This window comes from Dicentrarchus labrax, unplaced genomic scaffold (assembly GCF_905237075.1).
Source record: "Dicentrarchus labrax unplaced genomic scaffold, dlabrax2021, whole genome shotgun sequence".
Lineage (NCBI taxonomy): Eukaryota > Metazoa > Chordata > Actinopteri > Moronidae > Dicentrarchus > Dicentrarchus labrax.
Genome location: NW_026136708.1, coordinates 9,170,182 through 9,291,937, shown reverse-complemented (window position 1 = coordinate 9,291,937; position 121,756 = coordinate 9,170,182). Strand labels below are relative to the sequence as shown.

General features: G+C 40.2%; 8 protein-coding genes across 11 annotated transcripts; 6 read left to right on the top strand and 2 right to left on the bottom strand.

The window, feature by feature from the left end:
• Positions 1-27,881: 27,881 nt before the first annotated feature.
• Positions 27,882-45,500, bottom strand: tmem200a (transmembrane protein 200A). Its single transcript, XM_051410127.1, has 5 exons — positions 44,688-45,500; positions 33,580-33,721; positions 32,995-33,293; positions 32,190-32,353; positions 27,882-31,634 (listed from the first exon to the last, which is right to left on the bottom strand). Exons 2-5 carry the CDS (start codon positions 33,708-33,710, stop codon positions 30,525-30,527), a joined length of 1,704 nt encoding a protein of 567 aa, XP_051266087.1. The 5' UTR covers positions 33,711-33,721; positions 44,688-45,500; the 3' UTR covers positions 27,882-30,524.
• Positions 45,501-50,279: 4,779 nt separating this feature from the next.
• Positions 50,280-56,458, top strand: tmem244 (transmembrane protein 244). 2 transcript variants are annotated; one of them, XM_051410129.1, is made up of 7 exons: positions 53,009-53,227; positions 53,651-53,675; positions 53,791-53,876; positions 53,999-54,075; positions 54,947-55,072; positions 55,321-55,365; positions 55,725-56,458. In XM_051410129.1, the coding sequence occupies exons 1-7, from the start codon at positions 53,211-53,213 to the stop codon at positions 55,820-55,822; spliced, it is 474 nt and encodes a 157-aa protein (XP_051266089.1). In that variant the 5' UTR covers positions 53,009-53,210; the 3' UTR covers positions 55,823-56,458. The 2 variants fall into 2 exon arrangements, with proteins under 2 accessions (XP_051266088.1, XP_051266089.1); XM_051410128.1 differs by lacking the exons at positions 53,009-53,227; positions 53,651-53,675 and adding an exon at positions 50,280-50,389.
• Positions 56,459-57,177: 719 nt separating this feature from the next.
• fkbp6 (FKBP prolyl isomerase 6) lies at positions 57,178-61,772 on the top strand. Of its 2 annotated transcripts, none has more exons than XM_051408499.1 (9): positions 57,178-57,342; positions 58,056-58,173; positions 58,265-58,354; positions 58,463-58,665; positions 58,962-59,081; positions 59,194-59,391; positions 59,749-59,858; positions 60,085-60,178; positions 61,674-61,772. In XM_051408499.1, the coding sequence occupies exons 1-8, from the start codon at positions 57,274-57,276 to the stop codon at positions 60,155-60,157; spliced, it is 981 nt and encodes a 326-aa protein (XP_051264459.1). In that variant the 5' UTR covers positions 57,178-57,273; the 3' UTR covers positions 60,158-60,178; positions 61,674-61,772. The 2 variants fall into 2 exon arrangements, with proteins under 2 accessions (XP_051264459.1, XP_051264458.1); XM_051408498.1 differs by lacking the exon at positions 61,674-61,772 and adding an exon at positions 60,317-60,759.
• On the top strand, positions 61,699-81,507 carry arhgap18 (Rho GTPase activating protein 18). 2 transcript variants are annotated; one of them, XM_051408495.1, is made up of 18 exons: positions 61,699-61,797; positions 70,336-70,564; positions 71,652-71,790; positions 72,945-73,027; positions 73,269-73,421; positions 74,391-74,454; positions 74,965-75,083; positions 76,087-76,158; positions 76,332-76,425; positions 76,612-76,703; positions 76,948-77,025; positions 77,180-77,339; positions 77,486-77,568; positions 77,650-77,856; positions 78,058-78,192; positions 79,313-79,434; positions 79,560-79,615; positions 79,764-81,507. In XM_051408495.1, the coding sequence occupies exons 1-18, from the start codon at positions 61,763-61,765 to the stop codon at positions 79,853-79,855; spliced, it is 2,013 nt and encodes a 670-aa protein (XP_051264455.1). In that variant the 5' UTR covers positions 61,699-61,762; the 3' UTR covers positions 79,856-81,507. The 2 variants fall into 2 exon arrangements, with proteins under 2 accessions (XP_051264455.1, XP_051264454.1); XM_051408494.1 differs by lacking the exon at positions 61,699-61,797 and adding an exon at positions 62,950-63,280.
• A 680-nt stretch (positions 81,508-82,187) lies between these two features.
• sel1l (SEL1L adaptor subunit of ERAD E3 ubiquitin ligase) lies at positions 82,188-94,101 on the top strand. Its single transcript, XM_051408493.1, has 21 exons — positions 82,188-82,755; positions 82,899-82,936; positions 83,614-83,809; positions 85,251-85,418; positions 85,791-85,896; positions 86,493-86,655; positions 86,776-86,829; positions 86,974-87,033; positions 87,132-87,213; positions 87,348-87,502; positions 88,115-88,171; positions 88,258-88,326; positions 88,722-88,799; positions 88,957-89,019; positions 89,300-89,387; positions 89,642-89,790; positions 90,518-90,683; positions 91,193-91,267; positions 91,448-91,620; positions 91,718-91,846; positions 92,017-94,101. The coding sequence occupies exons 1-21, from the start codon at positions 82,668-82,670 to the stop codon at positions 92,302-92,304; spliced, it is 2,445 nt and encodes an 814-aa protein (XP_051264453.1). The 5' UTR covers positions 82,188-82,667; the 3' UTR covers positions 92,305-94,101.
• A 260-nt stretch (positions 94,102-94,361) lies between these two features.
• LOC127368062 (phospholipase B1, membrane-associated-like) lies at positions 94,362-101,521 on the top strand. The gene is made up of 16 exons (XM_051408497.1): positions 94,362-94,432; positions 94,790-94,854; positions 95,369-95,459; positions 95,574-95,632; positions 96,043-96,110; positions 96,702-96,745; positions 96,834-96,954; positions 97,155-97,206; positions 97,678-97,758; positions 97,864-97,929; positions 98,040-98,131; positions 98,804-98,885; positions 99,013-99,114; positions 99,344-99,439; positions 99,720-99,791; positions 100,809-101,521. The coding sequence occupies exons 1-16, from the start codon at positions 94,375-94,377 to the stop codon at positions 100,941-100,943; spliced, it is 1,284 nt and encodes a 427-aa protein (XP_051264457.1). The 5' UTR covers positions 94,362-94,374; the 3' UTR covers positions 100,944-101,521.
• A 3,020-nt stretch (positions 101,522-104,541) lies between these two features.
• Positions 104,542-112,498, top strand: chga (chromogranin A). The gene is made up of 8 exons (XM_051409548.1): positions 104,542-104,819; positions 105,132-105,181; positions 105,935-106,028; positions 107,634-107,702; positions 107,803-107,889; positions 108,991-109,284; positions 110,058-110,482; positions 111,623-112,498. The coding sequence occupies exons 1-8, from the start codon at positions 104,774-104,776 to the stop codon at positions 111,704-111,706; spliced, it is 1,149 nt and encodes a 382-aa protein (XP_051265508.1). The 5' UTR covers positions 104,542-104,773; the 3' UTR covers positions 111,707-112,498.
• A 1,698-nt stretch (positions 112,499-114,196) lies between these two features.
• ccn2a (cellular communication network factor 2a) lies at positions 114,197-117,037 on the bottom strand. Its single transcript, XM_051409340.1, has 5 exons — positions 116,741-117,037; positions 116,323-116,539; positions 115,954-116,205; positions 115,615-115,826; positions 114,197-115,500 (listed from the first exon to the last, which is right to left on the bottom strand). Exons 1-5 carry the CDS (start codon positions 116,801-116,803, stop codon positions 115,204-115,206), a joined length of 1,041 nt encoding a protein of 346 aa, XP_051265300.1. The 5' UTR covers positions 116,804-117,037; the 3' UTR covers positions 114,197-115,203.
• Positions 117,038-121,756: the final 4,719 nt, after the last annotated feature.

Genomic DNA, 121,756 nt, shown 5'->3' with positions numbered 1-121,756 from the left:
ATCATTGGACCTTAGACCTTTGTGCTCACTGTCATAAAACACACTCTACTCAGTGACACACGCGCTTTCTTCAGCTGCTCCCTCTCTGATTGGAAAGAGGTTTCTAATTCGTCTTATCTCCTTTCTTTTGTTCATACTCTCTCTGTGTCTGTTTATCTTCACCAACAGACACTGTTACCATTTTGATTGCCGGCAGTATTGATTACTTTAAAATGGAACTGACAGCATCAACCTTGACTGTATTGTTACAACAAAGTGAGGGGAGACAACAATCAGTTTACAGCTGGAGATTAAATTCAGACTGTAGTGAAACACCCCGTTGGAAGGACACACGTCTTTGTTTTTAGTTTGGTAAACACATAATCTCTATGAACAGATATCTGCATATGAAAGGCAGAATCTGTAGGCAAGGGACAAGATGTTGGTATCGGAAGCTTTCTGATTCCTGTTTGATTGTGGTCTGCGTTGTACTGACCAATCACATTTGAGTGGGCTTTGATTGCATGCAGGTAAACAGTCTGCACGGAGAGCAAAACGCATTGGCTGAATGTAATCTAATAAGTACGGGACAGATCATGTCACAATGATTTTGCTTTTTATTTGCTTTTTAAAAATGTGTTGCTTTCATATGCAGTCTCAAGTTGTTAACTGGACTGTAAACAACGACTGACACACACAAGAGGAAGCCTTGGCCCAGATATCCATTATCTGTTATCCAGATATTTGCTGACTACTCTGGAAGATTGGCTGTTAAACTGTCTTCAGATTATAGCCGATTGATAAACACTCGATCTTGAAGGTGGATCACAATATTATTAATGCATGCAGAGATATGAGAGTTTTAAACTACATTAACTGATTTTTTTTGGACACTTGGTGAACATGTTAGCTATAGTTGCTTATTTACTCATCTTACAGACATGGAGCAGAATTTATTTGGAGTCTCTTTTCTGGCCACCTGGCAAATGTTAGGCCAGTGTCCTATTATGTTTTTAATCTCCACCAACTCATGAGGGAAATATCTGGCTCTTCAGCTGCTACATACTCCAGTTCTCTGTAGTGTTGTCACCATGAGCAGCTCTTTTCACATTACACACAGTCAGCTGATCCTCTAATATAAAAATTGACTGGCTTTAAGTTAAATTTATGAACAGTGATGTAAATTTCAGCTGTATCTTGTTTTGATACCTGTATCTGAAAGAGTTTTGTTTTTTTATAAGCTAACCACCGTACTGCTCAGATCAAAATGTAGCTAAAAGTCTCTTGACACTGACACACTACTGGTTTAACCAGTTAACACCTGCTGTTTTATTTGACCACATCTTAGCAAGCTAACAAGCTGGCATTAAACCAAAAGCAGGTTGTGTTGGCTCTGAAGTCCCGGGGAACATCAGGAGACAGTTGATTGTGGCAACAAACACATGTTTGGTCTCACTTGGAAAAGCAGCAAGCAAGAACAAAGGGTGCAGTCTGACACCCGCTTTCTCAGATCTCAGCATCAGTACTCTTTCTCGTCATGTGAAGGCTCATTTAAACACACCAGTACTCCTGTCCTGTCTCACGGGAGAGAAAGCAGGCTTTGGGTGATAAAAATCACGAGCATAATTTGGCTCCGGCCAGTGAGAGGTGCTGGCTAATTGAGCGATGCTGTCATCAACATCAATAGAATCGATTTGCTTTGTTGTTTCTCTGATTGATCAGGAGATAATGGGCTTATTTTGGGAGAAGTGTTGTTGGTGTGTTTCGTTTATTTGCCTGAGTGCTTGTTTTCTGATTGACTGGGGCACACTGGAGCTATTTCTGGAGAATTCACACACACAAACACACGCACACGCTCTCTGTGCAGAAGGCTATGCATGTGTGTTTGTAAATGATGAAGTTCTGTATGTTTTCAAAGAAATAAATAGCTGGTACACAGTATTCGTATGTGTGTTTGTGTGTGTCTGTGTCCCCACTCTTTTATTGATCAGTTTCTGAAGGCTTGTGAGAGAAAGACAGAGGCGTGTTTGAAGTTTGAACACTAGGAGTTTGTGGTGTTTTTATGTATCGGTTTGATAAGATCTCTTTATTTAGCTTACTTTATATTCCTAAATGGCATGTTAAATTAAATCAATGGAGCGAGAAAGTAAAGACAGAGAAAAAGAATGAGAAACACAAAAGAGACAAGCTGTACTGCTGTTTATTATTTATTATACACAACATTTGAAACATTTAAGTGGCTCTTGTGGAAAGAGGATGTGAGACTCTGGTTTAAAATCTCCTCTTAGCAGCCATAACTCTGGCTAAATGTTTCCTCCAGATCCGATTAGATTGCTGCCCTGATGGATCGTTGTGCCAACTTCCTCAAGTCTGGGACAAACAACAAAATTGAAAAAAAAAAAAAAAAAAAAAGGACTGTTTTGGGGTTTCTTTCCAGTACCAGTATTTCTGTCAGACTAACAAGCCCTTACACCAGTTTGCTTTCTCTCATTATCTCTAATTTTCTCATGTGTTCTCTTGCTGTCAAAGCATTCACGGATATTTGTTAGAAATACAGAAAAAGCACCAAACTGGACCAAACTCGTATCAATTATTTATTGTTAAACTTTTGCAGAACAAGGGGATTCAAAAGAAGCAGACAGGAAGCGGCTGCATTAGGGTGTGTCAGGGAGGGGTTAGGGTTTTGGCATAGTGTTGAAGAGGTGGGTAGTCTTGGGAGAGAGTTTCTCCTCAGCATTAAACTCAACAGTTTTTGGGCTTTTCTCAGGCTTTTATCTCACCATACTCTGATGTCAGCCTCCTGTATTTCTCCTCAGTTCTGTGTTTTTGTTGCCACTGCTGAATCAGAAGTTCTCCCTCGTCTTTTTGTCTGTCTGCTGTTACGGTTATGAGGCAGCATCCACTCTGATACGTGTGTGTATGTGTGCTTGTGTTATCCAGTGTGTGGGTGGGTGGTTGTCTGTGTGTCGTCAATACTGTGGGAACGGATCCTGCGTTATATTGATTGTACAGTGTGATGAAACCAACTCAACTCTTTCTCATGTCTCTTTCTCGTGGTACCAAGGCTGTCTAATTGGTAGGAAACACAAATAAATTCCACTCTTGTCTAACAAGTAAAGGAAATGTCCTTGTTGCACATACGTACAACCCTAATTCTTTTTTCTTTCTTTATATCTGGTTTTTACCTATTTTATTTTGCTATTTAATTTGTATTTCTTTTTTCTTATCTGCTGTGTTCTATCTGGAGCTGCTGTAACAAGTTCCCCAGTCTGGGATCAATAAAGTCTATCTTATCTGATCTTATCTTATCTGATCTTATCTTATCATGTCTGTCATAAGATGGAACCATTCATAATCCTTTCTAACCTGGGTTACATTAGATGTTTGTTCGTTTGGAAATGTTTTTTGTTTGTGATATGTAGCTTCAATCTGTTTAATAAGTATGTCTAGAATGCTGTCTAATCATGTGGGGAATATCACATTTCTATTCCCCATAGGACATGCAACATATCTTCTCCCTTCAAAATGTCTTCTTTATTATAGGAAAAGTATGTTTTTTTTAACCCAAATTGCTTTCCATCAGGAACAGAGGAATTCCCACATGGACTGACTCTCTGTACTATCTGTAACTGATGAAGAGCTTGGACTCAAAACATTCAAATGTAATAAAGACGATATTTTAAAAGGAGCAGATTACAGTGCTGCAAGTCCTTTGGGAGATAGAAATCACATTACATTTTTTTTAACTCATTAAATGGACATGAAACATGTGCATGTGTTTTTCCTTTTCTTTAGAAATGTTAGGTTTTCCTTTTACAGACTCCAGCCGCCCGTAATTATAATTTACTTGCAGACGGCGACAATACGCTACAGGAAAAGTCATGGGTTTCAGCTTAAAAGTGCAAATAAATTCCTTGTTTAGTAGCTTAAGTAAGGTTTGCCCTTAGCTATTATTTCAGTAAGTAGTATAGTCATTAAGCATTTCTATTAAGAATCAAGTATTTATCACGACACAGCAGTAGAACAGTTTATGCTTGAAAATGGCAGATGTGCGTTGTTTTGGTTAGCAGTCTGTCTGTCTTACTGTCTGTCTTTCAATCCAATTGTTTATTCTACTATTGAGCTTGAATAAACGATCGATTGATTGATTGATTGATTGATTGATTGATTGATTGATTAGTCAGTCGACAGAAAAGTAATCAGTAACTATTGATTATTAATTTTTTTCAAGCAAAAATGTAAAACATTGGTTCCAGCGTCTGTTGTGAGGAATTCTCTTTTTATGTTGTCGTGAATTAAAGCTTTGAGCTTTGGACTGTTGGTCAGACAGAACAAACCAAATGGGCATTTTTACTGTTTTTACTGCCAGATTAATCAGTAATGACTAATTATTAGTTGCTGGCCTTTTTTCATCCATCCATCCATTGTATCTGACTATCATTTTTATGTATATATCTGAACTGTATGTATACACTAAACATACTGTAGAAAAAAATGTTTTACACTTATACATTTTTGACCTTGAATGACCTCTCTGTTATCCATGTATCTATTCTTTTTAGTTGGGACTGAATCAGTTTTCTAAATTCACTTATCCTAATTCATTTACATCTCTTAACTCAGTATGGTCTGTTTTCATAAGAGGAGTCTCCTGGCTTTTTGCCTGGGCCTGGTTAATGTCCTCTGCTGTATTTTTCTCTTTGATTGTGTGTATGCCTCACATGGATGACGTCATGCTTGAGCAGCTATAGCTTGTGTTGTTGGTTTCATTGGGTAGGTGTTATAATCAATCATTTATCTGATTATAACATATAATACCTTCTATTACAGTCCATTGTTAAAAGGTGAGGGGAGACTTCTCTCTCACTACTTATCTTGTAATTAGCTCACACCGTTGGCAGGAGGATGTTCAGGCACAGACCGCCCGCAAGGAGAAGACAGGCTCCTGCATGGTCTATGATACATCCGGACAGAAACAGACTGGTGAAGCACAGTTACAGAGAACACACAGCTTGTAGTGCATTTATGCTCAGTAGAAAACATCAGCCATAAAAATGATGTTGTGATATATTATATATAGTGATATAAAAATGGAAATCAAAAGCAAGGGATTTCCAGAAACATGGAAACTAGTTCTGATATGACCGGAAGGAACAGGTTCTTTCACAGCAGCACACAGTGTTCACATATTATTACTAATCAACATTCATGTGAAATTTCTCTAACAAGCTGCAGTCAGGCTGTCACTACAGTCTCACCGTGTGTGTGTGGGGGTGGGGGGTGGGTGTACATGCTGGGAAATGGACCTGGTACAGAGTATGGTGATGACAGAAATGAACTAGAAAACGATCATGTTAATTGCCTTTTTTTTTTCAATCATAAATTAATGTCTGCCTATTGTTTTGTTTATGTGCCTCGGGTGTGTGTGTGTGTGTGTGTGTGTGTGTGTGTGTGTGTGTGTGTGTGTGTGTGTGTGTGTGTGCGCAGGCTTCAAGAAATCAGCTCCAACTTTCTCTCTCTCGCTTGTTTTCTTGCCAGTTGTCATAGCAACCTCTTGGCCTTTTTAGCATAAGTTACATTGGAGGTCGCTGATGATGCTCATTGCCATAGTTACCGGGGCTTTGTTAATGAGATGTGGTGCTTCCAGCATTATGTAAGATGTGTGACATTTACCTACAATCGCTGGCACTCTGCTTGAGTGTGCATTCACTAAGATATTGATGGGTATTGATGCACACACAAAGAAGAGCTGGTAAGAAGGAGAACACCAACTTCAGTCACTCCAAATACCCACAGTATAGCTGTCAGTAAATGCCTCAGGGGTTTAAGGTGACTTTATGCTTATGTGTCAAGGTGTTATGGTTATTATTTAACCTGCTGACTGTTAACCACTGGTAAATCTTAAATAATTATTTATACACATTATTGTATTTTGTCACAGGAAATATAGCAGATTACTGGGCATTTCTTTAACTTGCTCCAGAGGGGTGACAATATGTAGACAATATAAATTTGTCCCAAGTGCCTTGATTTCTCTGGTTTTTAGTGTCCTGGTTTAGTCAAAAACAAACATTCCTTTCTATTATTTTATCCATGAAAATTTGATTCTCCAGAAAATATACTGCACCACAATATATATATATATATATATATATATATATATATATATATATATATTATAATTTAAAATCAGATATATCTCGATGGAGGGATTTTACAGTATTATTTTGTGCAATCCTGTTGCTGCATGTTGTCATCACTATCGACAGTCAGACTGCCCACACTGATTAATCACTGTTTGCGTTGTCTCCATGTGTTATCTCCGTGTTACCACCAAACTGTAAGTGCATTTTTGAGGATGTGAACATCAGCTTCAGTGTAACTACAGAACCTTGACGTGCTCATGCATCATAATGAAACGACATGTGTAGATAGTGGAAATATTGCAGGTATAAAATGTCTTGTACTGAGTCTTATTTCCTCATTGTAAAGCTGTCAAACTATATGCAAGAAAAGTCTTGTTATCTCAGCACGTAGAGATGGTGTTATATTCTCTCTTTACAGGACATACCTGTGGTCTGTACAGTAATTAGACAGTTCACTGAGAAACATTAGACTTTATTGTTGGGTAATTTTGCCTGTGTTGTTGCAACTCCTCCTGGTGATAAAGGCCAAATTACTAAATACCTCTTTACTGTAAATTGTTGCTGGTTTGCTTCTTTCACTTAAGAGACATCATTAAGTAATCTGGACAATCCTTCTTTGATCTTCTTGTTTTCAGCCTATGGTACCTATGTTGTTTTTTTTTATTCTGGCACTGATGAGAAAAAGTCTCTCACATCCCAAACTTGTTAAAACTTCCCAGGCCAAGAGATTTAAGTGCTGCAAACAGTTTAATCACATCAATCAAGGCCTCTTTGTGCCTTTTCACCTGTCTATTTGTAGTGATCAGAATGACTAAATCTGCAATGACAAATTGTTGCTTTTTTTAAGTCAAGGTCTGTAGTCTAGCATATACATTGGCTCTCTTTCTTAAAAGCTCACTGAATACACTGTCTTGTCCAGGCTATTTCTGCCTATAGAGAGAGCAAAAAATACGGAAGGAGAGCAAATTTCAAGGTTTGAAGAGAGCAAAATGGAAAAAGAACATTGGGGAAAGTAAGCAGACAGAGACAAGCAGTGAGCGGAGAGTGACAGCAAGCAGAAAATCCGTACATACTGTTCATTACTGCTCGGTTGCTCTTTCTGTCTCTCTGACAGACATCCACATACTTATGCTTGAAGGTAAAGCTGGCATGAAGGAGGAGGGAGAAGAAGTAGATAATGACGGTGAGATAAGGACAAATGAAATTTAATGGTTATTAGTCTGCAGTTAGTGAGATATGAGATTGACAGGTCTGAGGGAAAGAGGGATGTAAAGTAGGAAAAGGAAGAAAATTAGGAGAATCATCTCATTTATATTAATCTGTCCACAGTTGATCAATTGGTAATGGCATAGAAGAATGGTGAAGTGTGTTCAACCAGATTAGAGGTGCTGAGAGAGTAACAGGGAGACAAAAAAATGAGAAAGGATGGTGGGTGGAAGTGTGAGACAGAGGGAGAGGAAAAAGCGAGGGAAGTGAAGAAAGAGAGAACGGAAAACAGGCAGAAAAATCTTTGGCATTTTATCTCCCGTTAATTAAATGTATCACATTGTCAGTCAGGGAGATTGAGAGAGGGATTGACAGGGACATTGGGCGGAGAGAGAGAGAGAGAGAGGAGAAGAGGCAGAAACAGTTAGAAATAATTAATCCATTAATTAAGCTGTTGTTCAGAGAGAGATGGATTGACAGGGACAACACAGATGAGGAATAGGGAAAGAGAGGAGCAGACAGAGAGAGAGGATGGGGAACATGAGTGATAGAGAGACTTGGTGGGCGGATGTGAGAGAGAGAGAGAGAGAGATGTGATGAAAGAGACCTGAGGGAACGAGGCATGGGGGAGGAGGGGTGAGGAGAGAGAAAGTGGTTGGAAGTCGGGAAAGTAGACTGGGGGGGAAGAAAAGACGGAGAGAGTGCACTTTCATTTCAGTGAAGCCCATTTATATTGAACTAAAGCTAAGAGAGAGGGAGGACAAGGTGAGGAACAAAGGTGAGGATAGAGAATGATAAAGCAGAGAGGCAGAGAGAGGCTGACTGAAAGAGAGAGAAAAGCTTAGCAGCAGCTAATTCTGTTGCCGTGGCGACGGTTTAGCATCAGGGCTGACAGGGTTGTTACATAAGAGTGGCCAGTAGCATCCTTTATTATGTTTACACACACAGACAGGCACACAGCGAGGGTCCTCAACAGCCAATGACCGCCTCTCTCTCTCTCTCTCTCTCTCTCTCTCTCTCTCTCTCTCTCTCTCTGTGTGTTTGTGTGTAGAGGCATTTGAACACACCGTGCATGCACACACACACACTTCGTCACAGCAGAGATGAAGGTACAATTTCATAACGCAGGTTTGATCCTTTAATCTCCAGTTCCTAGACACAGACCTGCTGCTGTAGTCCCTGTGATTAATTACAGATGTGGTTGAGATAAACAGTAATAATATTCTAGCTGGAAATGTGAAATATTTGAAATACACAAAATTGTCCACAGCAGGGATATGGATGAGCCAGTCTCTTAAATAGATCAACAGGGGCGGATATGAAGAACAACAATTTGATTAAAAATGACTGTTTGTCTTAAAGCCTGTTAATGACATAATGCAGGACAGAAGGCATTTGTCACATGAGCACTATTTACCCACTCTCTGACTTTTCTTTATTGTTAAATGGTTATTATTACTCATGTTGCTCCAGAAAAGTCACCCAGTCTACATAATATAATTATCGGCTAAACTGAGTAGAAGAAAAAAGGAGCCACAACACTTGCTCTGTAAAGGAAAAGAGCTGTTGATGAAGCAATATGGATGAAAAATTGCTATTACGTTATGTTTAATCATGACATTAGTACATAGTATATTTCAATGGAGGAACAATTTATAGATTAAATCATCAGATGGGAATGCTTATTTCTGGATAATCCAGTGGATTATATACCTGACCTCATCACAGTGATGCAACAGTCTCTGTCATAAAGGGACATACTGGGTATAAACAGTTAACAAAAATCTCTGACAGTTGACGAGTTAATGCCGTCTGATGATATATGTCATTTTGAACAATTCTACTGTCGATCCATTGTTCTGTTTATTTCAATAAAAGCTGATGTTTTGGCAAAACATGATGTTTCATCAGGTCTTCATGGCATGGCAGAACGTTAAGCTGGTGCTCCTCCCCCTGTCATTTACTAAATTAATAAAGGGAAAGGGGGGATTTTACAGCATACATGTCTGCTCTCTGCTTGTGTTTTTTTCCTTCAACTGCAAATCCAATTTCCCCTCGAGGGACAATAAAGATCTGAGCTGAAATAAACTTCAGTTGGACTTTAATATGCACGTTCAAATTCTAACTCTAGACAATTCGGTGATGTTTCATCATCAGCACGCGGCTCAAAGCTCACAGCTGAGTACATACAGCTGAGGCTCAGAAAAATGGGTTTTGACCGATGGGGAGCCAAGCCTGACAATGTAGAGCCCGAGCCTGACAAACTGACAAGATGCCGACTGTACGGAGAATAAACGCCGCCTTCCCAATCACACTGCCCTCAGGCCAGACTTTGACATCTTTGCCCCTCCAGTGGTAGTGATCTAAGAAATGTAAAGTTGTCATTTCTTTTTTCATCCGTCCATCAGTTTAGTTTTCTGTGGTATAAAGACATTAAATCCTCACAGGGTCACTGGTGTGGTGTTATTTATTTGTTTATTCAGTCAAGCATTGTATTCGGTTATGAAGTGTCACCATGAGGGCAGTAGTAGCAGGACAACAGAGTGCTGCATGAATGAGTGTGTATCTCCGCCGGGGATGGGGGGGTGACGAACTGTACACACAACACTGACTCACACCAGGGAGCTGAATCAACAGTGCGGCAGTACAACCACAGCTTTGTACTGCTGCCCAGAGACGAGCAGATGATGAGCTCCAACAAGGATCAAATATTTTTCTGACACAAGCGCTTTGCCCAGGCACCTGACACCTGCATCACCCGAAGCTCCAGTCTCTTAGAGGAGCCAAGGGAGAACACAGGGAGAGGAGGCGAAGGAAAAAAAGCTTTTACTTACAAGTCTAATGTAAAATTCACGAACATTAATTTGTCTCCAAGAGGGAGAGAGCAGAGATGTGAAGGGGTGGCTTGTATCTGAAGGTTCGTCTGTTAGTTACTTTGAAATTAGAGTCGACTGCACTTATACACTGATTCACACACAGGCAGGCGGGCGGGAAGGGACTGGAGGGACTGATGGAGAGGAGCGAGGGAGACAGAAGCACATAGACAAAGAGAGGACATGCGTATGAGAGAGATTAAAAGGATGGACTGAAAGGTTATCTATTCCCCCGGATGATGCTCTTGTACTGAGGGGGGTCATTTAACCTCAGACAAAAGGGAGGAGTCAGGGGGTGTTAGGTAAGATAGGGAGAACTGGGAGAAGGAGGAATGGTTTTTCAGCGATGCTGAGGAGGTTACAATAAAAGAGAATAGAGATAAAGGGAGTGAGGAAGAGGAAGATAGACAATGGGATTAGTTCCCGTCTGTCTCCGTTTCACTCTTTCATTATATTCTCTTTTTTTTTCTCCTATCCACATCCTCTCACTTTTTTCCCTTTCATCTCCCCGGACTGCATGACACTTCATTTTGAAATTCATAGACAAGTGTTACGCTTACTGCATGAGTTGTTATGGAAGCTGTAATGTAATGTCAAGTTAAAGCACGCACTGACAATACTAACATGCTACCGCTGTGAAGAAAATAACTCGGCCAGTAGTCTGGTGTATTTCAAATGAATTGCGCTCATAAGTGGATAAGTGTGGCTTTCAGTGGTACTCATGTTGCATCAGAGTACCAGCAGGCTGATTTCGGACTGCTCCACTTCTTCTTTTTTCTACTCCAGAACTTAAAGATCTACTTCTGTTTTACAGAAGGCATTTAGCCAGTCATCCTGGCCAGTGAATTAAACTTACTAACTTCATAATTCTCACACAATGCAGCAGAGAAAGAGCCTGATAATAGTCTAATGCCCTTTTTAATACCCTTCTTTATGTATTAAATCATTAAAGGATCTTCCAGTTCAGTTTTGCAGGGATTTGGTCATAAACCAAAGTATTGGACAAATTTAAATCTTGACTCGGTGATGGCCCCAAATGAAAAGTTAAGGGATCACAAAACTCTGACGTTACATTTCATCTCATTGGGAACATGTATATCTGTACCAAATGTCATGACAGAGAGTTGAAAAGAAAGTCAGGGGATTACCAAAATTAGTTGAATTCATCATCCAGGCAGTACAGATATATACCAGATATCATGGAAATCCATCCAATAGTTGTTGAGACATTTTTGTATTGACCAACAGAGTGACATTGCCATCTTTACATCCAAAAGCTTTATAAATCACTACTGATCAGTGCTGACTTGTAGATCTCATGTTTAACATGTTGCTCATTAAGGATGCACATGCACAACCCATAAATAGATGCCTGTTTAACCTTATTTGGATGTACACCAGATGTGTTCTGTTGTTGATTTGTTCTGTTGTTGCTGGTGTTGTACTCCTATGACACTAAAGCAGTCTTTTACCGTGTTCACACTGGAGTTAAATCAGTAGAAAACATGTTAAACATTTCCCAATGACACTGTTGAGACCTGTGATCTGATCACATACGTTTTGTGTGTGTGTACGTCGTACATCTCGTCTCTGCTACACTAAATCTTCTGTCTCTCTCATCTCTTTGGTATCTTTAAATCATCACAGACCAGGCAGTTTTCCAAGCTGTTATTTCTTGCAGCTATTTCAAGCTTTTTGAATGAAAAGTAGCTTTGTGTAGGTTTATAGCAAACAGTTGCTCGTGTCTGGCCAACGATGAAGGTATCCAGAGAAATAATTACTTTGAATGAAAGCCATCTCTCTCACACAACACGTACACTGAAATATTTACATGTGTCCTTCCACTTTTGAAAAGTGGCTTGCTTGCATTTGATATGAATGTATCCCATTTGTTATGGGGGTTACCTTCAGCTGAGACCTATGTGATCCCTTTAAGAATAAAGTGAGGATTAAACAGAGGATCACACTGTGTCTAATCCTTTGCTTCATTTATTAGTAATTTGGTAGAGGACTTACAGAAGAGGGATTTTTAGAGAGGAAAGAGATGAGAGAGAGCAAACACAGTGGGGAGGAGATAAAGTGAGAAGTACAGAAGCAAAAAGAAGGTCTTTGAAGGTGAATATGTTGGAAAGAAAAAAAGATATAGGGAACCGTGTGCACAGGTGGACATGGTGGGGCAGTGGAGGAAGGATGAAGCAAGAGATGAAAGGGGAAAAAAGGATAAGGACTTTTAAAGCATATTTAAGATAAAGTGGTTCCTTTTAAGCTCACTAAGAATTAAAAATGGCGTGGCTTGCTGAAGTAATTTCACAGGATATATTTTGTACAGAGAGCTGCTGAAAGAAAGTTGCTGAAGAATTATTTGTGGGATGTTTAACCTACATATCTGGTAAAAGTGTGAAAAGCAGTTTGAGCATAATTTTAATATTCTAACATAAAGAGCCTGTTCCATATGATCAGTTCATCTGTTTCTACTGCTACTGGCACTATTACCGCTGCAACCAAAACTGCTAATACTCTAATTAATATCACTATTTATTGATTGATGTGTTTATTTTTCAGACCTTCTGGAAACGGGGAAACTAGGTAAATATCAATAACAACAACAACAAGCTCAGCGCTGGCTGCCGCCAAGCACTTTGGCCCTTGTGCGCCCTCAAACAGTGCCTGAAAAGGACTATAACAATAAGCGGTAAAATACACAAGTGAAAACCATTAAATCTCTAGACCTACAGAGAGATCAGTCATCCTCTGACACACACTCCACCACCTGCAAACACTCACACACAAGAGAGTGGGAGAGAGAACACAATGCTTGAACTAGCAGGCTGTTTTGACGTGTCACAGTAGGAAAAGCACAGCTGTAAATAATAAAATGAATGAAGTTGAATTCCATTTAGCTCCTTCCGGGTTCTGGTTTTGTGCATGCTAGCTCGCTCTCAGGCCTTACTGGGACATTTGAATTGAATTGAGCCCTTGTTAATGTTATTAGTAGTCAAAGATCCAATACTCTGAATTTTAGGCCTTACATTTTTTATTTACTGGATAATTTACTCTCTTTTAAATGTGTCTTGGGGAAAAATGTTTTGATCATGCTGTAACTGTTTAAATAAAATAAAATAATAATCAAATGAAACCAACATGGAACCAATACCAATTTTCCTTCATAGCCTTTGTACTTTTTTGCCGTTACGGAGGTGGAATCGGTCTAGGTTAGATTTCATTGAAGAGCATTTTGCTCGTGGGTGCCTTATGCACAATTCAAGTTTTGTCAAAGTCGTCCATCATTATAATGTACCTTGTTTGCTCAAATTCTTATTACTTTTCACTGAAGAGGCAGCAGAGGCAGGGAAGGAAGCAACAGTCAGCTGATGGGAGGATTATCAGCCTGGCTTTTTGTTAAATGATGCTTATATCTTAATCTTTATTTTGTAATTTGCAGTGTGACCTTGGCGCCAGAGGGGTAGATGACATGCTGGCATTCGAAACTGGACTCTTCTCTTCTACAGTATGTAGCTGAACCTGAACCAGCTGAGCCAACAGGAGACAAACTCTGTCCGTCAGTTGTCAGAATCAAAGACTTCAGCCTGCTGTGTGTCTATGTCAGTCTCTCTTTCTGTTCCTCTCTCACACACACAAAGACAGAGCAGCTTTAAAGCTGTGTGTAGGCTGCCCTGTGTATAATTCATAACTCTGTGACTTCAGATTAAATATGCATTATTTTACTAGTGGAAATGGAATCGTGTCTGTGTGCGTGCGTGCGTGCGTGTGTGTGTGTGTGTATGAGAGAGAGAGAGAGAGAGTGAGATTAGTGAAAAGGATGCAGACAGAGAGAGCATCTGATAGAGAAAGGGAAAAGGACACGGCTAGAATTTGTGTACATAAATCATAACGTCATAGTATCATAGTATTGTATGTTTCTTCTTTTTGTTTCCTGGCAGTTCAGTGATACGACTGTGTCTGTCCAAGAATGTAATCCATGAGAATATAAATAAACTATGGGAGATGTATTGTTTCTAGTACACTAGCTTAGTTTTGAACAGATGTCATTAGTCATTCACCCAGCGTGGATGAGCCCCAACAAGCGTGTGCACACTGGTTAAGATTCCTTAATGGCTGAGGATGGAGAGAATCTCCAAGTGTGGTAAATGTACTCCCCCACATGGATATATAAATGATTTATTAACTAAGACACACGACAGATACCAGCTGTTTAAAGACTGACAAAAGAGAGATTGAGAGAAAAGTTCAAAGTTCAAACACTGCCTGCGTTATGATCTCTGTACGCTCGTCCGATTTTTGGTTTTTGATATCTTTTCTTGGCATCAGAAATCAACATTGTATCATTTTTGTGAAAGGGTTACAAACTGCTCAAAGCAAACGGGAAAGCAGTAAGAACTTCTAGTCTTTTATGTGTAGATGTGTAGCAAACACAAGAACTGAATGGCTCCACTTCCTCAGTTTTTATATGGAGATAATTAGGTTTTCTTTAAGAGAGGAATCAATAACCAAGGTTATTTTCTGCAGTGTTTTATAATAAGTGCGTTACTAGTGTAACCTTGCTTCTCGTCAAAAGAAAACCGTGTGTGCTGTGTGTTTGTGTGTTTATGTACGTCCATGATCCCCATATGTTTTGTATTTAGTTTTTTGTTCCTCATCTGGTTCTGCGTTGTTGCACCTCTGATGTAAAACCAGATGTTTTTTGTTTAGTTATCATGATTACATCTCATTGTAAACACTCGGCAGTAACCTTTGTTGTCTTTCCCTGTGGATGATGTTGCGGCTGTGGAAACGAATGCTGCCGAATGACTATTGAGCATACATAGGCATGGATATACTGCGTGTGTGTATGTGATAGGCATGTCGCAGAAAGCTAATTGCTTTCAACCTAAGGACATCTCTGTCAACATTTAGAGGCACTTACTGTTATTATAGTGTGTGTATGTGTGTGTGTGTGTGTGTGCGTGTGTGTGCGCGCCAGTGTCCCAAGTGAACCAATTATGGCAGACAGCTGGAGACATTACTGATTTCTCCCTCTCTCTCTGTTTGACTAATTGAGACAATTTCAATCCAGTCTCGTCCTCTAACTCTCTCTGCCTTTTTCTGTCAGCACAAAGACAAACTTGGCCTCAGCTCTACGTTCATGCTAAATCATACCACATAGTCATTGTGGTCGTGCTCTGATCAAGTTATATTGATCTTCCCTTTGATCTTCGTAAGAAATAATTATTCTATGTATTTTGGGACTGAGCTTACTGGCAGAGGTTGCGAAACTCTAAAATATGTCTGAAAAATATGCTAACGTTTGGGCCTCAAGGCTCTGATGAATGCCACAAGGCTGAAATGTTAGCATATTTTTCTGACATGGCCAAAATAAGTTAGTGTAATTGAGATTAGTCAACTTTTTCCTTCAGAACTGTGTGTGCCTTTGGGTTTTCATCCTGGGTGCAACGCGGGAACTTAAGACTTTGGTTTAGCACCACAAACAAAATTCTCTCTAAGATCTTATCTAAAATATTAATCTTTTTCCTTATTTTGTTTGAACTTAAACAGCATAGCAAAAAGCCACACTCTCCTTCCATATGCAGGAGATGAGACAATATGCTGACATCATTTGACCCTTGTTTAGTATGATAAAGTAATAATATGAATCACACAGGGCCTCAGGCTTAGCCCTAAATCATAGTTGGTCATTCACTTTGCTATCTTGGTTTAAACCACTTCAGTCCAGTTGGGTCTAAGGAGCAGCACAGCCTCCAGGAAGTCCCCCTGAGGCTTTTGGACTGTGCTGTTTAAATATATATAATGGCACTTCTCAGATGTGGAGCAGAAAATTTGATCTGGATACCTAGTGACAAACTCAGATGTTGTGTGGTCTCCTCCCAATTAAATTCCCCCCACACACACACACATTACAGATGTTTTCTTGCATGTAGAATGATAACTAATTTACTGGCAAATTGTTTGGCAAAAACATATTTGTCAGATACTTTACAAAAGCTTTTAAGCATACCTAAAACTAAGCATAGTATCCTCCTTGACCTCAGTCATGGATTAAAAGCATTTTTGCAGTTTCCACAGATTTTGTTGGCACATTTTTCTGTTGACATCTAACTGCTAAAAGACGCAGAAGAACACTGGAGTTGCTGTCATGTTCCTTCACATCTGCAACAACCTTTAGGTATGCTGTGGTGTTCACTGGAATGTGTCAGTAAAAGCCCCATCCCGTTACACTATCTCCACCAGCTTGTACTGCTCACACAAGTCATGGTGGAGTCATGGATTCGCGTTATTTATGCCAATTTCTCAACCCACCGTCAGCATGTTAGAACAGAAACCAGGATTCATCAGTCAGTGTGGACCTTCAGTCATCTGATTCTGATGTGTTTGTTGTTCCTTTATCTTATTCTTAGCTGTCAGGCTTGGTCTTCTAACTGCCATCCATCTGCTTCAACATGCGAAGGGTTGTTTGTTCTGAGATGCTCTGCTCCACGTCACCATTTCTATTGAGACAAGTTGTTTGCAGACGTGTTCCCCACCTGTTGGGTGGAATAAATGCCATTCTGATCTCCCTCATTACCAAAGCATTTTTGCCCTCATGGTGGCAGCTTACTGGATATTAGCAAGTGTCTCTCAGGAATGAATCACATGTTATAACACTAGATCTTAACCCAACACCATTATCAGGGACATTCTTGGAAGAATGGTGTTTCATCCCTCCAGCAGGGTCTCAGAAACTTGAACAATCTGTGCCGGGGAGCCTTGAAGCTGCTCTGCAAGAATTTTTCATTTCATCCATCTGTGTATCGCACATGAAACCACATTCAAAGTGTAAAATCCATCTTACATTTTTTGCTGAAAAGTATAATAATTTTTTTATAATACCCAACAGAATGGAATTACAGTTGGTGGGTTGTTTGGTGACTGTCACCACACGATCCTGACAGTGCAGATTGGCTGTTTATTTACTGAGGCAATGTAGCATTCATTTGGAGTCATGCATCTGTCCAGCTGACCTATGTAAGTCAGATTTACTCTCCTTGTAGCTCCGTTTTTGTCTACACCAACTCTTGAAGGAAATTTCTGGGTCTTTAGCTGCTACATGCTACAATAGGTTCACCAGCTAGCTACTTACTTTGTCTTTCATCTGTTTGTTGCTGGACAGGTAGCATACAATGGGTTTGTAAAACTTTTTCACTGAAAACTTAAGCCAGAAATGCTGCTGAGGGAGTGATGAGCGTGACCAGAAACAGTTACCGTACAACCAAAACAATTAGCTACAGGATTCGGAAAAGCTCTGTAGCTCTGTAACTGGAGCTTTTAGTGATAATTCTCTTTGGGTTTGTCACAACAAGCGACTGTAATCATTTGATCTATCGTTAATTAGAGAATATTGATTAGAGCAGCTTTAAAGCTATAACTACCAATTTACGACCAACTGGTCCTTTTACTTTAATCATATAAAGAGCAATTTGTAAAATATGTGTGTGTGTGTGTGTGTTTGTAACTCCTATTGCCAATCTATAACACTGCTCTTTAAGGAGATAGATGCCCGACGAGCCCAATTAAGGTGGTCAAAGAAAGAATGGATAAGGGACTCGAGGGCAGAATAGCTAGAGAGGAAAGAAGAGAAACATCCGGTGTGACAGAGACGGGTGAACAAAGGAATATGGAGACAAGAAGTGAGGAAGGAAAGACAAACAGCAAGGGAGCCACAGATGGGGAGATGATAGAGAGAGGGGGAATAGCAATTAAAGAGAGAGAGAAGACTAGAGCAGAAGAAAGAGCTGAAGGAGGAGGGGGGTTACTGCCCTGAGGTCATTCCTTTCAGCAGCACTAATTTAATTGGCTCGTTAAGAGAGATGTGGGATGCTTCCTCTTGATTGGTTGAGTAGGCAGATGATGCCTGCAGAGACAGGAAATACAGGAGGGGGCGTTTAAACTTTTAACACACAGAGTCACACAGATGGACAGGCACACACACAGTTGTACCAGATACAGTAGATTTATTCACAGCTGCGCTCACAGTTCATATCCACATATATGAATTTTCATGTGTTTGTGTGTTTGTGTTTGTGTGTGTGAATTACTATAGTTAGTCCACACATCCATTAGGACACACAAACACACAGATTAGTTCATTCATGCATGCTCTGTAGTTTATTAATGAGGACAGAGACCAAACGTCTTCCTGCAGCAACTATAGTGTGTGTGTGTGTGTGTGTGTGTGTGTGTGTGTGTGTGTGTGTGTGTGTGTGTGTGTGCTGCATACCACAGTGTACAGTACTCAATGTACTGTGTGTGGTAAAGAAATGGAGACATAAAGGTGTGTGTGTTTTGAAAAAGCTTTTAGTTTGCTGACTCTTAAGAGTCAGATAAGTCCCACTTGGGCCCCACAAAACACGCACACGCACACAAAACACACACAGTTAGTGTGTGTGTTTTAGATTGACCTCTCTGTCAATCTACCCACGCTCGCTCTCTACCCATGGATGCATCCGTCCACAAACCTCCAGAATGTCTTAATTTCCCATGAGTCTCTCTGTCTCTCTCTGTCGCTGTGCTGCTCTTGTCCTCCACTTTTCACCGTCTGCAAACACTTCCAATCTAATCCAATTAAATGCATTTCCATTTCCCGCCTTACTCATTTGTTATTTGTACTTGTGTATGCATGATTAAAACTGCAATTTGTTTAGACAAACTACTTCTAAGAGACCTTGTGAAATAAATGATATTTGTAGAGTACAGTATTTCTGTCTAGCACAAAAAGCCTATTAAGCCTCTAATTGAATGGATTGCATTTCTGCTACTAGTCTTAATTTAGAATGAGATGAGAATGTTGTCATATCATGATAAAGATCTCAAATTGAAGCTACAAAACTAATTCTGTCTTGGAACTGATTAAAATGATTACAGTTTACTGTCACATAATGATATCACATCATGTGTTTCATAATGTACTGATATAAAAACTATAGGGATACTAAATGCAGCCTTGCATGTGTTGGGTGGATGATGAACAGGAAAGTGTGTTTGCCGATTGATTCCAGAGTAAGAAAGACTGATGGAAGAAGAGTGTTAGCCTCATTTATCTCTTTTTGTCTTCATTTATACCTGGTAGTAACATATGCAGTCTGTATCAGCGTTTGTTTTCTGGATGTTAGCATTTAATCATAGGCCTTAGCATTAACACCAGCTATAAATAAGCTTTTTTGTTATCCTGATCCTGATAAATTAGGCACGCTGGTGTGTCCTGGGTGAAAGGAAAAATACGGCTGTGTTGAATATACTTATTTTCAGTTTACCGAGGAAAGATTTGTGTGTAGATTTTTGCCGATGTGAAAGGAAGAGATGGAGTTAAGCGACCTTTCAACTTGATGTCCAAGAATAGTTGGACATTTTGGGCCAAGAAGCAGTCAAGTACTGTACATAAACTCCCATTAAACAGTAAACAAACAAGCTGTAACATGTTTATTGGTGAGCTTTAGAGGTCCTGGTGGATTTCTAGTTGATACACTACACTAAGGTAACAAATGTGGCATCCTGAAGACCTAGTGGTTAAGACTCATACCATATAACCTCAAGGTAGGATCATTGTTGCATGTCATACCCCTTTCTATTCCCATTGTTCCTGCCAGTGTCTCTGTTTCACTATCAAATAAAGGAAAAGTGACAAAAAATCATCTGAATAAAAGAATCTGCCCAATCTTATATATGAAGTTCGGTGTACTTGTCATAAGGAGATGCATCAGCCTGTGGTAACAGTTGAATAATAAGCTAAAACGTGACATGAAAGTGGGGAGAGAGAGCGGGGAGGACACGCTGCAGAAGGCCACAGGTCAGACCCGAACCTTGAACCGCTAAAGCAAGGACCGAGCCCCAGTATATAGGGCGCCAGCTCCACCAGGTGAGCTATCCGGGCGCCCCCTGGAGCAGCTAATGTCTAAAAAAAAAAACCCAACCCTAATAATGTCATCATCATCTCAGATTAGGTGTGGAGACTAGGTGTTACAAACTGGAGGTGAGGAGTTTTAAGGATATGGGCATTTACCAGGCAATGATGGTCTTTCTTGTTTTTGCAGCTTGACCAATGCAAGAGACTAAAAAGACGGCTCAGCTTTTGCTGCATCGATTTTGATCCTTCCCCTCTGAACATTATGGAAGTGCAATACTGAATCACTGAAGTATCCCTTTAGCACTTATTTTTTCATTTCTAGATACAAATCACATGTTCATGGCAGGTGTAAATGGGGTGTTTATTTTGATTAGATAATACTGATGATACTTTTCCAAAACAGAGATAGCAGCAGCAGATAAACAAGAGATAGCACTAATGTGAACAGCAAATAACTACGGCAGCACTGCTCTGACAGCTTTATCTGTTTTTCTCATTTGTACCATTGTAAACTCATAAAGGTCCTCTCGTTAGCAGCTCTCTCCACCTGCATGTCTGAGTAGCACTCACTGAAGAGCGTGTTGAATATTAACACAGTCGGCCTCTTATCTCACAGTTCATGTCAGAGCTCTCCGACAGTTTTTACTGTAATGTTATTACAAAGGAGAGAGACAGAGAGACTGCAGAGAGAAAGGGAGGATACTGGGGGGGGTCAGAGTCGTAAAGTAGAGGGAGAAGATAGAAATATGGGAGAATACATGAACAGGGGAGAGACAAGGGGGCAGGCAGTACAGGGAGAGAGGAAATAATTGAAAGGCAGCGAGGAAGAGAGGAGATGGGATGATGAAGGTGGTGACTGAGCGTGGGGGGAATGAGAAGGAAAGAAAGAAGAGACCTCAGGAAAGAAAAGCAACCGATGGGTGGAGAAATAGAAAGACAGACTGTATTTAGAAAGGAATATGGAGCAGATGCAAAGCCCACTGGTGACTCACCTGGTGCTGGCAGTGGTGTGTGTGTGTGTGTGTGTGTGTGTGTGTGTGTGTGTGTGTGTGTGTGTGTGTCTAATGAGCATCACTGCGGAGGCCTTGGGTTTTCTAAGCACCATTAAAGCATTTTTAGACATCCCTATATCACTGTCAAATTAATTTAAATCTGGGATAACTGCTGTAAAAATAAAAACCATTCAACAGTTGGTAGCTTCCACCTCACTCCAGTGGTATTATTTCACATATTTAAGTCCTGATGCAAAGAGGATAACTGTTTTTAATGGTCAACAGTTTTTTTTACTGAAGTTAAACACATTTTGTGGGGCTTCTTTCCTCTTGGCATTTTACTTGTTCCAGCGTCCGCCATCTCTAAAAGTTCTGGCTTGTTTTCCACAGCAATGACAGAGGCTTTTTTTCTTTTTTTGTACCGTGAAGCAATCCTGTAGATCTCCCATGAAATGCGATGAAGAAAACACAATGTAGGAGCTTACAGTCTTCTTGGTGAAAGTTTTACTTGGTTTGTTCATGGCACCTTTAAGACGACAAGCTACTGTGCCACTACACACACACGCACAGTCACAACACAGTAGATGAGTTGTACACCTTTCTGCAGGTTATGATAATGTACCTTAGCAAATACACACACTGTCTAAACATTGTCTTCCATGTTATCAGTTGCTCAACTACAGCAAGAGACCTGGACCACTGCAAGAATTGCCACATTACTATTTACCATACATAATGTAATGCACTGACTGAAACTCTGAATTACAGGTAAAATGTCAAGAATATTGGTACACAAACAAATAATTATTGGGATAGGGACCTTAAAGAGAATAGTCCAGCAATGCATTGCACCTCTGTGAAGTTATGGGACTTACAAGACAGACGTTTTAAAAAGAAGAGTCAAAATTGATGCAGCAGAGGCTGAGATATCTTGACTTTTAAATGTAACACACAGGTGGTCCAGTGATACTGATACACTGGCAGCTTCTTGACATAAGTGATCTCAGGTTGACATGTGTCAGGATGTGTCTGCAAGCGTTTCGACACACATTTCATTATATGCTGCTGTTGTGTATCGCCCTTCAGTCAGTTAGTATGGGTCAAGCTCCAAAATCCTGGATCCTACACAGCCTGAAGACTACAAGCTTAAAGATGTAAAAGGAGCTGAGGTAGCTGAATGGTTACTTTGCATGCCACATCACCATCTAACAGCAATGTCACTAGTTTGAGTCCAGCCCTAACCTTTGTTTTATGTCATACTCTCTTCTCTCTCCGTTTCCTGCCTGCCTCTTTATTCTCAATCGCTACAATAAAACTGAAAATGGCCAAAAAAATCTTTAAAACTCTGAGGGTGTAGCCCACTTTTTATCTCTGCTGGAGGCTAGAGGCTAAAAGCTCAAAGCTACATCAACCACTACTACATAACACACCCATAAATCTGGGCAAACTGTTGGTGGTGGAGTTGCATTGTGGGTTATGTAGGCACCAGGTCTAAACAAAGAAGAAGAATGTGTGAAATAACATGAGACTTTCACCCAGGACACATGGGGTTTGAGACCATTTTAGATCTTAGTTGGCTTATTATATTCATGATTTTTTATTATCTGATTTGGGCTAAAATAGACTCTTTCACAACTTTAACCGTGCATTAGAAAGTGTTTCTGGCAGAAAGACCTGAAGGCTAACTTCTCCCACTCGCACTCGCACGGGAACCTGGCCAATCATAGCGCTGTTGAATTTTGCACAAGGCGTGTCTTGCCAAGAAAAGCAGTGGGATTCTTAAGCACATTTGGAAATAGGACAGTAGCATATCCTGAGGAGACACTCACTGACACACTGCCATCATCCTGACACGTGTCATTCCAGGTTGATGCGTGTCAAGATGGCATCAATGTGCAGAATGACTGGTGTGTTTTGACACACATTGTATGCAGCTGGTGTGTGTTGCACTTCAGTCCTTGTTATGGGTCGAGCTCCAAAAAGACGACAAGTTTGAAGATCTGGGGGTGTGTAGCACGGTCGCCATCTCTGCTAGAGGCTTGAGGTTCGAGACTACATTAGCCGCTGCTAGCATTATACACTTGATTCTCCGTCGGTGGTGGAGTTGTATTATGAGTGATTCAGTTCATTTCAGTTCAGTTTTATTTGTATAGTGCTATCTCAGGATATCTCCTTATAAAATTGTGATGTAGGCAGCAGGTTTAACAAGGAAGAAAAATGTGTGAAGTAAGTATTTCTGGTTATGCTTTTCCTTTTCAATCTGTCCATAGTGAGTGCAGTGATGTTTTGGGAGTGCAATGCTCTCCACTGATTTAGCATTGCACATTACAAATTTAGTCTTCAAACACAGTCCCAGATCTCTACAAGACATCACATTTTAGTAATTTTCTCATGACATAACATGACAAAGTCCCAGAGCTACAGGCACAGAATACAGTGTACGACTGTTTTCACAGAGTGTGTTCCTCCTGTGAGTGATAAATCCATATATAAAATGAAGAAAAGGGGACTTCACTCACTCAAGTCACCTTTTGGAGTGTCCAATGTTATTGTTAGCGAGAGTATGACACATAAAACACAGTAAAATGAAAATTTTCTTAGTTTAGACACTAAAAGCCTTGAAGACGAAGCTGAAAAGGTCAGATCCTGTTTTAGAACATGAAAGCTGTGATTAATATAACAAGCTTATTTGCATAATGCTGTTATCACTGAGTACATGTTGATCTCTTCTGCACTTCTGCTTCCACTATCACGTCACCAGTCCTACATTACATCTTGCATTATTACTACAGCCTGCACTGTATCCTTCTTTACTACTGTAGCTTTTTCTGAATTCCTCCTGAGACGGATGGAATAGCACAGCAGCAGTGGAGCAGGTATGGGAGATAGAGGGGCATCCTCTTGCCTATATTTAGAGCAGAATGCATGTCTTTAATATATTCTTACAGTACGCTACATCATTTTTACTCCCTGACAGCAGAGACTGGACAAATCCAGGTGAAGTGCATCAGATAAATTGTGCTGACCTTACCTGATCTGTCTACTATCACTGTGGGACAGAGCAGAAGCCAATTGGATTACAGCTCTATTTTACTGTTTAGATTTTTTAATTTGGGTTTAATTTAATGCCTGGCTGTTAGGAGTTATATTATTTTCAAAAGCTCAGTTTGTGCGCGTGTGTTTTTATGTGTGTGAGTGAGTTTACTCCTCAGGCAGGGGTCCAGAGCACATCTCGGGCTGCCATGGCAACAAGGCTGGCACCCCCACTGCTGCCTCATGGCAAGTGCACAAACACACAGATAGGCACATGAACACACACTGGCACACTGGCACACTATCGCCACGAGGCACTTTCGGTGGCACACACTGCAGGGAGAGTCCGTTTTTTGCTTAATTACACAGGATTCAGTGCAAAGGGATGAGGGAGGACGGGGAGAGGGGTCAAACATGACATAATGACAACATGGCGGTGAGTGGCCATGTTTTGGAAGGAAATGACCTTTGACTCCAGAGGTGTCACTCTATTCCGCAGTGATAGCAGTGATTATGGAAACTTAAAATAACTTCCTCCTCACAGTGAGTGAAGTCTGAAAGCGATTTAGACTAATCTACATTTCAATCAGTGCTAGGAAAAGTAAGGGAAAGTAATACAACATCCAGTTTGATAAAATAAACATTTGCTGCTCTTTCCCTTTATAAGAAAATGTAAATAATAGAGCATTTATCAGTTGAGAAACTAATATGTTTCTAGCTGGATGACTGACTTCCATTACTAATTCAGCACTGCTCATCCCAAACCACGATGCGTTGTTATTATCCGTGCTAATACAGTTCACCCTCCTGGCAGCCATTCTCCTCGGCTAATCTGCAAACCATTCAGTTCACCCTCCAGATGTGTCGGAGTAATTAGTCTGTTTATTAGCTGATTATGTCAGTAAACTGCCCACATCCCTGCTGTTGTTGCTGGCGAAAACACAAGGGCGAAAGAACAATGTCGTATCTGTTTTTTTTCAATCTACAAACACACTTGCACAATAGAAAGAAAAATACCTAAACCCACAGAATGTAACCCCTGTTATTACCGAGAGAGAAGGAATGATATGTATGAAAAATCAACCCTCTCTCTGTCTCCTCTGACTACGGAGAGCTCACCTGTGCCTCAGGTCTTCAAAGTCATCCTTTTCTATTGATGTGGATATAAATGTGTGCTCTTGTGGACTTAGTGATGGTCATTTTTATCCGTGTGCCTTGTGTGTGTGTGTGTGTGTGTGTGTGTGTGTGTGTGTGTGTGTGTGTGTGTGTGTGCACATGTGCGAGGTGTGTTTATTACAGCCTTCCTTCATCCCCATTGTTGAAATAATTTCGACACAAAAAAATGATTTGGGATTTTATCGTCTGAACAGCACATCCTGTCCAGACTGACAGACTTTCTCATAGAGTGTTCTGCAGACAGAGTTTCTGTAGCTGGTACTGTTTGTCTGTGCAGCCTTGGTGACTCAGTGTACAACCCGGTTCTTATTCTGTCTATTCCAAACTGCTGTTGCTGCTCCGGGAAATGTGAAAAGAGTCTCTACAAGTTTTCTAAGAGAAAGCGACTTTATAGCAGGTGTCTAGAACGTGGAATGTTAACACATTCATGACACAAGTACAAGATGAATAACAAATTGTCTTTTGCAAGTTAAGCAAAAAGGTCCCTGTTATTCTGTAGTCTTCATATTGCCAACAAATCCCTTGAAAAGACCAACAATGTGTTAACTGTTTCTCGATATTTTCCAACCTCCATAACCTTTGGCATTCAGCTACAAGCTCATTTGTTCCCACTGAATACATGCATTTTTGAAAACCTGGATGCAAATATATATAGTTTTGATTTTCTAGCCAAGCTGGTGGTGTGGCTCTAGGGATGGCAATGTCAGTCTGATGCTCTATTGATTGGTCAGTTCCACCGCTTTGATCCAGACTGCAATATCTCAGTACCTATTGCACAGATTGCCATTAAATTTGGGAAAGATCTCCATGGTGCCCATTGGATGAATTGTACTGACTTTGGTCATTCCCTGACATTTCCTGTAGCGCCACCAGCAGGTCAAGGTTTTCACTTATCCAGTCGTTTGGTCCACCACTTTGGTTCAGGTTAAAATATCTCACCATCTTCTTTATTGGCTAGACGCCATCATTGTATTAAGTCAAAACTTAATTTGCCAGATACTTTGGTTAATGACCAAAATATTTGCAAAACTACTGACATTCCCATCAGCCTCAGCTGTTGACATGCAGACACTCTAAACTAATACGGTAACCGTGTTACTGGAAACATATTAGAATGCTGATGTTAGGCTATACTCTCTACTGTGAGTACAGTACGGCTGTAGACTCTATATATATATCTCTTAGTAGCCTTGTTTCCAACTTCCCTGCCCTGTTTGTGGTACTGTAGGACCATGAGTCTCTCCTAAACACACTCACAGTCCCTCAGCTAGCTTATGTGTGTGACACAGCCGAGGAGGTGAGAAGGCACGAGCTGTCTCTCCGTAACACATCGGCTTGGGATTTAACAAATACCCAGATGATGCAAAGTGATAGAGTGTATGTATGTGCCCTGCTCCGTTCGGTCACAGTGTCCTTCAGAAAGAGCAGAACTGAGATTTGGATGCACTGCCTGATTAAGCATCAAGGATTTTCGAATAAAGGCACTAGCATGTATTTCTGTGCACTAAGTAAAACGTTTGGAACATTTGATTCAGTTGCTTTAATTATTTAGCCATCTGTTTGAATGGGAGATGCACTTAGCAACCAAAATGTAGTTACAGGAAGTTCTGTATCCTAAGTGGCTTTGTGCTCTTGCTAATTTGCCTCTGATGTAACTTTCAGGGAAACAAGTCTTGTTTTTGATGAAAACTGTCTGTAGGATTATGATTGTCTTGGTTTGTTTTTATGATAGTGAATGGACTGGAAGAGACACAAGGTCAATATTGCATCCTAGTGTTTCCAAGCAACGGGATGCTCCAACATTATGTGATTAAAATGACAACGCTGAGTTGACTGCTGAAGGCAAAACTATTGTTTCAAAAAGAACTTCAGCCTTTAATTTCATATTCACATTAAAATCTTTAACTGGTCAAACAAAGAGAGTGAAGGAAAGTCTCAACAGGCCGAGGTAAAGTTAGTTTACTTGCTTTATGTTAACTGGATGCGACATCATCCATCTCTGCCCCCTAAATATGTTTCCTGCCTTCACAAAGGGTTAGGATTATCATTTGTGCCCTTGAAAACAAAGGATGAGACAGCATCATCAGCCTTCTGCTTTTGAACAGCATTGTGGGTATTTGTGTGTGTGTCAGTATTTGTGCTTTTGTGTGTTTATATTTGCATGGGAGGAGGAATATGTTTGCATGCTTTCATGTAAGTAAAATCTTTGGTCTTTGCATGTGTGTGTGTGTGTGTGTGTGTGTGTGTGTGTGTGTGTGTGTGTGTGTGTGTGTGTGGATGTTGTTCCCACAGAGCTGCAGAGCATATGATAATTGATGATGACTCATCCAGACCTTTGCTTATTTTGTATGCAGAAGATGAAGAGAGAAGGAGGAAGAAAGAGAGATATAGGAATGAATGATCTATTTGGGAAGTTGTTTTAAGGTGTGGGGTCAGACTGTGTGTTTATTTTGTGTGTGTGTGTGTGTGTGTGTGTGTCCAAGAGATACTGTTGCCTCCCACTGACCCCTGAGAAAGACGCTGTGTGAATCCATGTGTAGGAATCCGTATTGGTTAAACACACTCAATAGGACAAAACGTCTTTCAGTGAAAATACAGTTTATTTTGACAGAGACTAGAATTGGACATTGACTCATAAACTGCTAGGAACCAGTTAATGAAGCTCTCTGGCCAAGATTCCTGCTTGTAAAGGGCTCTGCCTTTTTCAACACGCATGTGGTGTTGATGTTTTATTGTTCATGTGTGTTGCATTAAAAGTAGCACAGAAGATGTTTTAACTACATTAATAATTGTCTTAATGTATTGTTAACGTAGCTGACAAACTAAACAGATATTGAGCAATATGGAGACATCATGTCAGCTCCATATACTGAAGATCAATGTCTTCACGTGTCGAGTTTGGGACAACTTACCTTGTCAACATGTTAATAGCTAAATATGCTGAGACATTATTACTATGTTGCTTAGTAGCTGAACATAAAATGATGAATACTGTCCAAAAAATAAATTAATTAATTAAATGAAAAGCGACACAAGTTGCAGAAACAGTCCAACTGAATTCAATCATTTAGTCTTCCATTCTGTAAAAAAAAAAAAAAAGTGTTTTAAATCAGGGAGAACCACACCAGTGTCTAACCGTACCCATGTGACATTTGCAGGTATGTTTACATGCTGTTTAATGTGCTGCTAATTAGCTGACGTTAGCAGTGCACTTTTCCCCGGTGAACGTTTGTTTAGTCGCTCGCTCAACAAGCCTAAAGTGCAGGACAAGATATGTGTTCATGTGTGTAAGTTAGATAAAGAAGGAGACTTTAGCAGGGAAGCGAATTTGGGTTGTTCAAAGTCAGTGTTGTGTAGCAGGCTGCTGTCTGGCTCAGTGTGACCGTACACGTAGAAGTACACAGGATAAGTGATTTACAGAGCAGATATGTTTGCTGTAGCAGACAAAAAATGGCATATAATTTCAGTTGGACTTTAATATTACAGCTCAAGCACAAGATAAATGTGTACATGGTGATTTACTGTTAGCTCGAGTCAAACGCCAGGGTCTCTTTTATACTGACTTTTGTTTCAAATATTGATTTTTCAATTGTGCAGAACCAAAAATGTGTTAATTGACTTAAAATTAATCAATTGTTTAAGTCATTTATCAAGTAAAATTCCTTTAAATGTAATTATTTTATTTGTTAATTTAACTTTTGCTTTTATGACTTTGTCATTACATGTATTTTTGACATTTCATAGAGCATTGATTGAAAAAATAAGTAATGGAAATGATCATTAGTTACAACCCTAATTCATTGTACCTCTGGTCACACTCAAGTATAGTGTCTTAACTGCTTAGAATACTGTCAGTTTTCAAAATAAAACACTGTGTGTGCAGACTCCCGATCATAAAAACAGACAACAAGGAAACAGCCTAACCATGGTAGAAGCACATAAATCAAGGAAAAATGACCAAATCAACTAAATCTGAACAAAATTAACAAAATCGAGCAGGCGAAACTCTCCTGGTGGGGCATGAAGCCACGAGGAGTGACATCACAGAGCTGGCCTAGTGGAACTGAGGCGTAATACTGAATAGGTTTGTAAATAGGTCTACAAAAATGATCAGCACATGAATAATAGACGGCATATCCTGAGTGAAGTCAATCAAAATCTTTTCTAGTAAAAAAATTAAGTTTGTAGCAGAGCCAATGTTACTTATAGTTTTCAGTAGCGGACACACAAAATCTCTTACTATAGTTCTTGGGAAAGGGCAGCAATATTGTGCCTGCGGGGCAACAAGGACTCTGTTATTGTATTTTGCAGCCTGGCATTATGATTTGAACTCATATCTGTGCTGTAGTGTAATGACATGATATTAAATGTTTTTGTCTGACTTTGCTTTTTGTGTGGATCTCTACATCTGCTACAATCTGAAGATCAGACAGACACACAAACATACATGAACCACCTTTAAAACAAATAATTTACCACTAATATCTATATCTTTTGGACTTGCCGTTGCAGTATGCCATTATAACCTCTAGAAATTAGTTGAAAATGTCTCTCTATACAACCCTTTTAAGCATTTTGTAGGTGTCCTACAAGCAAAGATCATGAATGTTACTATTACTATCTTCTTTTGTTCTGATATTAAACTGGTCTCGCTCATTTCTCAGGTTGTGCCTGGGCCTCGTTATAAAAGATTTGCCTTTGTGTCACTGCTGCCCGCTAAGGAAGAAACTTGCTCAAAGTGCTTCCAGCGTGTCCTTGAATTGAACCTGAAACTAACACAGTAAGAAAAGAAACCTTGTATAATGAAACAGTATCATCCTAAAGTGTCTGAGGGTTGAGGGTTTATTAGAACTGTGTTTGTATAAAGTAGACGGATGATGCAATGTGTTCCCCTGTAGGGACCTTCTTTTTTCACTTGCCTGCCTCCACAGAGGTCACAGGTCAGGGTCGGCTACAGAACAGCCCCACTGGACCTGGCACAATAGGCATTTAGTGTCTTGCTGATGTGAGGCCTTTACCTTTTACCGGGCAAGGTGGTCCATTACTAACTACTCTCCAGCCTGCTGCTTAAAAAAGTGTCTTCAAAATAAGGTTTGAGTTTCCTTTCTGAGGGTGCAGCTGTTAAACTCGTCAGTTTCCCTCTGACACCAACGCGCTGTACACTGGCTGGAGAGCAATTTACAGAACAGGACAGAGCTGTCTTCAACCTTCAGTTCATTTTCCCTCAGAATCGAGTCTCAGAGCTTCCCCTCTTCAGTGTGCTGCTGTTAAACTCATCGTGCTCAAAGCTCAGATTATTATGCGACCTCGATATCATTAGCAGCTTTTCCCGCTTACTGTAGTCGCGTCTCGCTGCCATGGCCGCTGACATGTCTAATAGCCGCTCCCCTTGCTCTTCCCTGTCCTCCAGCCGCATGTAGCCTTTACTGCTGCCCCCTTTGCCGCTGTTACTGCGGCTGCTGTTGCTACGGTCGAGGCGGGGCCAGCTGGGGTGCTTCCGCTGCTCTGGGCGCACGCTGAGCATGCTTGGCCCGCGCTCCAAGTCCAGAGATTTGGAGTGGCTGCTGAGCATGTGCAGAGAGGAGTTAGAGCCAAAGTCAGTCCTTGCTGCTCCCGGGGAGAGCCAGCAGCCTGAGGTAGAAGAGGGAGCAGGGGAGAGGGAGGTAGAGGAGACAGAGGAGCAGTGGGAGGACGAGGAAGCGGAGTTACTCCGGTGTAAGCCTGGTGGTTTCGAGGCCTTGGCAACAGATGCTACAGGAACAACCAGAGACTCCATGGAGCTCAGAGGCTGCCTCTCTCTGTCTCTTCTCTCTCCTCCTCTATCCTCCTCAGTAATCGCCTCCATCTCCGGTTCGTCAATAACGCAGTTGTTGAGTTTTATGACCGGGAGAGTAAATGCAGAGATAGAGGAGGAGACAATAGAGCGTGCGTGGTGTCCTCCCCTCTCCGCATCTCCGTCCACTGACCACTGATGGCGCACCGAATCCGAACGAGCCATCCCCAGCCCCGGGCCACAGAAGGAACGATCCTTGTAGAGCGGCGCCAGCAGCCCCGCAAAGCTACAGTCCAGCTTTGCCTGCTCCCTGTGTCTGTGAAACTCCTCGTCACCTAACAGCACCTCCTCCTCTTCTGTAGACCCTCCGCCTCCAGCCCGAGAGGAGAAAGCAAGGAGGGAGTTGCTGCCCAACCGTGCTGCGTTATCAGATCCGAAGGCTCGAAGATCCCCAACTTCTCTTGCATAGGTGCTGTTGCGGTGATGGTGCTGCTTCTGCTCTCTCTGCCTGAGGCGATGGATGTCGATGACTGTGGAGTACATGTCTCTCATATGGATTATCTAGTGCAGAAGAGACATATATTATTAGCAGTAACACTCCTCTGTGGATTACCTGATGTTTAATATCCCATTAGAATATATAAATATTCTATAGTTTCATATTTGTGTGTTTGTGCTGGATGTTTGTGACCTTGGAATACATATTTCTCACATGGATTACCTGGAAGGGGGTACGGGAAGAGGAGAGGATTAATCGAATCAAGAAAGGAAAGGAGAGGGCATAAGTGCAGAGGAAATGTGATCAGAGGAAAATTGCAGAGATATGGGTAGAAGGAGGTTGGCCGAAATATGATTTGCATGTAAGTTATGTAGAGATGATGAATATGGATGACTGCAGTGTGCATGCCCCTCATTTCGTAAAGAGTAGAAGAACAGAAATGAGAATACGGGGTTAGGAAGGAATATTAACTACATATATAGATATTTAAATATCTGTTTGAAATATTCCTTCATAACCTGTCCTAGAACTCATTTCCTGCACAAGTTAGTGTTTAAAACCTTGCAAGGCAGTAAAGACTAGTATGTAATTTCTCTGGCGCCTTATTTCATCCCTACCTTAGTTTCTCTGTCTCTGTTTTCGTGAAGGATGGCATTAGCACAGATGAAGATGAAAATTCCAATTCCCATGGTGAAAGGCCCAAACATCTTCATCCTCTCGGAGTGACGATGCTGTTCCAGGAACCTCGTCAGAGCGCCCCCAGTCTGCTTGGAGGGCGTACCTACATGCAGAACACATGGAGTGTGTGAGCCTTTTAATATCAGGAATTTAAGTTTATAAAGAGGAGCAACTCTTATATTCACACATATACTGTTACCTTAACCTTTTTTGTACGTTACCCGGACAAGCTGAATGTGTGAACGTGAATGTCTGAATCAGTTGGACGGGACATTAAACGAACTTTACCCTGCCAGTTCTCTAGCACAAAGTCTGTGTAATGTCCGACTGAGCCCAGGTGTGAACAAAGCAAGTCACTGTCCGAAGAATTCACAGCAGGATGGGCATGTTGATAACGTTGCACAGAGTAGCTGCTTCGTACTCTTTTCTGCTTGCCCGTATGTTGCTTTGGACTCTTCAGTGATATTGTGGATACGGCGAAATATACATATTAATATCAAGGCAAAAACCGTAAACATTATAGATGAGTCTTCCTCCTCCTCCTGCATGCTCTATCCAGTTGCATTTGCCTAAATCAGTATTTCCAGTAGGTGAGAGCCCGTCGGACACAGACAATCTCCTGTTGTATGTTACATGTGTTACATGTGGACAATGCCCAGAACTGATTCTCCAGACAGTGTCTGGAGTTCCTATGAAAAAACAGCTTAAGTATTTAGAAGCAGTTCAGGAGAAACTGACTCTTACCATGCACGTTATGACTAGTGCTGGAGTTTGCCACGTCCCCATCTGTGACGGCCATCTTGGCTCCATTTCCTTCACCTGTGATAGATGTTTTAGCTCCCCCGTCAGGTGGTATCTTAGATCCTCCTCCAGTCTGCGATTTGGCCGAGGGCATGGTTTCACTGTGTGGCCAGTAACCCAGTGTTGCCATGCCGATCCCTATGGCTAGGATGACCAGACCCAGGAGGAGGAAAAACCCAGAGGCAGAATAGAGGCGGAGCCTACCGCGTACAACCACAACATCTGTGCGTCGTTTTCGCTTTCTAAATGAAAAGTATGGAAAGAAAACAAATCTGATGGTTTTTGGAGACATAATATTAGTGACATTCCAACTAATTTACAAAAAGGTACAGAGATTGCAAAAGAATTTGCATTGACCTTAACACTACAAACAAATTAAACTGCTACCAGTTTTCTTTCAACCAAAGTAGTTGGTGAAAAAGGCAAGGTCTAAGGTAATCACGGCAGAAAGAGAGCAGACTCCTAGCAATTACAGATGAATAAAAACTTTGTATCAATCTTTGCGTCAGTAACTACTAAGAGTATCACCTGGGGACAGCCTCTGGGGCGGGGTTTCCCAGGCCTGGTGATGCAGGTGGTATGGGCCGGTGCTGAGAGCGGGCAGAGTCTTGGCGTTTTAGCTTAGCCAAGCCTGTTAGCACACCTGCTGCTGCAGTCATACTGAACCAACCTGCAGATACATACACAGAAATAAATTAGTAATGAGTTTAACATGCAGCATATGTCCAGCACCTGTGTTTGTGCTGCCATGTCACTAAAAAACTACTGATGTGGAGCTGCTTCCCGACAGTTTGTTTGGTCTTTCTTACATACTCAAAAAGATGCAACTAATTGAAAACAACAACTTTAAACATCCATTTAGAGGCACAGATGCACTGGAAGAAAAAAACGTCACCAACAACTGTATGTATTTAGGGACAAGCCTGGGGATGCACATATGTATTTCTGCATAGCCAAAATCTCCCAGATGCTCTGAATATAGGATGTGTAAGACACTTAATATTCAGAGTGCAGCATCGCTCACAATCAAGCAGATTGAACCAGTTCCAGGGATCACAGCTCTATTTGTCGTTATTTTAAGCAGGCCTGTCACCTCACATACAGCAGTGACTTCCAAAAAGCTCCAGGTGACAGTTTTTTACACAGTTTTACGGGGAAAGTTTGTCAGATTTAGCTATGATACAGATGTAAGCACACATACATTTACAAACCCATTATAGTCTCCTCTGTTTACTGGTGATGTTTTGTTGTTGGAGTCCAGACTTTAAGACAACATGGGCAATGGTGTGCCTGTGTGTGAGTGTGTGTGCATATTGTACATAGTCATACACCCCTGCGGGATGTTTGTTTACTGCTTGTCTTCCTGTGTGTATCAGAGAGAAACTCAGGAAACAAGATGATAACAGATATAGAAATAGAAAGCAAGCAGACAGAAAGAGAAACACAAATGGTTTGTTTTTTAGTCCTAGGTTGTTTTTATTCATTTTAATTCAAATCTGTAATTTATTGCATGTGTACTTTGTCATTATTTACGTTGTTGTTGCCGTTATAAAGCTGAAAATACAGTGCTGCAATTCTGACATAATATTCAAATGAACCATAGTCTCTGCTCACCAGCTGCTCAGATGGTCTATTAATAGTTGTAAAAAGGAAGAGGGCTTAAAACAAACAACAGGCTTATTCCGGGAGCCTTCATTTGGGTCTAAATGCCTGTTAATCTGGGCGCACATGAACATTAGCATTGTCTTGTTTAGTACTAAAAGGATTAAACAGACTATATTTGATGTTAAATTAAGTACCAAGTATTCCTCTTCAATACAAATTCTGGCAAAGTTACTTAATTGCAACAGGTTAACTGACTTGTTCGTGTTGGTACTTTCTTTAGAACTTGGGACTTTTTCGATGAAAATATTAAACTGTGTCACCACAGAGACCCCCAGCAGTTGAGGGCCATTCAGCCTCTTTAAATTGAAAGCTGCCATAGAGCGTTTAAAAGTTTTACTAACCATGAAAATTTGTTTTGGGAATGAGACTCAGGAAGGTCACCAGCAAAAAGTTCTATATTAATAATAGGTTGATGACAGAAAGTGGTCTGAGTTACTACTATTTGTCAGAGGGGTTAAGACTGGATTTACCAGCTGCATTACTTTCAGTTATAGCGTGATGTGATTGTGATGCATTATTTACCATTATTTGTCGGGTAGATGCAAATTCTTTGTATCAAAGCTTTGTTTAATCCATATAACTGTATGCAGCCATACAGCGCTCTGCGTTTTGTACGGATGATTGTTACTCGCATTGGAAGAGAGAAAATAAGACAAGAGAGACAGACAGTAGAAGAGAAAATGATAAAAATTGTCCAGTGTTTGTGATCATTTAAAGCTAAAACAAAACCAAAATTGCATTATTTTCAGTTAGAATGTTGTTAAGATACAGTTCTTTCAGTATTAGTGTAATGTGACTTTGGTATTACTTATTTTTCCAAACAGTGTATTCGAGCTGTCCGGTCCAAAGTTACTGTGCTACAATTGTCTCTATATAGTTATAGTAATAATAGTGTATTTATTTGGTTACCAGTTTTCTGTCACATCTGTTTATATAAGAGGATAAAACAGATTTAGCATGGGAACATGAACACACCCATGACCTTCGTCTATTTCTTAATTTTGTTCTCCCTCCTTGCTCCCACTGTCTTTTCTTCCTCCAAGAATGCACTATCTGTAAAATCTCTCCCTTTCTCTTTCATTCTCGCCTTCGGTCTGTCGGCTAATGCATTCTGGTTGTGACCCTGAATAATTTTTGCCTCCCTTACTTCATTTTCCTCCACCCCAGCTTTCTTTCTCCTCTTATCTCCTTCTGTTTGTCTTTATCCTCCCACTACCCTCTGTCCTCTCAGATCTATTTTTAATCCGTCTCTAATTTTAATTTGCTTTTATTTGGTTACTTCCCTCTTTCTCGCTCGCTTCCTTTCTTTTCTTCTACGTTTCTCAAAGCAATAAAGTCTGCTTTGAGAATCAAAATCAGACAAAGCTTTTATTTTTTAAAGTAACTGTGAATCAGACGCAAGACCAGACGTTCTCTCCTCCTACCCTCTTTTCTCCTTCTCACATCCTAATGTATTTTTCATGTCAATCATCTTATTGGTAATACTGCTGTAGGAAAGTGCTTTACCACAGATGGTGAATCAAACAAGGACAAACACTACCAGCCTCTTTTCTCGGGTTTTTCTGTGCTTCCTCTCACTCTGTCTCTCTCTCTACTTGATTCTCTCCTTTCACTCCTTGGTGTGCGTCAAACAGGAACCCACACAATGTTTCAAGAGCAGGGGGATGGAGATTTCCTTGGTTTACTGAAAGATGAGAAAGGGATGGATTGGAGTACGGGGACATGATAGAGGAAAGGAGACAGGCAAGACCAAAAAATGACAGAAAAGATGACAACAGGAGTACAGGAACAGGAGGAGAAGTGGGGAGGAGATGAAGATGAAGAGGGAGATAGAAGCACTTATGTACTGTACATCAGTGCACCTTACTGGATGCAACACTGAGTCATGACCGGAAACTGAAAGCCTGTACAAGAACGGAACAGAAAACAATGGTAAAAACCGTTTTGAAGGAGACAAAGTAGGGGGTGATGAGCGGATAAAAAGAGGATAGAAAGGCCTGACAGTAAAGGAGAGGAGAGTGCTGTTCTTCCAGCAAAACAGAGGCAGAAAACAAGCCAAGTGCATCTGTTGTTTTAACAAGGCGGGAGCAAGAAACAAGTGGGGCAGAGAGGACGAAATGCTGCCGTAACAGACACACCAGTAGCCTAATGAGAATCCACACAGGCTCTGACACAGCAAGGCTTTCTGCTGAAAGTGAACGTGTTGGACCTGTGCAGTGACCACATGAAACGACAACTTAATATTCAGAAACCGTGCTCAACGCCTAACAGCCAATCAGAGTCTGCGCTGGGTGTTCATAGACCTTTTTGAGTGCAGCATTCAGTGTGTTATGTTTTAGGCTTTTGAGAGAGAGAGAAACCTGCTGTTTCCTGCAACAACATTGAAGAATTTATCACACAGTGTCCATACACAGACTGCATTAATATTAATAAAAACATTTTTGCACGTCGAATTAGATAAAACTTCTGAATAATGCAAAATGCATTGCTGCATTTTTCCACTTTGCTGTCTTAATAAGCAGTTTTCTAAATGAGTGTTTAAAGAATCATGACTTAGCCTCCATTTGATCACCTCATTATTAATGTGCATAATGTGAGGCAAGAAAACTATTAAAACAATTTAGTATACCTCGGGGTGCAGATTTATTCTGTTAATGGAGACATAACATTTAGAGACACACTTACATGAGTTCCCATTTTAAAAACATTATGTCTTTCAGAGCAGCGATTCCCCCCCCCACACACACACACACTTTCATGCTTCCTCTGTGATATCCCGCTGCACGTGTTGTGTCCTTGAGCAAGGAGATGCCTGTTAGAATAACGTCAATTTACCTATCTATAGGAGACGTCACGTGAAGTTTTGTCCCTATAGCAACTACGTGTGCCGCTGCTAGGTGACACGTTTCTATAGCAACTACTAGCTGTGTGCACAGGAATGACAGGTGTATCATTAACACTACATTAATAAAGGGGCATTTCCCATGGCTAGTTTTGTTCTTCTTCTTCTTTCTATTTCTATGTGCAGATGTGGGGCAAAAACGGACCTGGTTCACAGCACAAGGTTTAGAATGGTTTTACTTCACCTCTCTATCAATTTCAAAGATGTGATATCGAGGGGGGCGGGGGGGGAAGGAAAGGATGCTGGAGTAGAATAAGGAGGGGTGTGGATGGATAGTGACAATAGGGAATTGGCAAGTAGGATGAAATGAGAGGAGGCAAGAGTGAAAGGGAGACACAAGGGATGAAGAGAGAGGGTGAGAGAAACAGGGAGTTTGGCATGAGAGGTGCTTGCAAAAAAAAAAAAGCTCTTTTTGCGCTCTCAACATGTACACGTTAGCATTGCATTTGGGGTGTTAATTGCATTTTGTTTATGCGATTTTTGGTGAGGCTCTACAAATGTGGGGTAGAGGAGGAAAGAGGACAGGTGGGATAGAAAGACAAGGAGAAGAAAGGTAGGGGGGAGAGTAAAGATGCAAGAAATCAGGACCAGAAGAAGACAGCCAGAGGGGGAAGACAGGGAGAGTGAGAACGGAGGAGGTGTTTTGATCTATATGTAACAAACTCCAGAGACTTTTTTTGACTCTAGAAGGACGCTGAAAAAAAGTTTGTCTCAAGTGACTCACTTCAGTGAACTGTAGGCTAACACGTCATGGAGAAAGGAATCTAATATGGACACAAACAGAGTAAGAAAGATGTAATGAGAGAGGAATGAGCAGGAGGATAAAAACAGAGCGTGGTAAGGAGAGAAAAATTGGCATCTGTTACGCCTTTCCATTATAGCTACAGTGGGTCGTGTGTTTTTGTTTCAGTGTCGCGACAGTAAGGTTAACTGTGGCTGTGGTTAACTGATTGCTCCAATAAAAGAAAAAAACAAACCTGGTATCAGTGGCTCTTCTTCTCTGGGTTTAAATGGAGAGACAGACAACCCTCCCTCCTGCTGCTGCAGTTAAGGTCACCTGCCATAATATATATATAATGAGAGTCAAACTACCACTTCTACTGGGAAGACTACCCTCTCCAGAGTGTTTTGTTTTTCCTGAGTATTAAGGCAAAATTTGAGGTTTACCGAATGTTCAAAAGGCACTTTCCTTTCAGCTTTCTTGCCAAGAAGAATGGAAATGACCTGCATGAGTCAAGGGCAAATAAGCAGTGAACAATGTCTGATCTTTGTCCAGCCTGTTCTTCACAATGCTTTCAACTTGAAATACTGAAATAAAGAGAATGTTAAGTTTGCCCAGGTCAGACCTAAGTACATAATTTCACAGTACACCTACACTACTATCAGACGCAATAGTACAAACAGAGTTCAGGTTGGTGGAAAAGAGCATGTTTATAGACTGATTTTTATAAAGAATGAATTTAGTGGGATTTTTGACATTTATTTTCTTAATAAAATCTCAAAATACACCCAACTTATTCAAGCGCGAGAGCGGTCATATGTGCAATTTCAGGAATCACAAATTAGTTCAAATAACATGTTTTTAGATTTATTGAAATAATGTCCCCTTAACAGTCAACATCTGCTTTAGGGCTAAAGGCACAATAATAGATAGAAATACATTCTCGTATTACTATCATGTATAACGTATAGAACCTAAAGTATACTGTTCTTGTACCTTGTACCTTCCTGTCTCTCATACGTACTGCTCGCCACAATATTTTAATTTATTTTATTTTCTACAACCATTTGGCAACCACTGGAAATGATCTCGTCCTGACACCCAGGCTGAGAGCCACTGGTATAATGTATAGTATATTATAGTAAAATGTAATATAGGATAGGGTTGCTAGTGGACTAACTGAAGACAGAGTTTTTTATGTTTGTGAAAAAGAATAATACTTTTGGTTTTGCATGTGTCAGCCCATTAAAGGGACATTGTGTAGTGTTTTAAGTATTTTATTAGCTAAAATCAATGTCTTCATTCATAAATGTGTCCTCATTGGTGTAAAATGACCTCTGCCAATGATCTGACTTATCCTCGTAAGCGAAGAATTTCTTATCTGTATATACATTGGACGGGCCAGTCCATGGAGGCTTCCAGGTCATTCCGCCATTTTGAAAAACTATAATCGCCGAGAGGGACATAAAGCACTAGCCTACCTGTCTAGCTAATCCACAACACGTTTTCGTTCAGAGCCAGCGCCACGTGACTGAAACCAGCTATAACGGAGAAGGAGATCAGTGAGAGGCGCTTGTCACTGCCCCGGGACATTTGAAAAAGTCTGCACTGCACTTTAGTTAATAATGGAGGATCATACTTATGCCGAGCCACAGGAGAAGGAATCCTCGTCGCCAAAAAAGCGAAAAAGGGAATTAAAAACGTGACCGGCGAATTCAAAAAACGAGGGTAAACATTGGGGTAGCTTTTCCCTGGTGGAAAGAGCTAATGAAGGAGAAAGACTTTCAAAGGGACGCTGAAGTTGCCTGCTTTCTCCTCGACAGGTAGGCTTCTTGGTACATAACGGCTACCGTAGTTGCAATACGCATTTGAAAACGCAAGGCACTAGAGAGCACTATTCGTTTGAATGCAAAATACAATTTCACCGCTAGATGGGAGAAATTCCTACACAATGTCCCTTTAACTACAAATTGCGTATACTTATTCTTACTTTAATCATAATCCCTTCACCTAACGGGTACTGGGAGGAAAGCAGTTACAATTAGGTAGTTTTAGGTATGGGTAAGGTAAGTTATTTAGTATGTGCCTTCCAAAACCTATAACGGAAGAAGTTTACATGATCCTTTTTATAATGTCCATGTTTGTTTTTGTGTTTTTGCCTTCTGGGTTTTATTTTTCAGGCAAAGTAGCTCATAAATGTGATGCTTTTTGCAGCAGAGTCTTAAATGTCAGATGTTAAGCTTCCATAAAAACCCTAACCGTTCTGTAATTAGACTACCACACAATGTTAACACAACTTTGACAAAAATAATATCCTGTGACTAATAATTTTCACCAGAAATGTAAACAGGAAATGCAGTTAGAATGGGCCACCACATGCAAGACCACTATTAGTATGTTCCCTTAAAGATCCCTCGACAGTATGTCTTAGGAAAGGTATAAGAGAGAGATGAGATGACATATGACATAAAACTGTGACATGGATTACAATGCATGATGTGCCTTATGGCAGGAACAGTTTTTTTTTTTTTAGGGCCATGTCACTAATTTACTTTGCTGATCCCCAAATTGGAATTCTCGGTTTGCTTTTCCAGAAAGGTCAGAGGTCAGAGTCAGCTGCAGAGAAGCACCCCACAGCTGTTGGAACAAACAAGGCAATCTCAGTCACTCAGCTGTCCCAAAGATTCCTCCTGATTATGTTGCTTTCTTTTGGGTTTATTTTTTTTCCACCCTACTTGGTATGACCAATTCCCCTTTAGCTGCGGTTTTTGTCACTTGTCTGATACACAATAGATACTTCTCCTCACGTACGGCTGAGGAGCTTCATCAGTAGGCTGTAATGCATGCAAAGTTTAATACTATTCCCCACAGATCTCAGCCCCTATATCCCAGCTCCCTTACCAACCAGTAGAGTAGCTAGAAAAGGACATGAACCCTGACCAGCTCCCCACCTATGCACACAATCTTAAGTTGAACCCAGGGGTCTGGTGGGGTGTTTTGTTGTGGCACAGCCGCACTAGCTCAGCCTGGCAGACAGACAGTGATTAATTATGGTGATCAGCAGTCCTCATCTGCTTTTTTTTTGCTTATGTTATTATACAGATCTACAGAACTAAATCTATCTATCTAAAATATACAGGAATCTCAAGTTTAAATGTAGCTTTACCGATAAAAATATTTCCATCATACACTCAATAGACTACAGTATGGCAAATGCTTCATTCTGTGCATTTTTTTAGATGTGGATTTTTTTGATTTTTGTAGTTCAACCTGATATTTTGGAAACTACAGTCCAAAATTTGTCAATTTCCCTAACTGAAAACTTTGTACAGACTTGTGTGCATGCAGCGTTGTTTGAGCTAAAAGTCATTAAACTGTAAGTTGAACCCTTTTCTGCACAGACACACAGATGGTTTCAGTTATTCTGGTTGATTACGCTGTGTTCATATCAAATGGGACGGATGGAAGACATGGGTGTAATTTTCATAAACAATGGCCTTTTGCTGATATGTGGCAGCCAGCATTAGTCAGATTTTTTTCTAGCTTTTCCATATTATGAGTGCCAAGTTGAAAATATTGGCACTTTCAAGAAAATCGAACTTTTCCCAGTCGTTATTTCAACTTGATCACGATTAATAAATTAGAAACTGGTAACTATAATAACTCTGACATTAAATGCCATTAGCCCCCTCAGGAAGATGTCAGTGAAGTTCAGTCAGCGCCACACACACACACACACACACACACACACACACACACACGGTTCTGAGAAGAGGTCTAATCAGGCAAAAACACCAGTGCAGTTGGAGCTTTTGTGATTCAGCATGAGGAAATGGCTTTTTTAAAAACTTTGCGCTATCACATTTTCCACTGTCTGAGTTGGTTCACAATGTTCAACGTCTTGTTTTCTATTTGCTCTCGATTAGAAATGAGTCACAGAAACGACTGAAATTAAATATGATCCCTGTAAGTTTGGGTCTGGCTGGTTCCTCCTGAGTAGTGAGACCTCTACAAGGGCCTGTGACAGTATCCTGGGTGAAATCTCTGTCCCTCTTAGACTAACATGTTTTTTTTTTTTTTTTTGGGGGGGGGTTTTCAAGTAAAACAGTGTTTCAGGTCCATTTGATTTGATCACATATTCCAAAGGAAACTGGCTATCATTAGAGAGGACGGGAGGGAGCAGGGAAGTGGAGAAGGAAGAACAAGAATGAGCAAAGGATAAACAGATAGCAAGCGTGTGTTTGTGCATCGCTGTACTCCTACGGACTCACGGTCAATGGTGAGTCATCTGTCTGGAGAATATGTCACTTTGTGTTTTCCCGCTGACCTTTCAGCAGCACATTTTCTGATGCAAGCGCTCGAGTGTCAAATCCTGCACCCTCTTCACCATCTTGTTTATTTTTTTCCTCATTATTTTGATGATACATACTGTTTTGGGTTTTTTTTCAAGTCTCGCATCCTTCACACTGCATCAGTGTCATTACCTCCTGTCATCAAATTCGGCTCTACTCACTTGAATTAAGTTTTGAATTGAATCATCAGATGCTCATGACAGGCATGTGCATGTGCGTGTGTGTGTATGTGTGTATGTGTACTGGAGTGAGCCCCCCGTTGATTTCAGTAAAATGACTCACTCTGTCTTCCTCACAGTCCCGGTTTTCAGCGAGTCACCCACACTCATCCTGAGGCACGAGCTGTCCCCAGCTGCCCTGCAGCAGTGGCACCCTAACTGGAGTCCTGGGACCTTTTGTGGAGTCCATGTTTGGACTTTCTAGAGGCCCACTCTCCACACATCATTTCATTCCACTAATATGTTGCTTTCCAAAAACTGTTCTTAACTACTTTGGCCTTTAAAACATTCTTAACAGAAACAGCAATTATGTCTTACATAAGATAAATCAGAATATTTTCCTCAGATTGGGGTCTCTAGGATGAACTCTTGCACATCTCTCTGTGGCATTCCTTATGGTGTGACAAAACGAAGGAAATGCTGACCTAGGGGTATTTAACAGGATTATCCTGTTAGTGGATATGTGTGAAGGAGGATCAGCTGTTATGTTGCCTGACTTCTTAATGATTCTCAAATTAAACTACGTAAAAAAGATGTCTCACTATGAGCCATTTGGCTCAGTGAGTTACCGTAGTTCTTCTAACAGCTCTCAAGGTGAGCATGACCCATAATTCACTAATCTAAATAATACTCAAGACAATAAAACCAGTGACAGAGCATCTGTTATTAGCCCCCGGGTTCTCCCCTGTGGTTCTCTGTGTTCACCTTAAAGGACCAGTGTGTAAGATTTAGTAGCACCTAGTGGTGAACAAACTGAAACGACAGTGGTCGTGAACAACTCAAACTTTGGTTTTTCCGCTCTGGAGTACTACAAACATGGTTTAACATGGAGTAACAGCATTTTCCTTGTCAGCATCCAAAACCTCCTCCTGGTGGTTCAAAGCTCCTGTACTACCAGTGTCCCAAGCTCCCAGTCCTGGCTAACGGCTAACTGATCTAACTAGAAGACAGCAGCTACAGTTAGCAGTTGATTTAGCAACAGGTTAAATCTATCTGTCCATCAGAAAGCTTTGTAAATCACCTTAAGTTGAGGTGGAACCATAGCTGCCAGAAGTAGGGGTGCTGGGTGATGTGCTGTTGAAGCCTCCCGTGCATATACACAGAGAATCGACTTATATATATATATAATAAAGTAAGAGACATCTTGTGTCCATCTGTTTCTTAATTTTTCAACAAATGAGAAGATGTAAATTTATGAATTTTTACAAATACATTTTAATTTTGTTTTGTGCGGACACAAAATCTTATTCTAAGAGTATTTGATATGTCCTTAACATGCCTGAAGGCGTGCTTTAAATACAGTTTGATGGGTTTCGACTGAAAAAGACCATTAACACTTTAATTATGACCCTTGACCCATCATTGAAGGCATGAATATTGACATAATGCCTCCCTACTAAGAAGTTAATAATAATAATGAGATAGCAGGCTGGCATAGAGAAACGACCTTGTCAACCTTGGAACAGATCAAAGTGTTCCCTCCCCAACAAATCAATCAGTCAATAAAACAGACACACACACACACACACACACACAACAACATACACTATGCTTGACTACCCTTAACAATATTTAGTCTTATCTTGTCCAATAAACACCATCACTTACAGTAGAAAGATGACAAATGGATATAGCCATCATGTTAAACCTCCTTCTTCATCAAACATTAAACAGAAAGTCATTAAATATGGATTGAAATAAAAAGATAGGCTGTAGAGCTGTCAACTTGGATTTTTTTCTTTTTGAGTTGGAGAGGTCAAACACAGCTCAGGTCTTACCTTTGCAAATAAGCCGAGTTTTCACTGTCACTGTGCCATTAGTCAAGCAGGGGGATTAGGCTGTAACTTGAGGGAAGGTAAAAAGCCATCTTCCACTTTGAAGGCTACTTCCAGTGAAATGCCATTCCGGAGAAAATTCAGCTGACAGGGAGTGGGGGGGGGGGCAGTCCAGCTCCCATGCAGGGTTTGGAAACAGCAGCACAGTCTTTACTCACAACCAGGGTCCTTAATGGAGTCGATACGATGTCATTATTACAGCTTACCCGGGTCAAATTTGGTCTGTGAGCTTTCAAAGTGTCTCTTTTGGTGACTTTATTGAGCGCGGAGCACGTTTTACGCCATATGGAGAGAATGCGCGCTCAGGACAATGAGGGCGGCGAGACGCGCTCCTAATTACGACTGAAGGAAAATCCTTTAACACATTCCGCCTATTTAAAGTCGTAAACACTCAGGTTGTAAATCCCCAGCGGTGAAACATTCCTTGTTTGATTGGGAGGGGAAAAGACCACAAAGCCGCTGATGTGATGTCCCTCCTGGCTTTAATGCGTAAAACTCTACGCTATCCCGATATTCGCGTCCAAAAAAAACTTGATTTTATGTCAAAAAAAGAGAGAAAGAAAGACACGGGTTCGAAAGAAAATCTCAGCAGCAAGTTGTTGCCTTTTAAAAGCAGTTTAAAAATCGGCGAGTAAAAAGCGTGTTTTTATTCCTGAGCCGGGGAAAGACAAGGCAGATCCATCCAATTCCTCCAAAGCGTTTCAACGCTTGTGGGAATGTGAGAGGCTTTCACTGAGGTGTGTGTGAGTGAGAGAGACAAAGGGGGAGAGAGGAGAGAGAGAGAGAGAGAGAGAGAGAGAGAGAGAGAGAGAGAGATGGGGGGTTAAGCAATGGGAAGATGTAGGTCTATGCATTTATCGAGGAAAAACAAGGCACTGTGCCCATGCTGTGCAGGGCGCAGACGGTAATGGTTTTGAGGAAAGATAGAGGGAGAAGAAGCCTTGGTGATGCTCAGCTTCAGGAGAAAAATGGATCATGTGTCTGTGGGAGCAACAAGCAGCAGTATTTGTGAATACAGTATTAGCACACAAAGCTCAGGAAACACTCCTGCAGCAACAAATGCAGTGTGGAAAAGTGTGTGTAAGTGTCTGACAGCTGTAATATTGGCATGAGTTACATCTGCTGTGTTCATCTAAGATATGCAACAACTTCCCAGATGTTAGGAGTTACCAACACGTCACAGCGCACTGTTTGTGTTGAACTTTTCAGCTTTTCTCCTTGCACAGAGAGAGAGAGGGAGGGGAAGAGGGCAAACAACATTGCAGATGTTGGCATGAATGTCATTTCCTGTATTTATATGCTGAAATTGATTCAATGAAAATACATCAGCTGGGCTGGAATGCAAGACAGATATTTGGGCAGATATTTTGAACAATAAGCTGGAAACGCATGTGTGTGAGAGAGGGACAGACCGTTATTTGTTCAGATGGCTGAGATTAAGTTGGCGAGAAATGAAAACCCCTACCCAGAGGGCAGAGTGGCGCATGTGCACACTGGATACACATTTGTGCACGATCATTAGGGCATTCTTTCGGTCCTCAGACGCCATCTACGACCTAAAACCTGACCATAACCTTAAACCCTAACCTTAACTCTCATTATAGCACCCTCTGTGCACCACACACACTAAAAATAACCCCTCAGGGGCCCTAAAGCATCGCCGGATAGCACAAGTTTTTGTGGCGACATCTGGAGCCTGTAAGATCATAAAAACACAAACCCTGTGCCTGCTCTCAAACCATAAGACAGCTATTCAATTTGAAGCCATATCCCCGCAGTGGTCAGTCAGCTGCTGTATTTACATTCCGTAAGAGATCGAAATGAAAACAGAGAGAAGGGGCAGAGAGGAACAGCAAGAGGAAGACGGTAGGATGGGAGGAGAGTGTGGGAGAAAAAGGAGAGGAAAAAACAAAGCCTTACATTGTTGATTGTTGCATTTTTTTGTTTACAAGCCCACTTGGGATTATGGGATTTACAAAATGCGTTGACTTTTTGGGTTATACTTATTGTAAGCAGCTGTCTGCAGGACTCTGCAGCTAAACAATTAAAGGGAAACTGTAAGTGAGAGGAGTTTTGGGCAGAAAGGCAGAGAGGAGGAGAGGGAATGGGAAGTACAGTGCAGGAGGAGAGGAGCTGATGGAGAGAGTGAAGAAGAGGAGATGGTAGAGCAGAGAATTAGAGCATTTTTATCAGTTGAAATCAGAATATCTCATTTGTTCCATAAAATGTCCAACACAGTATCCCAGAAACCCAAGGTCAAATCTTGTTTTGTCCGACCAACACTTCAAAAGAGATACAATTTACAGGGATAAAGAACAGATGAAAAGGGGCAAATCATCCTATTTGGAGAAACTAGACATACCAGATATTTGCCAATTTTTTCTGGGAAAACGACCTAAACGATTATAAGAATACTTCTTTCTCTGTCTTTCTTCCAGTTGTCACGCAAACCCCTCTCTCTCTTTCTCTTTCCCCCTAGCTCCCGCTACTGTTGCCTATTTTTGTGTATCTTGAATGAATTATGACACAGTTTCTATGACGTCAAATTCTGTACCACACACACACATACACACACTCAGAGTGAATGATAATTACAGCCTCTCTGATCCCCAACACGCCATGCTGACATGTAGGTCAGTGAGCCTCGGTGTTCTCATGAGTACCCTTCTCTCTCTCTGTTGAATTGATTTTCAAAGACTCTAAAACCTGATAAGGGAAGCAGCGGAGAAACTGTGTTCATTTCTCTGCTTCTCTGGATACAACACAGATTGTTTACACTCGAGTCATGTAAATACTCCCTCTAGGTACCTCGAGATACAAGAGCACTCTATTCAATTGTCTCCATCAGTCCCATTTTTATCATATCAGGTCTCATACTGATATCTGAATGTTCTGCAACTTGATAAAAAGAAAAACAGGCTATTTATAATTGTAGTTAGTTTTATCTTCACTGTGCTCCTTAAAAAAAAGGCTGTCTGTTTGTCATTTGAGGCTTAGTATGAACTGAATAATTCATAAGTGCCTTGAAATCCATCTAAAATGCTTTTAAGCTAAAAAAAAACAAACCGTTTCACCGTTCTTGTTATTTCACCACAGCTGAGCTTTAGCTTTAGCTGGGCTGAAACAGAGATTTAACAGCGGTGATAATGTGTGTTTTAAATTGTCAAATTCAGTTCACTGACCTGATGCTGATGAGCTTTATGAACGTCATCAAAGACAGATTTCACACACATCCAGAACCTGCAGTTAAGGCCAAACACCTACTGTTAAAGGAGCAGCTCAACATTTTAGAAAAATATGTTTATTCGTTGCTGAGAGTTGAATGGGGAAGACTGATGCCACTCTCATGTTGGTAAATATGAAGCTGGAGCCGCTGCTTAGCTTAGCATAAAGACTGGAAACAAGGGGAAGCAGCAAGTCTGGTTCTGTCCTCATGTAACAACAGCTCCACCTTTTACAGGTAGTTGTGCGCCTGAATATTTCTTGGCTCTGACCAGTAACTTTCTGGAGTGAAATGTCGAATTCTTGTTTTACACTGAGGTTTTTGTGCTGAATGTTGAATTGTTGTTTTTATACATATTAAGCAAACACAATATAATGAGTTAATTAGTGAGCTTGACAGGTGCTGGTAGGCGGATTTTGTGGATTTTAGACAAAGCCAAACTAGCTGTGTCCCCCCCCCTTGTTTCCAGTCTATAAGCTGAGCTAGGCTAATAAAATACCGGCTGTATCTTCACTATAGCTCGTAGATATGAAAATGTGACCAGGCAAGAAAGCAACCATTGGAACCATTCCTTTAATCCCATCTGATAGTTGCAGATTGCAGCTCTGTCGCTTCACCCTCCCCTTCAGGTATTTAGGAGAGAGGTCCGCAGATATAAAAACACAACCATTCCCATATTCAGGTGATTATACACTAATGACACACTGTGGATTATATTACATTTCAGCCAATAGCACGTCCTAAATGTTACACACTGGACCTTTAGTCATCACATTATAAAGTAATCATACATGCAATCATACATACAGCATGCAGTGATATAAAAAAAAAGATCTGAATGATTAGAGAGATTTACAGTAATAGAATTTGTCACTACACACACTCACACACACACACACACACACACACACACACACACACACACACACACACACACACACACACAGGGGGATGAATAGTTATGACGCCTACCTTGCTCTCCCCTCTCCCACCCCCCTGCTCTCCGTCACTATGGTTACAATGATGCAGGTTACTGTGGCAGCCAAGTCAACCCCACACTCACACAAAAGCACACGTGCATGTGCTCTACCACTCACACACTGACATACGCAGGCTGTGACGCCGAAGAGTTGAATATTGAGTTTCTTTTTGCTATTTCTGGAGGGAGAGGGGATGTTGAACTGCCGTCATTTCTGCATTCACCTGCTTCTTCTCTTTCTTATCTGTCTTTTCAGGAGCACTTGGTGGATGAGCAGATGCTTCCTCTCTGATTTGTTTTCATTCAAAATCTCAAAGTAAAAAAAAAAAAACATGGAGCAGAATGATATATGAAAGTGTGTACATATAAATGCTGCATCGGGAAGCATCTTATCTGCTGCTGCCAGTCGTGTGTATGTGGCTCTTGTATCTTCTCTTGCTGTTGTGTTGGTTCTTCATTGGTTGGGTTAAGTTCTCTCTGTGCGTGTGATGCTTTGCTACCACCTAGTGTTCGTTTTAAGAACTCCGAGACAAGAAGAAGAAGATTGTAAACGAGTGTCTTTCGATGTTTTGTTGCACATTTCTCAAAAACCAGACTTTCAGGATAATAGCAGATTTAAAAAATAAAAAGACAACACAAGCAAGAACTATCAGAATACATTTTATACATATATACATGTTGGAGAATAGTGATGCAGATTACAATTTCCCAGAGAAAAGAAAAATTAGCAAATCCTCACTGGAGAATCTGAAAGCAGCAAATGTTTGAAAAGTGGCTCAAACGAACAGTCAGTTCAAATAGTTGTTCAGTTTCAGCTCCACTTCATACCCCGTTTTCTTCTTCTGCTTCATCATTTTTTTGTCAATGTTTATTTAAAGGGGGAGAGGCGGTAAAGGAAGGATGGGTGGAGGAGGAGAAGCACAGAATGTTAAGAAAGAAAGAAAGAAAGATGGAAACAATGAGGAGAACTGAGAGATGGAAAAAAGAAGAAAGGACAGTAGAAAGACAGGAAGCAACAAAGTAAGGAAAGGGGGAAAAGGCAAGTAGAAGGAAGGGAAAGAGAGAGAGACAGCTGAATAATAGTAAAAGAAAAGAACAAACAACAGAAGTCCAAATATAAATCTATGTCTGTAGCACTTCCTGAACTATTTAGTCTCAAAACCAGCCTCCTCCTCTCGGTTTATGTGTACCTATACTAGAGTATGTTCACCTTTATCCCTTTCGGGATTTACTCTTCTTCTTAGTAGTAATCCCATTTCTTCTAATCCGACCCTCCCTCCTCCACGCTGTCTCACACTCACTAATACACACACGTAGCCTACATTCTCTCATTTAGATCAGCGGCCATTCATGTTGTTGGACTACTGCTGTCGTTGTTGTGGATTCACACTCATAAAACGCCATGGACCCTTCTCCCTCAAGACTACACCCAGTGATACCTGGGTAAGGACACTGTCTGTGCTAGAATAGTGAGTTAAGGACTGTCTGTAAGGTGGCAGAGTCTCGGTGCACAGCGAGTTGTTTATTATTATTATTATTATCTGATAGAGCTAATTGCTACTTATAATCAAGTGTCTTCATAAATTAGAGTTTTATTACTGCTGATTACTTGTTACTTTATCTGCTACTTGCAGTTTTATAGTGGTTTTTTATACACCAGACAATTTATTCCAGTTAATTGACCCTCATTTGAATTATGCCATCCTCATCAACATAATCAACATTAAGCTGAGTGGTTTAGGAAGTTTATGTCCTAATGTCATAATTAACTTTTGTTTACCCTTTTCGAGCATGCTTTTGAGTAATCAACCAAACACACAACAGGGAGCACTTTGTTCAGCGCTGCAGTGGCAGAGGAGACACAACTCCTGCTGAAGGTCCTGTATCTCCGCTCAGACGGCAGTAATGTGAAGTGATGACTGAGGGGTGATCAGCATCATCTCGGCTCTCTCGTGAAGTTTGTTTTTGTTGGTCAACATGGTGAAGAGGCATGGGGACCGGTACAAGAGGTTGGGTTGAATTATGCTTTTGTAAAGCAACAACAGCACCACAGCCAGCACAAGTTTATAGATCACATGGAGTTATTGGTATGAAGTGAATGTCGTCGCAGCATTTAAAGTATGCCGAGTGTACTTTGTTGCTGAGGAAGTTGTGAATTTAATGGATTAGGAGTGGTCGAGGACGAGGTTGTGACATTTGTTGATCATAGACCTTTTTCACAGCAGCCATTTTGACGTGAAATAGTAGGGTAAGCAGGTGCTATCAATGATACTAATTAAGGTTATGTTCCATTTAGTGTAGCAGAGCCTTTCCAGTCAGCCAACATGTAAAATAGCAGCACCCTGACTCTGTTTGACCTGAATAGAACTGAAACTTTAATGAGTATCAGTGGTAACAGCTGTGTTTACCCTACTATTTAATGTCAAAATGGCTGCTGTGAAAAAAGTCGATCTGTTGGCCTCAGCTGCGCCTTCAAAACAATTCAACCTCATCAAAGAGTGCGTCCCTAGTTTGGCCCTGTAGGCAAACTGGAGGGGATCCAGCTGTGGTCTGATGCCCTGCAGGATGGGGTTCAGGATCACTTTTTCCAAGCATTTAATAATTATCGAAATGAGCACAAGTGGTCACTAGTGGATGGGTTCTCAGGGGGTTTTCTCAGGCACTGGTGTGAGGGTGGGTATTGTTGCTGTCCTGATAGAGTGGAGGATGGGAGAGAGCTCCATTGCACAGAGCTTGAGCACCTTACCTGGAATGATTGTTTCATTTAAAGTCTCAAAGCTGGTTTCTAGAGCAGTTTAGTGCAGTGTAGTTTTGAGGTGACAAACAAACCAGGAGCTAGCCAAGGTGTTTAGCTGTCTTTGAGGGTATTAGCATAAGCTCAGGCGCTCTCCTGCTTTCAGACACACCCACATCCTTATGGCTGTCTGGACAGGGCCAGAATAGATTGCACAATAAAAGGAAACGTGGGCCTCGATTAAATTTGTTTTACAAATGTATCATTTATATTTACAGCCTCAAGATGCAGATGGTAAATTTTCCCAATGCTTTTAAATGTTGCTTTTTTCCCCCTTCCACTTCTCTCTGCTGTAAATTTTAAACAAGGATGTGATCTGAAGAAAATGAGGTAGAATCAACAAAGAAGCACAGCAGGATGAAACTTAGGCAGTTAATGCACTTTAGCACATACACTAATGACGATCTTATGCCAACAAATATCCTCCAAATGAAATGTTATAACCATTAGCGCTGAAACAAGTCATTTATCAAGACCGTGCTAGCAGCTCTGTGAGGCCGTACTTAGGCCACTGGTGTTTAGAGCTGAATGCCAACGTCAGCTAACATTCTCACAAAGACAATGTTAACATGCTGATATTCAGCAGGTGTGTTCAACATGATCGCCATCTTAGTTTAGCATGTTGGCATGCTAGCATCTGCTAATTAGCACTAAACACAAAGTCCATTTGAGGTTGGCTGGAATGTCATTAGTTTTGCAATTATTTGGTCAAAAAGTATCAACATAGTTTCATCCTCTGGGGATCATGAATGTCTGTACAACATTTTATAGGAATCCGTTCAATAATTGTTGAGATATTTCAGTCCAGGCCAACATGGTGGGTCGAAACACAAACGAACTGAGCAACCTTGCCATCCATGGAGTCATGCCGCACAAAGTTCAAAGTGCCTCAGTTTTGAGGATATGCAGATTTTCTCTTTTTTATAGTGCTACAATAAGTTCGGCCAATACAAATAGGAAATTGTAATAGAGTATTTCACAATTTTCAGACTTTACAGACTGAAATATTCACGTTCCTTTGAACTGTGTAGTGAAAGTTATTGTTCTTCTTATCTGTGCTCTGTGTCGCAGCAGACGTTTGACTTCAACACCAGGAAAAGCACAGGTGTAACTAATAAGATAAAGGACGGCTCCATTGCATTAAGGTGTGCGAGTCAGCCAACATGCAGGGCCCTGGCGCCAACACACCTGCCTGGAATTAAGCCCATTATTAATGTAATTGGTTACACCTGTGTTTGACAAGCCTAAACGTCAGCTGTGAGAAAAGATCTTTCCTCCGAGGGTGTCGTGTAACCCATTTCCTGTAAAGGCTGTAGTTAATCATCTATGAAAGGAGACTTTAGCGACGAGCGTCTGCTGCTATCTATGGTCACCGCGCGTTGGTTTTCTGGGTCATGAAAGGAAGGAGATAATGGAGGAGAGGAGCAGGGGTTTTCTGTTAGCTTTGGGACTCATACAAAGCATGAAATAATGATGACGTCTTGCCAGTAAATATCTCCACATGCGGCGCTTTCCAGTCCGATGAAAATTACTGACATAAATGTTTATATTTCTCTTGGTTTTTATAGTCTTGCTTTTCTCCATTATTACCTTGTTTATTTGAAGCAAACATTTGCAGATGGTCGATGGAAAACTTTGAAAAAGCTAAAAGGCATAGAATTTCATCCACTCGTTGATTAATGGCTCTCATATATGTGATTGATTTTGGTGTTTCATCTCGCCCAGGGTTGTAATTTCAGCAGTCAAATTAAGATAAAATGAAATAACTATGTAAACATGCTGACAGAGTTAGGGTTAAGATACAGTATATACGGTAGTAGGATACAGGTCACGGTTTATTCTATAGCAGTAATTAAAATTACACATAACACACTGTCTGTTCCTCATTCTCATCCTCATTCAACAACAAGCCTGCTGCCTTCAAGAACACAGCAGGTTTTATGTTAAATTAAAACCCTCACACCCACAGGGCATTATTACTCAGCAGGAATAATGAAATTGTTGCATCTCCTCCTCTCAACTCATTTTCTCCTCCTCTCTTTCTCCTCAGGTTGTCCTGCAGAATCTGTTGATGTGCATGGTGTGCTTCTACTCTCTCTACTACATCGTGGTCAGTCTCTGCATCGGACTGCTCAGGTACACACACAAATACTGAGACCTAATACAGTAACAAAACTACATTTCAACAGAACAACTGAGACCTGAAGAGGACTTTAACTGTTTGTGCACATCTTAATCATCTTCTGGTGTCTCTCCAGGGTTCATGAGATCAACAGCTTGTTGACTCCATTTGACTACACAACACAACCGTCATGGCAGAATCCCAAATACCTTGGTGAGAAGCATTGTTGGAGTGTAACTATGTAGATTTACTCAAGTACTGTACTTAAGTACAGTTTGGCCTGCAGTTTACTTGAGTATTTAAGTTTAATACTACTTCATACTTTCTGACTGTCATTTGACAGTTTTATTTACTAGTTACTTTGAAGATTTAGGTTTTACATACAAAACATGTGCTCATCTTACAAAATATGAAGCACTGTTTTAGAGTCAGTCATAACCCGGCTCCCAGGCCATGACGAATACGGAGGAGGACACAATAGATGGCAAGAAATTTGTGAGTTTAGTAGAGTAACTTAAACAACTGAGGTGATAAGTACAAATGTGGAGTGTGTCAGTCAGTAACATCAGTAATGTAAATGTGGATGTGTGAGCAATATGAGGTATAAAAACTAAGCAGATGTCAAACAAAAGCTGAGAACCTGCTGCTGCTGATGGTACCTTCATGGACACACAGGGAAAACAACTTGTCCACCACATCAGCATGTTGGGCAGGGGCCGTCACAGACAGTAGCTTCACCTCCAGCAGCAGCAGCAACAACAAGAGAAAGCTGTTTACACCTTAATCCATCCGTAATAGTAATCCAATGATATGTAATTCTGCAATTAATTTGTCTAATAAGTAAGCACTTTTACGTGAAAAATCATTAGTGTGGGGTTTTATCTGCATGCTTAACAAGATCGGATGTCCTTTATATAATAATAATAAAATAATAAAACCTTTCAGTCTATCTGGAGAGGAAAATGTGACTTTTATTGTGTCTGAAATCTCTCTGAGTCTGATTTAATATGACAATTAAATGTTTTAAATTGTGAAGCATGTTAAAAATAAAAGATATATCATGTGTTTTCTTTCCTCCCTCCAGTCGGTGTAATTTCCACAGAAGTGACCTATGTCTTGGGAGGGCTGGTGTTCGCCTGGATTGTAGAGGAGTGGGTTTGGGACTACGCCATAACTGTCACACTGCTGCATGTCGCGATGACTGTAGCAGGTAAATACTCAGGCACACACTCACGCCACACTCTCACACAAAGTGGATCAATGGAGCAGAACAGCTGATAGGATTTGAGGCCTGGTTATGTAACTGGATATACTGTAGTGGCTGTATACCAACACTATAATGAACACTCAAACAACCCCAAACATCCTAAACGCCATCTTCCACTTGTAAATAACAAAGTGAATGTGTGCAGTATGTATGGGTAGTTTTTACATTTCACAGTTTCCATGTCTCTGCAGTGATGTCAGACTTCCCTTCAGCTGAGCACTGGTGGATAGCTCTGGGTAAGAGTTCAACTTTCTCTCTACCCCTCCATGTGTGTCCTTATCTGTCTCCAATCCCATTTGCAGAACATGAAAACCCTGCTCTGTTTCTCTCCCCCTCCTACTCTGTCTGGCCAAGATATTGCTTTGGCCTGTTCCCAGACTCACTGTAACTCACTGCCTGCATCCCTTCAGATTCAGGCAGACAGCAACTGGCCTCCAAACCTTGCTTTGATTGATTTCTCTCTCTCTCTCTCTCTCTCTCTCTCTCTCTCTGTCTCTGTCTCTGTCTCTGTCTCTCTCTCTGTCTCTGTCTCTCTCTCTGTCTCTGTCTCTGTCTCTGTCTCTGTCTCTCTCTCTCTCTCTCTGCCTCTCTCCAGGTTCGGGTCTGGTGATGATGATATTTGGAGGACAGCTTATGGCCCATAAACTCTTCAGAAGCAACTTTGTCTATCCGGCTGAACTACAGAACTTCTAATGAACACAATGAGGAAAGCTTTTAACTGGCTTACCAGGTTATTCTCAGTTTGAGATGCATCCGTATAGGTTCACCTTTCAAAGATTATATTGCTAGGTTCATGGTAAGCAACTACAGTATGTACATCAAGAATATATATATTTATATTCTTCAGAGACATACTGTAACGTTGTTTTTTTAAGTCAGATCCCTCCTTGCACCTTTGCCTATTTATCAATTGTGTTTTTTAACATATTCTGTACAGTTTAAGTGTTTTGTATTGTTTCTTTCCACACTATAACCTAAAGATAATGGAAGAATGGACACCTGTAGAAGACTGGATCTACAGCTGCTGTGACCACGTTAAATAAGAAATCTGACTTATATTTTTGCAATATTTCTGGTGTAATGTTAGTGTTATTTATGTATATAGCATATAGTGAAGTAGTATAAAGAAAAGTATGACCTGTTCAGACAGCAAGAAGAGATCCACTCCTAAGTGTGCATGTGTGGACAAAATTGTGCTTACAGACAGAAAATGTACGTCCTTTGGAGCTTCATGTGAGATGAAACCAACATCACAAATAAATCATGATTTTAAAACTGGTTTTATATATATTCAAACTGGATTTACATTAAATACTTTCAGCAAAATTGTGCATGTGTGCCAGTGATGACTGAAACTAAAGGCCACAGTGGCACCCGCCTTGGTAACCCTAAGCCAGTGACACCTGTTTAAATTAAAAAATATGCCCACGGTCTGGGCTGACCCTCCTCTGGAGCTCCCTCTGCTGCATGGGGCCCAGACTGACGGCCTTCTGGGAGGCCTCTCACACTGCTGCTGGGTGATATCAGTATTATTATAATAAAGTGTCAATAGATAATAATAGTTATTTTTCTAATTTCATTGTGTAGTACAGCTCAGTTCTTACACACTGCCCTTCACACACCTCCATCCATATCAACACACTTAACACAGCATGCCTTTATGCATAGACACACACCAGTTTTTACTCAGTGCTCTGCAGTTTAATTTGCTCATCATCAACATGTTTACCTTTCATATTCTTTGATGTCTTACCTTTTATGTCTCATGCAAATAAAATAAAGACACATAATAGATCAATACAACCACAGATTTGTTACAGATAAATGAAGATGAGAGCAGTAGAGTCTACAGAAAGTACATATATATATATATTTAATTAAAATGGTTGATTAGTGTATTATGTTACAAAGAACACAACATATTGAGGGGGAATGCAGCCTATTGATGAAGATGATGAAGATAACTGTAGAAGTGTATGTTTCGGGCTGATCACAGTTCAGCCTCATTTGTTATCAAGGTCACCTGACATTCAACTGAGTGGCCCAAACCTGAGCGCCAAAACAACCACAAACATTTACTCCTAATTAAGCCACCTTCCCTAAAATAAACCCGGCTGACGGTCGGTAACCTACCCACCAGATAAATGTCAGGAAACGGGTTGATATCAAGCATCCGGAGGTTAATAAACACCGAGGAGCGGCTGAGGACTCCGGTAAGTTTAGCTAATGTAACATAACATGTATGTGGCTCAGCTTGGCTAACGTTAGCTAACTGGCTAAGTGCTAATTAACTAGCTGGTGTTTATGTCGGTATTAAAAGCACTTTGACTGCTGTGACACTGACGTTTAAACTTCACAGTTCATTTCAGGTCATTATTATAAGTTTAAAACAGCATTAGTGTTTTCAGAAGCTAAATGAGCCTTATTATCAGTGGAAAACGTCACTTTATTGTTCATTTAACTTAGCATCCATTGTCAACAACATAAACTCGAGATAGCTGACAGACTGTTACTTAATACAGTTTTAATGGTTACGTGAAGGTCTTATGAAGCTGATTAAGTATACAAATTGTACATGTGTGCCAGATAAATATTGGAAAGTAAAGTTCTGTTGTAAACTTCACAGTTCATGTAGCACAGAGACACAAACAAAATCAATAAGAGTTGACAAAAGAATAAAAAGCTCAGGTTTCTCCTGTGTCAGGCTGGTGAGGTGGTGTTGAGACTGCATTATCACAGTTTTCAGTGCTTCAGTAGCTATTGATTTGTTTCAAAGCCTTCCAGTACAGTGATGCTGTTTTTTGGACATGCAGCTGTACTGTAGCTGTATGTTTATAGGTGTACTAACTAATGCTTACAAGTGATTTCACACACAGATTGAATTGGTTGTTGTGAGTTATTTCAAGGCTTTTCTTGTCGTTTTTAGGGTCCGTTCGAACATCTTCGTCAGCAGATGAATGATGTCTTGGGAGATGGAGGGATCCTGAAAGAGGTGGTGCAGCCTGGAGAGGGCCCACCTGTACCCCAAGATGCTTCAGTATTGAGTATTTACAAGTCTAAAAGCTCCTGATGCAGTTTTTATTTCCCAGATGATTTTGTTCTGCCATAACCTCTCCTTATTCTCTTTCTTCCAAGTGCATTACTCTGGTTTCCTGGAGTATTCTGACCAACCTTTTGAAACTACCACACACCTCAAGTACCCCCAGATGATGAAGTTAGGGAGAGGTCAGTGATCAGCAGAGATTTGTTAACCTATAAAAAAAAAAATTGTGGCCTTCAGGAGAACATTTCTCCCTGATTGAACACAGTTCTTGAAAATTATCGTTCAAACAGACGTGACGCTGGCCGGACTGGAGCTGGGTCTGATGACCATGCGGAAAGGAGAGTTCTCTCGTTTCCTCTTCCAGCCCCAGTATGCATACGGGGACATGGGTTGTCCTCCGTTCATCCCCGCCGCTGCTGTGGTTCTGTATGAGGTTCAGATCCTCGATTTCCTCGACTCAGGACAAGTGGACAGCTTCATTGCGCTGAGTCCGGTGCGTGCTGTGTTGTCGTACAGAGAAGAAAACTACATAAGACATTGTTCTTCCACTTGACATCAAATGCATGCTAACGTTATGCTACTAACAGGAGACTTATTTACGTTTTCATGCATTTATACTCGTGCCGGAGAACCTAGGAATCTTTATATGTTTGCTTCCAGAAGACACAACCAATAATTACCTCTTCCTCTTTTTTTGATTAAATGATTAATAGCCAAAATAAGGCAGAGTCAGAAAAAAAAGGGGGAGTTTTGTTTGTATTGTTGACTATTTACCTTCTCTGTCTTCAGGAGGAGCAGAACACAGTTCCTCTGTCCACACTTCTTGAAGTTGTCAACACAGTACGCAGCTTTGGCAACCGTTGCTTCCACCAGAGCCGTTACGACAATGCCAAAGATCGCTACAAACAGGTACGTCTGGATGAGCGTTAAAGATAAAGAGAACCTAGCTAATGTGATGTTTTTATGTGCACTGGTTAAGATGAAAATGTATTTTGTAATGGATTCCACTTTTGGCCAACAGGCACTGATGCTGCTGGGGAACAGGGACACAGAAGGCGACGCAGTGAAGGAGAGGATCCAGACAGCACTGCTTCCTCTGTATCTGAACCTTTCTCTTACCGAGCTCCGCCTGGACAGCCCACACAAAGCCCTTAAATATGGCAACAAAGCCTTGGAGATAGATTCTGCCAACACAAAGGCTCTTTACCGCTGCGGACAGGTCAGACGGGGCTTTTGTTGGTCTTTTCCAAACCATTTGATAAAAGTCCTCGGAGGCCTTCTTAAAAGTGAATGATAATACATGTTTTGTTCCTTTTTTTAAAAAAAAAAAAAAAAAAAAAAGCTTGAGTTGAATGAAATGTTTTGAATCATTTTTGACCATTTTAGCTTGAATTTACTGAACAGCAGGTATGTTTATTGTACATTTTGGTTTATCATTTAGCTATATTTGTTAACTTTAGATACACCGAGGATCCATAGGCAGCTTTTTCTTCATCTCCAGGGTCCCTGCGTTGCTACTTGCTGACACCCTAGATAACAATTAGTCCATTATTCTGACTGATGTCATCTCTGTCAGGCGTATCTGGAGCTGCATGAGTACGAGAGCGCCCAGACTTGCCTCATAACTGCTCAAGCAAAGAAGCCCTTTGACTCTGACATCAACAACTTACTGAGGAAAGTGGCAATGTAAGATGAACCTCTGCTGACACATTGAAGGCATTTTAAAATGAGTTGAGACAGGATGGTCTAGTTGTAGTAGTTTAAAGATAACATAGAATTAATGTGCTTATACTTTCATTTATATTTTTTGTATGGCATATTTGGTGTTTTAGTTTAAAATGCCAGAACTTCCCTATAGGGCATAAATCACTCTGAAGATATTTATGTGTATAAAGGATTTTCTATGTTTCAGGTGCTATAAAGACAGCTTGGACCAACAGAAAGACTTGTACTCCAAGATGTTCAGTGACTTGAGGGCCAACTGAAGATGTAAAGATGAGAAAAAGGTAAGAAATGCTGTTCACTACTGTGTCCGAGGGTTTTCAATATTCAGCAATTTTCCTTAATCTTTTCATAATCTTACGTCCTACGTTTGAGCTTTTCAGAAAGACAGATCTCACTAATAAAATGTTTGTGTGTTGCAGAGTAAACAACACTTTCTCTCCAGAGCTGCGGTTTCTGGAAATTAAACCTTTCATATGTTATGGAAGGAATAATGTTGTACAGATGTGGTGTTCATGTCCTTTAACCGAATAAGTCAGTTCCTTCAAATCCTGCAGATGTTTGTTAATAATGTAGCTCAACGGCATTGTTTCTGTTTGAAGATGTGCTTTGCAGAGTTTACTTTCATTACTAGATATGAAGGCTGGAAGAAGATTTACACGAAGAGTCAGAGGGAATCTTGAGTGGCTGCATTTTCTATACAGTTGCAGCCTCTCAGATTCTGTTCAGTAATACTGTGTTTGCTTGAATATTTGCATGGGGTCCTGAATTGATGATAATAAAATAAAAAAATAAATAACTAAAATATTTTCCCTTTGTTAAATAGATAAATTAGAAAAAGTTTTCATGATGTTGAATTTGTTCAGCTTTGTGGTCAAATATACTAAATATAATTACTGTTCCTGCATTATTGATTTATTTTGTGTTCTCAGTGTGAAATAAATTACCTCAGTTGTACAAACTATGATTGTCAGTGTAACTTGCTAAATTCAGCTGGTGACAAAGGAAAGAACACATTGTCCCTTTTTGTTTTTTTACAGATTGTGCATGCTGACTTAAAAGTTAGTTTTTGTGCCATGGTCCTTTATTAATGGGGTTGTGATGATGATAATAAGTGGTTGCAGTTCACCTCAGTCTTTATAGAAGAAGATTTGGCTTGTAGCATGGACAAAAACAGACAACTGAGAGCAAGTTTCAGACTATCTGTAGATAATTTACACTTTGATTTTAGGGCTACTAAACAAACACCAGGTGGCACACTTGAACAGTGTCTGCCTCCAGAACAGCACTCTGCTCCTTTTTTATAAAATATGATTTAAGGAAGTGTGAAACTTAAAGTCAAGCTTTGACAGATGAACTCAAAATAGAACTAAGATGTGAGATATTTGAAAAAAAAAATTAAAATATGAATAATTAAATGTCTAATATGAATAGATTGCTGGAAGATATTCTGAAATTTGCAAGGACCCATGCTTCATTTTGAGTTTTCCAGTGATGCTTTTAAGTAGTCATCAACCTCCCAGCCTTTGCAGCAGCGACGGCAATAACTCTTTAATATCAACCCCCCATGCACCAAAACATGCTGCAAGACTGTGAGGAGGCAATATGTGATACGTACTAACTGGACAGATTGTAAGAATTGGATGTGGGTAGACTGGAGGGAGTAGTGGGTGGGTAATGGGTGCGGGGTTAAGATGACAGGGGATCAGAAGTGGGGACGGGCAGATGGAGGAGCAGCAGAATCTGATTGACCTTCTTTGGTTAATCCTCTTGTCACAGCGTGCGAGTGTTTTACCATCATCTCCCAGCACATGGCCCAGCAGGTCATGCTCTCTTAAAGACTGTTTGACTGGACGCAGGCAGACACAATGGTCTCCAGACTTGTCTACTACCTCAATCTCAGGTGAGGAATGAGAGAGTGAGACAGCTTCTGTATGCTTGCACTCACACGCTCATATGTTTAAGTGTGTGTGTGGGTTTTTTTTTACTAGTAAATAGCATTTGTTCCACTTCCAGGTGCCATTAGTTTATACTAATACAAATGATCAGTTTGCTGTGGTTGCTGAACTCTATCCAGAGCTTTGCTGTAAGAGGTGAAGGTTTTGCATGTTTTTATGTACTTAACATGTGCTCTGATTTTTAAACTTGTGCTGTACTTTACATTATTTGCAATATTTTACCTACAATATATATGATAAACTCATGAAATGAAACATGATGCATGCAGCAGTGAAGTAGACCAAACACTGCCTGGAGCATCTATTAAAATGAGACCTCCATGTAATACTACTAATTTTAGATACTGAAAGGAACCATTCTTCACAGCGAAGACCACCTTGGATGATTAAGTACGTTCTGAGAGGCAGTAAGTAACAAGGTTTCATGTTGTAGTATTACTACTTTTACTTTGAAGGCCAGAAGCTGATACAAGGATTCAAAAAACAGAGAGAAGAAAATGGGGACATGGGTCATATCACATAAAAAAATTAAAAACATTACTCAGAATCAGGTTTATTGCCAAGTAAGTTCACATACGAGGAATTTGCCTTGGCACATTGGTGTATAAGAATCACAAGTGTAGAAACATAAATAAAGATTAAAAAATAGAGACAATAAATAGGAGCCACTATATACAAATATAAATATAATGTGTTACAGTGTTTGATTGCAATCTTACACTGTTCCTCTTACTATATATACACACCCTTAAATAGCCTAAAAATTTAAAGTTAATTGTAAATGTGCACCATCCACATACTGTACTGTATGCAGCAGCTTATGAACTGGGTGTGCACTTAATAAAGAGATTACAGAAAATTGCATATTGATGATTCATTTATTGATTTGAATCATAGAAACACCTTCCTTATTTAAAAAAAAAAATTGCCTCAATTGAAACATTGCAGTAAGAAGTCAGCACACTGTTGCAGCAGAAGGGGGCGCCATCCCATATGAAACTTTTGCCCTGTGGTTTCAGCCAATCCCTGTGCTGTGCTGTATCTGTAATCCAGCCCCTGTCCTGCAGCGTCACTCACACACACAAAGTTGTAAAGAAAGACGAGAACCAGAGGGAGAGGAGGAGGAGGAGGAGGAGAGTTTGATGTCAGAATGAGTCGACAACATAACAGTCCAGCGATGGAAACCACAGATAGATAGCCCGACCTATAGGTCGATATACAGCTTCATAGAAAGACACCCTATCCGTTAACGAGTGTGTGTGAAGCAGAAGAAGGAAGAAAAAGGAGGAGAAACATGAGTCGGCAGCAGCAGCAGTCCCAGGGAGTGGTTTTAACGGGTTACCACAGCAACGCCGAACTGTTGCCGAAAACCGGACCGTGTGCTACCAGCTGCCCGTCAGCCCTGGACCCCGAGGCCGGCGCGCCCAGGTGGGACTTATGAGTGTGTGTGTGTGTGTGTGTGTGGTAGGGATATCTAACTTTAAAATGAGGGCAGTCGCGTTAAAATGTGTGTGTGTGTGAGAGAGAGAGAGAGAGAGAGAGAGAGCAAAGGTCACAGTGACAGTGTTATTTCTGAGCTGGAGAGCTGAGCTGTGGCAGAGTATGTGATAATGAATGCAGCCCTCTCCATCCTGCAGTGTGTTAGCAGCAGGATACACTAACTTCTCTGCACAGCCTGGTCACTTGCAGCCAGACAGGCTACTCTTCCCTTTTCACCACCATGTTGGGGGCCAGCTCTGCCCTTGGCCCTGGGTTGTGTTTTTCCTTTAGCACATTCCCTAATCAGCAGATCAGCAGGTTAACCTTGACTTTGTTCTACTAGCAGATTTTGCAAGGTTGCCTATCTAACTCTTCTACGCCACTGTAGGTGTCAAGGAGTATACAGCCTAGTTAGTTAGGCCCCTGTTGTTTGGTTAAAATGAGATAGAAGTGGAACTGTTTTGATAATTGATAATTAAGTCACTGTCAGATATTTGGAGTCAGCCCAGCTTTGCATCATATTATATTGAATGAGTTTTAGGCTGTTAGTTGGACGAAACAAGACATTTCAAGATGTCGCCATAGGCTTGGGAAATTGTTATGGGCCTTTTTCCACTATTTTCTTACAGTTTAAGGATCAAATGATTAATTGATTTGGAAAATATCAGCAGAATAATCATTACATCTCCCTTCAGGTATCTTCAGACGTCTCCATTGGTTTCACCAACCATCAAAAACTCAAAAGATGTTCAACTTTGAGTGATATAAAATGGAGAGAAGTCATCACATTAGAGAAGCTAAAACAAGCAAATATTTGGCCTTTTTGTTTGATGAGTGACTTAAACATTTAACTAATTCAGTGAGCCCCTGTGAACTGTGTTCCTTATGTTGCTCCATTCATTGATTCACAGTCACATCCTCCGCTCCTTGTCAGCTTCTTACACTGAGACACACTCCGAGGTGCTGTCACAGAGGAAAAAGGGCTGAATGGGAACGAAGCTCACATGGAAACAATACTGTACAGTTACAGTCTTTTATTTATGACAGCACTTGTTTATTCATCTATGCCAAGCTGGCTCCGTCTGTCCAGTACATGTTTAGGCCGCTGTCAACAACCGTGGTGTGGTGAAAGTAAACAATTCAAAGTCACAGCTGCCTCTGTGTGTGTGTGTGCATACAGTGTATGTGTATGTGTGTGTGTGTGTGTGTGTGTGTGTGTGTGTGTGTGTGTGTGTGTGTGTGTGTGTGTTCCAGATGGCTCGTCCAGCTAACTAAAAAAAAAAAAAAAAACACAGCATCACGTTACAGCCTGCCTTTGTCTCACCTCCCACAGCAGAGTGTGTGTCCTGTCTAGGTTGACGTGAAGGCTTAGTTTTGTGGTCATTGTTTCCCCTAGTCAGGAAATGAGAGACAGGCAGGCAGACAGACAGACATCTAGTTAGTTGGTTCTGGCCTTTTCCCAGCAGTGGACATCGGACCTCATGAGCCTAAGGTATTGTGTCCACTGGGAGTCTTCCACGTGGATGTCATGTCGTTTTTTTGGTCATTCAGATGGAAAGAGAAGGAGAAGGTCAGCGTTTGGCTAAAGGGCAGTGTGTTTCTGTTTTTCACTGTCCAGTGCTTCCCCATGCTTCAGGAACTTGGTAAAAAAAAAAAAAAAAGTCAGTGGACACATGTTTTAGATTAATTTACTGTGTGGTGCAGCAGACAGACAACCTCCGCACAGAAACACAATGCTGCACGGGAAGTGACATCTGCAGGAAGGGAAGACGAGCTGCGAAAGGTTACAAGATGTCAGACTAGCATGGGCTGCAGAGCGCTCTATAGTGTGCTGTCACTCAGACCCAATTTAGCACATATCCAGATGATCAGGACTCACAGACTGCCAGAAATGAACAGAAGAATAAGCAAACATGCTTTGAAAAGGACATAATCCAAAACAACACATGGCCAGAGAGAAGCCCAAAAACAGCTGAAATATGGTGCCAGTGGGAGAGAGGGGGAACAGAGGCAGCCTCTGTTTTCTATAGAGGGCAGCTGTCACTTGTTGGTCTGAATGAGAATACCACACACACACACACACACACACACACACACACACACACACACACACACACAATTCTCATCCTCTTTCTTCTTATGTTGGCTGAAAAACATCCTCTGCAGCTCACTGTTCACTTTTTGAAGCTGCCAAATTCTAAAAATAAATCTGATCTTCTACAACATCCACCTACAGTGGTGCAAGAAGCTCTGAGATCTTTTAAAAAGATTATCTTTCACATTTTGGGAAATATGCCTTTATGCTTTTGTATCTGATTGTAAAACCAGAATGAGTCGTTTTTGTATGGATTAAACAAACAAGAAGTAAAGTGTTCATTAGGATGTGCTGAGACATTTAAGTTCTGCTGTCAGACATTTTTTCATTTTTCCCTGACAAAGTCTGCTGGATGAGCTGGGAGGAGAGGTGCTGCCACAGCAACTGGGTAGTTCCTCCGACGTCGGCGCCAAAGCGTTCCTCGGTCTCGGGCCGCTCCATGGCGTACACCACGAGGTCCACCAGCTGCTCCTCCAGCATGCTGGCAGGGGAGCGTTATAGGAAGGAAGTTAAACAGAAAAATGGCAGATTTTTGTTACCTTTGGACAGAGTCAGGGTAGCTGTTTCAATCTGTTTCCAGTCTCTGTGCTAAGCTAAGCTAAAGGCTGCTAGTAGCTTCATATTGACTGCACAGACATGTGAGCGGTATCAATATCTTTAAATAACTCTCAGCAAGACGGTGAATAAGTGTATTTCCCAAAATGTTGAACTTTTCTTTTAAGTAAAAGTAGCAATATAACCGTGGGGAAATAGTTGAAATAAATATATAGTATGTTTTTTTTTTTTATGTAAAATAATGTACTTGAAAAACTGTCTCAGTTTAGTTTGGACTGAACACCTTCAGGTCATGTGGGCTGAACACCCTCAGGTCATGTGGGCTCAAATAGTCGACAGTGTTCACTTCCTCAGATCTTGACTCATATTCAGCTCATCAGTGCTGAACTTGCTCCTTGCTGGGTGTTTCCATTTCCTTCTATTCCTGTTTGCACCTCGCCATCTTTTACAGGCTGTTTTCTCTCCACACACGCACACCTACACACATGACCACACACCTACACACATGACCACACACACTCCATCTTTGTCGACAACTCTAAGCAGGTGATAAAAGGTGTGTTGATAAAGGTACAAAGAGTAAAACAATCACACACACAGCTGCAGCACTGCTTTCCTTTGAAGGTCATTTGTCCATTTGTATGAAAGTGTGCCAGAGAGAGAATGTGTTTGTTTTACTCACAAGGGCAGCCCACTGAACCTCTATGTAAGAGAGCAAAGTCATGTGTACTATTGTTTGTAAAGCCTAAAATCATTTTTAGTTTTGTATTATTTTGGGTGTTTTTCTGCACTTTCACGTGAACTGAGATGACTGCACTCCAAAGACACACACAAGAGTCTCAGTATTACGATCAGTTCAGTCAGAGGAAGCATGTGTGTCTTGCTTTTGAGGTTGACCAATCAAAGTGTTTTGATACATTGATATCTCCACAGTGGCTGAAGAGATTTTTTAAAAACGTCCATCTTGCTTCGTTTTTTTGCAGTTTGAATGGGGACGAGTCCCTGCCGCCATGCTAGCTGCACTGTGAAGCTGTACTTAGACACACAGTGGTGCTTTGAGCAACATGCGTACAGACACACATCACGCTGATGTTTAGCAAGTATTTGTACCATGTTCACCATCTTTGTTGAGCGTGTCATTTGCAAATAAGCACAGCTGAGGTTCAAAGATTCAAGATTATTTTATTGTCATTTCCAACACAGGGTTCCATCAAATTCTGATTAAAGTTCCCTTTATGCTACTCGTATTTCCAGTCAGGATACTTACTATCGCTCCTCTGTAGTTAACAAGAACTATGGCACAGGAATTTAGTTTTCTTAAATTTCCTTAAGAAATGCAGTTGATGGGAATGTCATTAGTTTAAGTTTAGGTATTTGTCATAACCCAGTGCATTGAACAAATTAAAATTTCGACCTGATGATGGTTCTAGAGGGAAAGTTAAGGCATCACCAAAGTTATTAGAGTTCATCCTGAGAGGGCAATATGTTTGTGCACCAAAATTCATCAATTTATGTCATTTCCATCCTATAGTTGTCAAGTGATTACACTCAAAACCACAAATGTCAACCTAACGTTGGCTCAAAAAAAGCGGGATCACTAAAATCATTAAGATCCTTCCTCTGTGGACTGTGAATGTTGATTCAAATTCAAAATTTTATGGCAATCCATCAAATAGTTGAGATATTTCAGTCTGGACCAAAGTGGTGGACTGACTGACATACATTGCCGTCCCTAGAGCTATGGTGGCTACAAATAGTACAAATATAAGATCAATGTGAACACGTTGGTAACAAATAATAATAATAAACCACTGTTTAATGTCTTCAATAATCGAACTACTTACACTGTCAAACTAATATGTGTGTTAATATGTCTGTGTGCGTTTGCCAATCTCTGATTTATGGTTTAGTCAAACCACTCTTCGCTTCGGCAGTAAATGATTAACTCATCCTGTGAGTTCATATTTGTGTCTGCCAGGCTTAAATCTGCTCCCAAGGTGAACAAATCTACAAAAGTATATCAGAAAACACAGACATTTTGCCAGTCCTAGCGAATGAAAGCATTTTAATTGGTGAGGCTTTAGTAAGGCAATGAGCATATGTCAGGGGAATGACCTGCTAAGTTTGCTTTTATCAAAGTAAGGAGGGACAGAGAGGAGTCGGACAGCATGTCCCTGCTATCGCACAGTGTTTTGACTAAACCCTGCTGGGAAGTAGGAGAAAGGAGAGAGATCTATAGGAAAACACGGAAGAAAGCAAGGGTGAAATACCAAGTAGACAGGAAAACAGATGCAAGTCCCAGGCGAGGTGTAGGAGGAGAGGAAGTAGATGACAAAAGGAGGAGGAGGAGGAGGAGTGGGGAAGGAAGGACGGAGGAGGTCAGTTGTCGGCAAAGTACCTGATGTTCTTTGTTCAAACCAGATTAGTGTGTTATTAGTGTGTGTCTATATTTACCAGTGTTTTGTTTTATCGCTTTATTAGTATGTACAGTGTGAGTGGCAGGAAGTCTGCTGTGGTATGTGGCCTTGACTTAGCATGAACCCTCAGTGTAATACTCCGCTGATAATCCCAAATTAATTAATATATCACATCAACTTGATGCTGTTCAGGTTCAGTCTGACTCCCCAGTATTTCCTTTACTTCAGTACATCTCAGTCAGAATTGTTACTTTCTTGTCCTAATGTTCTTGAAGTGGAAGAGAAACCTACACACATACAGAGAGAAAGAATGTGCTGTGTTAGATAATGTAACTTCCTGTCACAACAAAGGGGGCATTCAGTCAGACAATTCAACTCATGTTAAAGCATACATTTTCTGATGTTATTATCCACAAACAGCTATGTATTTATTTTACTTACCAGTACTGTGTACGACTTTGCCAATTGCCTATCTGTAATTACACAGCATTTATATATATCAGAGTTTGACTTGTAGAGGAAAAATACTCCTTTTAGTGTTTTTTTTTTTTTTTTTAGATGATTATAGTTGAATAAGTAGGGCTGTTTAGTTCTAGTGTGTGCCTTGAAACACAGCATATATATATTAAAAGAGCCCTCCCCTCACTCCTTGAATGGTGCTGGGGCTTTTGTTTACATTTGGATGACAGATTGCACTTTTAAGAGGAACTCAATAGGTTCTGGGTTTTATTACACAATGTGAGATTTCTCACTGTTTCCGCAGTAAACGGGCACATTAAGTTGTGTACTGATTGTCATATGTGGGGCTGCCTCACATCTAGGAGTGTCTGTGTGCATTTAATAAACATGACCATACAAAATTACAGTATATTAGACAACCTGTATTAAGTCATTCTAACTATAATTAGCACTATTGGTTCAGGCTGTCTTAGCTAGGCTAGTGTATTGTATGAATTGAGTTGACTGTGTTGAGCTAGCAAAGAGTCCAGTCTGTGTGAGGGCTGCTATTCTTAGGCCCAGCTGACATCCTCATTAGCCGACTTGCTGGGAATTCAACACACTGCTGGCTCGTCTGTAGTTAGAGTCTTTGGCCGACATCTGTCTGTCTGACTCACTGACCGTCTTGTGTCAAAAGCTCTCTCTCTCTCTCTCTCTCTCTCTCTCTCTCTCTCTCTCTCTCTCTCTCTCTCTCTCTCTCTCTCTCTCTCGTTATGCCATTAAAGGCATACTAGCATCCACCGACAAAGTTATGAAAGTTACCTAAAACAAAACTAAAATTAGGGGTGAAGAAAAGCATTTTAGTTAACAAAAAACAAAAACAATATTGTAGACTAAAATAAAATGGAAATATAAAGAAAATTCTTTTAGTTTAAGTCTGTCAATTTGCCTTAAATTTGTCAACACAAGCATGAGGAGACATTGGTCCATAGACTATGTTTATTGACACTGGGTTGTCTACATGACACAAAGTGTTGTGTTTGTGGTGTAATACCTATTCTGAACTTCTTTAAATCTAGCTCCTGAAACACAGCTCATTATAATAAAAGAACTAATACTGAAACGTTTAATAAATACTTACCTAAAACTAAATATTCTAAACAATAAACTCAACTTAACAACCAAACCCATTCTGAAAAACTGAACCTGCTGTTTGAAACATGGTTGCATACATACCTTTTTACAGAGCACAACAAACACAACCGTTTCTCAGACAAAGCAACTTTTATAATCCAGGAATCATATTTTTATGATACGTGCTGGTATGAGGCATCTTTCATAACGTCACTAGTAAACAAGGTGCAAAGTGCAAAGTGGCTGATTTACAGTTTTGTTGGGGCATGTTGGCCAGGTTTTTGACATGTATTTGCAAAGATTGCACATACTGTACCTGTGTATCTTTCCGCCTGCTAACCTGTCTGTGCTTGTCTCTCTTGTAGCCGCAGAACAGGCCACTACACTGTTCAACAGAACCAGAACACACATCATGGAGACAGATACGGGCCTTCCACTACCACCAGCACTGAACTACCCTCGCTACCCAACCCGAGCATTGCCGCTTGCCCCAGGTCTCAGCCCTCCTCCAGCCCTAAGCCAGGCTCCAGCCCCAGACACAGTCCCAATTCCAGGTCCAGACCTCGGCCCACGTATCAGCGCTGCAACTCTCAGGTAGGCTGTAAATGATGTAATAAGTTTGTCTTTAACATGTAATTGTTCAACTATGGGATTACAATCCCAAATTGGCTTGTAAAATAGTTTGCTCGGTGGAAGCAGCACCTTGTTTAAAAACACTTTTTGACATACGGTGCTTGCATTATAGATAATTCATTAAAGGACATGTCCCAGCAAACTTGTCAAAAAGAAATAAACTGCAGCAAGTGGGGCCAAGCAAAAAACAAGCACTTTTAATGGACATATTTTGACATTGCGCAATTGCCCCCAAGGATTTTGTGGTAGCCCGTTTTGTGGCTCCATGAGTCTCACTCAATACTGGACCAAAATTAAAACTTGCTGTCCCTTTTATTTTGACACAAAAACATGGTGAAATAAAGTCCAGGTTGAAAAATACTGAAATTTCCCTTTAACATAAACTTTAAAAAGTGAGATTCACAAGCAGGAACCTTTTCTACTGCTGTACTAACTCAGGATAAGAGCTATAAATGTCCAAATTGTAATTGTTAAAATTTTACAGCGGTTTGGTTGGCAGGTAAACAATCGTAGTCCCTCAGATGTTTCGTAGCTTTCTGTAAGGATGTATTTTTAGTCTCTCTGGTAATTTTTTCTGAGAATGAGTGTGGGCTCAACACCAGCTTGGAGACTTGACTATTAAACCAACAAATTAATTCAAGTTAAATGGCTTTTTTGGAAAAGCCGAATAAACAGGAGAAACATGCTCTGAGGTCTGTTTAAATTTGGGGTGTTTTATGTAAAGTGTGTGTGTGTGTGTGTGTGTGTGTGTGTGTGTGTGTGTGTGTGTGTGTGTGTGTGTGTGTGTATTTATCTGAGAGAAGCTGCTCAGCCGGCCACTTTTAAGACTTGTTCAGACTGGCTGTGAGTCTTGTGCTGTTATTTGTTATCTCTTTGCATCATTCCTGGCATGTAGGAGTGATTTATTTTTATTTTTTTTACTTGATCAACAAAAACCTCAGTCAGTACAGAAACAAGTTATGAAACATGAATGGGAACTTGAAACTAAACCATGAAATCCTCATCCGTGTTACATATGTGTCTTTGTGTATCTTCACATGTCTCGCAGGACTCTCTGGACGAGCTGGAGATGGACGACTATTGGAAGGAGGTGGAGAATATCACTCGCTCAGGAGAAGGAGCAGGGAGGGGAGAAGGTGGCGGAGAAGGGGAAGTGCAAGACGAGGAGCAGCAGAAAATTCCAGAGGGTAGGATACACCGTTTCCATGGATAGAACTGAAACAGACATGAGTTTCCCCTTTTCTTACATCTGCTATGCTGTACATAAATATGTCATTTCATATTGTGTGTCTTTATTCTTGATGTAGAGTATTCTACTTACAGAGAGGACATTTGGGCATAGAGTTTGATCAGGCTAGTTTGGGCATGTGTAGTTCCAGACATGGACATATTATGAGACAATGGACTGAGCATGGACACCCCCCACCTCTCCTATACAGGACAGAGACGCCCACAAACCACACACAAAACAACTTCGACATGGCAGCTTGCTTCTTTGTTGTTTGCGTCTCTTTGTGGATGTTTGTAGTTGTTCGACATCATTCGATTGAATTTACAACAAGAAATGTTGACTTTCACTTCATACGGTGGTCCTGACTCCTTGGGCCCCAAGGCCTGTACTTAATATGCTCGTACAGTAATCCATCCATGGTTCCAGACATGTAAAAATGTACAACTCAATGACTGTATATCTGAAAATATGTCTGAAAATATATCTGAAAATAAGGCCAGTAACTTTACACTGACACAAGATGCAGACATCAGTTCTTAGTTCAATTATTTTAAGTTTAACTGGCACACAAGCTAACATCCAATGGAACAGAAATAAAAAGTAAAAAGAAAAGCAATTCAAATAGGAAAGAAATAGAAATGTTGGGCAATAATAATCTAGAGAATCCTTATCTACATAGCTTAAACTGGAAAATATTTTGAAGTAGAATGATCTGGAGAAAGTATAAATGTAAATGAAAATGCTAGTTTATCAAAATCACACTGCCAGCTCAGAGTTGTGTAGCTCTGTGTCGCACGCCTTACATAAGCGGTATGCAATTCTTACTTAGCCTGATTATAAAGACTATTGTTCTTTTGAGCAAACACACACTTCCTGTATAGTATGTGTGTCCAGCTCTATCCGTGGTTACACTTTTCCCTTTCCTGCACCTGTAGAATCGTCTTACACAGGGGTTGAATAGAGGCTTCTGTGCCCATTTGTCTCTAATTTCTTTGTCCATACCAGTCTCCCCTCATTTTCAGGCGATAGTGATGTACCCGCTCAGGAACCAAGTTCAAAAATAAAAGTTCTTTATCTTTTTTTTTTTCCCCCTCTTATTTTCTCTTCCAGAAGGTGAACAGGAGGAGGCGTGGCTTACAGAGGCGGGGCTAGCACGGCTGTTTGATGATTCACTGGCAGTAGACCAGGATCAGGTGCCAATAATCTATCCCTTATTGAAATAGTTAGACCTGAGTGTAGTTTGAGTCATTGTTTATCAGTTTCATATTTGCAGTTCACATCTTTCAGTGAGCTGTTTTCGAAACTGCTGATATGAGTTAGAGCGTGTTTGACAAAAAAGAACTGACTGAAGAATCCATTAGATAGATAGATGGATGGATATTATGTACAGATATTGTACCTATTGACTCATGTTTGTGTCTGATTGATTGACAGGAAGAAGACAACGCGGTGTTCCTGTCCACACTGACCAGAACTCAGGCGGCAGCTGTAGAGCGTCGTGTGACATCACTACAGCAGACGTTGCTACGGCGGCGCAACCGGCAACACGTTCCTGATGTTAGGGATATATTTAGACCTCCTGAAAAGGTTAGTAGATGCGCACAAACTAATTATACTGTGTCAACATGAAAGAGTATCTAAAAAAAATATGCAGGCTAGAATTGATTTATCAAACATTTAAATATGTAACTTTAAGAACTTTTAAGACCATTTAAGCTCTCATTAAAGCTTTATTGCTGAGAATTAGTTGAGAAGATTGATAGCACTCTCATGTGCTAAATATCAAGCCAGAGACGGTGGCCAGTTAGCTTAGCTTAGCATAAATAAATGGTGAAACCACTTGTTAGCCTGTCTCTGTCCAAATGTAAGGAAATCCACCGCCCAGCAACATTTTTTTTTTTTTTTTTTATAATTCAAGTTTTTATTTCTTTTCTTCCCCCCAGCAACTTTAAAGCTAAACCTCACTAGCTAATTAACACGTCATATGTCGTTTGTTTAGTTTGTGCAAAATATAAAAGTGTAAAAATGACCAGTTCAGTCAGACAACTCATGTTTGATGTTTATTACAACAGTATAATATAGTTAGATTTTGGCGTCTGGGCTGCGACCTCATCAGAACCGGCAGATGTGTTTACACAGAGATATTGGGGAGCAAATACCTGCTTCCCCCTGCTTAGCTTAGTCTTTATGCTAGACTAAGCTAACCAGCTGCTGGTTAATAACATGCATTGAACATTCAACCACAAAACACATATTAGACATTTCCTTTTTTTTTTCACCACAAAGGAAGTGGTTGCAAAGTGAAGTCCGTTTAAGGCACTGAGTGCAATTAAGTATAGTACGGCTACTCTGAACTTCTCCATTCAGCAGAATAAACTGTTTAGAACAAAGTGTCTTGCACTTTTTTTCACTTAGATATACAGTTTGTCCACTAATTAACAGACAAGATAATATGTAACATGAAGAATGTAACAGGTAGGGGGGAACTGGGTGAATATGTGACATGTTGAACAGTGTGTGTGCTGTACTCTTATGTGTTTTTGTGTTGTGCTGCAGGGGGATGAGCCTAGTAAACTCAAGGGGGGAAGTGAGAATGGACAAAAAGATGTCACTTCAGCTGGTATGTGCATCATACTCATACAGTCACACACACACACACACACACACACACACACACACACACGTATGAGTCAGAATGGAGAATGACAAACTGAGGCCCAAATAAACTTCTGCATAGCAACGCTCACATGTTGGAAATAATAGACTAGAAAAGATTAAGACACAGTATAGTGTGATACAATAGAAAAAGCATACAACACAGCAGCACTTGCTGATTTGTTATAAACTATAAACTATTATAACATCACAGTAAAATGGGGTGAAAATCAGGTAAAGCCTAAACTGTGGATTCATTTACCAATAGTTATGGATACATAAAAGACAGCAGGCCTCTCTTTCTTCCTGTTTCTACTGCAATTATTTAAACCCTGAGGCATTACCTACAGAATAACACATTTAATTGTCTGTCTCTGTATATATGCAACTCTACTTTACCTACATAAACACATTTTTACTACAGTACTCATACGGCTGTATCTTTTATTTCTTTTTTGTCCCCATGTCTCAACAGAAACAGAGACAGAACTGAACGTTGAAGTGGCTTTTTCAGAGCAGGCGCTCACTTACAGGGACAACCATCAAAGGTTAAAAGTCATTACTAGCTCTAACTCACCTGACGACAAACTACCGGTGAGTCACATACCTGTGTGTGTGTGTGTGTGTGTTACACACACACACACACACACACACACACACACACACACACACACACACACACACACACACACACACACACACACACACACACACACACACACACACACACACACACACACACACACACACACACACACACAAACATACTTTAAAACTATATGCACATTCACTTCCTTAGCTGTATACTGATACCCTTGCACTGATATGCAAAGCCACTTTGGGTCACTCTCTTCCCGTAAGCCTTCTTTAGTGTCTATATTAGAACTTGTATTGATAACTTATTCAGTATTGTAGGTCAATGATTAGCAGAGATAGCAAAGCAGAGATCTGACAACAGAGATATAACAATCTTACAGCAGAATTGTTTTTTTTGTTTTTTTACTGCTCACTGTGCATTTTAGGTGTGACAAAATGTTTAACTGAATGTAATAAAAAGATAAATTAATTCTGAATGAAGTAATGAATTAAGTATTATTAGGACTTTATGCTCTATAGTAGATCTACATGGCTACAGCTTAGCCTGACAAGTTAAAGGTTAGCCAGGTTGTTTTATTGTGTTGTTTTGGCCCTGTAATGTAATAAAAAACAAGATACATTGTGAAACATTAAATGTAAAATCCATTAACATAAATTAGAATAGACTGTGTATAGTTAGTTATAGTTAAACAGTACAGTTAGGCTTTAATTGAGCACACAGTATGGCATTCAGATTGTGTTGCATATCAGCAGAAAACCCATTTGTGTGTGTGAGCAGTTTGAATGCTGGTCTGTAGTGCCCTCTGGTGGCGCAAGCTGGTACAAGAGATTGTTTCCACTTTTATACAATTCAATCAATTCAGTATTATACATTCCACATTCAGCATGCAATGTAAATGTAAATACAGTCAGAAATTTAATTGGCACAGTGTTTACTTTTAATATTTTCACCCACAGTCACTGACGCCCCTCTGTCTCCCTGTTTGTTTTTCTTCTCCAGAACTTCAAGCTGCTCCGAGATAAAACAGGTCAGACCAGAATAGGAGATCTGTCTCGTCTGGATATGAAAAAGGTAATGTGTTATGTTGATCTGTGGACGCTTCACATAATTGTTTATACATTAAGCTAAGTCTTCGTGAGACAAATTTGCCCGTAAGGGATGAGTTAGTTGAGATTTTTCTAAGTGCTGCTACTATTTAAAATCATTGTATTACATATTTTTGTCTGTTTTTAATGTTTGGTCAGGTGCGTAGACTGGTGCTTGTGGAGTCGACTGCTCTGTTTGACACTGCTGGGATTGACCTGAAGGCTCACAAAGCTGTCAAAGTTAAGACTAAAGGTACACACACACACACACACACACACTCACTATATTAACAGACATACAGGGAAAGCCCTGATGGCTAAACAAACCTGAAGGTAAACACATCAAGCACAGAAACACAAACTCAGACATAACGACGAGTTAATGTAGTACATGAAGATATTTCTGTTCTTCTAAATATTTGTATTTGTGTTTGTGCAGAGAGTGGTTTATTTGGTGTCCCCCTTGCCACTTTATTGGATCAGGACCAGAGGCGTGCTCCTGGAACCAAAGTGCCATTCATACTGCAGAGGGTGAGACACTGACCATTATAGCAATGACGAGAGGAAATCCTATTATAGCAGCTGATCAAACAGCAACATATCAATGCATGTTACTGAATCTCACAATTTACATTACACACAGTGCAACCTGAATCTACAGAGATGACTGGCAGTGTACTGCGATCTTTATTACCAGCATGTCCAACTTAAATTGTAGTCCTAACACTTTCTACTTGTTTTACCGAACCTTGATCTCTCTCTCACTTATTTCTAGCTCATTAATCATATTGAGAAGGACGGATTAGACACAGAGGGGCTGCTACGGATCCCTGGAGCGGCCACTAGAGTCAAGGTTGGTTAAAGCATTTGACTGCCACCACTACAGACACATTGATAACATTATCCTTCTACCAGTCTGTCATCGTGGTTGTTAGCATAAGTGGTATGTCTTGTTCTTGAAGTCGTTAAAATAGTGTAACAAGCCTGCCCGTGTGTGTCAAATCCAGTCACTGTGCCAGGAGCTTGAGTCCTCTTTCTACAACGGGGTGTTTCCATGGCAACAGTTGAAGCAGCACGATGCTGCTAGCCTTTTGAAGCTGTTCATCAGGGAATTACCCCATCCACTGCTGACTGTAGAGTACCTCAATGCATTTATTGCTGTCAACAGTATGTATGCCATCTGTTCATAAAGTATTCTGCTTAATCACAAAAGCTTTACATCCACATTATGAGACACATAAACTGAAAAAAACCTTGCATTAAGCCTTTCTGTATGCGTGTGTGTGTGTGTGTGTATGTGTGTGTGTTTACAGAGCTCCCCACAAAGAAGCAACAGCTGCAGGCTTTGAACCTGCTGGTCCTTTTGTTACCTGAGGCCAACCGGGATACTCTGAAGGTAGATGCACGCTCTGTTTGAAATGAATGAGGAACTCTGGACTATTTCTATTTTAAACCTCATTTATGTTTGCTTCCACAGGCACTAGTGGAGTTTTTCCAGCGTGTGATCGACCATCAGGCCAAGAACAAAATGACTCTCAACAATGTCTCTGTTGTCATGGCACCCAACATCTTCATGTTCAAGGGCTTCCGCTCCAAGGTTACAGAACAACAGGAGTTCTCCATGGCAACCAGCACAGCCAACATTGTCCGGCTGCTGATAAGATACCAGAATCTTCTATGGACAGTAAGGATCAAAGAAGAGTCTAGCTTGATGTATTCTGCAATTCAAATCACCACTATAAACAACATGCATCATGGTTATTCACAAATTACTCACAAAAGCATCTGGATTTCTTTTTCCATGTAATGTGGTGGATGGTGTGTGTGGTGTCACTTTGTACTGAAGGTATCAAATCTCCCTTTTGTGTGTGTCTGTTGTCTCCAGATCCCCAAGTTCATTGTGAACCAGGTCAGACAACAAAACATGGAAAGTCAGCGGAAACAAAATAAAGAGAGAGCTGTAAGAAAGCTGCTGAAGAAGATGACTACCGATAAACCATCTGACAAAGCTGTCCCAGAGGTAGGAGTTCTCATTTTATGCTCATGTAGCAATTCATATGTATGAGAAATCACTGTTAATAGTTCACAGTTTTCATTATTTATACAATGTAACACCTACTACACATTTTTGTTTACATGTTTCATAATAATACACATATATCCAGCTTGTTTCAAAGTGGAGTTGTATGCCTCAACTCCAATATCACCAGTAAACAACGTCAGCCACAGCAAACGTTTTCCTATATCTTATGAACATGTATGGTAGTGTGAGATAAATAAATTATAGCTGAATTGATATAATAAGACACAACAAAAAACTAAATAGTCATACCATATGATACCAGCCAATCACCCTGCTGTATGGTGGTCATAAAGTATAGTGCTGCTCTGAGTAGATTGTATATGCAGTCTGTTGAGAAATAGAGACATCCAGTGGTGATGTATAGGAATGGTGTTCCTATGTGGCCATATTGTGCAACATGTGGGAGCCAAATACAGGACAGTCAGCCAATTATTTATAAGATACTTAACCCAAATATATCGATGCAATCATTTTCACCATTCTATACAGTATACATGTTTTAATTGGATTCAGTAGTATCAAATCTAGCATTTAAAAACATCTGAAGATTTCTCACAAACTGAAATTAATACTGAAATGTTGGTTCCCTCACAAAAAAGGCAGTCAGTGTCCAAGATTTCACTTGGCTGTGCCATTGCTTATGTGAATCAATGTGAATGTCGTGATCACCAATAGGGATTTGGCTTTTCTCTGCACTAAATAAATTAACAATCAAGGTATTTGGCAAACTATGGCATACTATGTTATAATACTGGAATACAGCTAAGCTAGCAGAGTATAGCAGCACATTATAGAGTACTGTCCTTCTAGACAATATGGTGGTGAATGAGTAACTACAGCAACACTTGACCCTGGGTGTTCAGCTGAGTTCTGTGAGACCAGACAGTGTTTGGAGTTTATTAAACACAAGAGCAGGAATTTATCCAAGTCCACATTCTTGTTGCATGTTGTGTGCGATGAGGACAGTGTTTTGGACCTCATTACTGTGAAGTGTTTATGGCTATATGATTGACTGTATGTTTTCTCACTCTCTGTTTGTCCCTGTGTTTACAACCAGGAGAGTTCGCAGGGATTTATTCGAGTCCAAGCACCGCAGTTCAGTAAAGTGTCTATGATGGTTCAGCTTACTGAAGAGCTGCAGGCTGCTGATGTATTAACACGCTTCCTCAGCCAGGACAGGTAATGTGTACATAGATACGGCACTGCATACAAATACACATGCAGTATTTGTTTTGGCTAAATAAGGTCCATCCTTAACTTTTTCTCTTACTCTCTCTCGTGCTTTCTCTCTTTGTCCCCCCCAGTTCAGTGTCAGTGAAACGAGAAGAGCTGTGTCTCTATGAGATTGGTGGAAACATCAGTAAGTCTGGCTCCTACCATAAACTGATCTGTTAAAATGTGAAAAAAATTTACTTTCTTCGGCCTTTGCAGCTATCAGTTAAAGTAACTGCATCATGTGTCTTTTTTGTTGTTTCTCCTCTCTTGCCTCTTTATCTGCTGCCTCACAGAGGAGAGATGTCTAGATGAGGAAACGTATATGAAAGACCTCATCCAGCTGAACCCTACAGCAGAATGGGTCATCAAAGCTGTACAGCGATAATCCTGCTGCACGCTTGACTGCTCCAAATGTTCACCATCGCGTCCTACTGAGAAGAGAAGTCACCTGGTTCGCTGTGGTTTCTGATGGTTCTGAACCTACTGGCACAATCCACTTTGTAGCAGAAACATTTCTGAGCACAGGTGGTTGCATAGGGTTCACACAACTGGCTGGTCCTGAGAACTGCCAAAAATACAAGTAGTCCAATGGTAGTTTTAAAATGTATGAAACTACTTTTGATGAAATCTGTGTGGAAATACTTTTTTTCTCCACTAAGTAGAACAACCAGATTGTGAGACAAGAAAAAGGGAAAAGTATGTGCTTGGATTTACAATAACATAGACTTTTCCATTTTTCCCACCCTGCATTATGCTACAGAATTTTGGGTCTCATGTACCACAAACCTAAAGTATGTGCAGAAGAAAACCACTTGTTTTTATTAAACCTTGTCATTTGTGGAGTCCTGACAGACCAGTGTTGTACTGTGATGGAAGTATACCATTTCTCCCACTTTGTCACACTACTTTAGCCCCAATATTGTGATTCTTAATATTATGTACTACTGCAAGTATTGCAGTTGTATACTGTGATTGATTGCCACTAATCACTTTGTTGTGTCTGTAATAATCAATTGAAATAATAAAATTATGGGGCGATAAAATATCAAAATTCTATTAAATCACAAATTAATTACATAACATAAATAAATTTAAGGTCTATTTTTATTTTGAGAATATTGGCCTTTATTTATTTATGGTTTCATTAAAATCCTTTAAAAAGCAAATATATGGTCACAATGTTAAATGTTTATGTATCAAATTGGAGTGAATGTAAGGGAGGGGCCCCAGCAGTGACCCCCAAAGTTTTCATAATTATATCGTCACTGACCGCTAACCGGGGCACGCAACGATGACGTCACTGTTTTTAAGGTACATTAATATTGCTGTACGTTCTAACTTTTTAAACCATTGATGTTTGAGTGTGTTAATGTGTGAATCCATCTTCAAAAACTGCTAGTCAACACATTTTATATATAGCCTCTGTGTAAACTCGCTTGGAATTTAATTGCCTTACAAGTTTTGTACCAAAGATTTGATCATTTTAAAGATGTTTAGAGATGGTTTTAAAGAAATAAATTGCTGACTATAAATGGCCTTCTTCAATGATACACTCTAAAATGATGGATTGTGAAAGTATCTGGACATTACTACTTTTAGCTTGTTTTGATATTTGACTCTGTACTCTTCTCAGTCTGGATATGAGTTGATGGAGTCCTCTGGCAAACGTTGTATTAATCCAGGAATAGAAAATCTCCATTTTATCTTTTTGGCACATATCTGTACTTCTCTTGGCTTTCACTAAGAGTCTAATCTAATTCTGTGTAGTTTCTCAGTTTCAACAGTCTGTGGAGGATCATATCTGTACCACAAAGTCAAACATTGCAGATGTTACTCTTGTGAAGAGCTGTGGAGTGTTGACAACAAATATTCTGTCACTGTTCAAAAATTCACTTCCTGCCTTTTATTATCTTGTTTACTGTGAATGTTGTTTTTTTCCCCCCCAGATTATGATGTTGTATGTGTTGTATGTCTTATTACTGCCTCTGAAATGACCACTAAACCAACCTGTAAATAAATATGCAATTATTAATTAAATCTGATGGTATGAGTGCTTCTGTATGCAAAGGACCTAACAGAGTGCAATGCACACTTAACAAACACTGGTCGTAGTCCTGTCTCTCTCCTGTCTGCCACTGTATGTATTTGTATTTCATATGAAATGAGAATCTGCTACAGGAAGTGGCTCGCTCAGACAGCTGACAGCCCTGATCAGGTACTGTTTCCTTTAACTAATTTCATGAGAGAATGAATGGCCTCAGTGAGTCCAAAGGGTCTGAGTGCTAATTACCTTAGGGAGGCTTACAGGGCCTGAGACAAAGTGCACTGGTTTACTATGGATTAGAGACCGACACCAAACGTAACAGAGCATAGACATGTATCCTCTATGGTAACAGACGTCTGAATGCAAAAATCCCAGCAACATGAGGTGAATGCAATAGTAACCACATGTTTCGCTATCATGAAGAAAAGTGACATTAGTGAAGAGTAAAGCGGCAAGACACATTTCTGTCACATTTGATAAATATATATATATATTTGTGATTTTATTTTTCTTTATGTGTGTGGTACTCCTGTGACTATTATCTTCATAACGTGTTTTGGTGTCGTGGACAAACCCGTCAGCTAGAAATATAATTGTGTACGCACCTGATTCGCTAACGCATCTTTGCTCCCCGCTCATTGGCTACTGTCAAACTACGCGCGCTGTGATTGGTCGAGCTGCGAGAATAGGAAGTGTCGATCAGTAGTAGGGGCTTAGGGTAGCTAAGTAGTATCTGGTTAATATAAAGGCTAAAGATTTACCGTTTTTGCCGGTAAACTCGGATATTTTGAAGTACCGAGAGCTACTCGGAAGCCATTTATTTGACCGGGGTGTTGCCTCTCTCGCAGATATTGCGCTGTTTGGTTGTGCTGTGTGGCAGTGTAACACTAGCTTGTTAGCTATCTGAACGTCAATTGAGCCAGGTACTACTCTGCTAGCGTAGCTTTGCATTGGAGTTCGTTAGCTTGTCTGACAGCTACAGTAGCTACAATTCACCACGTTGTTATACAGAGAAAATACGGCTACGTTTTAGTGAGCGTGTGTGTGTGTGAGTTTATTTATGCTACGAGTCACAGTGCGCCTCCACTGCAACTGAATGTTTGCTGATAGAAATAGCCACAGCTACAGCTAGCAGACTGTTAGCTCGTCAACAATGGGCTATAAGAGGCATTTAAAGACCGCAAGAACGTTTTATCTTATCACCATCCTGCTGGTTGTCTTCGTCAAAGGAATAACAGCTGGTACGTATGTGTGTTTTCTTGTATAATTGGTTAGTACCTGAAGTGTCTGTGTGTTAAACTGTTGCAGGTAGCTGCTCATATTTAGCGAACAGCTTCGTCAGTCTCAAGTTAACACTGTATTTTGTGATGTTATTATTTTTTAGATGAAGAGCAGCACGGTAATGACGGACCAGAGCTGAAGGTACGCCATGAGCTGTTTGATGTTGGTCTTCAAGTTCGCATATCAGACCCTGTTGAATATTGACTCGACTTCATTAGAAATGCAAATGTGATGGGAAGTAGAAAACTATACAAATGGGTTTTGGTATCATTTTATGCATGCCATGTTATCTGCTACCCAGTATCGTTCATGGGTTGAATCTTATCACATTTTACTGTGTGTTATTTCAGGGTATTCATGATATGTTGACACTGAAACAGAGATAGGTAAATTTAAACATGTCCAAGCTAATAACCACATGCTTTGGTACATTTTTAGGAGGAAGTATTTAATCAGAATTGTTATGTTTAAAGTTACCAGTAAGAAGAAAAAATAGATCTATTCTGTCCAGGTGTTGACTCCAAAAAACTATTAACTGTGTGATTTATATTTTCCAAATGACTCAAAACAATGTCCTTTCTTATAAAACATTATTTAAAAGTTTATATTTCAAGAAGAAATTTTAAAGCCAATTACTGTGTTGCAAGACTTTTGCGAGATATAAATCACTGTTAAGTTTACAACTCATATCCTAAATGTTCTGTAAAATAGCCATCCATAACTTTTGACTTAATCAGCTGTATTCAACCTATTTCAATGTCCAATGTGATTCCCACTTTTCATCTGTTCCTTTACAATAACTTATCTTATCGCTTCAGTCGTACCATGACCCAGACTCTGAAGAGGAAGACGTTCGTCTGGCGTCAGGAATTGTGGCTGGTGCTTCTGTGACCTCTGGTCACGAAGTCTCCCAGCCAGAAGAGGTGAAACAGACACCTGACAATGGACTGGAGGGAGAGGAGAAGGAGGACCTGCCTGAACAGCCTTCCCCAGTTGAGGAGAAATCTAAAGAGGGTAAGGAGGAAGTTTTAGCTCAAACAGTGAGCAGCCAGAAAAAAGACCCACAGGATAACTGGTTAGTTAGTTAACTTTGAGCATGCACTCCTTGTCTAATTGTTAGTTGAATGCATTTAATGTTGTGAATTGAGTTTTGAGCTTCTGTGTTTTAACTACAGAACACATGCTCTGCTTTTCCTGGTTTGTTTTCTTGGCTTATGTATGTGTCTCCAATTGCCTGTGTGAGACAGAGATCATGAGCTGGCATACTGTGTGTTACTGATAGCAGACTGCCTTTTGAGAGATGTTTTTTCCTGTCCAATTAAAGCCAGACATGGATGAAGCAGTGGAATAGCTATGAAACTTTACACTAGAAAATGTGGCTTTCATATGCTTCTTAAAATAAGCACTTGTATGGGGACACCCACTATGACACTACTAAAATAGGATTATGACAGCTGATTATTTCATTTATCCTGTAAGGCTTCAAATATCTGTGTTAACAGCTTGGACACTGCAGTTTCAAATGTAACATCTAACTATTGTAAAGAGGGATGAAATCATTTATCTATAATTATTTTGCAGAACTATTGATACACTTTATGTTCTATGAAAGCCAAAGTATGTTTGTAAAGTTTTAATGAACTTTACTAGAAAAAATTACTTTGAAGAGTCAGAACTGCTGTTTTTTGTTGGTAACAATAGTGATGTCAGTTAGATTTTGTTAGATCAGATCTATAATATATTAAATCATCCATCTGTGCACACTACATCTTAACATTTCTTAAAAACGACTGGTTATGAACTTATTTTTAAAATAAAATGGTGAGTTATCTTATCTATATCAACCATGAGAAGCAGGTAACCCAGGTGTGTTATTGTATCAGCTGAACTATTTTAAATGCTTAGATGTTCCAAAGTACTTTAGCTCCATATGAGTTATTTAAGACCTTAAGATTTACCTTGTCTCAAATGACATCTGTTTTAGAGAATGAAGTCTGTCTTGTCTTATTTTGTAAGCTTCGTTGAGTCTTGTCCTCCTTTCAGTTTTGCTGACTCTGAGCAAAGACGTGTGTGGTTTCAGAGCAGTGCCAGATTGGATAAACGGTTAAACCCCATGAGAAATTAACAGCGCTTTGCACCTGTGGCCCCTCTTGCAGACAGTTGCATCATTTTACTTGAGGATTGTTAGTCTATTTCCAGCTGTCATATAACATTGAGCTTGTATGAAGATGGAGATTTACTGACATTTATTAAAACGAACAGACTTTGTATGTTTAATATCAAGTTGTAAATCCTGAACTACTGTTTCTTCGGGGAAAAAACAGATTACATTGGATATGGTAACACTTTCTCCATGTTATCATACTATATCCAGTTATTACTTATATACTTTATTGTTTTTAGTATTTGTATGATCTGATATATTTATGTGTTTTTGTTCTGTTTTTTGATACAGTTCCTGTTGTGAATGGAGGTACAGCCCATGGAGAGCCCTGCATCTTCCCCTTCCTCTTTCAGGGGAAGGAATACTTGGACTGTACCACTGATGGACGGGGGGATGGACGGCTGTGGTGCGCCACAACCTACGACTATGACCAGGAGAAGAAGTGGGGTTTCTGTGAGAGTAAGTCTTCAACTTAATACCTTCACTATCATAATCTAAACATTTCCCCAAAGCAAATGTGGCTGTTGTTGTTGTTGTTGTTATTATTATCATTATTATCATTATTATCATCTTTTTTTTAAGCCAAAATGCAGCCATTCATCAGCCTATAATACTTTATTTGCTTAAATGGTTGGATAAACCTTTTTCAATATGCTTGGCTCATTTCCCACAAAGTCAGTAAATAAAGATAAATTGTTCATCAAAGCCTCAACAGCTTCTGAAACTAGACTGTGAGCATGGTTTCACTTCCAAAATTGCTATTGCCCCCTCTGCTGCCAGTTTTACAATCCTTTTTAATTTCTTAATCTGTATCTTCTCTTTTTCCCTTAGCGGAGGAGCAGGCACAGCAGAGACTGCAGGCGGAGGAGGCTGAGGAGCAGTATCAGACTGTCCTGCACATGCTCAATGCCACCACCAGGAAAACCCAGAAGAAAGAGTGAGTTACTTCCTTCTGATTAGTTTCATTGGTTTTCTATCAGCAAATTTTCTGCGTTGAACTTCTCTGTATTGTTTTAAACAGCATTTGGATTTGTAGGTAACAAATGGCATTATGACAAAAATGGTGTCATTTTGTTCATGAAATCTTAGATCTTATCTTTTATATATGGCTTTAGCAGCATAGACCCCACCACACTGACAATGGCAGATCTTTACTCTATTTTTTTATTTCAACCATCAGGACTGAATACCAGCCAGCTCACACAAGATGTCTCATTGTTTGTTTTGAAACACTGCAAATTAAAACTTACCAAGAGCCAGTCAAGCCTTCTGTGTGGACAGTCATCTTATCATGTGGCCTAAAGCTTCTTGTTTACTCTTGTTTAGCAGATGGCATTATTTGAGCTGACTGTAAATTTAGTTTTGGTATGGCTATATCTATTTTATGTGTGCTTTATTTCCATGTGACTTTGCTCAGCACATCATTATTTGCTCTAGGTGTCATACTGTTTGTTATGTACACATCAATTTTATTACGCCTGTGTCAAGTTGACCTCTCATGCGCCACTTCTGCTTATCCAACCACTCTCTCAGATTATATGAAAAGCTACTGAAAGTAGCAGAGAAGGGCCACCAGAAAGCCATGGAGAAGGTGGCGTATGCCATGCTGTTTGGAGACTATATGAACCAGAATGTCACCAAGGCCAAAGAAATGTTTGAGAAGCTTGCAATAGAGGGCTCACCTAAAGCTCAGACGGTAAAGATCTCATCCAAAAAGTGTGGAAAACATTTTGACCTGACATCTTATTAAATGGGCTGATTATTTGTATTTATATAATCTCTTGTGTAACACTGGGCTTTCTTTGCTTTTCCATAGGCTCTTGGCTTTCTGTACGCAGCAGGACTTGGAGTTAACTCGAGTCAGGCAAAGGTACTTTTTTATTCTGTATGATTGAAATAGTGTCTCACTAAAATGCCCATATTGTAAGTTACTTTGGACAAAAACGTTTTGCAAAAATAATGTATATAATGTCTCCTTTCTAAACAACTGTTACCTAAACTCTCCATTTTTCAGGCCTTGGTTTACTACACCTTTGGGGCACTAGGTGGAAACTTGGTAGCTCATATGATTCTGGTGAGTTCATTTGTCTGTCAGTGGAGCAATGACACAGTCACGTTACTTCTAAAGTATTAAAAAAAAAAAAGCAATATTTTCTCTTATTGTTTCATTAGGGATACAGATACTGGGGAGGTGTTGGTGTTCCCCAGAGTTGTGAGTCTGCACTAACACACTACAGGCTTGTGGCAAATCAGGGTGAGCATTTACTGCATTTTTAAGATACAATATTCAGATGTGATGTTCTGGTTCTTCTTGAGCAAATAACCTGATCAAAATTCCCTCTTTTCCATCTACTTCTGCTCCACTCTGTACTCCCTCACCACCTCCAGTGGCCAGCGATGTGTCCCTAACAGGGGGCTCAGCGGTGCAGAGGATCAGGCTGCTGGATGAGGTGGAGAACCCGGGATCTACCAGTGGGATGTTGGAGGAGGACTTGATCCAGTATTATCAGTTTCTAGCTGAGAAAGGAGATGTACAAGCTCAGGTAAATAGTGTCCTCATTAATCAATGTCTTTTGTTCAGTGGAGCAACAATTTATTTTTACATTACAACCTGTTTTTGCAGATCAGGGACAGTTTTTTTTTAAAATAAAAGATATAGAAAATCTGTTACAATTTATTTATAGAACTTCATTTATATATATATATATATATATATATATATATATATATATATATATATATATATATATATATATATATATTATAAAACGTGTTATTATGTCATAGCAAACAGACCTCATTGTGCTGCCTCACAGCCAAATGTTACATAAGAATGAGTAAAATGTGTTTTCCATTTTCATAGGTCAACATAGAATTTTCACTAGTAGTTGTGACTTGGTTACAGCATATTTTCTGCTACGTTTCAGTTGTCATCAAATCTGTCTTATGGTCAGGAAGATAATAATAGACGTAGCATGAAGGGAAAGCAACAGTTGACAACAGTCATAATCTCATTGCAAATATCTCAGGTATATTACATTTATGTAATTAGAGGAAGCCAATACGTCATTGTGTGAACGTTAAGTAATCAGTTATATTTATAATTCTAATTTTGTGTCATGGAGGTGAACCGAGCTCTTTATTTCCCCTGACAGGTGGGGTTAGGTCAGCTACACCTGCATGGAGGACGTGGAGTAGAACAGAATCATCAGGTGACCCTTTTATTCAAAGAGGTATTGTATTCTTGTGATTGTAATTTGCACCAGTAAATGTATTAATGATGCTTCCCATCCAACAGAGGGCGTATGACTACTTCACCCAGGCTGCAAACGCAGGGAATACACATGCTATGGCTTTCCTCGGCAAGGTGAGTGAGATGTCAGAATGTGGTGGAAACTGATTTATTTCTAATGAGACAGTTTTATTACAGTTCTTTCTTCTTTTTTTTTGTTTAACAATTACTAGCTTGCTGGATATTGTCCCTTACCAAACCAACTAGTTCAATATATTCAAATAGTTTCTTGTTGCCCATCCGTTTCACTTCTGTTTGTAAACATTATAATTGTGGTGCCCATACTGTGTCAGCACTTCTAAGAAGCAGTCAGTGAGTTAAAGAGAGATGGTCTAAACTGAATCCAAAATAAATCAACCCAATGATTTGGCATTGCTGTTTTAATAGAGGGAGGTGGAGTGCATTTGTATTTGAGGCACTGCATCAAGTTCTTGGTTTCTAAGAGACTGTTTTACTCCTTCTGTCCTCAGATGTACTCGGAAGGCAGCGACTATCTCCCTCAGAACAACGAGACAGCCCTGCAGTACTTTAAGAAGGCCTCTGACCTGGTAAGAATTAAGCTGTATATTTGTATCAGCATTTATCAACACAGTTATTCTTTAAGAGAAAGCAGCACTCTAGAGTGAAATAGTTTTTACCTCTTTGCTGATGTGTTATTCAGTTGTCATTCACTATCCTTCTCATTTACTTGCTTTCTTTATCCAGGGTAATCCAGTGGGGCAGAGTGGCCTGGGTATGGCCTATCTATATGGAAGAGGTGTCCCAGTGGTAAGAAACCTTTACAATTTACAATCCTTTTTTAAAATCATGTCTAAGTTTTAAGATACACCCTCTCAGACCCATTTTAATTTGCAGCTTGCTCTGTCTTGCTAACTTGGCAGCTACTCTTTTTGGCACTAGGATTTAGAATATTATGAAATTAAAAGTAAGGTGAAATGTAAATCTCAATGGGGTTTGGCGTACGAGGGTTTCATTTTGATAGCAAGCATGTCACTCATGCTGAAATGAGATGAGTGGCCATTTGAAAGTTGTGTGTTTGTGTCTTCAGAACTATGAGCTGGCACTGAAATACTTCCAGAAGGCAGCAGAGCAGGGCTGGGTGGATGGACAACTCCAGCTGGGCACCATGTATTACAGTGAGTGCTGAGAGCTGAATCTGTGTGTGTACATCTGTGCATGGTGTGTGCTTGTGGTACATAGCATCCTTTCTCCTTGTTGTCTTTCTGGTAAATCTCATTCCTGCATTTGAAGATTTGAATAATTTGTTTCTTTCACTATCCCTCAATCAGTCTCTCCCTTTACATCATTTTCATTTCTGTTGACTAGAATACTAATTTTCTCCTCCATTTAAAAAAATGTATTTCTCTCTCTTCTTCCTGTCATTCCTCAGATGGCATTGGTGTGAAGCGGGATTACAAGCAGGCACTTAAATTCTTCAACCTGGCCTCACAGGCAGGCCACATCCTGGCCTTCTACAACTTGGCCCAGATGCATGCTACTGGTACTGGTGTGATGCGCTCCTGTCACACTGCTGTGGAGGTAAGGCACCCAGGAGCTGCTTCTCCATTCTCTCTATTATGTTAAATTGAGGAGAATTGAAAACGTTTCTCTCCTGTGATTCAGGAATCACTCATCCATTTAAGCCCACAGGGATGTCACGATACCAGAAATGTGTGTTTGCGCCGATTCCATTAATAAATCACTCTTATTTTCTTTTTGTTGGTGGTTTGGCGAGTGTGTGGCTTCCCATCGCTCTCTTTCTCACATCTGACCAGGAGCTCAGCACCACCCGTGGTGGTGTTTTCACTGTACAAACACACAGCACAGCGACAGAGACACAGATGGAGAGTTGAGAAGGAGCGCTAGATACGAAAGTTTTGCGAGTAAATCACCTGTACCTCTGCACTTGTCGCCATCTCCGACATGTTCTTCTTCTTGTGGCATTCAACAGCCTACTGGAGTATTTGTAGGCTTATATGCTGCGCTGTCAGGTCCGGAAGAATTGCATACTGGGTACCTACTGTACTGTAGAAAAACGAGTACCTTCTTGTTATCAGAATGTTCTTATTGACTTGGTCACGAAAGTATCCGAAAAGTAAGGTTTTCGTGACATCCCTAGAAGCCCATATGCTGCGTATGTTGCCTGTCATTTGAGTTGAACAGTTATCATTCATTTTTAGTCCCCTTCGAGCTGTCTTTCTTTACACTCTTGTATGGTTTTGGAAGTAGTAAAGTGACACATTGTGTGCCTGTATCTTCTTTGCAGCTTTTCAAGAATGTGTGTGAGCGCGGCCGCTGGTCAGAGCGTCTCATGACGGCCTACAGCAGCTTTAAGGAGGGTGAGACGGATGCTGCGCTGGTCCAGTATCTGCTGCTGGCTGAGCAGGGCTATGAGGTGGCCCAGAGCAATGTGGCCTTCGTTCTGGACCAGAGTAAGAAAAACACGACATTAGTATATATTAGTGTCTTTAAAAAAAAACAACAAAAAAACTCTTTATAGTCTTTGTGTCGCTATTACAAAAAAAACTCTCTGACCCTGTGGAAGACAGTTAAACTGTATGTAAATATGATAGCATATATATACATACATATGGTTGTCTAGTTTCCTTATTCTTCTGTGTGACCTTTTGGTGATCTAACAAGGAATATTTATGTTAATAGTATCTACACTTATTTCCCTGAAATATAACAAGTGGCAGTAGGCACAGTTCATATTTAAGTAAGTCTTTGCCTCAGTTTAATCACAATTGGTTTGCTTCTTGGTAAACAAAAGCAACCCTGATTTAGTGAAAACATGTTGGGAAAAATGCTTGTATGTTTTATTATGTACATTTTCCCAAAATTATAATCCACCAATTTTAGTAAAAAAAAAAAAAAAAAAACCTGCTTACCTTTTGGATGTTTTTTGTTGTTGTCTTGTTGTATGGATTGTAACAAACAGAAGGAGCAAAGATTTTCAGTGAGAATGAGACCTACCCTCGTGCTTTGCTGCACTGGACAAGAGCTGCAGCACAAGGTGAGTCGGTACACACTGTCCCTCATCCATTTTATTTCTGTGCTGGATTTATTTTTAGCATTTAACATATTGGGAATCCATCTATGTTTGTTTTACAAAAGAAAACAAGTTGAATTTGGCTCCTTAAAACCTAACCATCTGCTAAGAATGGAAGCTGACATATGTAATTGTCATTCCCAGGTTACACTGTGGCAAGGATAAAACTAGGGGACTACCACTTCTACGGCTACGGAACAGATGTGGACTATGAGACAGCCGTCATCCACTACAGACTGGCATCAGAGCAGCAGCACAGTGCCCAGGCGATGTTTAACTTGGGTTACATGCATGAGAAAGGCCTTGGCATCAAACAGGTGGGCATGGAGTTTCACTGGTGAATACAGTTAATGCATTTGCTCATGTCAAATTGAAAAGATGTGTGATTCAGAATTGTTTCATTTGGCTCCGCAGGACATCCATTTAGCCAAGCGTTTCTACGACATGGCAGCTGAAGCCAGTCCTGATGCCCAGGTCCCAGTTTTTCTGGCCTTGTGCAAGCTGGGTCTGATTTACACTCTGCAGTACCTGCAGGATCTTAACGTGAGTACTGCTTGTTAAACTCTCCAGCTGGCGTTGTGACAATTTGGCTTCCAAATAGAAACTCAAGATTGTAATTCATCCAAATTAAAAGCTTTAATAGAGGGAACTGAAATTAATCATATGCGTCTTTGTCCTCCATCCTCTCCCCATTTGGCTTTGGCTCCTGTCAGTTGAAGGAGCTGATTTCTCAGGTGGACCTGGACCAGATTCTGGGCCCGGAGTGGGACCTCTACCTCATGACCGTCATCGCCCTGCTGTTAGGCACAGTCATCGCCTACAGACAGCGCCAACACCAAATCATAGTTCCCCCTCGCCCACCTGCCCCTGCCCCTGCCCCTACCCCGGCACCCCCACCTAGACCAGCTCAGGAACAGTCGCAAGCCCCGGCCGAGCCGCAGGGTCAAGAAGAAACACAAGCCCAGGCTCCAGCCCAGGAGGAAGAGGAGCAGCAGCAGTGAGAGGAAGCCAGACGGAGTGAGGGCAGTTAAAGACAGACATGAGGCTCTGCCAGCCTGCCCCGTGGAGCAGCTGGTGCTTACTAACTAAATACCTGCTAGTTTGAGCACCTCTCCCACTCTGCCTGCTCCCCTCCACATGCTAAAAGAAGACTGAGATGGCTGCTGACCTGTGCAGTCTCACAACTCCCTTTCTCCATTTCAAATATGCTGGTCCTGTGTTGAAGAAAGGCAGTGGGGGTGTTTATGGACAATGCTACAGAACAGAGTGTTGCGAGGATAACACAGACTTGTGACTCAGGATACTGCCAGAAGCACCCGTGTCCTCACCATGGAAAAAGCCTTGCGATTACCAGATCAAAGGCATTTTGTGACTTGACTAATCAACATAGTCAACATAGTTGGAATCTGATATGAGTATTAGTTTCTTTTCACTTTCCCTTTTTTTTTTTTGAGAAAGTAACACTCAAAACTGCTTCAATCAAAAATTCAGGCAGGAAAACGGGAACTAGAATAATTTTATTTGCGAGTTGCTAAAGAAAGTCATGTTTTTGCATGTTTTCTCATCATTTTGCAGACTTTCATTTTAGGCACCTTTTTTTTCAGATACTGAAACAAGTGAACAAATTTTGCATTCATTGTTATTTGTTTAGTTGACATGTCAGGTCAGTTACCTGTTACATACCTGCAATTCACAGAAACAGTTTGTGTCCATTCAACATTAGTAACAATGCTAAACTGTGCTAAAGCCATGTTAATGTCATTAATATAAGAAGAAGAAACCTGTTAAGAGGTTTTCTTTAATTAATAGAAACTTGGACTGATAATTTTAAGTACACAGGTGGAGACGTCTTCAACATGGCAGACACACAGAGAACGAATGAGAATCTGCTGAAGTCAGTCAAAACTAAGCTGCCGCTGAAATCCTTGATGCAGATCCTGTTTGAAAATTCATCCAGACGCGTCCCTCTCCAAAAACAGCGACAGCAGAGTGCGCAGGCTTTTAGAAATTCAAGTTAAAGAGCAAATATCAGAAAAACTGATGTTTAGAGTTCAGTAAAAGACAGGGGAGAACAGTTTTAGAAGGTGTACTGTACGGTGGTGAGATATTGTCATCGTCAGGCTTTGATTTCATTCTAGTGGTTGGTTTTTGGAAGGTAGCTCAATAGTTCCTCTCTTCCCACATGCCCTGTTTTTTTTTTTTTTTTTTTTTGTTAAGCCTCGTGTTAGCCGAGGCGTAAACTGGAGCAGCCTTAAATATAGCAGCGCCTCAAACTCTGGATTGTTTCTACATTAGAGGAAGTGGTTTAGTGTTTTTTGTGTTTGGTTACACAACTTCAGCTGTTGTGAGAATTTCCACCCCCTCACCAAAAGTCCAAGTTGGAGCTCAATTCTCTGCCTACACTTTTCAGCTCAGATGGACCTCAAATGAAGAAATTAAGCCATGGTTAGGCCAGACAGTATTTATCAAGACAAGATTAGAAACTTCAGATTTTGCCAAACGCAGTCCATTTGTTCAGTTCCACAGTATGTGCTTGTTGTATGAATTATTGAGAAGTTATCTGCCAATACATCTGCATGAAGTGTATGAAGTCAAAAAAAAAGGACCGTAAATTGTCATTTGCAGGAGGAAAATTAATTATTCCAAACTGTTTCACAGAAACATTCACACATCGATGTCAACACAACTCAACAATTTGTCTAAAATGAAACACTGGTCAAGATTGTCGAGAAGACTGCATTTTTACCATCGCAAATACAAGTTTATAAAGAAATTAATAAATGATATATGGATATTTAGTGGTCGTTTTCAGTGTTGTCTTTATTGCTTAAACGTTGATGTCAAAGTTTGTTTGAAAGTCACAGAGCTTGTAATGCAGAAAACGTGAAATGTGGTTATTGTTGCAAGGTATTGTATTGCTGACATTGAACAGTCAGACCGGCTCTTACTGGGCCTGCAGGTTGTCACTCAGCTTTAGAGGGTGGGTGAGACAAAGTGACAGCGCTGTAAAACTCAGCATCACATTGTGCACTCTGTAGGGGTGACCCATTGACTGGCCCATACGCACTACTATGGAGTGGCTTTGGATCGCCGTGGCAACATGTATGCTCACGTCCTGCTCTGTCAAAGGTAAGTGCTAGAACAAGCAGGAGAGCAGAGCACACGTGAGGCTGTGTGCCTATATTTATTGTTACAACAGCCTCTGAAACAGGGCCTTTTTTTAATTTTCAGACAGATTGTTTGTGGTGCCTATAATGTTCATAGGATTTATAACAAAACTATATACAGGAGTACAGGTACATCTAGGAGTAAAGTAAAGACTGATGTACTTTTCTAAAAGTTACTTGAGAGATTTTTTTTGTGCTTTAAAAGATATTGTCAAAGTAAAACTACTTGTTTAAACGATAAACGCGTGGAAATAAGTGGCTTATTGGGCCATTCGAAAAGTTTTGAGTGGACACTTTGGAAATCATCCTTCTCTTTAAGGCAACGACTGGTGGTGGGAGTATGAGGAGGGGATACGACACTACAGCAAGGAGGCCCTACACAAGGTACTATTTAAACCTGGTCTTATCACTATCAACATAAAAATGTTATTGAGAAAATTAAATTCTCATACCAGATCATAATTTTGTTAGCTGAGTTAAATGTTTGTTCATCATTTAAACAGATTAAGTAACTGACCAAAAGCTCTGGTTGACAGATTTGTTAAAAAGACACCACAACTAAATTAAAGCAACGAAAACAATATGAGTATTTAACAATGGGTAACCTACTTTTAACATAAGAGGCAGGTTATCAGTGGGGGGAACAACTGACCATACCACATGGACCAGCAGGCATCCTAAGTATGTGCACAACAAGCATAGGTCTATCAGACTAAAGAAACATAATGTAGTTGCACAAAGACAGCAAGTCATAGGAGAGGTGAGGAAGAGGACAGGTTTCATCTCAAGGCTGTCTCCAGGACTTTCCCCTACGTGGGTCGCATATTCAACCAGCGTCTGAAAATAAATATTTTAAAGTTTAGACCTCGCAGTGAGGCCTCTCTTTTTTCCGTCTCAGGAGTTTCCAGAGAAAACTCGACCAGTGACCTTCAAACATCCCCCGTTCCAGTGCCCGGACATGAGTCCCTCTCCCTCCATCCCCTCCTCAGGTCAGTCTGTCAAGATCACCCACCCACCTTAAATCAATCTGTCATCCAAGAGTTAAAACTTTACATTAATTTCCTCTCTTTCGTCTCCATCTTTCCTTTCACACTTTGGTCCAGTTGAATTTGTGAAGGCGGCAGATATCAAAGTCATCGCCGCCTTGGGGGATTCACTAACAGTAGGTGTTATTTGTTGTTTTTTCTTCAGCTCCTATGGTATAAAAAATACTGCTGTTGGACCATTATACAATGTAAATCATGTTGACTAAATGTTACAGTAACAGTAGTGTAGCCTTATTACTTATCATTACTGTTTTTCAACTTTTGCTTTTTTTAAGCAGAAATGTGAATTGTTAAAGATCTCCTCAGACATGTCTTAAACATCCAAATGTAGGAACAAGAAGATAAACATATTTCTTGAATTTCCAATATCCATTGTGAAACTTACATTTACTACATGTTTACAAGGACACAGTACTCTTAAGAATGCAGTGGACAATACAAGAAATGCAATGTGTGTAGTTCAAATGACAGAATCACCTCCTCAGATGTCCTCATTTTCATCAGATGTTGTGTCTCTTCCTTTCAGACGGCCATAGGTGCCAACGCCACCACTGTCCTCGGGATTCCCATTGAGTATCGCCATGTGTCGTGGAGGTGACAGAAATCATGTGTGATGTATCATGTGATGGGTCTCTTGCACAGATAATAACCCTGCAGTAGAGTCAAAACTCAAAATAACACACACCATGTGTATTTAGAGAGAGAGGTGGAATTTCTTAGTTTGCATATAATAGGAATAGTAGATGAGGTATTCAGATTCTTAATTAAGGTACTAATAACACTGTAAAATACTCCATTAGAAGTGAAATTCCTGCACTGAAAATGTAACTTAAGTCAAAGTATGGTATAGTCAGAAATAAGTACCTGAAATGTTAATACTTGATGTAGAAAAATTTCCCCTGTGCCTATTATACAAAATGAGTGTTATTTTCATTATAGATCTGCTAATTATTTTCTCCATTAATTGATTAATGGTTTACAATCTTAGTTTATAAAGTAATTAGAAACTGAAGCAGTCAGATATTCGTTGTACAATATTTTCCTGTAGTGGAGCAGAAATATAAAGTGGCACGAGAGGGAAATTAAGTAAAACATCAGTATACTGCATGAGTACAGTACTTGAGTTAATGTCTCCACTGGTTTTGGTACTAACACTATTCTCTCTGACTTACCTTCATCTTACAGCATTGGAGGCTATGGGTCATTTCAAGATGCCATTACTTTGGCAAGTAAGATGTTTTGATCACCCACTATATCTTAGCTTACAGTATTGTTTTACATATATTCCATTATTTCTTTTCCGATCGTTCTTTTCAGATATCATCAAGCTGTTCAATCCCAATCTGGTTGGTGCTGCTCCCGGCAAGACGGTCCATGGGATGCAGGCTCATATCAGTGAAACAGGCTTCAACCTGGCTGTGACTGGACACAATACCTTGTAAGGACTCATCAGTATCACACCAACAGTGTTTGGATCACTATGAAACCAGTAATATCATAACCTTGTAGCCCAATTTCTGTTTGGGCTTCAGGCTACTTCCACTGAGAAATTGCATTTTCGTACAATAATGTGTGCTCTGTGACCTTCTGCTTTATTTATAAATGATGCTTTTAAAGACTGTTATGCTCTTTTCCCAGCAACCTCCCCGGCCAGACCAGACATTTGATTGACACACTGAGAGGTTATGAGGTACAGTAATGTCCTGTTTTCTCAGAAATGTAACAACAGAGTGTTGATGGAGTTATAGAGCTGGTTATTAAAGCCTGATAGCTGGAATCTGAGATATCCTACAGCAAGATGCTGTCCCTGAAAATGTTTTTATGGACCAAATTTACACCATGACCAGGGGCGGCTCTAGAGAGGTGGCATGGAGTGGCAGCTGCCAGCCATAAATAATGTCTTGCCACCCCCAGCTGCCACCCAAGTTTGGTGTCAAATGCTGTCAAATGTAACAATAATTTAATTATTTGTTAGACTAAGTGATTGGCTTAAGTTCAATGAAAATTGAATTAATGTGCCACAATAATGTAATGTTTTTGAGTTCAAATATCTTCATTTGGGAGCTTTTCCAGGCAAATATTTATATATATCATTGTTTGCCTTTAAAATGGCATATATTTCTGCCACCCCCTCTGGCCCCTCTGTTGTCTCTTTCTTCAGGGTCTGAACTTTGAGCAGGACTGGAAGCTTTTGACCATTCTCATGGGCATGAATGACATCTGTGATTACTGCAAAGATAAGGTCTGTCTTTCGTTTTTAAAATGGATTTAGTTGAAGGAAACAGGTTATTTTTATAGAATGACAAATATGTCATTAATCTCTGCAGAGTCTCCATGTTTTCTCCAGGCTCTATTTTCAGTGGATAACTTCATTCACTATATGACCGTCTCCTTGGAAATGCTTATGAATGAGGTAAAGTGAGAGAAGAGGAGGCAATACACACTTAGATTGCTCTTGGTGAGGTTTGTATATGCTGCAGGAATTCACTACAGCGTGGGTGTCTTCTTTGTGCTGTGCTTCAGGTTCCTCGTATGATCGTTAACATTGTTCAGATCTTGCCCATGCAGACTCTGAGGGAGGTGCAGAAGCCCACCCCAGGGTGCCTGCTCCAAAGGTGAGCCACTCTTTCATAACCTGAAGTCCTCCTATATTAATAATAGTGTTTTGTTTTTTATCACTTCACTGCGAAATATGATGTATGTGCTCAGTTTGATACTAGAAGGCTGTTTTCACATCAAAGGGGGGAAACATTTCTCTGGGGTCACTTTAGATCTCAGTTTAAGATGTACAAGCAGGTTTTTGAGGGAAAAAAATACATATATATTTGCATATTCATAGATTTTTTTTTTTTTAATGAGAAGGAGTAGATTTCATTGTAGCATTTTTTAACTTGGACACAAATTATTAATCCATGCAGAGTATTTTAATACGTCTTAATACATATCTGAAGGTGAGCTTTAAACCTACTACAACAAGTTAACCTAACTGGTTATTTAATAGTCTCAGTGTACGGTATGTATGTATGACATACATACACACACAAGACCATCAGTGAGAAGTTTGGATAGTTCTATATAAAGTTATCCGGGTCTGATTTGGTTGGAATCCCCTTGAAATCAATGAAATGAGGCGGTGCAACTTCTACCGTTTTTGTCCTCAGGTGCTGCCTGAATCAACACAGAATTAAAGTTCCTAGTCTGTTCTTCTGCGCCAGATATTTCTGTTTTTTCCTATTATTCCCCATAATATTATCCCCTGCTTCTTTTAATTTTTTACTCTAATTTAGGTCTTTCTGCTCGTGCCTGATAGAACCAGAAGCTAAGTCTCCTGAACTGCGGGAGCTGGTAGAAGTCAATCTGGAGTTTCAGGTACAGTTTTTACCTGTCAGTCTATTGAATGTATATGTTTTGCATCTTCTAATCGAACACTATATCTGTCCACGGACCCAAAACCAAATTAAAACTAAATAGATTTTCATGTCACTTCTGTCCACAGAAAAGACTTGAGGAGCTGCTGCACAGCGACCGTTTCTTCAGGGACAACTTTGCTGTTGTTCTTCAGCCCTTTCTGAAACACGCTGACCCTCCCCGCCTCCCGGTAAGCTATCTTCACTCCACAAAGGCCACAACAATGCGAACGTGGCAGGAGATGAATCAGTGTGAAACATTACACAGTAACAATTGACTCATGAAGATCCCAAGTGTGGCAGCTGTAGCTTTTGGCTTTGTTAACGCCAGGCTGAAAATGAGAAAGAAGTCACGTTTTCACCAGCGACACTCTCGCATCAGGTAATCTACACTTGTGCATGTTTTGTCTCTCTGAGCAGAATGGGAAGATCGATATGACCTTCTTCACTCACGACTGCTTCCACTTCACCATAAAGGGGCACGAGGAGCTGGCCAAGGGGCTGTGGAACAACATGGTGAACAATGAGTCGCACTGCTTGTATTTAATGGCACTGGAGGTTAAAGGTCAACAATCAACCCACTGACACTCGGAAGGATTTGTTATGTGAAGTAACAGCTGTGCTCACAAAAGGATGAAATGATAATGAATAATCTAGTAGAAAAAGCTGAAGGTTTCAAGCGTGGGAAAATGAAGGACACAGCTTCCTTGAAACGTTGTTTTCACTATTACTACAACTTACAGGATGTTTGTTTATGCCAACAAATCCTTTTCGCCTCTCTGTCTTCTGCTCACAGTTTCAGCCTGAGGGAGGAAAGTTGATGGTGAACAGTTTCTCTGACCCCATCGGCCTCATCTGTCCACCTACGGTAGGACCGTGTTGTTACTACACCAGAGCACCACGTTGCCTTTGTCTTTAACTTGAAAGGTTTCAGGCATTATTTAATTAAACAGCTAAACAACCAACTTACCTTCTTTCTTAATAATGTGTTGTCTGAGGAAAAATAGACTAGAACTAGCTGCATTTTTCCAAAGATGTTGTTTGTTTTTTATGGTAATTTCATGCCTTTGAGGGGATAAAGTGATTCTACTAATTTTAGCACAGAATGAAAATAATCTTGCTGAGGTTTGAAACTTTATTCAAATAGATAATCAGTCTGAGTTTAGATTTTATTGCCAATATTGTTTTATGAATGTTTTGCTTATACAGTTGCCAGCAGAGTTATTGTTAATGCATTCAAGGGAAGATCCATCTAGGATCAAAATGTTATTAATAAAATATTTATTTGTGTCAGTGAGTAAGTGTGCAGGCTTTACCGTTTTGTCATGCGGCCTTTATCTGACAGCCTTGAACCTGAGTGAAGTGCGTATCAACGTTTTCCTTCTACTAATGCATCCAAGGGACCTCAGACCTCTGAGACTTTAGAGTCAGTTGTTCCACACCAGATATATTAATCCTAAAATGTACCTATTTCACTGTATTAGTATGCACATGGATGTTTGTTTATTTTCTGCCGTCTGGGTTCTGTGTTTGTTTGTCCAGCAATTCTTTGGTTGTCAGAACATTTTAAATACAACCACTACCTTTCTGCTGATTTACCATGCAACAATAATATGAATAATGAATGAAATATAATTAAATAAATAGAACTAAATTAAATATTCACTGTAATTGGCAAGTATGCAAGTAGATTTATATAAAGCTGTGAAATTAATGGAAACCAATGATTGCAAATCAATGTAAAAACTATGTCATGCTTTAGAAAATGGTCCCCGCTGATGTGTAATTATAGAGCTGATGCAACATGCAAAACCACCAGTGTAGTATGCTCCTTTATATGTGTAAGTGATCATAACATTCCATATTCTCTGTGTCTCATCTGTAGGAACACCCATATATCTTTACCCGGCCGCTTTCAGCCAAGTCAGGCCAGCCTCAACTGCAGTCTAATGCTCAATCACAGGCAGCCGTCTACCTGCTCATCTCGCTCCTCGTGGGTTTGGGATGTCTTGGATTGTAGCTTTCCCTCTGTTGGACTACTATACAAGCATGTCACTGCTACATCGGTTACTGTTTAGGTAATACAGCGGATCATCTGCAGAGGAGAGTTTGTGAGCCATTCTTTCCAACTTTGCATGTCTGTGACCCCAAATAGCCGCATAGAGGAAATGACTGTGGTCATCTGATTGGATCTGAAAACCCCACTGATAATGTGACAGTGACTCCTGCAACCAAATATTTCAATTCTAGGCAGTTGCAGGTGCAGGTGGTGAGCAGCTTTCTCTGCATGAAACAACTGCTGCTCTTAGCAGAAAGTTTTATATTTTGCTTTAAAATTTGAATTTCTCATCCTTGGACCAAGATGACTGACCAGTTCTGACCACACACCGACTGTGGGGATGGGACAATCATCTACGTTTCTCCACATTTGTAATTAAAATAATATACTGTAGGTGTATTTTTAAGGAAAAGTCTTGCCAAGTGCTGCTTTAACTTAACTGCCGATTTTGTAACTAGCGAGGCATGAAGTAACAATTTCTGAATTGTTAATGTGACATTTATACATTCATACATGAGACATTAAACTAACTCGACTTTACCCAAAACCAAGTGAATGTCTGTCAAATCTGTGATCATGTTTTATTTAACTACTTACATTTCTCTGATATTAACAAAGTGCATTAGGTTCTATTGTGTTGCACTGACAATAATAAAAGGTCCAGACATGCATCAATCACCAGATTAAAATGAATTTACCTGAGAGGCCAACTGAGCTTCGATTCTCATTTCCAGCAACATGCAGTGTGCATGCATAGTCACGCAGAGCGACCCGACTGCCGTAGAGAGCCCTGATCAGCTCACTGGAATAATTTAAAGATGGAACAGAGTTTGTCTTCCATATTACCCACTGTGACTTTTCAAACCAAAGACACTTTAGTCACATGTCTGCTCCTCAGATCTCCAGGCTGCTGCTGGCCCACTTTCACTTCTTGGCCCTTCAGTACCTACGTTATTATGCACTGAGCACTAGAAGAGGGAAAGGAAACCACCAAAGCGAACAAAAACACTGAATATTGTACATGCTGCTGGATGCTGAGCAGAAGAATCATTGTTTGCCTGCACACAAATGATGCCCATTCAACATAAGTAGCTGTGGTATATGATCATCCACTACAGGTGAGTTTCCTATTCTTCTGCTGTTTGGTTTAGAGCGTACATTACAATATGTATTGACTCTGTTTGATTAGTATGATTACAAGGGCAGGTGGAAGCTATATTAAGTGCAGCTCAGGTTACTTACTAAACTATACAGAATGTACTCTGCATGATGGGGTTGAGTTGTATGGGATGGTTTTGTAAAACCTTCAAGGTAAACATGTCTCACTGCACATAATGCAATAGGAGAGATTCATTTTGATGCGTTTACAGAGTAAAACATTTTTATGGAAAAGACACTAAAACTTGAGTCTAAAAAGAGGATTTTTTAATTTATCACCACGAGTTTGTACTTTAGTTAACCATGCACTTCTAGGATCTAAAATATGTATTTCCCCTGTCCCCATTTTCTACCATTTCTCTTGGATGTTGCAGCGGTCTGAATTTCAATCGGCCCTTGTAGCTGCTGGATTTCATAATGACCTTATTACTGCATTCAAAGAAAAACCCTCTTCATATTTAAACAAAGCCGTTGCCCGTTTATGCAGGACAAATATGGATGACGTAAATTGGCCTTTATTGTCTCTCTGAAAGCATAATGAGATCTTTGGGATCTCAGTGGACGGAGCAGTAGGAAATTTGAAACAGCAAACAGTCCAACCCACACATCGGAAACTCTTGGTCTGCTGTTTTTTAAGTGAATGTATCAGTAACAAAAGAGGAAATAACCTCATAGGGCTCATGTACATCTGGGGCTCAGTGCTTATGAAGTAAAAGAGAGCAAACAATTTTAGGATGCTCCATAGGTTGGTTGTATGTACAATGAGTCTGTTCCTATAATACATGGAAAGACCTTTATGTAATGACACTGTAAAACAAACAAACAAATTACTGCGAGCCATTAGGTAACACTTCATAACAGGTTACAATTTACTGCATGCTCAAAAGTAATAAATAATAATAAAATAATACAGAATCATTCGGTATTGATATTTTACAGACACTTTTTCTTATTCTACCAAACTTGATGGAGTCCAGTTATACAGTAAAGGGCTTTTCAGATGCAAATACATGTTGCTGTTTGACCCAAGAAAAAAATCAATCTCTGGTAATATATAAATAAAGTCACAATTAGATTACTAATGTTGGTGTTAGAAGAAAAGTCAGAGAATTACTAAAAGATTCTTCATCTGGTGACCATGTCTGTACTAAATTGTGTACCAGTTCATCCAGTAGTTGTTGAGATGTTTCACAGAATAAGTTAAAATGTTAAGCCATTAGAGGAAAATACATCAATGAACCTTTCATGGCAATGCATCTCAAAGTTGTTGAGATATTTCAATCTGGGCCAAAATGTTGGACCGATGACCAGCAGACCAACATTGCCATCCATCGAGCTACTAGCATGGCTAAAAACAGCTTCATATTTCCATGACAACAGGTGCTAGTGGACTGAAATTCTCCTTTCCATGTAAGTGGATTCCATCTAATTCAGTGGCATATTAAATAATAGTGAAATAACATTATTTAGTTGAAGATTTCAATTAAAGGCTGTTATTTAAGTGTTAACTAATCACATAATGTCATAGTGATCTGATCATTTATTAATGTTGAGCAACAAGAATGAATGATACATTAAGCCATGCATTGCTTAACCATGTTTTGTACCCTATAAATAGATTTGAATCTATACATCTATAATGGTCCCAACAATGGACTTTCCAGGAGGAATCCACCAATAACATCTTGTAGCACACCATATCAGATATTATATTTATTAACCCACATTTATAAGCTATATTATTAACCTGTAACTGTATATCTCATATTAGGTCACAAACCGTTTTGCTTCCATGTTGATCCCATTTCGCCACTGATAAGAAGGACGAATGCTGCATTGTCTTGGGTTATGAAATGTGAAAAAGGGCCAGCTGCTCACATGATCAAAGTAGGCACTGCAACAGCCATGGCAGCAATCATGTTCAATAAACTGTCACCTAGCAACACATTCACGTTGTCAAGAGACATGATCAGCAAATACAGTCTGATGATACCAGCTTTGTCCTCTATGGGAACACAACAGAATGGAGTCAGATACATCAAATCTGTGCTTCTGTTCTCAAAATGTCATCCCTGCTTCAGATTAAAGACACAACTATAGTATGTAGTTTTATAAGTAAGGTGACAGCAGAATAGACCTTTGCAAGTCTTTTGATAGTCGTTGCCAGGCCACCTGTATAATTAAAGTCAAATGGAAGTAAGTAAAAAAAAAATACTGAAATCTATTCATATGAGTGGAAGACATCACTTCCTTCCTCCTGCATCACTATGAGGTACTCCAAACCTGTGCACGCCCTGACAACCACCGAGGTACGATCAGGTACAATAGTGATCATTTGTCCCAGGATGATGTCACTTCCTTTCTTTACATCGTCCTATAAAAGCGGGTGCTGTTGCGTTGCGGTGAGGTGTTGGTGGAGAGACCGGAGAGAGAGAGGACGGAGAGGCAGCCGGGTTACCGACGCTACAGGAGATTTAGCTCTCCAGAAATACCGAAAGGCGGCTAAGTTTAGTTCAGAATGCGTCCGTAATCTACCGACTGTCTCCAAATCAAAACCTTCTGATATAAGCTTCGCTATTTTTTCTATTCCTGGAGAGCTTAATGCGCCTCGTCTCCACAAAAAAAAAAAAAAAATGATCGGGAGAGGACTGCTCATTGTGACCGTACTGTCCAGCTGCGGTAAGGGAATCCTCATTGAAGTTCACTGATGAGATGGTACAGTCTGTATGTTGAGAGGAAACCTGCTTTAAAAGATGTGAGTGCCGGGTGGGTTTCAGCACCAAGGACAGCGACTAACACAGCTTTAATTGCGGCGAAAGATGGAGTGAATTCACCTGCACCTTTGGCACATCCAGTCCCTTTTTACCTAAAGCCTGTGTGTGTTTTAGTAACAATGAGAATAACACCAGAGCTTTAGGGATTATAGAAATAGCAGATAATGATGGGGATGATTCATGGTTTTTTTTTCTTCTTTTCTTGCTTTTCTTGCAGTTCTGTCATTGCCACTGACTCCAAGTCAGCTGGAGAATGAGGATGTAAAGGTAAAGATTTAGTTAGTATTTCCACTGTTATTTGTATTAATATGTGAGTGTTATTGTTGTTGCAGTGACAGTGAGTCCAGTCCTTCTACTTGCCACACTCAAAAGGCAAGCAGTGTTTAAAAATGCCTAATCTGACCAGTTAAGTTTACTGGAGTCTCTTCTCCACTGGGGATAATCTCAGTTTGACCTTGCTCAAATCAATAGATACCATTCTGGTAGCAATGGAGAGCCTTGACCTCCATCATTTGGTACTGCTGGATCCATTTCACATCTTGAGAGAGAGAGAGAGAGAGAGAGAGAGAGAGAGAGAGAGAGAGAGAGAGAGAGAGAGAGAGAGAGAGAGAACGAACTATAAAGGGGAGATGTGGACAATGCTGAAAGAGAGATAAAAGTTGTGAAATGGGACTGAGTAACATTCAAAGATCTGGCGGGCGTGTGGGATTGGCTTGACATTGAAAGCACAATGGGAATTGAAATGATTTTGATCTCTCATCTAAGAGTTTCATATCTTTGAATTAGTGGCTGAGTTAGCACAAGAGCAGCATCCAGAGAGAGGCAGATGAATTTTAATCTATAAAGCTGTGTAGATTTATGCTCTTAGTGGAGGACTGTTTTTTGTCATTCTGATTGCAGTGGCATCCTAGTTTTAAAACCACACACTCACCAAAGCTGACAATTAAAACAATTACATTATCCACATCAATCATATAGCAAAGTTCTTTGAGTCATTTTGTGCCCTATCTGTGTCCGCAGGTGATGAAATGCATTGTGGAGGCGTTGGGAGATGTGCTATCAAGGCCCCACCCTGTGCCTGTCAGCCAGGAGTGTTTGGTCACACTAAAGACAGGTAAGCCCCACCCAAAGGACGACAGTTTGGTATTAATCGCACAGTGTTTTTGACCAAATACCTCAATTTCAATCATTTTAAATTTGGGTCATTTATTTTTGTATGGACGAGTATATAGCATGGAGCAATGCCACAAACCACATTTTTAATAGCCTTATCCCCTAGATCAGTCTTTATACAAATACAAAATACTCAACAAAAACATACCAATTTTTGGCTTTATTGTTGTAGATGCTGTTTGTGACCAAGAAGTTACACAGTGCCTCAAATGTGAAAATATCGTTGAGTGCATAAAAGTATTTGCAGCATGAAATCATGAAATAAAACATGTTTTTTTTGGCACCTTGCTTACTGTTTTATCTTGTTTCTCCTCAATTTTCTGAGGATTTGTTTGGCCATTTTTAATCAATAATTTGACTCATAAAAATAAAAGCAATAAAGACGCATGAGTTCTCACATTCAAAAAACTGAGTAAAAGACGATACGATTCTCTTTGATTTATTTCCCTCGATGAACTTACATCTTAAATAAACTGCTGAAATACAGTACAGTAAGACAGTGTTTCAGGTTTTGATTATATACGCTCACACTTCCTTTGTTCAGGTTCAGTCTGAGGATACAATCAGCTATACTAGTTTTTTTCACATCCCATCCCAGGCTGTCATTTGTATTGAAATGATTCAACAAAGCAAATATTCATTACAGCAGTTATTTTTATGTAACATGGTTTTTAAATGTGAAATTATTTTCTGCGACCATATTCATCATTATTATCATCACCATCATCTTCCTCATCATGCTGCTAGAAACCAGAACCAGGACTAAAACACATTAGCCCTCACTGGAACACTGCCTCTCTAAGAGAACCAATACACTCTTTGTTTTTTTTATCAAGAGCAACATGCCCACATCATAAGGTTAATGGATTGATGCAATGGCTGCTGGGTAAAAACCTGATGTGTTCTATACGGCGGGGTCACTAGCTCTCAGTGAAGACTATTCAGTTACATACCCTGTGTATTACCTTGATGCTGTCCTTGTTGTAAAAAAATCAATCAGAGCATTACTCACCGAGTGTTTGTTACCGAGCTGTGAGAGAGGGAAACTGTACACCACCAGAGGGATGGAGAGAAGAGTCATAGAAGGGACAGAAAAAAAAGACAGATCAAAGACTGGAGCACAGAACTAGAACAGCACTGTACAGTAGTTGTCTTTTTTGTGCTTGCTGCTTACAGTATGCAGTGCCGTTTGTGGGTCAGCAGAAAGTCCAGTGCTCACTGCTGCTGTAATTCACTGGGGGAGTCTCTGTGGGCCAAATGATTAATTGTGCTCTTGCTTTGAAAGCAGTAAATTTCAGGGCAATTAACTCTGACGAACCACTGAAGCAAACTGCTGAGTCCTGTGAAAAAGTGAAGGGGAGAGACATATACCTGTGTTTTACCTCCTGCAGGAGCCCATTATTGCCTTTTGTCTCTTCTTTTCTTTCTTGACTGAGGTATTTAACCACTTATACCCCTGCATTTTGTGTGTGTTTGTCTGTGTGTGTGTGTGTGTGTGTGTGTGTGTGTGTGTGTGTGTGTCTGTGTGTGTGTGTGTGTTACTCAGACGACAGACTTGTTTCTATCCTCCGACATCATAACTTTCTGAAGGAGCTGCAGGAGATTGCTGTTCAAGGTGAGTCACATATCCAACACAGCTGATGTCTGTTTGGGTGCTGAACATGCTTGTTTACATTCATAGACAGAGATCTTGAATAACTCATTTTCATTTTAAGGTGGTCAAGAGAGAGCTCAGCTGAAGAGCGATGCTGGAACACCTGACCTAACGACACAAACTCCTCAGACTGCAGACGATGTTGCAGGCGAGTTTCTTTAGTCGCTCAGATTTGTGTGAAAATGTTCAGAACAAAGACATATCCACGCGTTTCTGCATTACTTATTTCTTATCAGCAATATTTCACTCAGTTTCATTTTGAGGAATATCTAATCAACGTTTTTAAAATGCACCAGCTGTCAAAATGATGTATCACTTCCATTATTCCCCATTTTATGTTGTCAGCAAAGCAGGGCTGACAAACATAGGAGATATGCTGAGGTGAATTTAAACTCTGCTGAAGCTTTCTGTGGACAGAATGAGGACAAACACGAGATCCTTCCACCTGACAGCACACCTGGCTTTTTAAAGTCAGTGCTAGACTGCCTGTGAAGCACACAGTGGTAGAGTAACAATGCAAAAGCGAGTACAATAATGGGAAAAAATTCTGTTGACTAAGGTGCATCCACCAACTTTAACCCACTGTATATTCTCCAACAGCCAGCCTGAACCCGTATGTGTTTAATCAAAAGATGTGTCAGAAATGATTTCCATAAATTCTGTTCCAGCTCTATTAGACGAAGAACAGATGAAAATGGATTAAGAAGGATTAGGCAAACTACTGTCGCTGCAGCAGAATTTACACTGCTGAGGTCTTCAGATTGCTTGCTTTGTCTGAGTAATAGAAAACCCAAATAATATTTAATCACCAATGATACAAAACAGAGACAAATACCAAACATTTACACTCGAGAAGCTGGAAGCATAAAAAATTTGGCCCTTTTGATTAAAAAAAATTACTAAAAACTGATTCATCATAGTATCACTAGTTCAGTTCTAATATTAGCACCACATTTCTGTTGAATTTTGAAGTACCAAAAGCAGAAAATATGGATTGTGACATGTCCTTAAGAGTTTCTGGTGAGACAATAAGAAAGGCAACACATTTAAGCATCACATTTATTTATTTTCAAGTAAAATCTTACATACTGATCCAGTCCATTAAGCAAAAGCCCAGAAATCTGACAGTTGCGACACAAAATGACCTCGGTAATAAACTGTCCTGCTGTGTTCTAAGCGCCTTCTTTTAGCATCACTGGAAAATCAATGGCTTCTAGTAAATTAAATTTCTACCCCTCCACGTTTTCAGATCGATCCATGTTGGAAGCCTTAGGAGGCCCCGGTGAAAGATCCATCCTGTCTCAGAAGAGGAGGATAGGAAATGGGGAAGAAGAAAAGGATGAAAGACTGGGAGATGAAGAGTCACAGGAGGACGGTGACATCGTTGAAGAAGTGCAAGTGAAGAGAGAAAATGACGAGGGGCCAGGAAGACCCGTCTCTGTGGACGAGTGGAGTGAGGGCAAGGCTGAAAAGAGAGAGGAGGAAGAAGAAGACTATGAAGAGAAGAGAGCAAATTCAGAGAACAAGATTGAGGATAAGAAAAGCAAGTAGATATTTTCTTTCTTTATGTATGCCTGTCTTGTGTTTGCAGTTTAGCTACAATATATACACAAAGAAACATGCATATTCAGATTTAGAGCTCAATATATTTCTATTAAAGAAATAAAGCACAGCCAAGCAAATTAAATTATGGAATAAAGTTGACCAAAGGCAGAAAGCAGAATCTCAAGATAGGGAAAGTACAAAACAAACTGCCTTGTAGATAAAACCTCCTGCCACCACAGGACTGGGTGATTGATGGAAGTGCTTTCATCTACATGATGAGTTTCAGCCCCCCCATAGGGGCGCACGGCCAACACGGCTGGCATACTGACAGCTAAAGAAATAATTAAATGTCTCCATGTCCTAGAATTTAAATGATCTGGTATGCATAGTTACAGCTGGAACCATCCACTATAATATCCTTCTTTAGATCCAGACTGCAGTCAAGATTTAGCTTTTTCTGTCTCTAGACCTTTCAACAGTTTAATAAAGATAAAAAGATAAAATGGAAAAATAAAATGAAATATGCATACCTATTCTACAAAAGAGATCTTAAGCCAAGTCATCTAATGGCTCCAGCCATGCTGTTAATTCCCATAAAGCACAGCTAGCAGTACTGGGGGCAAAGCTGCCAGCTGGCACAAAATATTTCATTACAAGAAGTGGAATCTTGCTGATGATGGAGAGTATTCTGTCGGTAGTCTGGTGGAGGTGTCTCGGTTCAAAACAGAAAAAAAAGAAAGGGCTTCATTCTTTATTTTTCATATTTTCCAGGTGCTGGATCTGGTGAAAAGAGAGATGAACCCAGAAACAAATCAAAAGAGAAGTTTGATGAAAAAGATGAAGAGGAGAAAGACAAGAGGTCAGCACTTTTCTCACATAAACAAGAGAAGCAACAGGGGGAAGAGGAGGATGAAGAGGAGGCGGAGAGAGGCAGTAGGGAGAGCCTAAAGCGATGGACCAAGAGAGGTAAGGCGTTGCCACTGAAGAAGAAGGCACTCGAGGAGGAGGTGCAGCAGCTCAACAGCCAGCAGGAAGTGCCGCATCATTCGAAAGAGGTCACGGAGGAAGAGGAGGAGAAGAAGAAAAGAAACGTGCAGAGGAGTCCAGAGGAGAAGGAGCTGCAGATGATCGCTAGAAGGGGACCTGAGGAGAGGAGGGGGCTGGAGGAAGAGGGGAGCGCCAGTCGGAAGTCAGAGGTGTGCTGTCCATCCTTTTATTTCCCAACAAGCAGCTGATGATTATAGAGCAGTCTGACATTTGGGCAAATAAGTTAATTGCTGTGAGTTAGATGAGAAGATTCATATCACTCTTATATCTGTACAGTAAATATGTTATGTTAATATGTAAGTTAAAGCCAGCAGTTGGTTAGCTTAGCTTAGCATAAAGCCTGGGAAACAGCTAGCATGGCTCTATAAAACAAAAACTTCCACTTCTTGTTACTGCAAAAAAAATAGTCTGTCACATTACCCGTAAAAGTGCAAATAAACTTTTTTTCAATGATTAATTATTATAATTAATGGTCTTACCAATGATACTAGTTACGGTTCTATTCCATTCAGGTCAAACATAATCTGCTATTGTACATGTTAGAAAGTCTCTGCTTCACTAAATGGAACTGAACCTTAATTGGTATCATTGTCGTTGATTATCCTATTATTTCATATCAAAATGGTTGCTGTGAAAAAGGTCTATTGTTTTTCTTACAATTAAATGTTTGTACAGATTAAACAAACCAGATATATCATGTTAATAATGGAGTTTTGGTGGTGCTGGGGGATTTCAGCTGTTTCCAGTATTTACTCTAACTGGTTGCTGGTGCTGGCTTCATATTTAATGTACAGATAAAAGAAAGGTATCAATCTCTCTCTCATATCTAACTCTTCACAAGAAAGCGAATAATTGTATTTCCCAAGATGTAAACTATTCCTTTATATAATGACTGTATGCGTTAATCTTAACTCAACAAGGCTAACTGTTACTTGTTGTAGTGCTGAGCTCAAGGCCAAAACAGAGTTAGATTTCTGTGTTTTACTGTAAGACATAATGAATCCTTCCTACAGCTCAAATCCCATGGAGATACAAAATGGCGCTGCTGCTTGGCAGCATGTTCAAAGGAAGCTATCCAGGCTGTCATAGCCTTAATGGCCACATGTATGTTGTAACAGTGAAGCAAAAAGAGGCGATTCTGGTTGTAATGTTTCCATGCTAACAGCCCAAAAAGCAACGCATGGAAGCAAATTGTGTCCTGATATTTTTAGAGCTGCATGAAAAGGTTTGCACCTATATATGATTGTTTGCACTCTAAGTGTCCTGTTGTACTCTCATTATATCTGCAGGAGCCAGAGATTGAGAGCCTGGCAGCCATTGAGTCAGAGCTGGAAAACGTTGCCCAGAAACTTCATGAGCTGCGGCGAGGCTGAGAGAGAGATCGGTAAAAAGTTGACACCGCAACCTCCTCTGCCTCCTCGTACTCCTCCGCTTTACCAGCTGCCTGGTTTCCACAGATAGAGCGTGTGAATATGTGACAAGATTTTATCTTTCGCTATTTTTCCAGAGGATGCCCACTTGCACCACACTGCTACAGCCTCCCTTGTGACATTCTGTCCCTCACATAGATTAGCATACAGTAGATGCACATTGCAGCTAGACATGCATACTAAAAACATACAAATGCACAAGTTCTGTGCATAGTGAAACACACAGCAAGGCTCCTAAAGAAAAATCTTTCTGTCAGTGAAAGATGACAGCTTGTTTTCCTTCATTTTCTCTGACAATCATCTCTCTTTCTGCAAATGTATCTCTCTTGCTTTTCAAATTAGTTTAACACTGAACATTGATTTATGTGAGAGGTTGAGGCAGCTCCAGGTATACACACACCAACAAGGTGAGGTAGTACAGTACAGGCATGTATACATGTACAAAGTTCTTTCTGGGATGCTTACTTACTTTAGAAGAAACAGAAGAAGATGACATAGATGCTTACCTATTATAGATACAGTCAAGCCAAGGCAATAATTGAACATTTTTAGCAGATTAATGGCTGGATTGTAATCTTAGCACTGTACGTAATTTATGTAAGAAAAATCAACTAATTGAATTGAGTTTATCTGGAAATAGATGTTTTGGTAAATCCTTTTAATGCCTCTAAAATAAAATGAATATTTGCATAAGAGAATAAATGCAATAAACTCAGCATACTAACAAATTTACAACTGTGTAGTTGTCTTAATGAACTGTTTAACTGGTACAACTGATGATTTTGCATCACTTTCATTACATATATAAGTGAAACTGGTTGAGACAAGTGAACCACTGGAGTGAAGATTCATTCAGTGGAGAATAATTGATTCATATACTGTATTTTACTCACACTGTCCATCGTGAACCCAGATTCTCACTGTAAAGAGACGTTAATTCACACTGTAGATGAAGTCTGCACTTGGTTGTGTTTGTGGGCGAAGAAGCTGAGAACATGAATCATCACTCTGACACACAAGCTGTTTATACGGTGTATTCAGCTCCAAGACAACAACATTTTAACCCTTCGTTTTTGGCATTAGTATTACATTATTCTTTTAGTTGCTACTATTAAGAGGAAAGAGCCAGAGTAGATCTGAATCAGAAACCGTGTGGCGTATTAAAAGGAGACAAGAATAGATCGTGGGCAGAGAAGAAAGTGAAGATGAAAAAAGTTTCACTTCTCTCGCTTAAATAAATATAGCTGCTGCAGTTTAAACCGGTTAAGAGATGTCTGTATACGTACTACCAATATATGCAAATACAGAGTCTTGAAAACATTTCTGATGGTTTCCCTACATGATAAGCTGAATAATGCAAAAACAAATCCCAACTATTTAGAATTTGAGTTTGAATTTAAAGTGGACAAAGATAAGGAAGAAGGTTTGTCTTTTTTGTTTACCATTGGACATTTCTTCACAACAGTGCTGTTATTATGCTGTTTGATTTATTACAACTAAAAGACAAGGCTGAGAAAATCTCCTCTATTTAAGAGTTATGTATATGGGCGCCAAAACAAACTGTAAATGTTATAAAAAATGCATGACAACAAAATGAAAAGGGCACCAGATGGCGACATTAGACTGTCCTCGCTTCCAAAGGTGAGTTCTGTCAGCAAGGGAGATTTGCTCCCGTTGGAACATTACCTTCTTGTTTCCATCTTGTCTCGTTTGAAAAGTACAGAAAAACTAGCAAGAATGTTTTGCAACAATGCATAATTTATTTCATTTCAAATATTCCCTTTCAGCCCAGCTAAACAATCAGTATGGAGCAGTAGTCATTTGGTGAACAGCTACTACTTCTGTACATTAATATGGTTGTTTGCTGTATATCAACTCCTGTTTAAAACATCTTTGCTCACTGAAGAAGCCTGTACAGTAAAATATGTTACATAAACCTGAGTGGAAGAACAAACCCACACAGAAAAGATTATCGCATGACAAGAGTTGCTTTTTTGGTTGGAATAGAACAATCAATAATCACATACACACCTACTGCTGCGGATCAGTCCTGAAATATCACAAAAATACAGTTTGCTTGACTAGCTTTGTCATACAGTAAACTTCTTCATGTTTGACTCATTTCCCAATTTCATTCACTTCAGCTGCAGAGCTGGCATAGTGACTGAGTGAGGTTGCTTTCCTGCACTCTGGCTCTGAGAGAGGGATATTTGTGTTCATGATTAATTAATAGGCTACTTGCACTCGCTAAGATGTCAAAATATGAACAAATGATGATCCAGTTATGCAGAAAAACTAACATGTGAGTTTTGTGCCTGTTAAATATGCTTAGTTTGATGTTTTAATAGATCTTTTAGTATGGGGCAGAACAGTTTTGAAATCCCAATCCACACTTTTATCAAAACTGAAGACAGAAAACTTGGAGAACTCATGTTTGTATAAAAAAATATAACATTTTATTTCCAGCTACAAAGTGAAACATGTAACATTTTTGTCACACTTCTCAATAAAATAGTAAAAAATACTGTTGACAAAAAATACACTATCGATGCATTTTAGAAGCACAGAACAAATTTGGCTTTTAAATTAACTTAAACTGTACAAATATATACATCATTTACACATCAACAATAAAAAAGGAATGAAATTACAATTCTTCCAGTCTTTTTCTTCTATTTTTGTACAAAATAGACACTTGTTCCTATAGACAATTGGTTTCTTCCTTCTGACCTGAATCAGTAATAGTCAACTTTTTTTTCTCTTTTTGTCTCAGTGCCGTGGCAAAGCCCACTGGGTTCCATATCTAACCCTAAACTCAGCACGCTGTTCGCTTTCTCATCCACATGCCAGGCGGAAACTCTGACCTTTCCTCTACTCTGTGAGTAGAGTGAATAGCGTAGACGCAGAGACAAGGCTGACATTCAGGCCTGCGCTAACAGACACAAACACACACACACTCGCAAACACACAAGGACACATTCAGACCTGTTTGGACAGGGGAACACTGGCCTGCTGTGGTCTGCGTGCTCCATCTACAGCTGCTTAGAGTTTGCAGGTCTGGTCTGGGCTCGGAGGGTGGGGGGAATCATTAGACACCTCATTTAGAGAGGAGGTCATGGTTAAGGTATAGAAATGCATACGGTAAAATGGACGGGTCTGTGAAAGGGGGATTTCAAGGGGAATGGGCGGAAACCTGACAGTAGGTTTGTCAAAAATAGAAGTTATAGTGCAGGAATCTCTTGGAGCTGCTATGCAACCCTCTGTCTCAGCTGATGTGCACCAGCCATTCAAAACACACAGACACTTGGACAAGTGTCTGGACTACTTTTACAATGAGAAAATGAGAAAATAAAACACAAAAAAACATATATATTGAGCTGCAAAATGAGATGGAGTTCTGTTTGTTTTCAAGTCATAAGCTGTGATTGTCCTTGAGTGGCTCATGCCATGTCTCCCATCATCTTCTTGTAATACATGGACTCGAAGATGTCGTTCTCCCCAGGGCAGTTGTGGTGGCAGGCACAGGACTTGATGAACATCATGTGCTTCTTCATGAACTGTCCGTCGGGGCATTTGAACTCCATGGGCAGGGTGGTGGTTCTGTGGGGAGTGCAGCAGCGGCCATCCAGGCAGACGCCGCAGAACTTTGGCCTGTAGGACTTGGTGGTGGTGCAGCCAGAGATCTCAAACTTCATAGGCTTGGAGAGTCTGGGAGTACGGATGCACTTTTTTCCTTTCTGTAGGAAGAAAATTAAGATAGAAAACAACTTCATTAAGCATTCTTTAGCTATTTAACTGTTGATATTGTATCTGGACAGTTCATAAGGCAGTGCAGTTTAACAACAACTCACCCTAATGCTCTGCTCCAGCTGTGACTCGCATGGTCGCACCATACACAACCGGGTCTGTTTCTCCAGCCGGCATTCGCGGTTATCATTGGTGACCCTGGTGGAGATCCCAAGGCCGCAAGTCTTAGAGCATGCGCTCCATTCAGTAGTCTGAACCAGGCAGTTCTCCCTCATCATGGAGGGATCTGGGCCATAGGTCTCCTCCTCTCTGTAGGCTGTAAACAGAGGGGTAAACACTGGATTAGAAACACTGATTATGTCTTATTTCTGTATGAAGACAAACAAAGAAACTACAGTTTAATGTGCTTAAAAACTATCATACAGAAAGGGAGACTAACTTACCAGCCAAAGCAGAGCCAACAAAGCTGTTTCTGTAGGGAGACTCGCACTCCCATTCCTCACAGCACTTTCCTGGCACCTTAACCCGTCTTGGCATGGGGCAGTCGGGGCTGGGCAGTCGGACATCCATGGAGCAAAGAGGGACACAGCCCACGGCTCCGTCCAGACAGGTACACTGATACTTGCAGCTGCTCTGGAAAGTCTCTCCACTCTTGTACACCATGCCTCCGAACACGCAGGTGGCTCCATCTCGAGCTGTGAGGGAAAACAACAAGGCAAAGGTCACGATTCAGTTCACACATTAAGGACGTTTAAAGCCGATGTTTGTAATGAAGCACTGTAAAGGAAAAGTAATCATTTTCAGTGGCTCACCTGTGCACACTCCTATGCGTCTGTTGATGGGGGCCCCAAAGTCACAGTAGAGGCCTTTGTGTGGGTCGCAAAGGTCTTTTTCTGTGCAGAGCTCCCCCATTTGTTTGGCACACACCCTGCAGCAGCCGCAGCCATCCAGCACAAGGCTCACTCCTGGGGCGCACTGAGGGGGAGTGGAGGGGCACGAACACTGGCTGCTGCACTCCTGACCTGCAGCCTGAGCACAGGACACACACAGACATATGCTTAGTCAAATATCATCTCCATAAAAGTGTATTATAGTTATGGAGAACACAGTGTCTTTTAAGGTTAGAGCTTATGTCATGTTTTGACACAGCATTGCTCACTTAAAGTCTGAGCAAGTTTAAGTCTAAAACAACAGCAGTATGAAGTATTTTTTAAGTCTTTCTCGGCTTACCATGTATGAGAGCATGATGCACAGGAAAGGCAGCAAAATCATTTTCTTCATTCCAGCAGACATCTTTTCTTCCTTGTAGTAATAGACTCTAGTTTTTCCTTAAGTCTCGTTGATAAAGTCTTCCTTTAGTTTCAGAGTTTGAGCTTGAGAAACCTTTTCTGATCAAGTTGATCTCTTGTCTGGTTTGTCTCGTAGAGTTTCTCCGCTGCTCCAGTCACAATCTTTCTTTCTTTCTTTCTTGGTGAAAGCTATAGTTTAGCTTCGGTAGAGGAGTTGATCTGAGTTCTGACTGCAGAGTCGAGCTCCCTTTATACTCGCTGGCCCTCGAAACACGTCACTGGAGGCTGAATGGAGAGCCAGCCCTGGACAAACATGGACATACTTGGCATTCTTTCCTCGCTTCCTGACCCCCACTCCAGACATCCCACATTCCTGCTGTCTGAAGGCAAGGCTCTGCTGCTCGGCCAAACAACACTGTCTCTCTCAGAGCGGCTTTCATCTGGAATGGGAGGTTAAGTCTGGTTAGAGGCCTGGGACCCCACACTGGGAATTCCTGAAGACTGACTTCACAAACAGACAGCCGGTACCTATAAATATTAATTTTAAAAAAGAAGAAAAGAAAAAAAATAGCACAGTTCAAAAGTGAAGGCACAACAAGCTGTACATGGAAGAAGGAGAAGTTAAATAACAACAGGTAGAATCTAATAAAAATGCACCAACACGCAATGATTAAATAAACTGACTGATGTGTAACGGGTGGTTAAGACTTTAAGCCCACAACAGCATTCCTCGGCTTTGGCTTCAAAGGCGTACAGCCAGCCTGTACTTTAGTAAATTAACAACAAGCTCTTCGGGAAGGGAAATTCATTTGAGTCATTAACTCGAGCTGGTTATCTATCAAGGTGTACATTCTTGCACAGACACTTGGCAACTGCTGCAGTCTTCTGTACTTGTGTGGTAACACTGCAGTGGGCATTTTTGTGCACTGACATCAGCTTTGAGCACTACCCATTAAAAACACATTATGAGTACATATTATACATCTCTTATGCATGAACAAAGCAGTATTTTTAATCTCAAATAATACCACTAATACTGTTGTATGATAAAGACATTGTTGGGATCTTATTCCCTTGTGACCTTGAGTATATACACCGGATATAGATTCATTTGAAAGTAGCAGTGGTGGAAGAAGTATTCTGACACTTTACTGAAGAAACAGCAGCAAAACAGTAAAAATTGTCCATTACAAGTTAAAATCCTGCATTTTAAAATCCTACTTAAATAAAATTATTAAATAATTAATTATATAAAAACTATCAGCACTCGTTCTAAAGAAAATTGGTCCTTATATGTTATATACATATATTACATTATTAGATTGTTAACGCTGTTGCATCAATGCATAAGTAGCATTTTACTCTTGTAGCTGATTGAGGTGGAGCTACTTGTAACTACTGTGTATACAGTGGTTCCCAACCTAGGGGTCGAGTCCCTTAAAAGTGTCACAGGATACATCTGGGGGGCCGTGAGATGATTATTGAGGGAAGGAATAAAGAAAAAAGTTCTGCTACACAAATTTGCATTAAGTGGATTTAATTTTCAAATCTTATTCTTATTATGAAATATTATATAAATTAACCTCTTTGATCTCCAAAAAATGATTTTAGTCACAGTGGTTTAATCTTTAACAATTTTATAGACATATATATGTAATTTGATAATCTTAATCTGAAAGGAAACTAATAAATGCAGTATAGTGTAATAGCAAAATATTTCCCTCTGACCTACTGTATAGTAGAGAAGTATAAAGTAGCATGAAAGTAATCTCAAAATTGTACTTACGGTAAGTACAATACTTGAATAAATGTACTTTGTTACTTTCCACCAATGCACACTAGGATCAATCAGTCTACAGAGATGCAAGCTAGTCTGTAAATAGCTTCAGTATCAAATAACTTTCCAAACCATATTTCCTTATGCAAATAGTTATTTTATCAATAACCATTGTTATGCAAATAAATGATCAAAGTCATATGGCACTCTAGTTAACTTTCAACCTAACAGATGTGACAAGTAGTTACTAGAGAAAGTGTATATTTCTGCTGCTGAATAGAACAAGACGATCCTGATGGTCTGTTTCCTGAGTTACCTGAGCTGAATGTGCTGCCCTGCCAAGGTATGCAGGGCAGGTATAAAAGGGACAAAGACTAATGTTCTCAGTTAAAGGCACTTCCCGAAATGGATGTTTGTTGATTTTGAGCATTAGGCTGCTTTTCTTACTTTCTGAAAAGGTGACATTTTTTAGGGGATTCTGTTGAAAACAAAGGTGGGGGATTTTATTTCACACCTGACACAAGGTTTTGACTCCACTGGGTCTTTGTCAGGACAAATCATGATTTAAAATCCTAAGTCGACTTCAGTGAAAGTGCAACCCGACCCATGAAGAGATGATGGGCAGATATTACGGGAACAAAGGCTACATGTTCTCTGGCTTCTCACCTGCCTAATGAGGTTTAGTCTATGACGAACTTAAAAAGACCAGGTGTGCCCTGTCCTTGGCCAGGCTTATTTTACTACATTAAACCCCAGAGTGGAGGATTGCAGGAAAGAGGCTAGACGGAGGTTTGTGTATTTTTTTGAAAAAGGGGATCACACACCAGGCCAGACTCTTATGAAAGGCGGCCCTGCTCCTTCTCCAGCCAGCGAATCGGAAATGAAAAACTCCCAGAGAAACCTGGAGCTGAAGGAATGTGAGGGAGAAGCCAGCAGACAGGGCTGTTACTACAGAGGAAGCCTCTCCATATAAGGACGTCTGCTCTTTTCCTAATATGGATATATTCTTTCTCTATGCTGGCTCAGTACAGTAGGGACTCCTGTTAGACCATCTGAGCAAGGAAAAACACAGCCGTGAGTGAAAGTGTGGTGTGTGTGTGGAGTATTCTGTCTTTCAAAACAGACCACAGAAAGTGTGTGTGTCTGTGTGTGTGTGTGTGCTGTCAGTCATTACAGCCTCAGGGCCAGAACTTTTAACTCCGTGATATCTAAAGGAAACAGCTTGATGGAGGAACGTACTCCGGCCACGCTGGAAAACAACACTCAAACTTGGCAGACATTTTTATCTTACGTGCAGAGTAATACAGTTATTATCAGGTTGTTTATTAGTGTAAGTCAATTAATCTTACATCACAGGCAGTTTCTTTCAATGATTGTAAGGAATGTCGAAAATAAAGTGAAATCACATTGTAGTTTTCAGGATTTTGTTGATTTAACCAATTTTAATGCCATATTTTTTTTTAGCAGATAGCATCAAGCATCTTAGTGGTATACTATGACAAATGAGTCTACTGCAAGAAAGTGAATATCACATCTTCAGGTCAACAGAAAGCTAAATGAGGTTGAGTCCTCACTGTTTCTGTAATACTGTAGCCATGGGAAACTGATGTTGTGCTGGGTGTTTTCATGATGCTGGTTGTTTTGCTGTGCTCAGTCTGTCAGTCTCAGGGTTTCCTGTGTTGATTATCAGTAGGCCGACTGGCCACGTGCTCACTGTTCTGCAGATCTGGATGTGTGGATGGGTTGACTGCGGTGGCCAAAAGAAACATACAGCTCTGTGTGTGGTAGGTCCAGATATGTCAAGGCTAAGTATAGACCCAGATATTTGTCTAAGAGAGTAGCTGTGGGTTAAAATCAGTAATGGAACTGTGGTAATGATACAATGGCAGGGGAGTCTCAGCTTTGTGCTTTTTGGCATCAGTGTTGTTAAACATACCTGCATGCAATCTGTCTGACCTTAAGTCTTCTTAACTTATATGTTGTAATAATAAGATTTAGCAGTGAAAGCTAAAACATGTGCAGCTTTAGATGTGTTGTATAGCAAAGTATGACTACATTTACTTGAAACTGGTAGATCTTTTAGTTGATATGTACCAGTGGTCAGGTATAAAAACACCAATAAAACCATCACAAAATAATGCCCTTATAAAATAAAATGGCCTTTACGTCCTTTAAACTGCCAATAACTTATTTTTTATGGGCCATGGAAACAAGCTGTAAACCCAACAATGAGAAATTAACACCTTATGAAGTGGATATGATGAACTCATTAGCAAACAGTTGACTCTCTTTTTTAACTAGGCTTCGGTCTCTGCCAAAAGTATCTGGTTCTTTAGCTAAATGTTCACCATCTAGTTGCTAACTCTGTCTGTCATTTGGTGTTGGGCAGTTATGCAGTTTGGCTAATGAGAGCAATATGAGTCAGCCAAGAGTGTGATCAACCCCTTTCACATACAAGTCATGTGATCTATTTTCAATATAGAAATATTGATTATAGCCACTTTAAAGATATACTAAAGGGTGACAAAGTTTATAGATCTCACCCTGCACCATTACCATTTGCAAGTTTTTGTTTACTAGGAAAAAATACATCAAAGATTTTATTTAAAAGTAATTGCAGTAATATCATTAGTTTAGGGAAATACAATTGAAGGCAAACTAGCTGGCAGGTGATAAAAATATTAAATTGTAACAGTAATAACTAGTTTCTGGCAACATTACAGTAACAAGGCCAAGAGTGTATCAGTCTATACAGCTGACACCAGTATTACTAACAACCACTATGTCATGCTGATGCATTGTTTCGCAGTTTATTATTTTTCCAAATGAAAATGTACCCTCAGCAGCTCCACCCTTACCAAGGGAATGATCTGATGGAGTAATGTTCCTAATTTAGCTCTGAAGTCACTGATTTCGGGTCATGTGACTCGTGTAGTAATTTCAGGTCAAGGCCCGCCATCTATCCTAGTCTGGATTTACGCACATTGCTTCCTGCTACTTATAGCCTCATTATTTCACCGCTCGTTTCATAGCTACTTTGTGACATCACAAGGCTACACAACTGTGTCAGCTGGGAAGTTTCCAACTTTAGGATCTGTGGAGATGACAGACTCAGTGTCTGACCAGGCTACATTTTTACATGCCCACGTCAGGCTCTGGTGACGACACTGTACTCATTTT

Excerpts from the sequence above, each read along its gene's own strand:
- LOC127368062 (XM_051408497.1), top strand. The coding sequence starts at position 94,375 with ATGGAGTGGCTTTGGATCGCCGTGGCAACATGTATGCTCACGTCCTGC. Across the intron at positions 96,746-96,833 it reads AGATGCCATTACTTTGGCAA|ATATCATCAAGCTGTTCAAT; the intron begins GTAAGATGTTTT and ends CGTTCTTTTCAG. Across the intron at positions 97,759-97,863 it reads GTGATTACTGCAAAGATAAG|GCTCTATTTTCAGTGGATAA; the intron begins GTCTGTCTTTCG and ends TGTTTTCTCCAG.
- fkbp6 (XM_051408499.1), top strand. The coding sequence starts at position 57,274 with ATGTCAGGAAACGGGTTGATATCAAGCATCCGGAGGTTAATAAACACC. Across the intron at positions 57,343-58,055 it reads AGGAGCGGCTGAGGACTCCG|GGTCCGTTCGAACATCTTCG; the intron begins GTAAGTTTAGCT and ends TGTCGTTTTTAG. Across the intron at positions 59,859-60,084 it reads TTACTGAGGAAAGTGGCAAT|GTGCTATAAAGACAGCTTGG; the intron begins GTAAGATGAACC and ends TCTATGTTTCAG.
- arhgap18 (XM_051408494.1), top strand. The coding sequence starts at position 63,147 with ATGAGTCGGCAGCAGCAGCAGTCCCAGGGAGTGGTTTTAACGGGTTAC. Across the intron at positions 76,704-76,947 it reads TGCCATTCATACTGCAGAGG|CTCATTAATCATATTGAGAA; the intron begins GTGAGACACTGA and ends ACTTATTTCTAG. Across the intron at positions 77,569-77,649 it reads CCAACCGGGATACTCTGAAG|GCACTAGTGGAGTTTTTCCA; the intron begins GTAGATGCACGC and ends TTGCTTCCACAG.
- sel1l (XM_051408493.1), top strand. The coding sequence starts at position 82,668 with ATGGGCTATAAGAGGCATTTAAAGACCGCAAGAACGTTTTATCTTATC. Across the intron at positions 85,419-85,790 it reads GAAGTGGGGTTTCTGTGAGA|CGGAGGAGCAGGCACAGCAG; the intron begins GTAAGTCTTCAA and ends TTTTTCCCTTAG. Across the intron at positions 85,897-86,492 it reads AGGAAAACCCAGAAGAAAGA|ATTATATGAAAAGCTACTGA; the intron begins GTGAGTTACTTC and ends CCACTCTCTCAG.
- tmem200a (XM_051410127.1), bottom strand. The coding sequence starts at position 33,710 with ATGACTGCAGCAGCAGGTGTGCTAACAGGCTTGGCTAAGCTAAAACGC. Across the intron at positions 33,294-33,579 it reads GCCCCAGAGGCTGTCCCCAG|AAAGCGAAAACGACGCACAG; the intron begins GTGATACTCTTA and ends CTTTTCATTTAG. Across the intron at positions 32,354-32,994 it reads CACTAGTCATAACGTGCATG|GTACGCCCTCCAAGCAGACT; the intron begins GTAAGAGTCAGT and ends TTCTGCATGTAG.
- ccn2a (XM_051409340.1), bottom strand. The coding sequence starts at position 116,803 with ATGTCTGCTGGAATGAAGAAAATGATTTTGCTGCCTTTCCTGTGCATC. Across the intron at positions 116,540-116,740 it reads GCATCATGCTCTCATACATG|GCTGCAGGTCAGGAGTGCAG; the intron begins GTAAGCCGAGAA and ends TCCTGTGCTCAG. Across the intron at positions 115,501-115,614 it reads AGCTGGAGCAGAGCATTAGG|AAAGGAAAAAAGTGCATCCG; the intron begins GTGAGTTGTTGT and ends TTCTTCCTACAG.
- chga (XM_051409548.1), top strand. The coding sequence starts at position 104,774 with ATGATCGGGAGAGGACTGCTCATTGTGACCGTACTGTCCAGCTGCG. Across the intron at positions 105,182-105,934 it reads TGGAGAATGAGGATGTAAAG|GTGATGAAATGCATTGTGGA; the intron begins GTAAAGATTTAG and ends CTGTGTCCGCAG. Across the intron at positions 107,890-108,990 it reads GACTGCAGACGATGTTGCAG|ATCGATCCATGTTGGAAGCC; the intron begins GCGAGTTTCTTT and ends CCACGTTTTCAG.
- tmem244 (XM_051410128.1), top strand. The coding sequence starts at position 50,297 with ATGTTGTTGGACTACTGCTGTCGTTGTTGTGGATTCACACTCATAAAA. Across the intron at positions 53,877-53,998 it reads CTCTGCATCGGACTGCTCAG|GGTTCATGAGATCAACAGCT; the intron begins GTACACACACAA and ends GTGTCTCTCCAG. Across the intron at positions 55,366-55,724 it reads GCACTGGTGGATAGCTCTGG|GTTCGGGTCTGGTGATGATG; the intron begins GTAAGAGTTCAA and ends GCCTCTCTCCAG.